This window comes from Rhinolophus sinicus, chromosome X, assembly GCF_036562045.2.
Source record: "Rhinolophus sinicus isolate RSC01 chromosome X, ASM3656204v1, whole genome shotgun sequence".
Taxonomy (NCBI): domain Eukaryota; kingdom Metazoa; phylum Chordata; class Mammalia; order Chiroptera; family Rhinolophidae; genus Rhinolophus; species Rhinolophus sinicus.
This window is the reverse complement of record NC_133768.1, coordinates 79,273,022-79,394,917: the sequence shown is the minus strand read 5'-3', so window position 1 is coordinate 79,394,917 and position 121,896 is coordinate 79,273,022. Positions and strand designations below refer to the sequence as shown.

At 38.0% G+C, this 121,896-nt stretch overlaps 1 protein-coding gene and 1 pseudogene across 1 annotated transcript; both read left to right on the top strand.

Moving 5' to 3' along the window:
* The first annotated feature begins 1,982 nt into the window (after positions 1 to 1,982).
* Positions 1,983 to 71,160, top strand: IL13RA2 (interleukin 13 receptor subunit alpha 2). The gene is made up of 10 exons (XM_019718095.2): positions 1,983 to 2,078; positions 54,682 to 54,808; positions 56,584 to 56,735; positions 58,146 to 58,299; positions 58,838 to 58,958; positions 62,313 to 62,497; positions 63,993 to 64,135; positions 65,523 to 65,667; positions 69,555 to 69,670; positions 71,019 to 71,160. The coding sequence occupies exons 2-10, from the start codon at positions 54,715 to 54,717 to the stop codon at positions 71,067 to 71,069; spliced, it is 1,161 nt and encodes a 386-aa protein (XP_019573654.1). The 5' UTR covers positions 1,983 to 2,078; positions 54,682 to 54,714; the 3' UTR covers positions 71,070 to 71,160.
* Positions 71,161 to 105,962: 34,802 nt separating this feature from the next.
* On the top strand, positions 105,963 to 113,156 carry LOC109438300 (eukaryotic translation initiation factor 3 subunit M; annotated as a pseudogene).
* Positions 113,157 to 121,896: the final 8,740 nt, after the last annotated feature.

Sequence of the window (121,896 nt, the reverse complement as noted above, 5' to 3'; positions counted from 1 at the left end):
CTGCTTTATATGTGGGTTTACACCTTTTCTTGATTTTGGTGTAGACCAGCTTCCAGCTAGGGAAGGACTACTCCAACTAGTCTCATCCAGCCTCCTTTCTCTGCACCAATCAGGTTTATTCCCCAATTTTCTTTTTCTTAGGAGTTGCAACATGCCTTGTATCTGGGGCAGAGTAATAAGTATAAGGTACAAGCACACAAGTATTATTGGCAACTTCTATTGATGTCACTGGAAAATGATCAAATAGGACTTTTAGTATATTAAAATGAGTTATCTTTTTAGTGTCTTTATCTTCACACCAAGAAGCAAAGTTCAGCCTATCCTTTCACTGATTAAGCTATCAAATCAGTGTGGAAGTTCATACTTAATCAACTTTAACATCTGAGGTATGGTACATTATTGTTTCTAAATGCATTTTATTAACTATATTTACTTATGGTTTGCCTGTTTACAAATAAATGTACCATTTCAAGATATTATAATTATATTTCTTCGAGTTATACTTTTCTATTTTACTATAATGTATAATATAATGAAATATTTGCAAGGGCCAGAAATTTTGGAGGAAACAGGAAGCTTGAAGAAAACTTCTTGGAGAGTTTTTTTTTCTTTTAATAGAAGATAAATTAGTTAATTGGAATTGCAATCACAGGAAAAGGAAACGTTTAAATCTAGGTCTCCTTTTTTACCATCATGTCAGCAAATTCTGATTATTAAATACCTCACATAGGCCTGATAATTGATTTCTGACAAAGATGATTGTGAAAGAGCCAAACTAGCTGACATCTGAAAAACAGATACTAAACTCCTAAACAATTTTCAGTTTCTTCCTACCTTCCAACTTCAATTTAGGGTGAAGCATTAACTATGCAAATGAATAAAAAACAAAAAAGCTCTTAAGATAAAACATAAAGTTAGTAATGAAGAGAAGACTGTATCCACAATCCCCTCTTCATTCACACTCCTTGCTTTTTATTTGTTTATTCACATATGTTGTGTAAACTATATCTTTGGTATCTGAGAGAAGTTACCAAGTTTGAACCTGTGTTCCAAAACAAGGAAGATACTTTTTATCCTTTAGATCATTAGGTAGTGTGTAGACTGGATCAGATCTAAATTCATTCCAGTTTTGGAATAAATCACTGACATCATTTCATCTACTTTAGAAAAGCCTCAAAGTAGTCTGGCTTCTTATGACTTTGCATAGCTCCTGGGCATGGAGATTAAATGAGGGGTGGATAAAAACTCTGTGGAGACTTGAAGGATGAAGGACAATTTGATGGTGATCTGAGTTATTTTATTTAATTATATCTGGGCTGAAATAAAATCTTGTTTGGTTATGTAAAAAATATTTGGTAAGCTTTCAATGGGAGAAAAAGATGTATGACACTGAATTTTAATTACAGCACCACGGATTTTAGAAATCAGAGAAACCTTAAAGTAAATGAAAAGGCAGTTTTTGTTTGGAATTGAAGGTTGTATTAGATGACTTCTGGGGTGTTTTCAATAAATTATTTTAAACTGAAGCCCAAAGATGTTAAAGAAATTGCCCAAGGTCACCTAGCTGATTGTGGGAGGGAGAGGCTAGAGTAGAATCCAGGTTTCCAAATTCTTTGTCCATTTATGATTCTTTTCATACTTAAAGGTATTTGAAACTCAAAACAGTGAAGTACTATGTATAGTGTACTCCGAGGAAACAACATAGACCTGGCAATCGCACACTTACCTTTGGATTATCTGTTAATTCCCAGTGTGGTGAGTCATGTAGTAAAATAACATTGGCATACTGAAATGCTTATCAAGAACTAATTAAAAGGGAAAGAAAATCACTAAGATGAACTTTGTGATTTCCTCTGAATCTTTTGACAAATGCAGCTTTGAATGCTGAACTGCTTTGAATGCAAATTTTCTCCTGACAAGTCAGTAAATTTGGTGGATAAAGCAGAGCTCCTCCTACATAAAGACTTCAGTTCTAAGGTCATTTAAAATCCATTAAGCTAAGAAGCTGTTCACTGAGACAGATTTCAGCGGTATTACAGAAGATTTGATTATAACTGGACACATTATTCACTTATATAGTAAGTGTGGAATTTAAATTTGGGGGAGATAGTATGGGGATGAGAAGTAACTTGTTTTGAATAATGATTGTTCCACTTTTTTCACCTTTTAAAAATGGGCTCATAAATTTTTCTGTGGAAAAAATAGTTGTTTTGATTTGATATATTTGGGAAAATACTGCATTTTTTGTATGAAGCTAATTCATAGGTGCTGGATAATCAGCAAAAATAACACTATTGCTTTTGTTTCTTATTGTTTTCTTACTAACCTTTATTTTCTATAAAAAATCATACCTCTTACAAGGTTTTGTAAGAGGAAATGGTAAGCTCCATTTTAGAGTTAAGAGATTTTCTGAGATTCTCTATGTGATTTTTTTTTTCTATGAATCAGAATCTTCCACATTGCGGTAACTTTTCTCTCTTAAGCTCAGAAATAACCATAGAGCTCCTCTAAAATTAATGATGCAATTTATCTTTATATGATGTTTTGACTGACTTTATAGAACATGTATATCTTCTATATGTGGTGATTTCACTTATTTGTATATTGTTACAGATATAGTAAGGTTATTAAAATAGTAATTCCAATTTTCACTGCCTTTGCTGTGAAATGAACTAGCATCTTATACATTGGATGCTTGTTTTCCCCTGAAAGAATACATAGTTAACACTTAAATCTAACACTTAAAAACATATCACTTTTACACATTGCACTCATTTTGGATGCTTCCAGAGTAGCTTTTTTTTTTAACATGTAAAAGGGTATATGAAAACAGGACGTGAATAGAGGATTTATCGACTGTTTTTTAATCAAAATGTTATTAAAATATAGAACGTTTTAGAGACTTCGAGACTTAAGTATATTGATGGATCTGTTATTGTTATTATTCTTATAGAAGAATGAACTAAGGACTATGAGACCTGGTTTTCAGTTCTAGCTCCTCCCTCATAGAGCGCTGTGACCTTGGGATGCACATCCCACCTCCTCTCCATCTTAATTTCTTCATCTGTGAAACAAGTCAGATGTCCTGACTCTGCCTAATGTTATGAAATGCAATATAAATATTAGAAGTGATTATTTAAACAGCAGTATTAAACAAAAGAGAGGCAGAACAACTATTAGATTATTTTTATTTTTTGTTTTAGTGTTAAGATCTTACCTGTAAATGAAAAGCTGCTTTCAGGGTATTTTTTCTCTTTATTTTGACATTCAGTATTATGTTATATTAATTTCAGGTGTACAGCATAGTGGCTGGACATTTATGTAATTTGAGAAGTGATCCCCCTGACTAGTCTAGTCCGTAACTGGCACTATACGTAGTTATTACCATATTGTTTACTATATTTCCTATGCTTTACTTTACATCCCCATAACTACTTTGTAATTACCAACTTGTACTTCTTAATCCCTTCACATTTTTCACCCTGCCCCCCAAACACATTCCCATCTATCACCCCAATAAATCTAGTACCCATCTGACACCATACATATAATATTATTGACTATATTTCTTAAGCTATAGCCTATATTCCCCTGACTACTTTGTAACAATCAATTTGTACTTCTTAATCCCTTCCCCTTTTTCACTCACCCCCCAAAACCCTTCCATCTGGCAACTGTCAAAATGTTCTCTGTATCTATGAATTTGTTTCTGTTTATTTGTTTGTTTATTTTGTTCTTTAGATTCCACATATAGGGGAAATCACATTGCATCTGTAGACATACTCCAGATGCACATACTCCAGTCAGCACAATACCCTCCAGGTTCATCCATGCTGCCGCACATGGCAAAAACCCATTCCCTTCCATGGCTGAGCAATATTCCACTGTATATGTATACTACCTACTCTTTATCCATCTACGGCTACCTCCACATCTTTGTCTTGTAAACAAGGTTGCACACATCCCCTTGAAGTAGCATTTTGGGTTTCTTCAGAACACAGAAGTAGAATTACTGGGTCCTTCTTTGTCTCTTGTTACAGCTTTTGTTTTAATGTCTTTTGTCTCATATAAGTATTGCTATCTCATCTGTTTTTTGTTTTCATTTTCATGAAACATCTTTTTCCCAACTCTTTACTTTCAGTCTGTGTGTGCCTTTTGATCTGAAGTGAGTCTCTTGTAGGCAGCATATATATGGGACTTGTTCTCTTATCCATTCAGCAACTCTATCTTTTGAAAGGAACATTTAATCCATTTACATCGAAAGTATTTGTTGATAGATGATTGGATAAAGAAGATGTGGTATATATACACAATAGAATACTACTCTACCATAAGAAAGATGAAATAGTGCCATTGGTGACAACATGGATGGATCATGAGATTATTATGCTAAGCGAAATAAATCAGACAGAAAAAGTCGAGGACCATATCACTTCACTGATATGAAGGATATAAAATTGAAAGCAACAAAGGAGCAAGACAAACAAATAAAGAAAGAAAAACTCATAGACATAGACAATAGCTTAGTGATGACCAGAAAGTAAAGGGGGATGGGGGTAGTAGAAGAGGGTTAATGGGATCAAATATTTGGTGATGGAAGGAGAACTGACTCTGGGTGGTGAACACATAATGTGCTGTATAGATGGTGTATTGCACAATTGTACACTTGAAACCTATGTAATTTTACTAACCATTGTCACCCCAATAAATTTTAATTAAAAAGTAAATTAAAAAAAGAAAATGAAAAGTATCAAAGTAAAAAAAAGCAAGTACTTATTGATAGATACATAGTTATTGCCATTTTATCATTCATATTTTTTATCTTTGTTTTCTTCTTCTTAAAGAAGTTCCTCTAACATTTCTCTTTTTTTCTATTTGTTTGTTTCCATTTTTTTAAAATTAGTTTCAGGTGCGCAAAACAATGTAATAGTTAGACATTTATCATTTATATGCCTCACACAGTGACAAGCCCCTTCCCCCCATCCACTATCCCTCTGAAATCACACACAGCCATTACATTTCCACTGTCTCTATTCCTAATGCTGTACTCCGCTTCTTGTAACTGTATGTATATAGTTGTAACTATATATAAACATATATAAAATTATACCTGACATTCATTATCATTCAACTTCAGGTGTACAGTACAGTGATCAGGCATCTACATCATCCCTGAGGTGGTCTCCCTAATGGGACAAGTGTCCATCAGATATCCTACAAAATCTTTACAACATTATTGATTACATTCCCCAAATTGACTTTTTTTTAGTTTCAGGTGCACAAGACAAAGTAATACTTAGACGTTTATCTTTTATATCCCTCACACTGTGTGAACCCCCCCCCATCCACTATCCCTCTGAAATCGCACAGAGCCATTACATTTCCACTGTCTCTATTCCTAATGCTGTACTCCGCTTCTTGTAAGTACATACATACACACACACACATATGTATATGTATATATATATATATATACAAACTTTTAGTTGACATTCATTATTGTTCAGCTTCATCTTCAGGTGTACAGTGCAGTGATCAGGCATCTACATCATCCCTGAGGTGGTCTCCCTAATGAGACAAGTGTCCATCGGATACCCTACAAAATCTTTACAACATTATTGATTACATTCCCCAAACTGACTTTTGTTTCCCTGTGGCAATCTTGTGGTTACCGACTGTGCTTTCTAACCCACTCACCTTCCCCCTTATCCCCAACCCCCTCCCATCTAGCAACCCTCAGTTTTTCCTCTATGTCTCTGAGACTGTTTCTGATTAGTTCATACATTTATTCTTTTCTTTAGATTCCACATATAAGTGAGATCATATGGTATTTGTCTTTCGCTGTCTGACTTATTTCACTTAGCATAATGTTCTCTAGGTCCATCCATATTGTTGCAAATGGTAATATTTCCTTTTTCTTTATGGCTGCATAATACTCTGTTGTATAAATGTACCAGTTTCTTAATCCAGTCATCTACCGATGGGCATTTCGGTTGTTTCCATGTCTTGGCTGTTGTGTATAGTGCTGCAATAAACATAGGGATGCATAAATTTTTTTCTATTAGAGGTTTGGATTTCTCCGGATAGATACCTAGGAGTGGAATTGCTGGATCATAAGGTAGTTCCATTTTCAGATTTTTGAGATTCCTCCATACTGTTTTCCACAGCGGCTGCACCAATCTGCAGTCCCACCAACAGTACACAAGGTTTTTCCACATCCTCACCAGCACTTGTAGTTTGTTGATTTATTGATGATAGCCATTTTGACTGGGGTGAGGTGGTATCTCATTGTGGTTTTTATTTGCATTACTCTAATGATTAGTGAGGTTGAGCATTTTTTCTTATGTCTGTTTCCCATCTGTATGTCTTTTTTAGAAAAATGTCTCTTCATGTCCTCTGCCTATTTTTTAATTGTGTTTTTTTTTTTTAATTTGGAGTTTTTAATAAATTTTGAATATTAACCCCTTATCGGATATATCATTGTAAAATATCTTCTCCTATTCAGTGGGGTCCCTTTTTGTTTTATTGATGTTTCCTTTTCTGTGAAGAACCATTTTAGTTTGACGTAATCCCATATGTTTATTTTTTTCTCTTACTTCCCTTGCCCGAGGGGATATATCAATAAAATTTTACTCCAGGTAATGTCTGTAAAGTTTCTTCCTATAGTGTCTCATAGGAATTTTATGGTTTCACATCTTACATTTAAGTCTTTAAGCCATTTTGAATTTATTTTTGTATATGGTGTAAGGAGGTGGTCCAGCTTCATTTTTTTGCATGTGTCTGTCCTGGTTTCCCAGCACCATTTATTGAATAAGCTGTCTTTACTCCACCGTAAATTCTTCCTTCCATTGTCGTAGTTTAAATGACCATATAGGCATGGATTTATTTCTGGGCTCTCTATTCTGTTCCATTGATGTATGTGTCTGTTTTTATGCCAGTACCATGCTGTTTTGATTACTGTAGCCTTGTAGTATAATTTGATGTCAGGTATTGTTGTTATACCTCTCACTTTGTTCTTATTTCTCAAGATTGCCGAGGCTATCTGGGGTCTTTTATGATTCCATATAAATTTTAGGATTCTGTGTTCTATTTCTGTGAAAAATGTCCTTGGTAGTTTGATAGGAATTGCGTTGAATCTGTATATTGTCTTAGGCGGTATGGACATTTTAACGATGTTAGTTCTTCGTATCCATGAGCATGGTATATTTTTCCATCTATTTGTATCTTCTTTAATTTCTCTCTTCAGTGTCATAATTTTCTGAGTACAGATCTTCTACTTCTTTGGTTAAATTTATTCCCAGGTTATAGTCTTTGAAGCAATTGTAAATGGGATTGTTTTCTTAATTTCTTTTCCTGATATTTTATTATTGGTGTATACAAATGCAACTAATTTCTGAATATTAATTTTGTATCCTGCTACTTTACTTAATTCATTGATCAGTTCTAATATTTTTTTGGTGGAGTCTTTAGGGTTCTCTATATATAGTATCATGTCATTTGCATATAATGACAATTTTACTTCCTCCTTACCAATTTGGATGCCTTTTATTTCTTTTTCTTGTCCGATTGCTGTGGCTAGAACTTCCAGCACTATATTGAATGGAAGTGGAGAAAGTGTTCCTGATCTTAAGGGGAATGGTTTTAGCTTTTCCCCATTGAGTATGATGTTAGTTGTGGGTTTGTCGTATGCAGCCTTTATTATGTTGAGATATGGTCCCTCTATTCCCACTTTCTTAAGAGTTTTTATCATAAATGGCTGCTGGATTTTGTCAAATGCTTTTACTGCATCTGTTGATATAATCATGATTTTTATTTTTCATTTTGTTAATGTGGTGTACCACATTAATTGATTTGCGGATGTTGAACCTCCCTTGCATACCAGGAATGAATCCCACTTGATCATGGTTTATGATCTTCTTAATGTATTGTTGAATTCTGTTCACTAATATTTTCCCTTTAAGATTTCTTGTAATACTGGTTTGGTAATGATGAACTCCTTTAGCTTTTTCTTGTCTAGGAAGCTCATTATCTGTCCTTCAATTCTAAATGATAGCTTTGCTGGATGGAGTCATCTTGGTTGTAGGTCTTGTAGGTACTTGCTTTCCATCACTTTGAATATTTCCTGTCAATCCCTTCTGACCTGCAGAGAGTTTCTCTTGAGAAATCAGCTGATAGTCTTATGGGAGGTCCTTTGTAGGTAAATAACTGCTTTTCTGTTGCTGCTTTTAAGATTCTCTTTTTGGGGTGGCCGGATAGTTCAGTTGGTTAGAGCATGAACTTTGAATGACAGGGTTGCCGGTTCGATTCCCACATGGTCCCCTGAGCTGCACCCTACACAACTATATTGAGGTCCAATGACTTGGAGCTGATGGGCCCTGGAGAGACACACTGTTCCCCAGTATTCTCTAATGCAATTTATAAAAAAAAAAAGAAAAGAAAAAGAAAAGAAAAGAAAAAGAAAGAAAAGAAAAAGAAAGAGAAACAATCTCTTTAAAAAAAAAAAGATTCTCTTTTTGTGTTTAACCTTTGGTATTTTAATTATGATGTGTCTTGGTGTGGACCTCTTTGGGTTCATCTTTTTTGGGACTCTCTGCACTTTCTGAGAGTGTATGTCTATTTCCTTCTCCAGGTTAGGGAAGTTTTTCATCATTATTGCTCCAAATAGGTTTTCAATTCCTTTCTCTCTGTCTCCTCCTTCTGGTACTCCTATTATGCAAACATTGGTATGCTTGATGTTGTCCCAGGCACCTCTTTAACTGTCCTTTTTTATTTTTTATTTTTTGCATTTTTTTTCTTTTTGCTGTTCTGGTTGGGTGTTTTCTACTACCTTGTCTTGTAAATTGCTGGTTTGCTTCATCTAATCTACTGTTGATTCCCTCTAATGTATTCTTTTTTTTTCTTTTTAAAGATTTTTTTTTTTATTATTGGGGAAGGGGAATAGGACTTTATTGGGGAACAGCGTGTACTTCCAGGACTTTTTTCCAAGTCAAGTTGTTGTCCTTTCAGTCTTAGTTGTGGAGGGTGTCGATCAGCTTCAAGTTGTTGTCCTTTCAATCTTAGTTGTGGAGGGTGCCGTTCAGCTTCAAGCTGTTGTCCTTTCAGTCTTAGTTGTGAAGGGTGCAACTTAGCTCCAGGTCCAGTTGCCATTGCTAGTTGCAGGGGGCGCAGGCCACCATCCCTTGCGGGAGTTGAACCAGCAACCTTGTGGTTGAGAGGACGTTCTCCAACCAACTGAGCCATCTGGGAGCTCAGCGGCAGCTCAGCTCAAGATGCTGTGTTCAATCTTAGTTGCAGGGGGCGCTGCTCACCATCCCTTGTGGGACTCGAGGAATTGAACTGGCAACCTTGTGGATGAGAGCCCGCGCTCCAACCAACTGAGCCATCCGGGAGGCAGCTCAGCTCAAGGTGCCGTGTTCAATCTTAGTTGCAGGGGGTGCTTCCCACCATCCCTTGTGGGAGTCGAGGAATTGAACTGACAACCTTGTGGTTGAGAGCCCACTGGCCCATGTCAGAATCGAACCGGCAGCCTTCGGAGTTAGGAGAATGGAGCTCTAACCGCCTGAGCCACCAGGCTGGCCCCTAATGTATTCTTCATTTCCATTATTGTATTCTTTATTTCTGACTGGTTCTTTTTAATGTTTTCTATTTCAGTTTTTATGTTTCCTTTCTCTGTGTTGAAGTTCTCCTTGAGATCATTGAGCATCCTTATAACCAGTGTTTGGAACTCTGTATCTGGTAGATTGCTTGTCTCCATTTTGTTTAGTTTTGTTTTACTTTATTTTCTGGATCTTTGTTCTTTTTTTTCATTTGGGACATATTTCTTTACCTCCACATTTTGGCTGCCTCCCTGTGTTTGTTTCTATGTACTAGGTAGGGATGCTATGTGTCCTGGTCTTAGTACAGTGGCCTTTTGTAGTAGGTGTCCTGTGGTGCCCTGTGGTTCAGTCTCCCTGGCTACCTGAGCTTGGTGTTCCAGTTGTGTTTTTTGTGTGGGTTGTGTTTGTCCTCCTCTTGTAGTTGAAACTTGATTGCTGCTGGTATCTCAGTGGGAGGGATTGACCCTCCGGCCGATTGGTTGTGAGGACTGGCTGTGACTACATTGGAGGAGCTGTCATTCAGGGGCTGCCCTTAAGAAGCAGAACTCACTTAGTGGTGCTCCGGTGCCTGCCTAGTCTGCCCTTTGGTTGTGTCATCCTTGGACGTGACAGCATGATGCTGTGGCTTGGTTGGAAGCTGGCCACTAGGTGTGCCAGCCCTGGGGCCTCCTGAGAGAGAACTCACTGCAGGCCAAGTTTAGCTGTAGCCTGTGCTCTGCCTGGGGCCACCTGGAATGAGCTGCAAAGCAATTTGCAGATGTTTGCCACCCTCACTGGGTTTACAGGTGTCTCATGAGTCCAATCTGCAAACTGAGCCTGGCTGTCACTAGTGCCAGGTTTAAGGTTGCTCAACAAGATGTATGGGACATGCTGAAGCCAGATATTGCTTGTTTGGGTTTTGTGAACATTTGAAGGATTTTATTAATTTCTGGAGTGTGGGCTAAGACAAGTTGTTTGTGTGGAAAAGCCACTGAAAGTGGCTTGGGTGTGCCCAAAAGTTTGGTGTGTTGGGGTCTCTGGGAATCACTAGGGTGGGGCAGAAAAAGGTGACAGCTAGGTTGATGGAGACTCAGATGTGGTATCTGCCTGTGTCTGAACCCAGGGAGTGGGGAGGGCTTAACAAAGAAACAATGGCTTCTGCCAGCTCCACGGTACGGGAGAAAGCTGCCCTGCCAGCCCTCATCCTGAAGCCATACAATTTAGTTTCTCCCCTTAAGTCCCTGTCACCTTTCGAGCCACTGCCCCAACACTGGAGATCAGAGTGAGTGAGTCCATCAGCGAGTAAGTCCATGCATGGTCTTTTTAAGAGGAGCCCCTGGGACTGGAGCCATAATCTCCACTGGTTTTCACAACCAGATGTAATGGGGACTTCTCTCCCAGCACTGATACCCTGGGCTGGGGAGCCTGCTGTAGGGCTGGGACCCCTTGCTCGAGGAAGAGGGGGGGGGAACTTTCTAGCCAAGAGAACCCTCCCTATTTTTTTTTTTAATTTTATTTTATTAAATTTATTGGGGTGACAATTGTTAGTAAAATTACATAGATTTCAGGTGTACAATTCTGTATTACATCATCTATAAATCCCATTGTGTGTTCATCACCCAGAATCAGTTCTCCTTCCATCACCATATATTCGATCCCCCTTACCCTCATCTCCCACCCCCACCCCCCCCTTACCCTCTGGCAACCACTAAACTATTGTCTGTGTCTATGAGTTTCTGTTTCTCATTTGTTTGTCTTGTTCTTTTGTTGTTTTTGGTTTATATACCACATATCAGTGAAATCACATGGTTCTCTGCTTTTTCTGTCTGACTTGTTTCGCTCAGCATTACTCTCTCAAGATCCATCCATGTTGTCACAAATGTTCCTATATCATCTTTTCTTACTGCGAATAGTATTCCATTGTGTATATATACCACAACTTCTTTATCCATTCATCTATCGAAGGACATTTTGGTTGTTTCCATGTCTTGGCCACCGTAAACAAAGCTGCAATGAACATTGGAGCACACGTGTCTTTATCTCTAAATGTTTTCAGATTTTTGGGTAGATACCCAGGAGAGGGATTGCTGGGTCATATGGCAATTCTATTCGTAATTCTTTGAGAAACCTCCACACTGCCTTCCATAACGGCTGCACCAGTCTGCATTCCCACCAACAGTGTATGAGGGTTCCTTTTCTCCACAGCCTCTCCAACATTTGTTATTATTTGTCTTGTTGATGATAGCCATTCTGACTGGGGTGAGGTGATATCTCATTGTGGTTTTGATTTGCATTTCTCTGATGATTAGTGATGTTGAGCATTTTTTCATATGTCTATTTGCCATTTGTATGTCCTCTTTGGAGAAATGTCTCTTCAAGTCCTCTGCCCATTTTTCAATTGGGTTGTTTGTTTTGTTGTTGTTGAGTTGCATGAGTTCCTTGTATATTCTGGATACTAGCCCCTTATCGGAGGCACTGTTTGCAAAAATCTTCTCCCATTCAGTTGGTGGCCTCTTTATTTTGTCAATGGTTTCTTTTGCTGTGCAGAAGCTTTTAAGTTTCATATAGTCCCATTCGTTTATTTTAGCTTTTACTTCCATTGCCTTTGGAGTCAAGTTCATAAAATGCTCTTTGAACCCAAGGTCCATAAGTTTAGTACCTATGTTTTCTTCTATGCAGTTTATTGTGTCAGGTCTTATGCTTAAGTCTTTGATCCATTTTGAATTAACTTTGGTACATGGTGACAAATAGCAGTCCAGTTTCATTCTTTTGCACGTGGCTATCCAATTCTCCCAGCACCATTTATTGAAGAGGCTGTCTTTGCTCCATTGTATGTTTTTAGCTTCTTTGTCAAAAATTATCTGTCCATATTTATGTGGTTTTATTTCTGGGTTCTCAATTCTATTCCATTGGTCTATGTGTCTGTTTTTCTGCCAATACCATGCTGTTTTGATTATTGTAGCCCTGTAGTACAAGCCAAAGTCAGGAAGTGTGATACCTCCATTATTGTTCTTTTTCTTAAGATTGTTTTGGCTATTCGGGGTCTTTTGTGGTTCCAAACAAATCTGATGATTTTGTGTTCTATTTCTTTAATATATGCCATTGGGATTTTGATGGGGATTGCATTGAATCTGTATATTGCTTTGGGTAATATGGCCATTTTAACTATGTTGATTCTTCCAATCCATGAGCACGGAATGTCTTTCCATTTCTTTGTGTCTTCTTCAATTTCTTTCAAAAATGTCTTATAGTTTTCAGCATATAGGTCTTTCACATCCTTGGTTAAGTTTATTCCTAGGTATTTTATTCTTTTTGCTGCAATTGCAAAAGGAATTGTTTTTGTATTTCTTTTTCTGAGATTTCATTGTTAGTATATAGGAAGGCAATGGACTTTTGTGCGTTGATTTTGTAGCCGGCAACTTTACTGTATTCGTTGATTGTTTCTAATAGCTTTTTGGTGGAGTCTTTAGGGTTTTCTATATATAGCATCATGTCATCTGCAAAGAGTGATAATTTAACTTCTTCATTCCCAATTTGGATGCCTTTTATTTCTTTCTCTTGCCTGATTGCTCTGGCAAGGACTTCCAACACTATGTTGAAAAGCAGAGGTGATAGGGGACATCCCTGTCGTGTTCCTGAACGTAGAGCAAAGGGCTTCAGTTTTTCTCCATTAATTATGAGATTAGCAGAGGGCTTGTCATATATGGCCTTTATTATGTTAAGGTATTTTCCTTCTATACCCATTTTATTAAGTGTTTTAATCATAAATGGATGTTGTATCTTGTCAAATGCTTTTTCTGCATCAATTGATATAATCATATGATTTTTGTCCTTTATTTTGTTTATGTGATGTATCACATTGATGGATTTGTATGTTGAACCATCCTTGTGCCCCGGGATGAACCCCACTTGGTCGTGATGAATAATCTTTTAATGCATTGTTGTATTCGATTTGCTAGAATTTTATTTAGGATTTTTGCATCGGTATTCATTAGAGATATTGGTCTGTAGTTTTCTTTTTTGTGCTGTCCTTACCAGGTTTTGGTATCAGGGTAATGTTGGCCTCATAAAATGAGTTAGGGAGTACTGTCTCTTCTTCAATTTTTGGAAGAGTTTGTGCAGAATTGGTATTAGATCCTCTTTGAAGGTTTGGTAGAATTCACTAGTGAAGCCATCTGGTCCCGGACTTTTGCTTTTGGGAAGGTTTTGGATGACTGATTCAATTTCGTTACTGGTGATCGGTCTGTTTAGATTTTCCAGTTCTTCATGGTTCAGCCTTGGAAGGCTATATGTTTCTAAGAACTTGTCCATTTCTTCTAGGTTGTTGAATTTGGTGGCATATAGTCCTTCATAGTATTCTTGGATGATCCTTTGTATTTCTGTGGTGTCCGTGATAACTTCCCTTTTACGTTTCTGATTTTGTTAATCAGTGTCTTCTCTCTTTTTATCTTAGTAAGTCTAGCCAAGGGTTTGTCAATTTTGTTAATCTTTTCAAAGAACCAGCTCTTTGTCACATTCATTTTTTCTATTGTCTTTTTGTTCTCTATTTCATTTAGTTCTGCTCTAATTTTTGTTATTTGCTTTCTTCTGCTGACCTTGGGTTTTACTTGTTCTTCTTTTTCTAGTTCTTTAAGGTGTAACATGAGGTTATTTATTTGGGAGTTTTTTTGTTTCTTGAGATAGGCCTGTAATGAGATAAATTTCCCTCTTAAAACTGCTTTCGCTGCATCCCAAAAATTTTGGTAGGACGTATTTTCATTGTCATTTGTTTCTATGTATCTTTTGATCTCTCCTCTAATTTCTTCTTTGACCCAGTCCTTCTTTAAAAGTATGTTGTTTAATCTCCATGTATTTGTGTTTTCCCCGCTTTCTTTTTACAGTTGATATCCAATTTCAAAGCCTTGTGATCAGAGAATATGCATGGTATGATTTCAATCTTCTTAAATTTGTTGAGACTGATTTTATGTCCCAATATATGGTCTATCCTTGAGAATGTTCCATGTACACTAGAAAAGAATGTATAGTCTGATGTTTTAGGATGAAGTGCTCTATAAATGTCAATTATGTCCATTTCATCTAATGTGTCATTTAGGGCTACTATTTCGTTATTTATTTTCTGTTTGGATGATCTATCCATAGCTGTCAATGATGTATTTAAGTCCCCTAGTATAATTGTGTTTTGGTCAATTTCTCCCTTTAGTTCTGTTAGTAGTTGCTTGGTGTATTTCGGTGCTCCCTGATTGGGGGCATAAATATTGATGACTGTTATGTCTTCTTGTTGTACAGTCCCTTCACCATTATGAAGTGTCCATCTTTGTCTCTTGTTATGTTTTTCACCCTGAAGTCTGTTTCATCTGATATCAGTATGGCTACACCTGATTTTCTCTGGGTACCATTTGCTTGGAGTGTCAATTTCCACGCTTTCTCTCTGAATCTATGCTTGTCCTTGTAGCTGAGATGTGTCTCTTGGAGACAGCATATGATTGGGTTTAGTTTTTTGATGCAATCTGCTTCTCTGTGCCTTTTTATTGGTGAGTTCAGTCCATTTAAGTTTAGGGTGATTATTGATATGTGAGGATTTCCTGTCATTCTATCTTAATTTTCTGGTAAGGCTGTGTCTCCATTGTTTCTTTGCCTTTTTGTTGTTGTCTATTATTTCTGTGTGGTGGTATTCTATGAGGTTTCCCTCTGTTTCTTCTTTTATTACAGTATATATTTCAGTTCTGGATATATTTTGAATGGTTACCCTTAAGTTTATGTAAAAGAAAGTTTGATATTTAGAGTATTCCATTTTCTTCAGCACGCTTACTTTCTCCATTCCCATATTCCGTTCAGGCCTTTACTCTCCCCTTTTTGAGTTGTGGTTGCCACAAATTGTCCCTGTTGATGGTGGTCGAATAGCCTCCTTTAGTATTTCTTGTAGTGCAGGTCGTGTATTAGAAAATTCCTCAGCTTCTGTATGTCTGGAAAGGTCTTTATTCCTCCTTCATATCTAAAGGATATCTTTGCTGGATATATTATTCTTGGCTCATGGTTTCTCTCTTTCAATAGTTTGAATATTTGGTTCCACTCCTCCTGGCTTGTAGAGTTTCTGCTGAAAAATCTGATGATAATCTAATGGGCTTTCCTTTGTAAGTTACCGACTTCTTTTCCCTGGCTGCCTTGAGGATTCTTTCTTTGTCGTTGATTTTAGACAGCTTCAATACAATGTGCCTTGGAGAAGGCCTGTTGGGATTGAGGTAACTAGGTGTTCTATTTGCTTCTTGGATTCGAGGGTCCAGTTCTGTCCACAAATTTGGGAAGTTCTCATCGACAATTTGTTTGAATATATTCTCTGTTCCCTTCTCTCTTTCTTCTCCTTCTGGTATGCCCATTATTCTTATATTGCTCTTTCTGATGGAGTCAGAAAGTTCTTGTAGAGTTCTTTCATTTCTTTTAAGTCTCAAGTCTCTTTCTTCTTCTATTTGTGTCATTTCCAGGTTTCTATCTTCGATGTCACTGATTCTTTGCTCCATCTGGTCAACTCTACTACCTAAGCTGGTTATTTCATTCTTAATTTCTTCTATTGAGTTCTTAATCTCCAGAAATTCTATTTGGTTCTTTTTTAAGATTTCAATCTCTTTCGTAAAATGCTCATGCTGTTCTTTGATTGAGTTTCTGAGTTCCTTTAACTGCCTATCTGTGTTTTCTTGTATCTCATTGAGTTTTTCAGAACTGCAATCTTGAATTCTCTGTCACTTAAGTCACATATTTCTGTATCTTTAAGTCCCTTCTCTGGAGATTTTTCACTTTCTTTCTGAGCTATCTTGTTGCCTTGGTTATTCATGGCGATTACTGGTTTACTATTTCTCTTCCTAGACATCTACAGGAGTGACTTCTGCAACAGGTTGATAGAAAGCGGTCTTTCTTTTGTTTGCCAGTACTTGTTGGTAGAATGTTTTATTATTTCTCCAACTGCAACTTATTTTTCTTCTCCCACACAGTAGTGCTATGTTTTCTCTGCACTATTCCAACTTCTCACACAATGGGGGGATTCCCTGGGAGACGGGCTTCTCCTCTGTTAATAGTTCGTCTAGGTCACAGGGCGCAGTGTCCCGGTGGGTATGCGGAGAGCTTTTGATGTTCCAAAGCTCTTCCAGCTCCTGATTCAGAGCCCGTATATTTCAGCAGTTCTGTTTACTCCTGCAGAGATCCGCCCAGATAGGTGGGGTCAGGGGCGGGGTGAGTTGTGAGAGGTGGCCCAGAGCAATGGCGGCGACCACCACCACAGCCGGTCCTGCTTCCACAGCTCTCTCCCCTTTGCTGGAACTAGTTGGGCTGTGAATTTGTGTTTGCGGCCCACAGTTCTCAAAACAGCAAATTTTCTGTTGTTTTGATCTGACACTGCTACTGTTTCGCTTCTAGCACCGGGCAGGTGGGGCGGGGCGAGCTCTGGGAGGGGAGGGAGGGGGCGGCTAGTCTCAGTGCCTAAGGCTCCGTTCTCTGCTCGGCAGTGCGGGCTTAAACCACCGTTTTCAGCCTTTTTCCCTCAGTCTTTTCTCCGAGGTCTCTGCCGTGAGCGTTGGGTTCAGCCGTGTTATATGCTGCCCCCTCAGCCCTGTGGAGCCCTGGCGGAGCCCTAGCAGTCCGATCTCCTGCAGCTGCGGTAGTTCCGGGAAGCAGCGAGCTCGGCGCACTGAGCTAGGTCTGCGTCCTGCGCTCGCGCAGCTCCGTCTCCGCGCGCTTCTCCCTTTCCTCCTCCCTCCACTCGCGCGAATCTCCCACCTGTAGGTGATTTCAGTCGGTAGTGGGCCTCTTCGTGTTGCCTGTCTGCTGTGCAGGGAGTCCTTTGTGGAGTTTTTGTTGTTCGATTTGTTGTAAATTCCAGGGGAGCTTTACAGAGGCTCACCTCACTCCGCCATTTTTCCGGAAGTCCACCCTCCCTATTTTTAATGGTCACACGCAGGTGTGCAACCAGCCCATTCTGTGTCTCTGCTCCTCCTACCAATCTCTAGGTCTTCTTATGTATGTAGTTGTAGTGCTTTGGTTCAGCTAGACTTCAAGTGATTTCCAGTGATGGTTGCTCTGCAGTGTAGTTGTAGTGGATGTGGTCCTGAAAGAAGGTGAGCACAGTGTTTATTTACTCTGACATCTTGACTGGAGTGGGGAGTATGGTGCATTGCTTGCTCCTTTTGATGTATTTTTCAGAGAGTCTTCAAAGAATTGATAGGTGGTGTATTCTGGATATGGGAGAAGCAGTAGGCAACTAATAACAATTGAGTTATGTGCCCACTATGCTGCAGACATTTTATATGTACTATCCCATTTAATCATTTCCTAAACCCCAAGTATCATTGCCTTAATTTTTTTAGATAAGAAAATTGAGGTACAGAGAGCTAAAGTGTCTTGCCCAGATCTGTGTAGCTGCAATGGTCATGCTTTTTCCATTATTCCATGCTGCTTCTACTCTCATGCTTAGGCCATACTGAGAAGATAAGCTCTTTGGAATTATGTCTTCCGTTCCCTGTGGGATCAAGACTTTTGCTGGAGACAGGTAATGTACATGGTCATAGAATAAGTTGGCAAGCAACTTATGATTTGGGAGGCAGCTGACAGGTGGCTGCCTACAAATATTATAGTCGTTGACTTGTCACTTTGCCTGAGCTTTTACCGCTAAAATCATTACTTTGTTTCTTTTGTTTGTCTTTGACAGCAGGCAGGTTGAGAGGACTTTCAAATGCACATACCCCTAAGAGCATTTATGCATTAAATATTTTATGAATTAATACCCTAACAGGCATCATGGAATTGGAGAAAGAGCTCAGATTGTGGAACCAGGAAGACCTGGAATTTAATTCTGATTCCATCACATCCCAGCTATTTAAATTGCATGAGATACTTCACCTTTCCAAGCTTCACTTTTTTTGAGTAAAGCAGGGATAATAATGCATATGCACAGGCCCTTATTATAATAACTATAACATGTTGAACATCTGTATGGGTAGTTATGGTAGATTGGGAAGAACACTGGAATGGAAGTCAAGAGAATTGGTGCCCTGCTGTATTGGTTTCATTCATCCAGGCATCTACTGTGAGCATCTACTATGTATTGAGCATCTACTATGTATCATGCACTGTGCTAGGCACTAGGGATACAACAGTGAACAATTTGAAATTCCTGCTTTCTTATATTTCAAGTTCTAGTTTGATGCTAGCCTAACTATGTCCACATCCTAGTCATGTAGAGAATGTTTAATATTCTTCACATTTTAAAGATGGGAAACTAAGGTTTAAATGATGCAATGGTGAGCAAAGTAAATATTATCTCTGGCCTCACTGAGTTTATTGTCTAATGGAGTATAAATTCATCAGGTAATCCTACAAATTAATATAGGATTAAAACAATTGTAAGTCTACATGAAAGATCGTCAGTGCTCTAAAAGCATGTAACAGAGGTTTCGCTTCAGCTTCTCTGAGCAAGTGACATTTGAGCTAATATTTGACAAATGAATAGGCGCTAACCAGCTCATCCTTTTACATGTGCTTATTCAGATTCGTCTGGATTTCCCTTTGCTCTTTTACATGCTCTTTGGTGGCTGTTACAGACTTTCTCCTCTGTTTTTAAGCCTCCTACTCAGCTATTACATATTTATTCTCAGAAGGTAACTTTGCTTTCTATTTCACATTGAAAATAAAAGCCATCAGGTATGCCTCTGATCCACCCACCTCACCATCTTTTATACACACATTAATTTGCATCTTCATTCATGCTTTTGTTTTGTTTCAGAGGAAAAACTAGCCCTCCATCAGTCCAAATTCAATCTCTTTAACTTTGTTTTAGATTCCATACCATCCTCTTGCTTTTTCAGGGATCTCTTTGTATAATTATCCCTTGTCTTTTCCAAAATTATCCCTTTTAACCTTTCAGAGGTTAAAAGAGGTGTTTTCAACCTCTTCCCCTCTATGAGTTCTTTTGTCAGCAAAGGAAAAGACATATTTTCTTGACCCTGTCCTGTACAACCAAGACCTGTATAACCTATACAACCCAGCTTCAATAAAAAGTGGTCCACACATATAACTGCCTTTACCAAAGTCACCAATTACTTCTTATTTCCAAGTACAACAGGCACATTTCAGTTCTTGTCTTACTTTTCCCCACATCTTCCCTTTTTAGTCATGTGAGGCACTTAGCCTTTGAATACTTTTTCCTTGAATTCTTCTGCTTTATCAGTTTCCATTATACTATTCCCTCCTATCAGTACCATTTATTACCCTCAGGATTAAGTACAAAGACTTTTTCACATAGCTCAGAAACCATGCCTATGTACATCTTACTCTGCAGCCAAAGTAAACACTGGTAGATCCCTGAATTAATTAAGCATTCTCACTTCCCTGCTTCTGCTTAATCAATTACAACTCAGGAGAAATCCTCCCCCCTCCCAATTTCCCCTCGCCCCTTGGCAAAAACCTACTCTTTATTTAGGAGATACTTTAGGTACTACGTCCGCTAACGAATCTTACTTGACCACCACTACTCCCAAGATCAGGTTAGGTCCCTATCCTGGGTGCTTCTAAGCACTTGTCTCTCTCTTTTGGAACTTAACACATTTTATTATAATTGAAATTGGTATGAAATTAACCCACAGAGTTGGGTATGCAAGAAATGTCACATTTAAAATAAGACTATTTTTAAAAAAAAGTTTATTGGGGTGACAATTGTTAGTAAAGTTACATAGATTTCAGGTGTACAATTCTGTAATACATCATCTATATATCACATTTAGTGTTTACCACACAATGTCAGTTCTCTTTCTAGCACCATATATTTGATCCTCTTTACCCTTATCTACCAACCCCCGCCCCCCTTATCCTCTGGTAACCACTAAGCTATTGTCTGTGTCTATGAGTTTTGTTTCTTCATTTGTTTGTCTTGTTTTTTCGTTGTTTTCAGTTTTATATAACACATATCAGTGAAATCATGTGGTGCTCGACTTTTTCTGACTTAGTTCACTCAGCATGATAATCTCAAGATCCATCCATGTTGTCGCAAATGGTACTATTTCATCTTTTCTTATGGCAGAATAGTATTCCATTGTGTATATATACTACAACTCCTTTATCCAATCATCTATCAAAGACACTTTGGTTATTTCCATGCCTTGGGCACTGTAAATAAAGCTACAATGAACATTGCAGCATATATATATATATATATATATATATATATATATATATATATTAGTTAAAGTTTACTGGGGTGACAATTATTAGTAAAGTTATATAAATTTCAGGTATACAATTCTGTTTTACATTCTCTATAAAGCACATTGGAGCACATATATCTTCAGAGATAACTTTTCAGATTTTTGGGGTAGATACCCAGGAGAGGGATTACTGGGTCATAGGGTAATTCTATTCTTAATTTTTTGAGGAACCCCCACACTGCCTTCCATAACGGCTGCACCAGTCTGCATTCCCACCAACGGTGGATGAGGGTTCCTTTTTCTCCACAGCCTCTCCAACACTTGTTACTTTTTGTCTTGTTGATGATAGCCATTCTGACTGGGGTGAAGTGATATCTCATTGTGGTTTTTATTTGCATTTCTCTGATGATTAGTGATGTTGAGCATTTTTTCATATGTCTGTTTGCCATGTGTGTGTCCTCTTTGGAGAAATGTCTCTTCAGGTCCTCTGCCCATTTTTCTTTTTTTTTTTTTTTTTTTCTTTTTTTAATTTTTTTTTTTATTAAATTTATTGGGGTGACAATTGTTAGTAAAATTACATAGATTTCACGTGTACAATTCTGTATTACATCATCTATAAATCCCATTGTGTGTTCATCACCCAGAGTCAGTTCTCCTTCCATCACCATTTTTCAAATTGGGTTGTTTGTTTTTTTGTTGTTGAGTTGCATGAGTTCCTTGTATATTTTGGATATTAGCCCCTTATCGGAAGCACTATTTGCAAAAATCTTCTCCCATTCAGTTGGTTGCCTCTTTATTTTGTCGATGACTTCTTTTGCTGTGCAGAAGCTTTGTAGGTTGATATAGTCCCATTGATTTATTTTAGCTTTTACTTCCCTTGCCTTTGAGGTCAATTTCATAAAATGCTCTTTGAACCCAAGGTCCATAAGTTTAGTACCTCTGTTTTCTTCTATGCAGTTTTATATTTCAGGTCTTATGTTTAGGTCTTTGATCCATTTTGAGTTGATTTTGGTACACGGTGACAGACAGCAGTCCAGTTTCATTCTTTTGCACACGGCTTTCCAATTCTCCCAGCACCACTTGTTGAAGAGGCTGTCTTTTCTCCATTGTATGTTTTTGGCTTCTTTGTCGAAATTTGTCTGTCCATATTTATGTGGGTTTATTTCTGGGTTCACAATTCTATTCCATTGGTCTGTTTGTCTGCTTTTCTGCCGATACCATGCTGTTTTGATTATTGTTGTCCTGCAGTATAAGCTGAAGTCAGGGAGTGTGATACCTCCAGGACTGTTCTTTTTTCTTAAGATGGCTTTGGCTATTCGGGGTCTTTTGTGGTTCCATACAAATGTGATGATTTCTTGTTCTATTTCTTGAAAAAAATGCTATTGGGATTTTGATGGGAATTGTATTAAATCTGTATATTGCTTTGGGTAATATGGCCATTTTAACCGTTGATTCTTTCAACCCATGAACACAAACTGTCTTTCGATTTCTTTGTGTCTTCTTCAATTTCTTTTAAAAATATCTTATAGTTTTCAGTATATAAATGTTTCACATTCTTGGTTAAGTTTATTCCTAGTTATTTTATTCTTTTTGTTGAAATTGCGAAAAGAATTGGTTTTCTAATTTTTTTTTTTTTGAGGTTTCATTGTTAGTGTATAGGAATGTAATGGCCTTTTATACGTTGATGTTTTTAGCTGGCAATTCATTTATTGTTTCTAACTTTTTGGTGGAGTCTTTAGGGTTTTCTATATAAAGCATCATGTCATCTGCAAAAAGTGACAATTTAACTTCTTCATTCCCAATTTGGATGCCTTTTATTTCTTTCTCTTGCCTGATTGCTCTGGCTAGGACTTCCAATACTATGTTGAAAAGCAGAGGTGATAGAACATAGAGCAAAGAGCTTCGGTTTTTCACCATTAATTTTAATATTAGCTGAGGCTTTGTCATATATATCCTTTATTAGGTTAAGGTATTTTCTTTCTATACCCATTCTGTTAAGTGTTTAAAATAAAATTCTTTATCTTATCTTGTAGTCAACATTCTTCCAGGTAAGTAAGATACGCAATTTCCGTCAATACTTGCATCTCCTACTGAGTTATGCAAATATTCTGAGACCTTAGGCAACAGCAAAATACTATGCAGACCTTTTTGGTCATTCATCATTCATCTTTTTGTCAGCTCTCTAATACAGTGTCTAATATACCATTTGTCTCGACGTGGAATAGTTCTTTTAGGTTTGCTGATGCTGCTTCTATGACATGCTTGGGGGGCTGGATCACTGCTGAGATTGTGTTTCCTGTGTCTAGGTCCCAGCATACTCACTAAAACTCCTCTGAACTTTTGCTCCCTTCCTAAGCTGCTGCCGTCAAATGAGCTGTTTTCCCTGCCACCTCTAACCTCTACCAGACTCTTGACTTCTTTTTGTCTAAAGTATATGTCCCTTTCTCTCCTCAATACCCTAAAAGGAATTTCTTCTGTCCTCTTGAGACCCTCATTGACATTCCCAAGCATACTCTCTCCCATGAGATTGGGTTCTGAGAATACAATAGCCAGGAAAATAAGTCTCTGTGGACAACTTCTGCTTTTGATACTAGCAACAGAGGAGGAGGAAATCCCCTTGGGTGAGGTAAGGAAGAATAAAAAACCCTGGTTATTTTCTTGAAATGGGAAGGAGAAGCAAGAAGAAAATAAAATTAGAGCAAAACACAAATAATTATCTCAAATTATGTTGCCACATAGTTGTCTGTTTATGAGACTCTCCCTTTCCCTAAATTGTGAGTGCCTTTTGATACTGCAAATTTTCATTCTCTAAAATTTCAGTAGAAAATACAGAGGAGGGGCCGGCCGGGTGGCTCAGGCGGTTGTTGCTCCGTGCTCTTAACGCCAAAGGCTGCTGGTTCGATTCCCACATGGGCCAGATGGCTCAGTTGGTTGGAGCGCAGGCTCTCAACCACAAGGTTGTCAGTTCAACTCCTCCATTCCCGCAAGGGATGGTGGGCTACGCCCCCTGCAACTAACAAAGGCAACTGGGCCTGGAGCTGAACTGCACCCTCCACAACTAAGACTGAAAGGACAACAACTTGACTTGGAAAAAGTCCTGGAAGTACTCACTGTTCCCCAATAAAGTCCTGTTCCCCTTCCCCAATAAAAATCTTAAAAAAAAAGAAAGAAAGAAAATACAGAGGAGACTCACATAATCCAGTCTGGGAAAAGGAGTATAGAAAGCTTAGAAGGAAGTGCTACCTGAGCTAAACCTCAATGACTAAGGATAATAAGGACTAGGCTAGGTAAAGCAAGATTAGTATGAGGTTATCTGCATAGGCAAAAGCTTAGAGACAAAAAAAGACCCTACTTTTCAAGATCTATAGAAAGGAGATGAGACTGAAAGTGTTGGTAAGGTCCAGATAATGAAAATTGTTGACTGTCATGCTAAAGAGTTTGCACTGTGTTTTATGAGAGGCAGTTACATCATAGAGGTTAGGCAACAGACTCTGGAATGACACTTGCCTGGCTTTTGAATCCCACTCCATCACTTATTAGTTATAAGGTCTGGGATAATCATTTAGCTTCTCTGCTTGTTAGTTTCCTTATTGGTAAAATGGGATGACATCAGTATCTAATAATGCTGTGGTGAGGATCAAGTGAATTAATACAGTGAAGTACTTATAAAAGCACTGGCATACCGTAAGCACATTGATTTGTGAGCTGTTATTAAATTATTCTGTAGAGCAGTGGGAAGCTAGTGAAGGAGCTTAAATGAACATGTATGTATTTTGAAAAGGTCAAACTGACTATAACACGGAAAAAGACAAAGAAAAAAACCTCACAGACAATAGTTTAGTGGTTACCAGAGGGTAAGGGGGTAGGGGGTGGTAGATGAGGGTAAAGGGGATCAAATATATGGTGATGGAAAGAGAACTGACTCTGGGTGGTGAACACATGATGTGATAGATAGATGATGTATTACAGAGTTGTACACCTGAAATCTATGTAACTTTAGTAACAATTGTCACCCCAAAAAACTTTAAAATAAGTAAGTAAATAAATAAATAATTAAAATTAAATTAAAAATTAAGAAAAGAGAAAATAGCCCGAATATGACATATTGCAAGGTGGAAGTGCATCAGGAGGTCATTGCAGTTGGTCAGTCAAGAGATAGTGATGGCTAGGATTAGGGTCATGGAAGTGAAGATGGAGTGATGTGGATGGATTCCAAAGGTATTTAGAGAATGGAATCTTTCTGATATTGTGTGTGTGGTGTGTATGAAATGGTGACTGAAGACAAATGAGAGAAAAGACTCTAGGATGACTCCTCTGTGTCTGTTTTAGGACACTGTTTGGGAAGTCATATTATGATTTGATACTGGAAATAGAGGAAAGGAAGGTGATGATAAGTTGCCTTAATTTTTTTGACTATTCATAATCCCTATGTGTATCCATGTTCTTTGAAACAGAGAAAACTGAATTACATCATCCATCAGTGTTTTGAAACCATGTGTTGAAGGATTATTGGGATATTTTAAGGTAATCTGCATAAGTGGAATTTATCACTGTTCCAGGGATGATAAACTTTAAACTCCATGACTTTCTTAGATAGGTTCAGGTTTGTTATTTACACAGCTTAAAAATATTATTGTGAAGAATCCTTCAGTGAATGATGTTGTGGAACTATCAAGGTAATATGATAGAGCACTGGTAAATTTGTTTTGGATCAGGCGTCTGTCAGCTTTCCAAAATGAGAGGCTCTCTGGAAATAACTACTTTATACTCTTAAAGTCATATCAGTTCATTCATTTATTCACCAAACATTTATTGCCTACTAGGTGACAGGTATGCTAACAAAAAAGCAGAAGCAGTTCCTGATCTCATGGACCTTATAATTAACCAGAAGTGGTAGACATTCAAATAATCACAATGGTAAATGTATAATTTTAAATACTAACTACTATGAAAGAATGTTTCCAGTGGCACTATGTTATGAGTTAAAAGCATAGGTTCTAGAATCAGACTGACGGGGTGGCCGGTTAGCTCAGTTGGTTAAAGCATGGTGCTGATAACACCAAGGTTGTCAGTTCGATCCCCACATGGCCCACTGTGAGCTGCACCCTCCTTAAAAAAAAAAATCTGTGTTGAGTGAAAATATAACCTCAAATAGAATCAGACTGACTGGGCTAGAATTCTGCTTCCTCCTGCTTGCTATCTGTGTAATCTTGGCCAGTTTTTTAACCTCTGTGTGTCTCAGTTTCTTGTGTAAAATGGAGATAATAATATGAGTAGAAGTTAACTAGTCCAAGGGGATTAGAGAGAAATATGATAATATTCCAGGCAGATGCAGCAGCATGTGCACATACCTTATGGTGAGAGTGTGGAGCACAAAATGGGAGAATGCATAAAAAGTGTCTGTAGAACTTGTCAGGTGCCACAATATTTAGGACCTTGAGAACCAAGTGAAAATTTGTTCATCTTTATCCCAAGATGAAAAGGAAGTCATGAGGGGTGGCCGGTTAGCTCAGTTGGTTAGAGAGCGGTGCTCTTAACAACGAGGTTGCTGGTTTGATCCCCACATGGGCCACCATGAGCTGCTCCCTCCACAACTAGATTGAAACAACTACTTGACTTGGAGCTGATGGGTCCTGGAAAAACATGTTTAAAATAAATAAAAGTTTAAAAACCAAAAAAAGGGAAGTCATGATAATTTCTAGCAGGGAAGTTGTGTAACCAGATGAGCATTTGGAAAACAGAAAAAAGGCACTGTGCCTATAGTATGGAAAAAGAGTGGAGCTAGAGTAAATTCAAGGAGATGTATTAAGAAGCTATTGTGGGTGGCCGGATGGCTCAGTTGGTTAGAGCACGGGCTCTCAACAACAAGGTTGCTGGTTCAATTCCCGCATGGGATGGTGGGCTGCGCCCCCTGCAACTAAAGATTTAAAATGGCGACTGGACTTGGAGCTGAGCTCTGCCCTCCACAACTAGATTGAAGAACAATGACTTGGAGCTGATGGGCCCTGGAGAAACATACTGTTCCCCAATTTCAGAAGGAGGAGGAGGAAGGAGGAAGAGGAAGAGGAGGAGGAAGAGGAATGGAAGAAGAAGAAAGAAGAAGGAGGAGGAGGAGGAGGAGAATGCGGTCAAATATATATACTAGCAATGGAAGGAGAACTGACTCTGGGTAGTGAACAAACAATGTGATGTATAGATGATATATTACAGAATTCTATACTTGAAACCTAATTTTAATTAAAAAAAGAAGCTATTGTAATAGTTGAAGCAAATTATGATGGTAATTTGGAACTAGCACGGGAGGGGAGATAAAAATAAGGAGTTTCAAAGGATGTTTGAAAAAAAGGATCAAATTTGATTATGAATAGGACATGGTAGATGTAGGTGTCAGGGGTTTATGTGACTCTTTGGTTTCTTGTACTGTTGAATGGACACCACTGACAACCAGTGAGACGGGACTGGTGAAACTACTGCACCTCTGGCAAGAGGTCCCATTTTCAGATGGAAGATTTTCAGATGTTGGTGTTTGACATTTTGTATTTGAGATGTGTTGGAGACCTCCAAGTGAAGATCTTGAGAAAGCAATTAAATAACAAGTTTAGAACTTAGAACAGTAGTTCAGGTGAGAGATATTTGTTTGAAAGTCATTGGTATATCAATGATAATGGAAGTAGTGAGAATAGATAAAATTACCTAGGAAGAACATAGTATCAGAAGAGATGAGGACCTCAAAGAATTCTGACATTTAATATTAGAATAAGCAAAGGATAAGCCAAAAATGAAATGAAAAGTGTCACCAGAGAAATAGAGGTAAACTGGGAAGATGGTGTCAGAAAAGCCATGGGAATAGTATTTCAAGAAGGATGGTGCCTGCTGTTAAGAGAAACAAGATTGGGATAAACAATATCTATTGGATTCCATAACATGAAGATCATTAGTTATTCTAGCGGGACCTCTTTCAGGAGAGTCATGAATTAGTTGTGGGATGAAGGACAAAGCCAGAAGGAAATGGAGTGATGAAGACTGAGTGGAAGATGTGAAGAAAATACCAAGTATAGATAACTCTTTCTAGAAATTTGTGAAGAAGACGGAAGTATTGGAGTAGTAGCAGGAGGCAAAAATATGGGCAAGGTAGTTTTTTTTTAAGTTTGGGGAGAAATGAGCATGTTTAAATGTTAGTGTGATGTATGCAGCTGAGACATGTATTCATACATATATGTTATGTATATTGAAGATACATGAAAAAATAAAATTTAAGAGTAAGATTTCTGATAGTGTGAGCAGGGCTGGAATTCAAATCACACATGAGGAGTCTTACATTAGAAAGTAGGAAATATACCTCTTTAATTACAGTAGGAGGGAAGGGAGAAAAAAATGGAATCAGGAAGATGAGGGAATTTCCATCAGATAGCTTTAATTTTGTTTTTAAAGTGGCAAAGTCATGCACTGAGGGGGGTGGAGGGGATGAGAAGATTAGCTATTAGAAAAAGTTTGTAATTGTTGCCCGGAATGGAATGAAGTTGAACAGAGACATGTAGTAGTCTTTCTGAGTAATACTGTGGGTTTATTTAAAATGAATGTTATGAATTTATCATGGAACTAATCTGTTGTGGGACTTCTTCCATCAACACTTACCTGCTTAGGTACACGCACAGAGAAACCTGAGGATTGGGATTTTGTTAGGAAGTTATGACAGAAAGGCAGAGGGGCAGGTTTAGTTTGTGGTATGGAAGTTAATCTGGATTGAATAATGAAAGCAAGAAGACAAAGTCTGGCTGATGAATTTGGATAAAACAGTCAAGTCTTTGCAAAGCTGAAAAATGATCACAGTGGCAGTACTTAAAAATGTAAACTAGAATGAAAGGAGATTATGGGAAAATCATTTAACTTCTCTGTCCTGCTTTCTCACCTGTATATAAACCATGGCAATAGATGGTGAAAGCCAATTATGTGTTTGTGTGTATAAATTTATACATATATCTCATTGTCTTTTGGTAGTAAGTATAAAGGAGATCAGGAGGGCCTAGCAGTTACTGAAGAGCATCCCACCCACTTCTAAGGAATGAAGCAGGGTAGGAGGCATTAGTCATTCTAACCCTCCCATGGATGCTCAATGAAAGGAAGACAGAGCTATGATCAATCGGTGTGACTGTACTGCAAGTCATTCTGTTTCCCCTAGGCAAATTTAACTTTGCTCATGCAGCAGCAATTAGACTCTAATTATGGAATCAGCCACCTCATTTGTCTGGCACTTTTGCAGGAAAAACAGTGAATATTGTTGATGGAGTTAGTACTGATTAATTGGAAGGAAACTTGAACTCCAGGGCATTGTGATAATAATCAAAGCTTGTGGGGTGAGCTGTTAACATAAAAAAGGTGAAGTAGCCTAGGATTAAAGAATGCTTCAAAGCATCACTCAGAAAACTGATGGCTGCTTGTGATGGTGGAAGAAGTGCTGTGGTACCTGAGAGCAGCTCCTATTAGCAGAACCTTCAGACAGCCAGAAAGGATCCTCCAGCACTTATATCCTCTTGTTTACAGCAGTAAGGATTTCGAAAGCCTTAAAGGGGGACATTGAAGTGTTGTCACATTGTGTATTGTGACTCTGAAGTCTCTACTTCAGCATTTTGTGGTTATAATATTTGCGAGTGAAGTTCTTCAGTAAGTGTTTTTACTCCCAGATGTTTGATTGGAGACTTTAGCCTGAAGTGCTACATAGCTTAAATGCTGCCCCTCTCAGGAATGAGCTTCTGCCTCAAAGGCCATGTAGAAAAACAAGGGTTGGACTATGTAAGTACATACTTCTTTGATTACTTGGAAATTTGGACTTAAAATGTTATGAACTTTTAAAGGATTTTGATATGCAATGCTAAATATTCCTCTAATTAGGTCACAGGTTTAGCTTAAAAGAAAATGACTTATTTTGCTCTCAGATAACTGGAGGTAGCTAATCCAGGGCTGTATGAAGAGTATGCAGTTTTATTGAATGAGGTCAAGGGCCCTGGGCTTCTGAACTTGTTCTGCCCTACCAAGGGTGTTTCCCTCATCTAATTGATCAAAGGTGGCTAACTATCAAGACGACATTCTAAGCAGCAGGATGGAGAAAGGGAGAAACTGGAATGGGAGAAAAAGGTCCATTCTCTTTTTTTCTTTCTTTATTTTTTTTCCTATGTTTTGGTTTCTTTCTATCATTTTTACTTTTCCTTTTTTTTAAAATTTATTGGGGTGACAATTGTTAGTAAAATTACATAGATTTCAGGTGTACAATTCTGTATTACATCATCTATAAATCCCATTCTGTGTTCACCACCCAGAGTCAGTTCTCCTTCCATCACCATATATTTGACCCCCTTACCCTCATCTCCCACACCCCACCCCTTACCCTCTGGTAACCACTAAACTATTGTCTGTGTCTATGAGTTTTTGTTTCTCATTTGTTTGTCTTGTTCTTTTGTTGTTTTTGGTTTATATACCACATATCAGTGAAATCACATGGTTCTCTGCTTTTTCTGTCTGACTTATTTCGCTTAGCATTATACTCTCAAGATCCATCCATGTTGTCACAAATGTTCCTATATCATCTTTTCTTACTGCCAAATAGTATTCCATTGTGTATATATACCACAACTTCTTTATCCATTCATCTATCGAAGGACATTTTGGTTGTTTCCATGTCTTGGCCACCGTAAACAAAGCTGCAATGAACATTGGAGCACACGTGTCTTTATGGATAAATGTTTTCAGATTTTTGGGTAGATACCCAGGAGAGGGATTGCTGGGTCATATGGTAATTCTATTCGTAATTTTTTGAGGAACCTCCACACTGCCTTCCATAACGGCTGCACCAGTCTGCATTCCCACCAACAGTGTATGAGGGTTCCTTTTTCTCCACAGCCTCTCCAACACTTGTTACTATTTGTCTTGTTGATGATAGCCATTCTGACTGGGGTGAGGTGATATCTCATTGTGGTTTTGATTTGCATTTCTCTGATGATTAGTGATGTTGAGCATTTTTTCATATGTCTATTTGCCATTTGTATGTCCTCTTTGGAGAAATGTCTCTTCAGGTCCTCTGCCCATTTTTCAATTGGGTTGTTTGTTTTTTTGTTGTTGAGTTGCATGAGTTCCTTGTATATTTTGGATATTAGCCCTTTATCGGAGGCACTGTTTGCAAAAATCTTCTCCCATTCAGTTGGCTGCCTCTTTATTTTGTCGATGGTTTCTTTTGCTGTGCAGAAGCTTTTAAGTTTCATATAGTCCCATTCGTTTATTTTAGCTTTTACTTCCCTTGCCTTTGGAGTCAAATTCATAAAATGCTCTTTGAACCCAAGATCCATAAGTTTAGTACCTATGTTTTCTTTTATGCAGTTTATTGTGTCAGGTCTCATGCTTAAGTCTTTGTTCCATTTTGAATTAATTTTGTACATGGTGACAAATAACAGTCCAGTTTCGTTCTTTTGCACGTGGCTATCCAATTGTCCCAGCATCATTTATTGAAGACGCTGTCTTTTCTCCATTGTATGTTTTTGGCTTCTTTGTCAAAAATTATCTGTCCATATTTATGTGGTTTTATTTCTGGGTTCTCAATTCTATTCCACTGGTCTATATCTCTGTTTTTCTACCAATACCATGCTGTTTTGATTATTGTAGCCCTGTAGTACAAGCTAAAGTCAGGGAGTGTGATACCTCCAGTATTGTTCTTTTTTCTTAAGATTGCTTGAGCTATTCGGGGTCTTTTGTGGTTCCAAACAAATCTGATGATTTATTGTTCTATTTCTTTAAAAAATGGCATTGGGATTCTGGTGGGGATTGCATTAAACCTGTATATTGCTTTGGGTAATATGGCCATTTTAACTATGTTGATTCCTCCAATCCATGAACAAGGAATGTCTTTCCATTTCGTTGTGTCTTCTTCAATTTCTTTCAAAAATGTCTTATAGTTTTCAGCATATAGGTCTTTCACATTCTTGGTTAAGTTTGTTCCTAGGTATTTTATTCTTTTTGCTGCAATTGCAAAGGAATTGTTTTTTGTATTTCTTTTTCTGAGATTTCATTGTTAGTATATAGGAAAGCAATGGACTTTGGTACGTTGATTTCATAGCCAGCAAGTTTACTGTATTCATTGATTGTTTCTAATACTTTTTGGTGGAGTCTTTAGGGTTTTCAATATATATAGCATCAAGTTGTCTGCAAAGAGTGAAAACTGAACTTCTTGATTCCCAATTTGGATGCCTTTTATTTCATTTTTTTCCCTGATTGCTCTGGCAAGGACTTCCAACACTACGTTGAAAAGCAGAGGTGATAGGGGACAGCCCTGTTGTCTTCCTGAACATAGAGCAAAGGGCTTCAGTTTTTGACCATTAATTCTGAGATTAACTGAGGGTTTGTCATATATGGCCTTCATTATGTTAAGGTATTTTCCTCGTGTACCTATTTTATTAAGTGTTTTAATCATAAATGGATGTTGTATCTTGTCAAATGTTTTTCTGCATCAATTGATATAATCATATGATTTTTGTCCTTTATTTTATGTGATGTATCACATTGATGGATATGCGAATGTTGAACCATCCTTTTGCCCCGGGGATGAAACTCACTTGGTCGTGATGAATAATCTTTTTAACGCATTGTTTTATTGAATTTGCTAGAATTTTGTTTAGGATTTTTCCATCTGTATTCATCAGAGATATTGGCATGCAGTTTTCTTTTTTAGTGTTGTCCTTACCAGGTTTCGGTATCAGGGTAATGTTGGCCTCATAAAATGAGTTAGGGATTACTGTCTCTTCTTCAATTTTTTGGAAGAGTTTGAGCAGGATTGGTATTAGATCCTCTTTGAAGGTTTGGTAGAACTCACTAGTGAAGCAATCTGGTCCCAGACTTTTGCTTTTGGAAAGGTTTTGGATGACTGATTCAATTTCGTTTCTGGTGTCGGTCTGTTTAGAATTTCCAGTTCTTCATGGTTCATCCTAGGAAGGCTATATGTTTCTAAAAACTTGTCCATTTCTTCTAGGTTATTGAATTTGGTGGCTTCATAGTATTCTTGGATGATCCTTTGTATTTCTGTTGTGTCCATGATAACTTCCCCATTTTCACTTCTGATTTTGTTAATTAGTGTCTTCTCTCTTTTTATGTTAGTGAGTCTAGCGAGTCTAGCCAAGGGTTTGTCAATTTTGTTAATCTTCTCAAAGAACCAGCTCTTTGTCACATTAATTTTGTCTATTGTCTTTTGTTCTCTATTTCATTTACTTCTGCTCTGATTTTTCTTATTTCCTTTCTTCTGCTGACCTTGGGTTTTGCTTGTTCTTTTTCCAGTTCTTTAAGGTGTAATATGAGGTTATTTATTTGGGATTTTTCTTGTTTCTTGAGATAGGCCTGTAATGATACAAACTTCCCTCTTAAAACTGCTTTCGCTGCATCCCAAAAATTTTGGTAGGATGTATTTTCACTGTCATTTGTTTCTATATATCTTTTGATCTCCCCTCTAATTTCTTGTTTGACCCAGTCATTCTTTAAAAGTATGTTGTTTAATCTCCATGCATTTGTGTTTTTCCCTGCTTTCTTCTTGCAATTGATATCCAATTTCAAGGCTTTGTGATCAGAGAATATGCTTGGTATGATTTCAATCTTTTTAAATTTGCTGAGGCTGATTTTATGTCCCAATGTATGGTCTATCTTTGAGAATGTTCCATGTACACTACAAAAAATGTGTAGTCTGATGTTTTAGGATGAAGTGCTGTATATATGTCAATTATGTCCATTTCATATAATGTGTTATTTAGGGCTGCTATGTCGTTATTTATTTTCTGTTTGGATGATCTATCCATAGTTTTCAATGATGTATTTAAGTCCCCTATTATAATTATGTTTTGCCAATTTCTCCCTTTAGTTCTGTTAGTAGTTGCTTGGTGTATTTTGGTGCTCCCTGATTGGGGGCATAAATATTGATGACTGTTATGTCTTCTTGTTGTATTGTCCCCTTTGCCATTATGAAATGTCCATCTTTGTCTCTTGTTACCTTTTTCACCCTGAAGTCTGTTTCATCTGATATCAGTATGGCTACACCTGATTTTCTCTGGGTACCATTTGCTTGGAGTGTTAATTTCCACCCTTTCACTTTGAGTCTATGCTTGTCCTTGTAGCTGAGATGTGTCTCTTGGAGACAGTATATGGTTGGGTTTAGTTTTTTGATCCAATCTGCTACTCTGTGCCTTTTTATTGGTGAGTTCAGTCCATTTACATTTAGGGTGATTATTGATATGTGAGGATTTCCTGTCATTCTATCTTTAGTTTTCTGGTAAGGCTGTGTCTCCATTGTTTCTTTGCCTTTTTGTTGTTGTCTATTATTTCTGTGTGGTGGTATTCTATGATGTTTCCTCTGTTTGTTCTTTCATTGCAGTATATATTTCAGTTCTGGATTTCTTTTTGAGTGGTTACCCTAAAGTTTGATATTTAGAGTATTTCATTTTCTTCTGCACGCTTACTTTCTCCATTCCCATATTCCGGTTCAGGCCTTTACTCTACCCTTTTTATGTTTTGTTTGCCACAAATTGTCCCTGTTGATGGTGGTTGAATAGCCTCCTTTAATATTTCTTGTAGTGCAGGTCGTGTATTAGAAAATTCCCTCAGCTTCTGTATGTCTGGAAAGGTCTTTATTCCTCCTTCATATCTAAAGGATATCTTTGCTGGATATATTATTCTTGGCTCATAATTTCTCTCTTCAATAGTTTGAATATTTGGTTCCACTCCCTCCTAGCTTGTAGAATTTCTGCTGAGAAATCTGCTGATAATCTAATGGGCTTCCTTTGTAGATTACCGTCTTCTTTTCCCTGGCTGCCTTGAGGATTCTTTCTTTGTCATTGATTTTAGACAGCTTCAGTACAATATGCCCTGGAGAAGGCCTGTTGGGATTGAGGAAATTAGGTGTTCTATTTGCTTCTTGGATTCGAGGATCCAGTTCTGTCCCCAAGTTTGTGAAGTTTTCATTAACAGTTTGTTTGAATATATTCTCTGTTCCCTTCTCTCTTTCTTCTCCTTCTGGTATGCCCATTATTCTTATATTACTCTTTCTGATGGAGTTAGAAAGTTACTGTAGAGTTCTTTCATTTCTTTTAAGTCTCAAGTCTCTTTCTTCTTCCATCTGTCATTTCCAGGTTTCTATCTTCGATGTCACTGATTCTTTCCTCCATCTGGTCAACTCTACTACCTAAGCTGGTTATTTCATTCATGATTTCTTCTATTGAGTTCTTAATCTCCAGAAATTCTATTTGGTTCTTTTTTAAAATTTCAATCTCTTTTGTAATAAGCTCATGGTGTTCTTTGATTGTGTTTCTGAGTTCATTAAACTGCCTTTCTGTTTTCTTGCATCTCGTTGAATTTTTTCACAACTGCAATCTTGAGTTCTCTGTCATTTAACTCACATATTTCCATATCTTTATATTCGTTTTTTGGAGATTTTTCACTTTCTTTCTGAGCTGTCTTTTTGCCTTGGTTATTCATGGCAATTACTGATTTATTATTTCTCTTCTTAGACATCTACAGGAGTGGCTTCTGCAACACGTTGATAGGAAGCGGTCTTTCTTTTGTTTTCTAGTACTTGTTGGTAGAATGTTTTATTTTCTCTCCGACTGCAGCCTTTTTTTCTCTCTCACACGGTAGTGCTGTGTTTTCTCTCACTATTCCAGCTTCTCACAGAACGGGGGGATTCCCTGGGAAATGTGCTCTTCCTGTGTTAATAGTTTGCCTGGGTCACAGGGCGCAGTGCCTGTGTGGGTATGTGGAGAGCTTTTGTAGTTCCAAATCTCTTCCTGCACCAGATTCACAGCCGTATGTTTCAGCAGTTCTGTTTACTTTTGTAGGGTTTTGCCCAGATAGGTGGGGCCCACGGCGGGGTGAGTTGTAAGAGGTTGCCCAGAGCAATGGCGGCGACCACCACACAGCCAGTCCTGCTTCCACAGCTCTCTGTCCTTTGCCAGAGCTAGTTGTGTTATGAGTCCGTTTCTGCGGTCCAGTTCTCAGAACAGCAAATTTTCTGTTCTTTTGATCTGACACTGCTACTCTTCCACTTCTAGCACTGGGCAGGTGGGGGCGGGGCGAGCTCTGGGAGGGTATGGAGGGGGCGGCTAGTCTCAGTGCCTAAGGCTTCCATTCTCTGCTCGGCAGTGAGAGCTTAAACCACCACCGTTTTCAGCCTTCTTCCCTCAGTCTTTTCTCTGAAGTCTCTGCTGTGAGCGTTGGGGTTCAGCCGTGTTATATGCCCTCAGCCCTGTGGGCCATAAGCGGAGCCCTAGCAGTCCGAGTTCTTCCCTCTTCTGCAGCCGCAGTAGTTCCATGATGCAGTGAGCTTGGAGCACTGAGCTAGTTCTTCATCCTCGGCCTGTGCGGCCCCATCTCTGCACTTCTCCTTTCCCTCCTCCCCCTCTTCCCGCGATTTGCCCACCTTTAGATGAATTCAGTAGTGAGCCTCTTCGTGTTGCCTGTATGCTTCACCGGGAGTCCTTTGTGGAGTTATAGTTGTTCGATTCGTTGTAAATTCCAGGGGAGATTTACAGAGGCTCACGTCACGGCACCATTTTGATGACGTCAAATGGTCCATTCTCTTTAAAGGCATGACCCAGAGAGATTGGACATAACAGTTCCGTTTACATCTCTTAGGCCAGAACTTAATTGGATGTCACATATACTGTAGCTGAAAGGCAATTCAGAAATGAAGTCTTCATTTTATGTGGCCCGGTGCCCAGCTTAAACTTCGGGATTCCTTTACCACTGAAGGAGAAAAGAATGAATATTAGGGGACAGCTAGTAATCTCAGCTTCACCACCTCCAAAAAGGATTGTAACAGTTCACGTCTCTACCAGTAGACTAAGAGAAGGCTCACATTTTATTAATTTTGCTTGTACTATAATTTGTTTAACTGTAAGTTTATATATGTTAATTTTTAAAAACAGTTTTTTAGAGCACTTTTAGGTTCATAGCAAAATTGACAGGAGAGATTTTCTATATACTCCTTTCCCCACACATGCACAGCCTTCCCCATTATCAACATCCCCACCGGAGAGTATATTTGTTACAAATGATGACACATAGTTGAACTTAGTGTGGGTATTGTACATTCTATAGATTTTGACAAATATATAATGACATGTATCCAACATTATAGTACCATACAGAGTATTTTCATTGCCCTAAAAATCCTCCATGCTCCACCTATTCATCTGTCACATTCACTCCAACCCCTGGCCACCCCGAGTTTTATTTTTTTTTTTACTGTCTCCATAATTTTGCCTTTCCCAGAATGTCATATAGTTGGAATCATATAGTATGTAACCTTTTCAGATTAGCTTCTTTCACTTAGTAATGTGCATTTAAATTTCCTCCATGTCTTTTTGTGGCTTGGTAGCCCATTTCTTTTTAGCACTGAATAATATTTTATTGTCTGGATGGACCACAGCTTACTTATCCATTCACCTACTGAAGGGCATCTTCATTGCTTCCAACTTTTGGCAATTATGAATAAAGCTGCTGTAAACATCCATGTGCAGGTTTTTCTGTACAAATAAGTTTTCAACTCCTTGAGGTAAATATCAAGGAGCATGATTGCTTGGTCATATTGTTACCAGAGTGCGGGCCCTTCTCGGAGCAATGTCCAGGCTTGGCTCTCACACCAGGGGTCAAACCTAGTGGAGCCTGGGCTAGATTCCCAGACTGGGGTTTGAACCCTGCCCTTGTGCAAAACTGGGAATCTTAGCCACTTGGTTGCTGGAGGATCGGCTCTCCTCGGTGTGGTGTCTAGGTTCTTGAGCAAAGAACTGAACGAGATACCGAGGTAAAGTACTGAAAGAGCAGTTTATTAGAAGAAGAAGTACACTTCAAAGAGGTAGAAGTTGGCCCTAGCAGAAAGCAGTGGCTCAATGACTATTATTAGAAGAGAAAGTACACTCCAAAGAGTTTGGAGCAGGCTGAGCAAAAGAATGGGCTCAAAAGGCTCAAAGGCACTGACCGGTGAAGACTTGGAGCTTTTATCCTTTTTTCCTCTAGAATGGGCTGTTCCTTTCCAGGCATGGGACCACTTGATTGACACCTGTGATTGACAAGGGACTATTAACTCGTTTTTTAGACTGCTCATGTTCCTTCCCAGAATTCAGTCTGTTATAATGATATTAATGAACTTCCAGGCATATGCATGATATTATAATGATAGTATAATGAGTCCCAGGTGAAAGGAAGGTCGTTGTGGCCTTACTGCACAGATGTGAGTGACTGGTTTAATGTAGTTGGGTATTTTGTACCCATTTGTTTCCTCATAGGGGTAGATAATTACAATGAAAAGGGGAAGTTTTGGGTGGAGAGAGGAGGTCTTTTGGGTGGTCGCACTCTATAGGTTGTGTTGGATGTGTGGGAATACAGAGACCAGATGCCTATCTCAGACTGTCTGCCTTGTTTTCGTCTTGAGAGGCTGGGCAAGAGTGTAGAGCTCTCCCTACCTACTGGGGGATTCATGGAACTCTTGCCCTATCTAATCTTAGGTGAGAGGACGGGGTCTTGAGATCTGCCTGGAAGACTGAGTTGGCTTCTTTAGTTGGGACTGGCAATCTTGCTGGGGTATCCTCTGTATCCCCAAGGCCCCTGAATGAGGAAAAAGTAGAATTTATTTAATAAATATCTCAAAGAGCAGAGCTCAACGCTATTAATGTGGGGTGGCTACATGATGGAAAATCCATCAGCTCTTATGGAGCCTGTGGCCATTGAGCCGGTCACTCAGGTGGCATCAATTATCCAGGAGCTGGGCCCAGCCTGAATGGGTTGGAAAGAACATTAGGCTTCAGTGATTACAATCAACAAGTATAAATAACAAGTTTTAGGGTAATTATTATAATTAAGAATCTAATTTATGAAATAATTAAGAAGCAGGGGGATGGGAGCTAAGAAACTGGGGAAAAGAAAACTTAAGATGAAGGAAATTTAAAATGTCTATAGGAAAGAAAACTTAAAGTTTTTAGTGGGGGTGGGGACTACTCACTTGGCCCATATCAATATGGTAAGAGTATAGTTTTGTAAGAAACCACCAAACTGTCTTCCAAAGTGTCTGTAGCATTTTGCATTCCCACCAGCAAAGTATGAGAGTTCCTGTTGCTACACATTCTCACCAATATTTGTTGTCAGTGTGTTGGATTTTGGCCACTTTAATAGGTGTGTAGTGAGTAACTTTTTTTTGTCTGCTCCTTCAATAGACTTGAGGGCAGGAACAACGTTGCTTGCTTGTTTTCATATCTGCAGCCTTGAGTGCAAAATTGATGCTCAGGAAATATCTGTGAAATGAAGATCTGGATGGATGCCTATGACCGTGTCAGCACCAATACAGCAATCAAAGGCACAGGTTAAAAAAATAGAGACTCTGTGCTTCTATTTTGATGAGACGACTCTAATGTCACTTAGGAAATATTGTCTAATCCAGGCTCAAAAGCAGTTATCCAAACAGTGAGAAAGTAGATGAATAGGCAGACCTATCACTTAAGATTATAAAGTGGATTTAGAGGTTTTAAGCAGATGATTATAAAGAACCAGTCTTCTTAAAGCAGGAAATTCATTTTTATGAAGGGCAATCAGTCCACTGAAAAACAATAAAGCTCTGCTCACACACAAATAAAAAATAACTTTGTCATAAGCACGTTTGAAAATAAGCTTAAAAGTTTACAAAACTGGTTTAATCTGTAAGTGATATATGGAAAATATACTGAAGCCAAAGAATTAATGAAAGTGTATTGAGAAGAGAGAATGCTCCAGTATTTTTAAAATAAGTATAGCCAATGATCCAAAAATATATTAATTTCCACTTACTGGTTAAGAGAAACATCAGTAAGAAAGACAAAATGGAAAATGAAAAGTAGAGAGAAGAAGAGGAAGGTGCCAGAGAGAGGGGTCATAGGGAGAAAAACCCAACAGTAAGAGCCTGAAATGATGAAATTTCTCCCCCCATAGTCTGAGTTTCAAATAGGCTGCTTAATTTAGCCAGAATACAAAGTGCTTTATAAAAATATAGTTAAAGTTGCTTCTGAAAGCTTTTGCCGCAGAAAACAAATTTAGAAGAAAAATAAATCTCAGATTGCACATAGATAGTAAACATGTGCTACAGTCTGGAAAATTTGGCAGGCTTTAACAATAATATTTCATTAGAAATGCAAGAAAGAGATAGCTTTGAGCAGATACAAAGTATTTGTTAAAGTTGTCACTGCTGAAACTAAACTTTGGTATTTTTTTTTTTTTTTATAAATTCAGTTCAGATTTTTTTTTTTTTTTTTTTTTTAACAGGATTTTACTGGGGAAATTGTGTGTACTTCCAGGACTTTTTTCCAAGTCAAGTTGTTGTCCTTTCAACCTAAGTTGTGGAGGGTGCTGTTCAGCTTCACGTTGTTGTCCTTTCAGTCTTAGTTGTGGAGGGCGCAGCTCAGCTCCAGGTCCAGTTGCCGTTGCTAGTTGCAGGGGGCGCTGCCCACCATCCCTTGCAGGACTCAAGGAATCGAACTGGCAACCTTGTGTTTGAGAGGATGAGCTCCAACCAACTGAGCCATCCTGGAGGCAGCTCAGCTCAGGGTGCCATGTTCAATCTTAGTTGCAGGGGGCAGAGCCCACCATCCCTTGCGGGACTCGAGGAATTGAACTGGCAACCTTGTGGTTGAGAGCCCACTGGCCCATGTGGGAATCGAACCAGCAGCGTTTGGAGTTAGGAGCATGGAGCTCTAACCGCCTGAGCCACCAGGCCGGCCCACTTTGGTAGTTTTTAATTGTGTCAGAAAAGTGTTCTGCCTTGGTATGGTACCCTTTGATAAGTACAACCCTAAAGTACTCTGATCTGTGTCCCTCAAATAAGAACACCCACCGTTACTAAACATGTTTGGCAAAAATCTAAGAGCAGGAGCAAGGCTTTATGTGAGATGTTTTCTATTCATGTTTTCAAGAATGAAGAAATAAGTGATTGTTTTTTCAAGAAGGAAGAAATGAGTGATTTACTTTTGTTTAGAGCACCTTATGTCCCTTCATAGCAAACTTGTCAAGAGAGTTATCCATACTCATTATCTCCAATTTTTACCCTTCCAGTCTTTCCTGAATCCACTTTAATTCTACATATTACCTTATCAATATCACCAATTATCTCCAGTTTGCTAATTCCATTAGGTCACTGTCGGGCCTCATTTTTTTTTTTATTAGTTTCAGATGCACAAGACAAAGTAATACTTAGACGTTTATCATTTATATCCGTTACACTGTGTGAACCCCCTACCCAATCCACTATCCCTCTGACATCGCACAGAGCCATTACATTTCCACTGTCTCTATTCCTAATGCTGTACTCCGCTTCTTGTAAGTATATACATACATATATATATATATATATATATATATATATATATATATATATATATATATATATATATATATATATATATATATATATATATACATAAACTTGTAGTTGACATTCATTATTGATCAGCTTCAGCTTCAGGTGTACAATGCAGTGATCAGGCATCTACGTCATCCCTGAGGTGGTCTCCCTAATGAGACAAGTGTCCATCGGATACCCTACAAAATCTTTACAACATTATTGATTACATTCCCCAAATTAATTTTCAAAACTCCGTGGCCATCTTGTGGTTACTGAATGTTTTCTAATCCCCTCACTTTCCCCCTTATCCCCACCCCCCCTCCCATCTAGGAACCCTCAGTTTTTCCTCTGTCTCCAAAACTGTTTCTGATTAGTTCCTTCACTTATTCTTTTCTTTAGATTCAACATATAAATGAGAACATATGATATTTGTCTTTCTCTGCCTGACTTATTTCACTTAACATAATGTTCTCTAGGTCTATCCATATTGTTGCAAATGGTAAGATTTCTTTCTTCTTTATGGCTGTGTAATACTCCATTGTATAAATGTACCACAGTTTCTTAATCCAGTCGTCTACTGATGGGCATTTTGGTTGTTTCCATGTCTTGGCTATTGTGTATAGTGCTGCAATAAACATAGGAATGCATAAATTTTTTTGAATTAGAGTTTTGGATTTCTCCGGATAGATACCTAGGAGTGGAATTGCTGGGTATTAAGGAAGTTCCATTTTCAGATTTTTGAGATACCTCCATACTGTTTTTCCATAGTGGCTACAACAATCTGCAATCCCACCAACAGTGCACAAGTTTTCCCATTTCTCCTCATCCTCACCAGCACTTGTTATTTGTTGATTTATTGATGATAGCCATTTTGACTGGGGTGAGGTGGTATCTCATTGTGGTTTTTATTTGCATTTCTCTGTCCAGGTTTCCCAGCACCATTTATTGAATAGACTGTCTTTACCCCACCGTACATTCTTGCTTCCATTGTCGTAGATTAAATGGCCATATAGGCATGGATTTATTTCTGGACTCTCTATTCTGTTCCATTGATCTATGTGTCTGTTTTTATGCCAGTACCATGCTGTTTTGATTACTGTAGCCTTGTAGTATAATTTGATGTCAGGTATTGTTATACCTCCCACTTTGTTCTTATTTCTCAAGATTGCTGAGGCTATCCGGGGTCTTTTATGGTCCCATATAAATTTTAGGATTATATGTTCTATTTCTGTGAAAAACGTCGTTGGTAGTTTGATAGGAATTGCATTGAATATGTATATTGCCTTAGGCAGTATGGACATTTTAACTATATTAATTCTTCCTATCCATGAACATGGTATGTGTTTCCATCTATTTGTATCTTCTTTCATTTCTTTCTTCAGTGTCTTATAATTTTCTGAGTACAGATCTTTTACTTCTTTGGTTAAATTTATTCCCAGGTATTTTATAGTCTTTGAAGCAATTGTAAATGGGATTGTTTTTTTTAATTTCTCCTTCTGATGTTTTATTATTGGTATATACAAATGCAACTGATTTCTGAATATTAATTTTGTATCCTGCTACTTTACTAAATTCATCTATCAGCTCTAATAGTTTCTTGGTGGAGTCTTTAGGGTTCTCTATATATAGTATCATGTCATCTGCATATAATGACAATTTTACTTCCTCCTTACCGATTTGGATGCCTTTTATTTCTTTTTCTTGTCTGATTGCTGTGGCTAGAACTTCCAGCACTATGTTGAATAGAAGTGGAGAAAGTGGGCAACCTTGCCTTGTTCCTGATCTTAAGGGAATGGTTTTAGCTTTTCCCCATTGAGTATGATGTTAGCTGTGGGTTTATCATATATGGCCTTTATTATGTTGAGATATGATCCTCTATTCCCACTTTCTTAAGGGTTTTTATCATAAATGGCTGCTGGATTTTATCAAATGCTTTTTCTGCATCTATTGATATGATCATGTGATTTTTATTTTTCATTTTGTTAATGTGGTGTATCACATTAATTGATTTGGATGTTGAACCACCCTTGCATACCAGGGATGAATCCCACTTGATCATGGTGTATGATCTTTTAATGTATTGCTGAATTCTGTTCACTAATATTTTGTTGAGGATTTTTGCATCTATGTTCATTAGAGATATTGGCCTGTAGTTTTCTTTTTTGTGGTGTCTTTGTCTGATTTTGGGATCAGGGTGATAGTGGCTTCATAAAAAGTGTTTGGGAGTCTTCCTCCTTCTGGATTTTTTGGAAGAGCTTGAGGAGAATAGGTGATAATTCTTTTTTGAACGTTTTGTAAAATTCACCTGTAAAGCCATCTGGTCCAGGGCTTTTGTTTGTTGGGAGATTGTTGATTACTGATTCAATTTCCCTGGTGGTAATCAGTCTATTCAGGTTTTCTGTTTCTTCTTGAGTTAGCCTTGGAAGGTTGTATGCCTCTAGAAAATTGTCCATTTCTTCCAGATTGTCAAATTTGTTGGCATATAGTTGCTCATAGTAATTTCTTAAAATTTTTTGTATTTCTGTGGTGTCTGTTGTCACTTCTCCTCTTTCATTTCTGATTTTATTAATTTGGGTCCTCTCTCTCTTTTTTTTAATGAGTCTGGCTAAAGGTTTGTCAATTTTGTTTATCTTCTCTAAGAACCAACTCTTGGATTCATTGATCTTTTGTATTGTTTTTCTGGTTTCTATTTCATTTATTTCCACTCTGATCTTTATTATCTCCTTCCTTGTACTCCCTTTGGGCTTATTTTGCTGTTTTTTTTTTTTTTTTCTTTCTTTCCAGATCCCTTAAGTGTGAAGATAAACTGTTGATTAGCGATTTTTCTTGTTTCTTTAGGTAGGCCTGCAATGCTATGAATTTCCCTCTTACGACTGTTTTCGCTGCATCCCATAGATTTTGGGTCATTGTGTTTTCATTTTCGTTTGTCTCGAGATATCTTTTGATTTTTTCCTTGATCTCCTGGTTGACCCATTCATTATTTAGTAACATCTTATTCAGCCTCCATGAATTGGTGTGTCTTCCAGTTTTTTTCCTGTAGTTCATTTCTAATTTTATAGCACTGTGGTTAGAGAAGACAATTGGTATGATTTCAATTTTCTTAAATTTATCAAGACTTGTTTTGTGGCCTAACATATGGTCTATCTTGGAAAATGTTCCATGTGTGCTTGAGAAGAACATGTATTCTGCAGCTTTGGGGTGAAATGCTCTGAAAATATCGATTAAATCCAAGTGGTCCAATGTGTCATTTAAGGCTGTTGTTTCTGTATTGATTTTCTGTCTGGAAGACCTGTCCCTTGTTGTCAGAGGTATGTTGAAGTCCCCTACTATGATAGTGTTACTGTTGATCTCTGTCTTTATGTCAGTCAATATCTGTTTTATATATTTAGGTGCTCCTATGTTGGGTGCATAGATGTTTACTAGGGTTATGTCTTCTTGTCGGATCGATACCTTTATTATTACATAGTGCCCATCTTTGTCTTTTAATATGTTCTTCATTTTAAAGTCTATTTTGTCAGAGATAAGTATTGCAACTCCAGCTTTTTTCTCATTTCCTTTTGCATGAAATATCTTACTCCAACCTTTCACTTTCAGCCTGTGTGTGTCTTTTGATCTCAGGTGAGTCTCTTGTATACAGCATATACAAGGGTCTTGCTTTCTTATCCACTCAGCCACCCTATGTCTCTTGATTGGAGCATTTAATCCGTTTACATTTAAAGTGATTATTGATAGGTACATAGTTATTTCCATTTTTAAATTTGTAGTTAGATTGTTTTCATCTTTCTTCTATTTACAGAAGTCCTTTTAGTATTTCTTGCAATGCTGGCTTGGTGGTAATAAATTCCTTTAGCTTGTTCTTTTCTGGGAAGCTCTTTATCTCTCCGTCAACTTTAAATGATAGCCTTGCTGGATAAAGCAATCTAGGTTGTAGGCCTTTGTTTTCCATCACTTTGAGTATCTCCTGCCACTCCCTCCTGGCCTTCAATGTTTCTGTAGAAAAGTCATTTGATAGTCTTATGGGATTCCCTTGTATGTAACCCTCTGTCTTTCTCTTGCTGCTTTTAGGATTCTCTCTTTGTCTTTAACTGTTGCCATTTTAACTATAATGTGTCTTGATGTGGACCTGTTTGGGTTTATCCTGGTTGGAACTCTCTGCACTTCCTGGGCTTGTATGTTGGTTTCCTTCATCAGGTTAGGGAAGTTTTCGGACATTATTACTTCAAATATGTTCTCAATCCCTTGCTCCCTCTCTTCACCTTCTGGTATTCCTATGATGCTCATGTTGTTGTGCTTGATGTTATCCCAGAGGTCTCTTAAACCATCTTCATTGTTTTTTATTCTTTTTTCTTTCTGTTGTTCTGTTTGGGTGATCTCTGCTAACTTGTCTTCTAAGTCGCTGATTCGATCCTCTGCTTCATCTAACCTGCTGTTAATTCCTTCAAGTGAGTTTTTTATTTCAGTAGTTGTGTTCTTTAGTTCTAACTGGTTATTCATTATGATTTTTATGTCCTTCTTTAGTTCATCTCTAAGCTCCTTAAACATTCTTATCATCAGTGTTCTGAACTCTGTCTCTGATAGGTTGGTTACCTCTGTTTCATTTGGTCCATTTCTGGAGGTTTGTTCTGTTCTTTGATTTGGGACATGTTTCTTTGTTTCCCCATTCTGACTAACTCTCTGTGTTTGCTTTGATGTATTAGGTAGATCTCCTAGAGTTCTTAGTTCTTGCTGGGTTATCTCATGCAGTATATGTCCTTTATATTTGATTTGTACTACTTCCTTCTTCTCCTCTGCATGTGCTCCAAAGGTGATTCTTGTGTTGTGTATATTGTCCTGTTAAAGAAGATCTTTAAACACTTTTTGCTTGTGAATAGGTGGGATTAACTTGTAGACTGACTAGTTGTGAGACTTGGCTCTGCCCACCACAGGGTGTTCTGCTGCGTGAGGGTTGACCAGTTAAATATGGTTTGGCCTCTGTGGGCTCTTGTGCCTGAAAAGAATTCCCTCTGGGTGTGTCACTTGTGGGTCAAACCTGGTAGAACTCTGGTTTGGTTCTGAGTTGGCCTCTGGGTGTTTTGAATCTTGTGCCTCTTAAGCTGGGCCCTGGTAGGGCAATTTCAGAACAAAGCAAATCACCAAGCACAACAACAACAACAACAAAGAAAAAAAATACATTCACATGTAAAAACAACCGACAACCCACACTCAACACAGGCAAAGATATCAAAGATATAAAGACAAAACAAAACAAAACAAGCAGCACCAGTCTTGGCTTAAGCCCACCAAGTAATCTCCAGGTTGTCCTCTGCTGTACCAAAGAGTCCTCTGTGTATTGCGCAGGCAGAGCCGGTCACCTGGTGCCCAGAGTGACATTGGGACTGCAGATTTAGATGCATGGGGCTGAGGGGTATGGATGGTTGTTTCTACAAAGTCAGTTCAGTATCTGCCCTTGCCTGCACCTATGCGCACTGAGAGTAGCACCACCAGCCCTGTGTCCAGTTCTCCTGAGTCTTAGGGCACTTCTTCCGTGTGTGTGTGTGTGTGTTGTGTGTGTGTGTGTGTGTGTGGCGGGAGATTTCTGAGCTGCTGAAAGCCCATAGCTCTGTCTGCCGCCTACTGCTGATCCCTGGGAGTGCCTCCACAGTTGTAATTGCCCTGCCCTAGGCAGGCCAGAAAGGGTGGGGGCTGGGGATGGAAGGGTCTTCTCTCTTCCAGCCCAGCAGTGTCACACTCTTCCTGCAGGCCAGAAAAAGTGGTGGCTGGGGGTGGAGGATTCTCTTTTCTCCTAGCCCAGCAAAAATCACACTCTTCCCAGCCTCTTCCCTGGATCAGAGCTGCATGCTGGTCTTCCCAGAGCCTGAGCTCTAAGGCTCCTCTGTAATCTGACACTACTCCTCAGTTCAGGGGCCAGATTAAGTCTCTGGAAGGGCGGGGATAGGATTGAAATAGTGGGGGGAGGGGCCCAGTTATGGAGTTTGTGTCCTTTGTCTGATCTAGGGCCTAGCTTAAGGTCTCAGCTGAGGTGATTGCCTCAAATGCTGGATATGCTGCCCTCTTGGTGGGAGAGATAAGCTGTGGGACGCAGGGAAAGAGCCCAGCTCCTGGTTCTCTGTTCCGTCCTGGGATCCCCTTCCTCTCTGCAGCTGCTTTTGCAGGCCGCGTTTCCACCAGACCTCATTTTACTGGGCCTATCAACAGCTTTTGACATTATCAGTTTGTCCTTGAAACATTTTGTCCACTTGGTTTCTGGGACACCGCAGACTCTGGGTTTTCCTCTTACCTTCCTAGCCTCTCCTTAGTCTCCTTTGTTGTTACCTCCTCATCTCTTTGACCTCTGCTATATATTGGAAGCTCCCAGATCTCAGTCCTTGGTCCCTTTTTTCTTTTTAAATATCATCTCCATTATACTCTAGGTGAATTCAATGGATCCCATGGCTTTAAATACTATGTATATGCTGATAACTCTCAAATACATATCTTATAGGTCTGGTCTTGCCTCTAATCTCCAGGATCAAATAGGCAACTGCCAACTCATTTTCTACCCTTGGATGTTTAGTCTGTAAGCTCAAACTGAACCATCCAAAACTGAACTCTTTTCCCTCGTCCTCAGGCACCTTACACAATTACACGGTTGCTCATGAGAAAAATAGAGGCATCATCCTCTGATACTCCACACTCAGTAAATCCTATCAGCATTTCCACTGCTATCAGCTTGGTCCAAGTCACCGTCACCTCTAGCCTGGATTATTGCCTCTACCCTTTCCATACAGAGTAGCCTTTTAAAATGGAAGTTACATCATGTCACTAAGCTTACAAATTTCCAACTGCTTGTTTTTTACTAAAAATAAATAGTAAAATAAATAGGCACATGCTCTACCCTGTGCTTATCTGTGAGATCATATAACCTTTTCTATTTCCTATTGTATTGATCTTGCTATTTCTAGAACTACTAAGCTGATTCCCACCTCAGGGCTTTTGAATGTGCTATTCCTTCTGTATGGAAAATTCTTCCTCTATCATCACCTGGCTTATTCCCTCACTTCATTGAGGCCCTGAATGTCACTTTCTTGGAGAGGCATTCACTGACTACCCAATCTAAAATGAACCCCCATTAGTTTCTTTCATATTATTCTGCTTTATTTTTCTTTAGAACTTATAATTATCTGATATGGTTATTGTCTGTCTCCCACACCAGAAAGTTAATTTCAAGAGGGTAAGTTCTTTGTCTTGTTCACTGATGTATCTTCAGTGCCGGGCTTCCAAAAAAAAAAAAAGTTGAATAATGAATACATGATAGAAATATTAATATGTTTTTGTTAGCATTCTTTTCCACAACTGATGGTACTATATGTGATATAATACCATATTTTCATGTATTTCCAATCTATACAATATGGTCATGAAAGAGCATGTTGGTAGTATAATCCTAAAGTAATGTAAAACGTTCTGCTGTATATTTTGTATTCTGTTCTTAGTATGGAGGGGGTGGGGCACTCTATTATTTACTTATGAAGTTGTTATGCGAAGTGAATGTTTTGGGTACACAGTGTTTGCTTGCTAAAAAGTATTTAAGAGCATCTGGGAGTGGGGAGAAGGGTGTTGAACAAAAAAGATTGTTTTGTTAGTTCCAGAGTAGTGGAGTCTTTCAAGATACTGCATTGCTCTTAATCTGTGACTGTATTTGAATAGAACATAAGGCATATTTAATCATAATTTGACCTGTGTTAAGAAATTGATGACCTAGGGAGATTTTTTTTAATGGGCTGTAAAAGCCTGTTGGTGGTATGTTGGATGGGATTATTAAAAATAAAGCTCCGATCTGCTCAGATTACGGTCAGATTCTGAGATGTGTAAACTGCTTCATGAATTAACACTGTTAATCTGGCAGTTGCTATAGTGGCTCAAAACGGAATTCTCTAGCTTTGACCGTGCTTTAGGAAATTCATTAGCTGGATGAACTCAGGACGTCATACAGGCAATCATCTAAAAAAGAATTAAGGAATAAGATGACTATGTTTTACAAGATGTATTGAACATATTTTATAAATATCAATAAACAATAGTATGTAATGTTGGCAGGGACACAAACATAATCGTGTTATACATAACTGGAGGTTACAGTGATATTTGTTAAAAAGAGATCCTACCTGTATTTCACTTGTCTACAGTGATTTTCGTCATTCATTATGGCTTAACTTTGTGTATTTTTGTGGGAAATGACTTATACCACTTGACTAGTGGTGAGCGTGATGCATCTGTCTGATTCTAAGTCCTTTTTGTGTTTGAAAGTACACAAAGTCATCTTCATATTTTTTTCCAAACTGCTCTACTGCAGGACGTAATATTTGCTAGTTATTATCTAAAATAGATTGACTCACCACCAGGTCATAAGCTGATTGTAATGTTACTGAGCCATGTATTGATCTCAACATGTCGCCAGGTCTTAAGGTCTGGCAGGTTCCAGAGGTGCTGATTATGATGCTGAGTCATGGTCATACTACAGAAACTGCATAGACATTTGTACATGTTGGTTGGTCTCCTTGAAACAAGATTAGTTATTTAGGAAGCCAGTGCTTTTGAGTCACATCCTGAAACTGTGGATAGATACACAGCAGATTAACTGATGAAACAAAATGATATCCCAGGGACAATTATATGAGAGGAAATTGAACTTCACTAAAGTGAAATTCGTTGAAAGATAGTATTATATGTTAAAATGAGCACACTCTTTACAATCAGGTATACACATCTTTTCTTGCTTAAGTTTTATGAGCTTGAGTAATTTACTTAAACTTTTTGAACCTCAAACCACTCATTTGTAATATTGGGATAAATCTTAATAGTAACTATCAATGTTGGTGAGACTTAAATGAGCTAATGAATATCAAGCATCTGGCACAGAGCTTGACACCCGGTAAAAGCTTAACAAACTATAGTCATTATTATTGTTATTATTATTATTATTATATAAATGCCTGACAAAGTTGGTGCTAGAGCCCAGACCTCCTAGTCAATGCTTTCTCATGTAAGGCCGTATAAATTTATCATTTCTCTCATAGATGACATTTAAGCCTTTAATCACGCTACTTCATTTTTCTCTCCTCAAGCTCTACTTCTTTATTTTCCCATTTTTTCATTATCTCTAAGCCCTATTCTAATCGCTTTGGGTGATATTTTTAGTAATGTGAATGAAAAGTATCAAACTTTATAACACTGATTTTTTTCTAACACAATGGCAACAGAAATAACATGCCCATACTTTTAGGTAGTTGTTGCAGTAGACACTTTAGTGACATTGAAAAAACCCATTTCTCATTTTCTAATACATAATGATCTGTCTTTGCAACTTGGTCACTGCTTTTATAAATGAAACAAGAACTTGTGGTCATTTCAGGTACTTGGGAAGAATTTTTTTTTTCCCTTTGTCAAGACAGAGGAGGAAGTTTACTACAAAACCATATTATGTTGGTGACTGGATTATTCACCTTGCAACATTTTTCTGTCCCTTTCATCTTTTAACTTTTAGTATGGATTATACTAGCTGTGGGAATCTTGTACAAATCACATCACTCCTCTCAGCCCCAGTTTTACTGATTGTAAATATGCAATACCAATGTTATACACCTGAAGATCTGTTAAAATAATTCAATAAATTTTTGTAAACTATAAAATCTAGACAAATGTAAGAAATTATTATTATTAAGACAAAGATCAGTAAAGGCAGATAATGGATCAACAAGGGTATTAGAAGTTGGAGTTTAATATTAAGTGCCTAGTTATCAACTGTCAGATCAGATTTGCTGAATTAGTAGGGGCAAATGTGTAGGTTGGAGAAAGTTATTTTGAGGTTTTGGTTTAGTGGCAAGGTGCTCAGAAGCAAATCCCTCTCAAGTATATAAAGCAATTTACTATTCTCATAGCACTTTCACATGCATTATCTCATTTAATCTTCAACACAAATCTTCCAAGCTGGCGTCATTACCTCCATTTTATAGATGGAAATTGAATGACAGTTTGCCTCTAAGCACATTAATGGTTGAGACAGGGCTGAAATCCAGGTCTGTATATACCTTTGTGCCTTTTATTATAACAAGCTCCTCAGTTATATCTATTAGTTTATCCAAAGATTAATTAGCCTTGTCAGCTTTTACACCACCTTGCTGTGATTCTAAATTTGCTGTAGATGGCTTTTAGCCTCACCTATAACCTCCCCTATCCTGTGACTTGTGGAAGCTGTATCCTGGCTACCCGCTGTTTCAGGAACACCTGTATAATTTTTTTCAGTGTGCTTGATTATCAGACAGGAAGGGAAATGTTAGAGATTCTAATTAATATTTCTAAAGTGGAAAGGAGAAAAAAAGAGGGCTTGTGATAATTGCCTATGATATTTTATTTCTTGAGAAACCATATTACTGGTAAGTACCTGGAGTTTCTCCAATAATGCAAGGATTATCCCAGCCAACTCTTAGAACTAGAGGATTATTTAGCATGGCTTTGAAGAGGTGGGGAAGTGAAGCTGAAAACAGGAAATAGCTTTAGGCTTGCCATTCCCAAGGAGATTCTCAGTGGGAAACTGTCTAAGCAATAGTGTTGTATGAAACTGAGTGTGTAGAAACAGGAAATTGCCTTCCACATTGATCTTAGGTATGGAAAATGCCTAAGTGTAGTGGTTATCGTCAAGGGCTCTGGTATGAGACTAGATTCAATTCTAAGTTTCACCATGTATGGTCTGTGTGACTGGCAGAAGTAGTTTAATCTCTCTATGTCTCAGCTTCTGGTCTTTAACATGGGAATTAAAATAGTACATACATCCAAAGTTGACTGTGAGTATTACATGAGATAATGTATATAAAGTGCTTAGCGCAGGGCAGTGCCTGGGATACTGTGAATGGTGAGTAAATAGTAGGACATATTATTATTATTATTACAGACATTATGACTGTTGTCACTTGCACCTTGCATATTAGACTAGATTTATCTGGAATAGTATCTGGCAAAAAATAGGTGCTCAATGAAGGTTTATTGAATTATTACTCTTCCAAAAATGTCATGATGATAAAACTGGTGGGCTTGATGGTTTGGGTGGTGACAGTAGGTTGAGGAAGGTTTGAGGTGAGGCTTCTGATAAAATATGTGCAGGACAGACTCCTTATAATGAGAAAATTTATTTGCTAGTCAGTAGAAAGGGCTCAGGAGAGTGTTTCTCAGTTCTATCTCTGCCACCAATAAGTTATGTGAGCTTGGACAACTCACCTTCCTCTCTGGGTATTTCATTTTTAAAAATAAGGAGTTAAGATCAGACAAGTGGTTTTTAACTGTGGGTTGGGGTGGGGAGTGTATCAGAAACTGTTTTAAATCTTGTATGTCTGCATTTCCATCCCCCATCTTCCCTTTGTCTTCAGGTCCTCTATCTACCTCCTTGTGAAACCTCTGTCCTTCCTGGTAACCAACTAATATATAAAGCACCTCATTGCACTAATGATCATTCTGTAACCCAGAAACCATGGAAATAATTGCCTTTGTGTTCCTTTGGGTAAGAAAGTCTAGGGGGGACCCTAGGTGTAATTCAGGAGCTCCTTTCATGGGTTTATAGATAAGTGAGTCAGGAAGCCAGCTATCCATTTTCCTACCTTTGCTTAAATGTATTGGGCTGATACAGGAAATGCTGTTTGATAGCCTGAGTCAAATTTCAGTAGCCAATAAACAGAACAGAAGCAAGTGATCTTTAACTCTTTACTTAGCATTCATGCTATACATGAAACAGGGCTATGAAATATTTGAGGACAGATTGATAGGCGAAAGAGAACTTTAAGGTCTCTCTGAGAGCATTAGAAGGGAAGCCTAATTGCCATTGTCTTGACAAGTAATATAGAAGGATTCCTCTTTGTCAAATCTATTGCTTTGGATCCAAACGTAATCGGTGTGTTCATCTCAATCTATGATAGCAGCTCTGTGAAATATCTGTGGCTTTCTGTTGACCAAACCTACCCACTACTTACAGATGCTTTAGAGGGCAGCAATGGGCTGGCAAATGAGGAGGGAGGAATTGAGGAGAGATTTATTGGACCTCAGTAAGAGAAATGGCATCCTCTTACAATTTTATGAGACAGAAAAATAATAGCATAGTGTTGATTCAGTCTGGATAGCTAATTGAAGGAAAATTTAAATAGTGGAGTCCCAGAGGAAAAGCTTTCGTAATCCTGAGTCAAATGCGTGGGATCCAGCATAGTAGGATGGAAATATACTGGACTGGGAATTTCATATATATATATATATATATATATATATATATATATATATATATATATATATATATATATATATCTTCTATTCCCAGTTCTATTACTAACTTACTGTGCAACTTTGGGCAAGTTTGAGTTTTGTTTTCCAATATATAAAGGAGGATTTGACTAGCATTGTCTCCAATATACCTACTGGCTCCAACAGTTTGATCCCAAAATTCTATTATGTAATAGTTGAAGCCTACCAACATTAGAACATTACAGATGGACCAGGTAGGATGAAGGGGGTGGACAGGGAAAGAGGGTCTATCCCTGCTTAATTAATTTATGTAGGAGAAAAAATGGTTGCCCCTGAATGTTGTGATAAGTGACCTTTAATCCTTAACTTCCTGTGAAATTGTTGATTCCAGGGATATAGACTCAGAAGTGTAGAACTCGGAGTAGTGATTTTTCTTTGATGGGAGAGTGTTTTTTGACTGAGTAGGTGTGTAGAGATATGAATCCTTTAAGTTTTGATCATAAAACCAATATTTTTCAAGGATAAAAAGATGATTAAATTGTATTCTGTGGTGGTGAAGTGCTGTTTTAAGAAAGGGTTAATAAATTAGTTCAGATTTGCCATTTAGGAACATGATCCTTGCTATAGTGGTAAGTGAAAGATTGGATGACAGAAGAAGTTGAAGACTTCCCCGTCTCTGGTTTGAGCAACTGGGAAGATGATGCCATTTACTGATAAAGGAAACAGGGAGGAGTGGAACAGATATGAAAGCAGGAGATGATGATTTGGTATTTATGAGGAAATGGAGCAAAGTTCTGAGAGATCAAGGCTTTGGTGTAGGTTCTGAGCATTCTCAGTAGTCAGATAAATTTCAAATACTTTTATTTCAGAATAGAGTATATATCAGTGTGATTTCTTTGTTGCCAGACCCAATAAGAACATTCTGGTGGGTCTGGCTCAGTGTTCAGGCTGAAGGCTATTTGAAGTCATCCCATCCTGACCACAGAGTGTGATGTATAGAAAAGTGTGAAAGTGGGAGGATGGGGGGGTGGGTGAAGCAATACAGGTTTTTGTTTGTTTCGCTTTATTCTTACTTTTGTAAGAAGGATGAGACTAGAATCCTCCCTTTCCAATTATATCAGTTCCAAACTTGATTTTTTTCTGTGTCCATGGTTCAGAGGGGCACGTTTTTCCCAATTCTTGGTAAAAGCATGCAGATAATTCCCCAATGTATTTTCAATCACATTTAGTCATTTGGTTATTTGAAGTAAGATAAAGTTAAAATGTTGTGTGTTTTTTTTCTTAGAGTGGAAATTTCAAAGTACTAAATCTTAAAGAAATGGCTTTCATTCATTTGGATATCAGATGCTTATATGCCATTCTTATTTGCACAGCATTTGGCTCTACTTTGTCTTCAAACGCTGAAATAAAAGGTAAACCAACGATGGGGTAGTTTTCAAATTATGGATATTTACTGTCCTTTCAACCTACCGTAAGAAAATGACAAGTAGATGCATTGTTATTGGAAGTAATTCAGGAAGTCCATGCACAAAAGATACATTCTTAGTCAGCTTCATGTATAATATAACTGATGATAATAAACATTTTGTGGGATAAAAGTCAAACTAAAAGACACTTTCCATGTTTTGTATAGTCTTATCTAAGAATAGGTTAATTATCTGAAACCTCACTGCCTGAAATCTAACTAACTATATATTTCCATAATTGCTATCCTTAACTTTTAAGACAATTAGATAAATAAGGAAAAATAAACAAAGGTTTAAAGTAAAACTTAAAATAAAAAAATAATTACAGAATCATTAAATCATGTCTAATGAGCTATTATTATTACCACAGGCAATCAGAGTAATGCATTTGAAAAATATTTATAACCATAAAATTTGAAACAACAGAATTGTTATTTCTTCCTCAGTGGAGACCTTCTCTATTGGTACATGGAGGTCTCACATCAAATTATAATTTGTGCCACAATTTATTCCTGTGGATTCTTTTCCTCACCTCAGTAAGTGTTATAAAGTAGTAAAATGAACAACAGGGCAAAAATGAGAGGAAATTATTAGCAGAATGGCAACATGAGGGTAATAGCATAGTACTACTAGATTTGCTTGTAGGAAAGTTTATAGAATTGTTTCTTTGTTGGTTTTTGTTGCTTTTTAAGTTACCAGATGGAGAAGCCATTGCCTCTCACTGCCTCCAACTCCAAAATAAGAGGGGCTTTATCCTGATGTCACTCTACTCAGTTGCCTGCCACTTCTTGAATCATTCCAAAGAATGGCCCTGGTTTGCCATACTCTAGGGATAGCTCTGAACTTGAGTTTACAAGAGGACTTAATTAACCAGAATAGACCAACAAGATCTGCTTGTTCCCCTAATTCTTAAGGCACTTATCCATAGTAGTTATATTTTACATTTTCTATCCCTTTGTGTGTGTGTGCCATGATGGTATATGAATATAGTAAACACTGAATTAATAACTGTTTAGCTCTTGCTTTTAGAGAGATTTGTGTAATAAAATGTTCCCATCCTAAACCAAATTATGGTCTATAGGACCACAGAGATAACTCCATGTTGAATTTCTTGTTTCTGTGAAAACTTAGTACCTAGCTAGGCAAAATCACATTTTGCATATGTGATTTCTTAAAGAGGGGATAACTATACAGTAGTAATCCATCTTTTTAAATGGCTTTATTGGATACAATTTATACAATATAAAACTCACCCTTTTAAAGTACACTGTTCAGTGATTTTTTAGTATATTCACAAAGTTGTATAACAGCAACGACTATCGAAAATTCCGGAATATTTACATCAACCCCCCCAAAAAAACCCATATCCATTCAGCAGTCATGTGTCATTCTCCCCTTCCTCCAGCCCCTGGCAATTACTAATTTACTTTCTGTCTCAAAGGATTTGCCTATTCTGGACATCTCATATAAATGGAATCATGCAATATGTGGTCCTTTGTGACTGGTTTCTTTCACCTAGATTAGTGTTTTCAAGGTTCTTCATGTTGTAGCATGTATCAGTACTTAATTCTTTCTTATGGCTGAATAATATTCCATTGTATGGAAATATTAGACTTTATCCATCCATTCATCAGTTGATGAACATATGGTAGTAATCTGGATTTAGCAATCTTTGTCATAAAATACAGGAAAAAAGTAAAAATATTTTGATTTTATTCCAGTTAATCCTCCTCAGGATTTTGAGATAGTGGATCCTGGATATTTAGGCTATCTCTATTTGCAATGGCAACCTTCATTGTCTCTGGAAAATTTCAAGGAATGCACTGTAGAATATGAATTAAAATACCGAAACATTGATAGTGAAAACTGGAAGGTAAGTAAAGCATGCATTTGTGATATCAGAGTGATTATTAGCTTTTTCTTATGATTCCTGATGTCAGCATCCACTCTAATTTCCACATTTCAATAGCTATTAATTAAGATATAACAAGCTGCCATGACTGCTGTTCTCTTCTCTGTACTTTCTGCCACATCTATTTTCACCCCACCCAGTATTAAGACTACCATTGGAAGTACAGGAAAAAATTACTGGGTCCCATGGATAATGGACTTGAAGAGTACTTATACATTTTACCATATTTTATAGTTACTTATATACCGGTATATGAGTCTTATCTATGTTATTGGACTGTGAGTTGTTTCTCTGTAGGAATCAAGCTTATTTACCTTAGTATTTTCCCCACAGAACACAACATGTTTTCTTGCATATATTGTAGTAAATGCTCAATGAAAATTTATTGAATTATTAACTATTTACATAGTCAACAAGCACGTTCATTCAAAGATTTCTGTTGTACAAGAATTCAGTTACCTTCCTAATTCAGCTAGGTAATTTCAAGGGACAATTCAAATCAAACATTTATTGAGCAACTTTTTGTGCTAGGCACTCTGCTAGGTATCAGGAGTACAAGGATAAATGATACATGATTTTAGTCTTCTAGAAGCTCACAATTTGTCCGGCTTTCTCCAGTTACCACCAAGATTTTACTTTATATGATTCCTGAGGAATTCATATGGCATTTGAAAGGTGACAAATCATTTGTCATGTAATTTGCACATGGTATGTGAAAATTATCTCTTGATTTCAAGTTGGTTATGGCTCAAGTCCTGCCATAGAGCCTTTTTTCTGTTCCAGAATTTTTTGGGTTTTTTTGAATGAGGTGTTAAGATTCAAATGACCTCATCAAATGATACAATATACAGAAGTGAGTTCTATCAGAAATATATCTGGGACATTGTATCATGAGGAATTTCTTTCTTTTTTTTAAACTTCACAACATTTATTTATTTATTTGTTTGTTTGTTTGTTTGTTTGTTTATAAGATTTTATTGGGGAAGAGGAACAGGACTCTATTGAACTGTGTGCACTTCCAGGACCTTCTCCAAGTCAAGCTGTTGTCTCTCCAATCCTAGTTGTGGAGGGCGCAGTTCAGCTCCAGGTCCAGTTGCCATTGTTAGTTGCAGGAGGCACAGCCCACCATCCCTTACGGGAGTTGAGGAGTCAAACTGGCAACCTTGTGGTTGAGAGCCCACTGGCCCATGTGGGAATTGAACTGGCAGCCTTCAGCGTTAGGAGCACAGAGCTCCAACCACCTGAGTCACTGGGCCAGCCCGAGGAATTTCTTAGATATTGGGGTATTATGACTTCTTACTTTATTAATGTGGCGCACGATGTCATCACTGTTTCTAAACTTGATTTTGTCTCATCTTTTTTATCAAACAGACCATCATTACTAAGAACCTATGTTACAAAGACGGGTTTGATCTTAACAAAGGCGTTGAAGCAAAGATACACACACTTTTGCAAGGCCAGTGCACAAACGGATCTACAGTTCAAAGTTCATGGTCAGAAGCTACTTATTCAATATCACCACAAGGTTAAAACAAAGTTCTCATTTCATATTTAATACTGTCAGAATAATCCATATTGGAATAAATTCTACAACTCTTATACATGAGATTATAGGTACAATTGAGAGTGTGGCACAAAATAGAATCCTTTGTAGGAGTGGGTGACTGGCCTTTTTGAATTCTTTAAATCAGCAGAGACATTTGTATCTGTAGCTGTATCTTATTAGGCATTTAATATAGTTCCCAGTTTTGAGGTCATATTAATAAATATATATGTGAGCATTTGCTCAACTGTTTAGAGCATCGTGGAATTATTAATTTAGTACTTTTGCATATGCTTACACTAGTACTTACTCTAGTAAATGAACGCTCAAAGGTTTTTGATTTTGCATACCCCACTTACAGTGAAGTGATTTCCAACAACTTCCTTTTGGAATATTCCCGATTGTGTTGATTTCTAAATGAAATGGAGAGGTCAAATGAAATGAAATAAAGTTACATAGTGATTTCCCAAATGATTCATCACCATGCCTTTCAAGCATTCACAGTTCATTCCTTCCTTAGGAAATCTGGAAACTAAAATTCGGGATATGGATTGTACATATTACAATTGGCAATATTTACTCTGCTCTTGGAAACTTGGCATAGGTGTCCATTTTGATACTGATTACAACTTGTTTTACTGGTAAGTATTTTATAATAAGAATTCGTATTAGGAAACTACCTATCAAAATTAATCCATAGTATGCATAACTGTATTTTCACTTAATTAAATTCATTATATTTTTCAAAGTTGCATTTATGATGAAGGTTGTTTACAATTATTTGGGGTTTTCAATGGGAGTAAGTAGGTTTAGGGTGTAGCTACTAGAAGGCACTCTATGGGTGATATAAGGAATGCAACCACTGTTTCTATACAAGATTAAATTTGTATCCTTAGGTAGATGGAGTTGAATTATAACCTGAAAAATTTGGCGTATTTTATATTCTTGTCTTTTAAAAGCAGGTACCTATTAAAACTGGATCCTTTTATTTCTGACTTTCCTTCCTTTGGTAGCTCTCAATGAAGCTTTTAAACTTCAGTCATCTTGAATCTCCTGTCTTCTTCATTCTTTAATTGTTCCGTGATAACATTGAACTCTACTTTAAGTTCACCTCATACCACATCTGGATGATTGCCCTAGCCTCCCGAAAGATGTTCTCTGCTTGCAGTCTCTCCCCTTCCCATTTGTTCTACAAACTGTAGTCAGATTTATCTTCCTATACTGCTATATTCACATGTCACTCTTTTGTTCAAAAACTTCCAGTGGCTACTCATTTTCTCCATGATAAAATCTAGGCTGCCATTCAAGTCTCTGCCTCACTGTGTTACTGCCTTTCCAACATTACCTTCTATTATCACCACTGTGAATGTTCCACTCCATTTAGACTTATCTCTAGTTTTTTTTCTCATCAATGTTATGCTCTTTTATGCCTTTGTGGGCACTGCTATCTGGAATGCCCTCTGGCTCTCTCTTTCACCAACTCTTACCCATCCTGTAAGGCCCATCTAGCATTAAATTTCCTTAACCCTTTACTGATCACATCATTCTTCTGTTTAGTTTTTCTCTGAACTACTACTTATTTTCCAGATGACATTTAAATTTATATATATATATAGTCTCTGAAATTTTTAAGAGATTGGTAGGCATAAACTGTTCCTCACATTTCTCTTGACTGCTTCTGCTGTGCTATGCCCATTTCACTTGGTGGTGTTGGGCAAGTAATTTCCCTTTTTGGGGCCTCAGCTCTCTCATCTGAAACTGGATGTGTCAATTTCTAAGGTCTGACTTTTTGTTCATTAAGTCAACAAATATTAAGCAATCATTAAATGCCAAGCACTGTTCTAGATAAAAAGGACAAAAGTGTGAATCAGACAAAGTCCCTGCTCTCTTGAGCACTGCATTTCATGTTTAACATAACTTTATCCTCATCTTAGTAGAGTAGTGAGGGATAAATATTAACATTATAGAGAATGGAAAATAAGGGTACCACAAAGCTTCCCATAGGCACAAAGTAAATCTGTATAAAGTCAAGCCTAGAACTCAAGTCTCTCAAACTCTAATCAGTTGAACTAACCAAGAGACTACAATTTTGCAAACTCTGCCTAAAGTAAATACTTGGCATAAAGTGGATTCTGTAGAATCCAGATGCGTGTACCAGCATCTTACCAGATGCTAGATTGGCCTTATTTCAGAAAGGATTTTGGTTGCTTTTACAGATAATGTTACATTTTGCATTGCAAGCTTTTCTTTAAGGAAAATAAACCAGGCATTTGTTGCTTTGGAAATCAATAGGGAAATTCCCCCTAATTCCCATTAGCTTTATTACTGGAAAAAGGTTAACTTTCAATGATATGGCAACATTTCTTGTCTAGGAGAATGAGAAATTAGATATTTACTTGCCAAATAGTTCCTCCTTTTCTTTTTGACCCCCGTTGGCTTATCTGAGGTTTATCTCGATATAAATTGTGTCCTCAGATAATTTTATTTTATTTTATGAAACATAACATTTTTTTAACTACTGAAAGCAACAAAGTAACAAGGCAAAGAAATAAACATAACAATATTTTGTGTCTGCTTTTAAATATGTTTTCTATATAAGTTCTCCAATATAATATAAAAAAGGAAGTATCACTTAGTATAAGTAATACTTGTTGCAAATGACAAGATTTCATTCTTTTATGTTGCTCAGTAATATTCCATTGTGTGTGTGTGTGTGTGTGAGTGTGTGTACACACACATACAAAGGATGCCAAAAATGTATACATATTTTAAGTAAGGAAAAAATTGTATTAAAATTGTAATAATATATACTGATAACAAAAGATAAATACAAGTCACGTTTGACTTCTGCAATTACAAGAGGTGCTCAAAATTGTTACCATCCATGTAATTTTAATACAGTTTTTTCATTTCTTAAAATGTGTATACAATTTTTTGGCACCCTCTGTATATATCTATACCTATATCTATATCTATATCTATATCTATATCTATATCTATATCTATATCTATCTACCTATCTATATGACATATTCTTTATTTATTCATCTATCTGTAGATACCTAAGTGACTTCCATATCTTGGCTATTGTAAATAATGCTGCAATGAATATAGGGGTACACATATCTTTTTGAATTAATGTTTTCATTTTCTTTGTATAAATACCCAGAAGTAGAATTGATGGGTCATATGGTAGTTCTATATTTAATTTTTTGAGGAACCTCCACGCTGTTTTCCATAGTGACTGCACCAATTTATAATCTCACCAACAGTGCACGAGGGTTGCCAGAGGACAGGGTCCTGGGGGAATGGGTGAAAGGGAATAGGTACAAACTTCCAGTTATAAAATAAATAAGCCATGGAAATGTAGTGTATAGCACGGGGAATATAGTCAATAATATTGTAATAACTTTTCACAGTGACGGATGATTACTAGACTTATCGTGATGATCACTTTGTAAGATATACAAATGTTGAATGTGTGTTGTACATCTGTGTACAATCTGTGTTGAATCTGTACATCTGTACATCTGTGTACATCTGTGTTGAATCTGTGTTGTACATCTGTGTTGTACATTTGTTGTAATATAATATTGTGAGCCAACTGTACTTTAATAATAACAAAATAGGAAAAAAAGGCAGTGTTATTCAGAATTATGTATATAAATCCCTGGTTTTCTTAATAGGAATCTTATTCTTTGATTCACAAATCCTGTTGGTGAGTTAGCATAACCTTACCTTATCTTTGAGATTTCGTAACAGCTCCTATCAGATTGTAAATTCCAGATTCGTAAAGGCTCCCATCAGATTGTAAGCTTCCTTGCTGTGATATCTCTAACACTTGTCATAGGCTCTGGCACATAGTTGGTACTTGATAAATTTGCATGTTATTAAATGATTTTTAATTCACTTGGTATCTTAAGATAATTGAAATTTGGACACCATGATACTAGAAGATATTGGTAAAACAATTTTTACAAAACTTCTTTTTACAGGTATGAGGACTTGGACCATGCATTACAGTGTGTTGATTATATCAAGGGTAATGGAAAAAATATTGGATGCAGGTTTCCCTATTTGGAGTCACCAGACTATAAAGATTTCTACATCTGTGTTAATGGATCGTCAAAATCCCAGCTTATCAGACCTAGTTATTTCATTTTTCAGCTTCAAAATATAGGTGAGGTAAACAAACAACTTCAAAATGTTTCTAGTTTAAGCTATTTACAACCATATGAAAGAGCAGAGATAGATATAGAGATGAGATATAGAGGTACCTACTGAAATGCAAAGCCAGAAAAATGAGGGCCAATAGAGCATATGAGGAAGCTCTTATTAAATATAAAAGTATGGAAGATGAGGGATTGAATGAAGGGTAAAGTGTTATTTTCATTTAGAACTTACAATCTATTTCCCAGCTTCAAAGAGTTGGTCTGCTATACAGTATTATTGTCTAGTGTTAGTGATAGAGTAATTATGGAATCACTTACTTCCAGGCCTCAACAGGCAAATGGTTGGATATTTTCTGAGTCTGGGTTCTCTGTTTTAACAATTACAACACTGACAGATTCTAGAGTCAGTCATACCTGGGTCGATTGAAACTTGGATTTACTACTTTCTAGCTGCATAACTTTGGGCAAGTTACTTTTAACATCTGTTTCAATTTCCTCATCAGTAAAATGAAGATAATAAAGGACCACCTTATAGATTTATTGTGAGATGTGAATGTATTTATGGTGTAACATCCCTGGTTCAATGCCTGACACATCATAAGCTCTAAATAAGTGTTAACTATTAATAAAAATAGTAGTAGGTATTATTGTGGTAGTTGTCTCTAATGCTACTGTAGGGGATGAAAACATTTCCTCTACCCTTCTGAGTTCTTTTGGCTGGTCTAATAATTAAATTGACATAAGACAGATAACAGAAGAAAATTTAATTATGTCTGTATGGGAGCCTCACATAGACATGAGAAGACAAAAGACAATCAAGCAATTGAGGCTTATATGCCATCCTGAGCTAAGGACAAGGGAGTAGGAGTCTGGGACTTCAAAGGGAAGGAAGATGAGAAGAGCAAATGCTTGGTAAACAAATGGTTGCCATGCCATGCCATGCAGAGGCAATGGGACATGAAGAAATTTAAACAAGCCCTGCCAACTCCTTCCAGCCTACCACACCTGGCCCATACTCTTTGTATTAATCTCTGGTGATAGCTTTCTTCCTGGACCAGACCCTCCATTTAAATTCTTTTAGTCAGTTAAGGGGAGGTAAAAAAGAAAAGGAAAAAAGAAAGAAAGAAAACTCTTCCTGAGTCTTGGTTGTCTTCAGCTTAAAATAATCCACATGCCAAAGTGGCACATTTTGGGGTGGTCTATTCTGCTTCTCTTCACTGCAAAATGAAGAAACAACTGTAATGATTTGGACCTTCTAACTTTTCTTTTGAGCTTAAATATTTGTCAATATGTGACTTACAAAAATTAGTTTCCAAAATAACCAAGTTTCTTAATAAACTGAACTTGGTTGGTAAGCAAATTTTAATTCACATTACAGAGGACACTCTTGAGCCACCTGATGTGTCCTGGAGGCTTGTGTTACTAGGTTTCCCTAGCTTTTGATAAGGGCTACTGCTCAACTTCAGTAACCTCCATGTTGAATGATTTCCTTTTGCTTTTCAGTTAAACCTTCGCCACCAGACTATCTTAGTATTACTGTGAAGTCAGAGGAAATTAACCTGAAATGGAGCATGCCTACAGGACCCATTCCAGCGAAGTGTTTCATTTATGAAATTGCGTTCACAGAAGATGATAGTACCTGGGTGGTATGAACATTACGTTTATTTGGCAAAATCATAAACATAGCTTTTTAAATAAAATAGCAAACATGAGAATCAATCAATTGCTAGCCACATGAGAAATAGAACATGATATGTTTACCTCAGTTTAATTTCCAGAAAATCAAATAATCTAGTAGACAAAAGAAAGATTTTTGCCATTGGAAAGCATAATCATACCGATTTTAAAGCTATGTAGGACCTTGGAGATAATCTAGGAACTTGTTTCTAATATTGTGTCAATAAATTAAAGTTGCCACGGGCATGCATAACATGGATTAAGAAGAGGCCTCAGAACACAACAAAAAACAAATAAACATAAAACTTTTTGAGGAACAACCATCAGGTCAAAGTAAGAATGTGGCAGGGTTAACCAAGAATGGCTTGTATTAGGGAAAAGGGCTAATTGGGAAAGTAGGCGATGGTTGCAAGACTAATTATTCCCCAGCACCAACAATGTGTGATGCCTTTAGCCCCACATTGTTATATGTTAATTTTATTCATTGGTTTCCAACTCAGAGAGTGATGGAGATAAGTAGGTAAGGCATTAGCTCTAATCAATTCATTTCATAAACTGATGAGAAAATGGCGTTGAATTGATTGACAAGTCCCAAGGAAGTGAATTGACTTACAGTCCAATTACACAGCTAGAACTAGAATCCAGATCTTATTCCCAGTCCACTTTAATCTATATTACACTATGCTGATTTCCAAGAAAAGTTACAACAAAAGAAAAACTGTTGCTTTGGATGAGAAACACCCTTCAGCTCCCTGAAATGTAGAATTGAAGTAATCGCTTCAGTGATTTTTTTTTTCCTTTGAGATCATCCAGCCTTGTTGTATTTTCATATCTGAAAGGGTAGTTTCATGCCAACCCCTGAGCACTGCTGCACAGATCTTAGGGCAATTAATCAAAATAAGAATAGGGAAAAACAAAGATTTATGTATATGAGTATGATTTCTAGTTTCCATAGAAGCAACATTTACATGATGGCTCTTTCTGCTAACTCAGTGTATGTAACATTTTACAGTTCATGGAATCTGGGAAATTTGACACTAATCCAAATACTGGCTGTCATAAACACTAAATCTACTTAGGAATTTTGTCCTGTCACACATGTGCTTTATTACAAGTGATCCATTATCACTATGGAAAATTTTAAAAATATAGATAAGGGAAGAAAAAATGAAAAGAGAAAAGTAACTCACTATACAGAGAGATAATCATTATTAGGGTTTTGGTATATATCTTTTTAGTCATTTGATGCATATATTTTATGTAACAAAACCCACTTTGAAAGAGACTAACAAAATGGGATTGGTCTAGCTGCAATTAGATCAAATAATACCATCTTATTTTTTCCTTGGCTTTCAGACTACCACTTTTGAAAATGAAATGTACATCACAAGAACATCAAATAAAAGCCAACAATTATGCTTTTTAGTGAGAAACAAAGTGAATATTTATTGCTCAGATGATGGAATTTGGAGTGAGTGGAGTGATAAACAATGCTGGAAAGGTATGAGGTAAAAGAACAGTAACTAAACAACTGGAGCTATTTGTTAGCAAAATTAATTTTCTTCCAGTGTATTTTGTATAATAATTATGGAAATCACAGTGCTCTTTCATATAGTCTAAAATCAGAGAAGATAAATTAGTAAGTACCTCAGTCGAACATAGATTTATGGAGAAACTAACATTCAGTTTTATCTAGGCGTAGTTAAACTAGATTAACTAAAAGTCGTGTTATAGTTCTATTATCAATATTCTTGTTTTTCTTTCAGTAAAGAGCACATGCTAGTTCTTTTTTGGGGGAGCCCATTTTAACAATATTTTCTTATGCTTTTAATTTTTAAGCGAGAAGAAATCTTTTTTTTTTAATTAAAGTTTATTGGGGTGACAATTGTTAGTAAAGTTACATAGATTTCAGGTGTACAATTCTGTATTACATCATCTATAAATCCCATTGTGTGTTCACCACCCAGTCAATTCTCCTTCCATCACCATCTACCCTCATCTACCACCCCTCTCCCTCCTTACCCTCTGGCAACCACTAAACTATTGTCTGTGTCTATGAGTTTTTGTTTCTCACTTGTTTGTCTTGTTCTTTTTTTGTTTTTGGTTTATATACCACATATCAGTGAAATCATATGGTTCTCTGCTTTTTTTGTCTGGCTTATTTCGCTTAGCATTATAATCTCAAGATCCATCCATGTTGTCACAAATGGTCCTATTTCATCTTTTCTAACTGCCGAATAGTATTCCATTGTGTATATATACCACAACTTCTTTATCCATTTATCTATCGAAGGACATTTTGGTTGTTTCCATGTCCCGGCCACCGCAAATAAAGCTGCAATGAACATTGGAGCACACGTGTCTTTATGGATAAATGTTTTCAGATTTTTTGGGTAGATACACAGGAGAGGGATTGCTGGTCATACGGTAATTCTACTCGTAATTTTTTGAGGAACCTCCACACTGCCTTCCATAGTGGCTGCACCAGTTGAGCAGAAATCTTAAAGCAAGGATCGGTCAGCATAAACTTGTTTTCGAGTGTCTAGTACTGTTCCTAATGAATATGTTTCTAATATATATGTCATCATTAGTAAAATGTATATTTTATGACGCATTTTTCATTCCATTCACTTCCAACACTGATTTAAAATGACTTATGATAAAAGACATATTTAAATAGAAACATAAATTACTAAAAAGCCTTGACAGTGAGGCAAAATATTATTATGCTTCACAATATACTAGCTTTATCGATAGAAATGATGAATAATTGTTTGAAATTGAAGTCAATTAACTCAGCATTGCTCTTTTAGGTATATAGATATGTATATACATATACAGATACAGATACAGACAGATAATGGCATTTCTATCATTCATTCATCTTTCATGCTGTTCCATTGTAATAGAGTTACTATTTTACTATTATCTCTCTATGTGGTATCATTGTTTTCTTTCACTCATCAAGTATTTATTAAGCACTTACTATATATCAGACTTTTTAAGGCATGGGAGATATAGCAGTAAAACAACCCATATCCTCACAAAATTTATATTTTATTCCCAAGTTGAGTAAAGATAGATAATAAACAAAGAAGCCAAATATATAATGTACTCACTAAAGGCTATGCAGAAAAAATAGGCAGAGGGAGAACTCAATTAACCAAGAGATATATGGAATCAGAATGAACACTTATTGTTTCTACGTTTTTCATTTTACCACTGCTGTTAGAAATCTGACAACTCATGTCCTGAATTATATCTTGTCATTTGTCAATGCATAGTTTAAAGTGGATACGGTGAGTTGTTAGCCACATCCTCAAGATACACGAGATATGACCAAAACATGCGGTGAATGTTTAAATAAATAAAAAAATTATTACAGTAAAAGGCACATTAATCCCCCTCACTTTGAACACACTTAACCCATGGTTCTTGCCACTTTCTGAAGCAGCTCTGGAAGTCCTCTTTCGTGAGTGTCTTTAGTTGTGCTGTCATGGCTACCTCGATGTCCTGAATCACTTTGACTTTGGGGAAGAGCCAGAAGTCACATGGTGCCAAATCTGGTGAATAAGGTGGATGAGGACACACCGTAATGTTTTTATTTGACAAAAATTGCCTTATACCAGAAGTGATGTGTGACATGGAGCATTGCCATGATGGAGAATGAAACCGTTTGCCCATTTCATGTTAAAGCACTGTTCATGGTCCATGATTTATGGCACACTTTAAAACACACTTTCTCTCAACCTTAGCTCACACCAAACTGACTGCACCCAACAACTTGAAACTTGTCACACACTGTTACTAAGTTTCGACGCGCTGATTCCCTATTGAAGATCCCTGCCTTTCCATGGGATGGCACTCGGCAACAGCATCTACCATATTTTGTGATCGCAACGGAAAGTCTCCATATCACGCATCGCTTCTGGTACGGCAATTTCTGTCAAATAAAAACATTATGGTGTGTCCTCATCCACCTTATTCACCGGATCTGACACCGTGTGACTTCTGGCTCTTCCCCAAAGTCAAAATAACTGTGAAAGTTAAATGTTTTTAATTGATTCAGGACATTGAGGCAGCAGTGACAGCACAACTAAAGACATTCACGAAAGAGGACTTCCAGAACTGCTTCAGAAAGTGGCAAGAATGGTGGGATAAGTGTGTTCAAAGCGAGGGGGAGTATTTTGAGGGGGATTAATGGCAATGTGTCTTTTATTCTAATAATTTTTTTAAATTGAAACATTCACCGTATTGTTTGATCATACCTTGTACATCTTTTTATGTAGTTTACATATAGTGTTAACATGATATTGATGATTGAGATTTCTTTTTCCCTGATGGGTACCTCTTGATAAAATTTTAATAACTTTGAGATTAGGAACAAATAATTTCCTGAGATGTGTGTGTTCTTAGTTCTTTAAGATATTTATTATTGGATGTTTCAAGGTTTAGAAAAATAGGGCGATATTTTTCTTTTTGGAAATAAAAATATGTCTTCTTCATAATTGACTTTATGTATAGGGAAAGCAACTGGAACCTCAGGAAAGAAGTCTGCTTTCTTACTGTTAATTTTGCATGCCAAAGATTTAAATTATTAGTCATTTCTCTGGATTATATTCTTGCAAATCTTAACTGAACTGACCACAAAATTTTGACTTAGTAGAAAATAAGACCCTAAGGGACTAACACAAAGCAAAAGGTGGGGTTGGGGATAGGTTTAAGTGTACGTATGGGCCTAGGATTCAAGATGCTCTGTAGTATTACTTCAAAACAAGTGAGAGATACTAGTTTTGGAAGGACAGGCTTTGTCTATTTTTTAAGTTTGTCTAGTGATTGCTTATTTCTTGCTATGCAGAACTATTAAAACTTAATCCCTGAAAGAAGAGAAAAACCTCACCTCTTTAGTCACTAAAATGTGAGATGAGACAACTTTCAAAACATGACTTTTAAAGACTAATTCCATTATTTACACAGGGACTTTTATTGAAGACCATCTCTTGCTCACTACAGCATTATGTAATATAAACATTTGACTTAATGACAGTTAAGAAATATACAAGATATGTTTATCTAATCACTTGGTTAATGTTTTGTCATTTGTTCCTATGAAAAATTCACAAGGTCAAATTTTAATCAAAGCAGAAAATAAGAATTGGGCTTTGGGGCATTATTTTTCTCAGTGAAATGAAGAGATGTCACAGTTCAGTAAGGTAGTTCTATGCATTGTGGTAGAACTGTGGTATCTATGCATTGGCAAAAAATGGCAGATGTTTCTGAGTTAAACTCAGTTCGTCACCACTTACTAGATTATTTATAAAATAATTCAGTTTAAAAAATAATTGTAAACATCTAATCTTTCCCCTTTTCATATTTTTTTTCACCTAGGTGACATTCGGAAGGAAACCTTGTTATTTTTCTTGATACCATTTGCTTTTGTGTCATTATTTGTTTTGTTAATAACTTGTCTGCTTTTGTATAATCAAAAGGCTTTACTGAAAATGGTAAGCTGTATAATATTATAGTGTTTAACTTAAGACAGTAGATAACAAAAAAGTTCTGCATTTAGGACTGATGGACCTACATTTTATAATTTTGCCTGCACACTGTGGGTATATAATTGATGTTGTATGGATATTGATGTCTTAAAAAAATATAGCAGTTTAAAAATTAACCCTAAAAATCTACATTTTGGGGTGGAGTTACTTTTGTTGAAGTAAAAGAATAAAGCTTTAGAACATGAAACACTACCTTTAGATTAGGGAAAAATATAAGGAAAGAGTTACAGGAAAAAGCAGGATTGGGGAAAAGGATAGAGTGACTTAGAATGGATATAAGCTGAAATATATTACTAGTGTGCCACAGACAGAAGATCACAAAAATTAAAAACCATGGTCCCTACTCTCCAAGAGCTCACACTCTAGTTAGGGGAGATAAAATTCATACAGAAAATAAAATCTACATTATGAGTTGATTTTAGATAATTGTTATTTGAGTTGTACAGAAACTGTGTTTCCCTGAAAATAAGACCTAGCCAGACAATCAGCTCTAATGCGTCTTTTGGAGCAAACATAAATATAAGACCCGGTCTTATTTTACTATAAGACTGGGTATCATATAATACAATACAATACAGTACAGTACAGTACAGTACAGTACAATACAATACAATAATACAATACAATACAATACAATACAGTACAGTACAGTACAGTACAGTACAGTACAATACAATACAATAATACAATACAATACAATACAATACAAATACAAATACAAATACAAATACAAATACAAATACAAATACAAATACAAATACAAATACAAATACAAATACAAATACAATACAATACAGGGCCTTATATTAATTTTTGCTCCAAAAGACACATTAGAGCTGATTGTCCAGCTAGGTCTTATTTTCGGGGAAACACAGTAATGTTATAGAATTTCAGAAGATGGATGGATTACTACAGGTTGGTGGGCTTTAAGGAGGAATTGTGACTTGGAGGAAAATGTCTTAATGCCAAGTCTTTTGAAGATAAAGAGAAATATGAAGGTGTATGAAACATTTCACTTCATTTCTCTGCTGAACGCTTTTTTTCTATTCCTCTGAGTTAGTTATCTAAGTGAAATAGTTTGTGCTATTAATGACTATTTGTTGATAATGGAGCTTTTTTTTAAAAAAATTTATTTTTTAAATTTACTGGGGTGACAATTGTTAGTAAAATTACACAGATTTCAGGTGTACAATTCTGTATTACATCATCTATAAATCCCATTGTGTGTTCACCACCCAGAGTCAGTTCTCCTTCCATCACCATATATTTGATTGGAGCTTTTTCTTAATTTCAGGTTTTTCATACAGAAAAAGAAGTCTTTTCTCATCAAGAGACAGTCTTTTGACTCAATAATTTTGTCTTATGGCCAAATGTTAAATATGGGTCTTATTAAACTGATTTTTTTCCCCTCCAAATACTGAATAAAACCTATTTTAAAAAAACATTGTTGTATTTTAGTAGGCTTTAGAGTACTCAAACCCTCAACTAGTAGTAAATTTTCTGGATTCTATTAACAGGTTTCTTCCTCATAATTTATGGTGAGCATGCTGCACATACAGAAGTCAAGGGATGGGTCAGATTCTAATTCAGTGATGTAGTAATAAAACAATGTGATTTCTCAACTGCGCTAAACCATAGAGATATTGTTGAATCTTGGAAAGTGAGAGTCTAACTTAAAAAAAATGTATTTGTGATGAAAGTATTCACCATGAATAGGCTGTTTGACTTTTAAAATAACCTGTAGAGAGGATTAATAGGAAGTTTTAGATACATTCATAGTAAAAAAGTGTGCTTCACATTTAATGAAAGAAGTGGGAGGAATGCAGTGCCTAAAAGGCTGAAAATAATGAAATGACTAGAAATCATATTTGAAAATTGCGGATGTTACAAACCACACAATAAAAATTTGGGAGTTTCCTATACTAGTTGGCAGGCAACATTTCCTATATTTTGATGATGTGATTTGTTTTTTTCAGTTCAGAGACCAAAACACACAAGTCTCTGAAATCAGTAAGAAGATTTTTAAAAGCACATCCAACCTTCAGACTAATTGACAATTGACTTCTAGGAGACAATGTGGCAACCTAGGGGTAGACAGTTGCTTTAAAATTTAGGACATAATGAATGACATACTGATTAAAACCAAGAGCCAAGTTTTAATTTGGACGAATTTCTGTTTAATATTATTCAGAGTGGTTCTATTCTGGTTCACACATCTATAGAGTGAGCATTAACTGGAGGCCTATTAGAAATGGAGAAGCTCAGAACCCCCCAACCCAGACCTACTCAATTAACAATCTGCATTTTAATAATGTCCCCAGGTGATTCATTTGCAAATTAAATTAGAAGCAGATATACAGCAGGTCCTAGAATAATGTGTTTTCATTATAAACTTAATGACAAAAAAATTGTTTTCCACTTCTTGCTACTGTCTGTGTGGAGTCTGCATGTTCTCTCTGTGTCTGTGTGGGTTTTCTCCATGTACTCCAGTTTCCTTCCACATTCCACAGATGTGCACATTAGGTGAATTGACTGACGTGTCTAAATTGTCTCAGTCTGAGCGAGTAAGTGTGTGTGTGAATGGCCCTGCAATGGAAGGGTGTCCTGTCCAGAACAGGTTCTCTCCTTATGCTCTGAGCTGCTGGTACAGGCTTTGATCACCCACAACTTTGAACTGGAAAAACCAGGTTGGAAAATAATGCTTTTTAAATTAATCTTTCATGAAAACTATGCATATATAGTTCTCATCTATTTCAATATTTAATATTAGAACTGTTGTGGGTCTTTAGAAGTTTGGTGATGTTTTTGTTACCAGCAATATGCCGTGGAACTTAACTCTTGTTCATATCAATTAATCTATGGTAAAATTGGTTTCCTTATGTCATTTTACTTAAATCACACTTTCAAAGAACCTATTAATGACATTTAGTGAGAACTGACTGTATAGCCCTATTTTAGAATGGAAAGGACTAAAATAATATAATGGAGAAGCAAGTCTATGGGTGGGTAACTCCAGCTTTGACTGTCATTGTCACTAAGAGGGGAAAAACAGCTAAAACTTTGGTGTGTAGGGGAGGAAAAAATAATTTTTTCTCTACTATTCTAGGTTCTTGGCTGAGACAAGAAACCCTCCCTGTAATAAAAGACATATTAACAGGAGAAAAGCAAACAGAAATTTTATAATATGTATACCTCCTGTATACATGGGAGAGACTCAGAAAAACTGAATGAGTCTCCAAAATGGCCCAAGCCACCAGCTTAAATACCATCTCCAGCTAAAGACAAAAGGAGATGTTGGGCATAGTGGCAGGCCAATTATGGGAAGTTACCAGAAAAAGCACAGTAAACAAGAGTATGGTTGTTATTCAGAGGTTAGTCAGTGTCTTTTCCATTGATAAGAATCTCTAGAGATTTAGTCATCTTCCTCTTCATGGTGCAGAGAGGGAGACACTCTTACAAGTGGAAATTTCCCTTATAAATGTAAATTTCTCTTGCAAAAGGACAACTGTCTACTCAGATTTCAGAGCTTTCCCTATGTCTGCTAATTCTTTAAAATAATCAGCCTTATGCTAAAGAAGCATCTTTTGAGGTGGCAAATTCTGCTCCTCGTCCAGTGCAAACTAGAATACTGTAAACCAAAATTAATTTTAGATTGTAATAAAGAATAAAACATTTATTTGAGCAAAAAAAGCTGTAGCTTGAGAGACACAGATTCAGGTAGCAACCTAAATTGTGCTCCCCTGAGACAAAGGGGGAAGCCATCTTTTATAGAGCAAGTTCCCATTTTTAAGCAAATGAGGTTTCCAAATTGTGTAGTTCTGATTGGTCGGTATAGATGCAAATGAGGATACAATTTGTGTAGTTCTGATTGGATAGAGCAGGTCTCAGTCTCTTAGTAGAAAGAGGAAACAGGACTTCCCTGCAGTGATAATAAATAAGGAGGGCACAGTGTGGGAAGCTGGGTTCAATCTGAGGTTCTTCCTGATATACAGAGTAAGTGAGGAGCTCCTGTCAGCAAATGGCTTCTAGACTCTGATTATTCATAAAATTTGGGCCCTTGGTTGACTATGGGGAATAACATTGTTGCCAGAAAATACGTTCTTTGTGTCTGCCACAGAAAAGAATTCAAAGACACACGGAATAAACCAAGCAAGTAGCAGCAGATTTATTAAAAGGATAGTACACTCTGAAAATGGTGAAAGCAGGCAGGCCCAGAGAAGAGCAGCTGTCCCAAAGAACAATGAGACTTGGGAATTTATTTCACTAAAAATGAAAGTGTGAAATATTCAAGACTTAGGGGTGGTGTTATAGGCGTTCCTAGGTGGGTCCTTGCTGACCACTCCTTCCCATCAGGAGGAGGGATTTTTGTCCTTATTTGGCTCTGTCGCAACTGTCATGGCAACACGGGGTGGACATTTTCTCTAACCACAATGCTAATAATATTATAATCCATTATAATTAGCTAAAATTCATGTTGAAGGGCAAGATGGTGCCCTGGATCTGCTCTTGGCCACCAAAATCTAGTTCTGGCCAGTCTGATAGCTGCACTTTTTCTTGAGGATTATTTCATCTCTTCCCTCCCTGGTCTCTCCACACTTCCTCCTTCTCTTTGTTTCCCTCTCTGCCCACGGCCTTATTCTTTCTGTCTAATACCATCTCAGTGTTAGGCCATACTTAGGCCAGGAACAGGAACCTTCTTATTTTAAAAGCCATCTTGTCTTAATTTATACCTTGTACCTACTGCCTTGTGTTTGCCCTAGGCCTGGAGAAGCTGCCTGGAATGTAGAAACCATCTTATCCTGTCTTGCTTTGGACCTTTTTTGTCTCCTAGGGGCTTGTGCTCAGTGGGTCTGGGTGGGCCTGGGTGGGCCAGCTGGAGGCCTGGGAGCCAGGGTGTGGAGCCGGAGCGCTTGGTCATGCCCCAAAACCCTTTGTTGCTAGAGACAATGCAACTAAAACCCCCTGAAGCATTGAAAGGGGAACAACCTCATTTATCCCCTCCTATAAAACTCCATACCCCTTTTTGCTCGGAGAGGTTATGGTCTTTTCTAGCCTGACCTCCCACAGCTCAAATATGCCAAATAAACTCTAATAGACCAATTTTGGTCTCCCACGACTCATTCCTCTGGCTGTGCTTAACACTCAGCAGATAAAATTCATTCTTGTGGTTAACATCAAATGAATCATTGTTCTTGGGGTCCACAATCCTTTACTATCACTTGTAATCAATCTTAGGATGCACCATCATTTCCCTAAGTAGATCTATCCTTGTTAAACATTAAATTTCCCACATTAATATGAATTGAAATACAAAAGATTGGCAATTGCTCTCAAGCCAGAGCTTGCTAAAGTTGTTCTTAGTATATTGAAGGGTGTTGGGGAAGAAGGAGTAAAGTAGAGGGGAGAGGTCAAGGCTAGGCAGGGAAATGGCAGGCAACCCCATCCTCGGAGGCTGAATGGGTCTTGGAGACCTTGTATTCCAATTCCCTTGTTTGGAACATGCATAACAATCTCTACTGATTAATGGACTTCTGGAATCCCTGCAATAAACCTAGAAGTCCCTACCAGAAGTGTTACCTAGCAAGGACTCACTGCCCAATGCGCATAGAAGCCAATGCTATGGCATTGGCTTTTGAGAACAAAAATTTTTATTGTGAGGTTGACCAGCCAGGAGGCAGGATCTAAGGCTCAAATCTGTCTCTCTGATCCAGGGTTTGGGGCAATATTTAAGGAGCTTAAGCACCAGATCTTCCTAGACCAGGGGTGTCCAAACTTTTTTCAATGTTTTTTACCAAGGGCCATATGCGGTAAAATACACAAATATTCGGGCCACTCACTTGAAGTGAAGTACGAATTGCCTCACCTGGTTTAAGTAAACTAAATATATTTTTGGGATTTGCTGCGGGCCTATTAACAATGGATTGCGGACCGCAGTTGGCCTGCGGGCCGCAATTTTGACACCCCTGTCCTAGACAATGGAACCTTTGCTTTTGAAAGGGTTCTGGCATTCAGGTTCTGGTCATGTTCCTGGTCCTTTGGTTTCAAGTGGGGGAAACAGTTAAGGGTTCATAGGTGTTACCTGTGAGTGCTGTTTGCAAGTGTTACTTATAAGTGGTATACCCAAGGTTTAAACTTTGGTTCCCGGTCTTGTTAGAAGCAGGATAAGGACCAGTTTGAGCTGGTTCTGCATTGAGAAAATTGTCCCAATAAGCAGATATGACAACCAAGTGGTATCAAATCTGAACAGATTTGGACTTTGCAAAAGGACCTATAGAACTGGTTTGCTAGCTGTTTAGGTCTATTAACCTTTCAATAATGTGGCCTCAAATTTTCTGAAATTAAATTTTCTGAACTCTTATTTTTTATTTTTGCCTTATAATAGAGTTTTAAAGTATTGAATGTTTCTCAGATACTTGGTACACAGGCAGTGCCCTAAGTCACAGTGCCTCTCTTATCCATCTGTCTTCTGTTACCTAGGGATGCCCTAGGCCTTCACTTTGAACCCACTCCTCTAGGACCTCCCAGCAACTAAGGAATAATACTTTTCACAGCAGGTTTCCCCCAAGATTCTACTCTAGAAAAACAGTGAAAATTCCTTCACGGGTATGTCCTGTGCAATTACACAGTGCCTTATCCTTGAATAAGAGGAAGGGCCTCAAAAATCATTTAGTGATCTCCTGTAACTATCTTGAAATTCTTAATTTTTGAGGAAGGAGCCTTATATTTCATTCCTCACTGTGCTCTGTTAATTATGTAGTTACTCCTGATAGCTAGCATCAGTTCTGATTAATCTGCTTAGGCTATACCATTAAAACATTTTGAACATTACCCTTTGGTTTTTTACATTGGTAAATCAATTAGTAGAACCTTAGAAATCATTCACCATCCACCCATCTATCCATTCATCCATCCTTCAATCCAGTTCAATATTTATTGCACACGTACCATATGCCAGACACTGTGATAGTCACTAAAGATACAGCTATCCAGCCTCGAAGGGAGACAGTCTTGAAGGGGAGAGGGGTAATGTTTATTGAGTGTCTACTATGAGTCAACTTCAATGCTAGATGCTTTATATAACACTATTTCAATAATCTTTCAATCCTCATCACAATCTGAGAGACATATAAAGTGCCTATATTATAAATGAAAAAAGGGAAAAACTTAGGTTACATAATACGTCTAAAGTGTCAGAACTATTATAGGAATTCATTATTATTTCCATTGCTCAACAGTTCCAGGTTCATTCACTCGAAAATAAAGTTATTTGAAAATGTACTTTAAGAATGGTGGTATGAGGAGCTTCATTGTCCCTCATGGTCAGCAAAACAACCGTAACTGGTGAAATTTATTTAAAAAAAATAAATATCTAAACTATGTGGAAATTGCCCTAAAAGCCTACAGCAAATAAAGTAACATTTATCCCAGAAAATATAGTAAATCTTGTAAGATCAGCTAGTCTGTGGGATTTGAGCCATGAAATGTTCTCCCACCTTTTCCCAGTTCAGTGCAATGGAAACTATTCCAGGGGGGTGTAGCTAATAACATAAGACTCCTCTTTTTCCACATCGCAATAAGACTGATTTCTCTCCAGGAGGGATTGGCCACTAGCATTCCTCATCCTTCCCAGTTCAGTGATTCCAGACAACAGAGATCTGAGGCTCCCTTCCTCCACCCCGTTCCCATTCATAGGACAGAAAGTCTACCGCAGGAACAGGAAGCTGAGAATACTGGCCTACAATAATCTCTATCCCAGGTCCTTTGTAGGGCAGAGGTTCCATGCTGGGAGGGACAAACCAAGAAGACCAGTGATGCTTTCCGCCTTTAGTTCCCCCCAGGCCAGAGTTTTACTTGTAAGGGGTAGCACTGTAAGAATAAGAGTTCTTACCCCATCTTTAAAGCAGTAGTACAGTGGTTCTGCATTGGGAGAGAGGCCATAAGAACAGAGAGCTCTGTAGCTCTCCCTAAATGGATTGATCTTATTCGGAGTAGAGACTGAGGAAGTTCAATTCTAGGGATGCTGTGAAAAAAATGTATATTTTGCTAGTGAGCAAACATAATACAAAAAGGTAGAAAATAGAGCTATATAGGAGTAACATTTCTATATTTCACTGACATTTCAGTTAGTATCAATCTGAAGTAGATATGTACGCTGAAAGGCCTAGTGTAACTACTAAGAAAATAAATTTTTTTAAAGTTTATTTGGGTGACAATTGTTAGTAAAATTACATAGATTTCGGGTGTACAATTCTGTAATACATTATATATCACATTGTGTGTTAGTGAACCATTATTAAAGTAATTCAAATGGTACATTAAAAATATTCACTTACAAATGAAGGCAGTAAAGAGGAAAAGAAGGACAAAAGGACATGAGTCATAGAAAAAAAAGTAAAATGGCACTCATAAATCCAATCATATGAATAATGAAATAAAACATGACTGAATTAAACAATCTAAAAAAAAGCAGACAATTTGAGAGTGGATAAAAAAACTAAGACTCAACTATATGTTATCTATAGGAGACATACTTTAGATTCAATGATATTAGGTTTTAAGTGAAAAGACTGAAAAAAATATATAGTATGTGTAGGCTCTAGTGGAGAACCAGATTGGGTGTTTCTGGATATTTAGGAGGTGGTGTGTGGGTCCTATGCTTATAAAGGGAGTGATGTTTAGAAGGAGAATTAGGATACCTTCACTATACATTTTGAACAAAATGACTTTAAACAAAACACTTCTTAACAAATAAATGCATATAAAGATACAGGTGACTGATGGCAGCTTAAAGGATAAATTTGCTAACAGCTCCATCCAATTACACAAAAGTACAAATTAATAGTTCCAATCCATAAATCTTCCCAGATCTGTAGGCAGGGAACCTGCTACATAGCAGGCCACAGGGATTGCTTGTCCTCATGGAAATCTAGGGCCAGAAAGTCAAGAAATGGGGAACTATCTTTGTTTTTCTCTTACAATAATAACAATACAAGCTGGACATTAAATCACTTATATTGTCTGAGAGTAATAGAGACTATTGGTTTTCATATGCTCATATTTTGAGGTGACATTACACTCAGATTAGATTTAGACCATTGCTGTCCCTTCTAGTCAATCCATAAGTGCTTATTTACTTTGTGAAAAGTAAGGCCATCTAATTTGAAGTCTCCCATCAGAACGTCAAAACCTTTGAAATCTTTACCCTTAGGTCTTTTCCTCAAGAGAAAGGCCTCATTAATGAGACATGCATTTTGTTCTCTGTTCTCTGGTAGGAGTAATGCAGTAGCTAGCAGTATGTTGATAGATACTGATTTATCTCATAAATAACCTGGTATCAGATATTGTCACATAGCAGAGAGAAGGGTAATAGAGGAATAAAACAGGCCAGCACATGTTTCCTAGAATCACATACAATCACCAATATCAGAGTTCAAAGACACTTCAGTGATTCTATTTCAGCCCAATTCCTTTATATTATGGATGGAAAAACTTAGACTCTGAAATTGAAAAGAAATCAGTCCAAGTTCACCTAGTCCATAAAAGTACTTGGAACTAGACCCAAATCTCTGGATTCCTACTCCATTATTATTATTATTATTATTTTATAATAAAGTTTATTGATTAATCCACAAACATGACAATTTTTTTTTAAAAGTATAAATCAAATTATTGCCTTCAGTTAATAAAATGAGGCTTTCCCTGGGTAGCAGCTTCCCTAACCCAGCACAGCTCTGAAGACCATTCTCCTTGCAAGCCGTACACTTCAGGGCTTTGAAAGAGTCTGTAAAGCAGTTTCGAAGCACTGACGTCTTGTTCCCATGGCACATGGCCTACTCCATTATTTATACTACTTCACACATTTTATTTCTTCCAGAAGATAGAGAAAGTCTGAGACACTATTCAGATCCTAGGCAGCCAGGAAGCAGCATGAGGACATTGAGTGTCTGAGAATTGTAGATGGAGGTGGGGGGGTGACATAAAAATGAGAAATAGAATGTCATGTAAATTCCAAATCTGGTGAGCACACAATGTGATATATAGACGATGTATTATAGAAATGTACACTTGAAACTTATGTGATTTTATTAACTATTGTCACTCCAATAAATTTAATTAAAAAATAAAAATAAATGAATTGCAAATCAAGCCTCAATCCTTGGGGTAACCTTATCTATCATAAGCTTGCTGCAAGAATGTGCTTGGCTGGCACTCTGAAAGCCTCGTAATGAAAGAAAATGATACCCATTATTCCTTCTGGGCTGTGGCCTTGAAATAATGTGGTTTCGCTCCATGATTTTAGTGTTCAATTATGAAATCCCCTTTGCTTCAGATAATAAAGATTCCAGGTCTATTTGTTCACTAAGCACTTGTCCCCCACATGCCAAGGATCCTTATAATATGTAACTGTTGACTGGAATTTTTGTATTTGTTGCATAAAAATTTAAAACCCTCATAAATCTGACTGCATCAGGCTGTTTATTCTGTGTATTGGCAAAACAACACTGTGATAACAATGATGGTGGTACTGCTGGGCACTGTTGTGTGTGCCTATGCATTTCACAGTATGTTTATAACCTTGCCCCTAATTGTTTCTCACAATAACCTATGTGGTATGTAGGATTAATCATAATGAGATAAAAATACAAAAGAAAATTACACCCTTGTCTGGGATCTTGTATTCCCAATTAGCCTCACCAGTGTTATGGCAACCTCTCAAGAGAGCAGAGAAGATACTCTGTGTAAAGGAAAACTGAATATTACTAAATTAGGCTTTGTGCTTCCCCTGCACAAAGTTGGACCATACCATTTATTCATTCTCTTTTTCAACACGTAATGAGTTCCAGTGTGACCAGAAATAAACAGGACCTGTTCCACAGAGTTTGCATTTTAGTGAGACAGAGAAACTTAAATAATGAAAGAAATAAGATACAGATTATACAGAAAAGTATTTTGAGTGAAGTAGCGTGATATGACAATGTATATGTGGTTGTTTGTGTTTAGTAGTATTTTGAATAGACTGCTCAGAAAAGGTCTCTTTGACAAAATATGAAAAATGAAAAGGACTGAGCCATGGAAGGAATGGTAGGGAAAAGGTACGACGCAGAGGGACTAGCAAATACAAAGTACCTGGAATGGGGAAATGCTAGTATTTTTTTATTAGTTTCAGGTGTACAAAACAATGTAATAGCTAGACATTTATCACTTATATCCCTCACACAGTGATAACCCCCTCCCCCCATCTACTACCCTCTGACATCTCACACAGCCATTACATTTCCACTGCCTCTATTCCTAATGCTATACTCCACTTATACATATATATAAAATTGTAGTTGACATTCATTATTGTTCAGTTTTAACTTCAGGTGTACAGTGAAGTGATCAGGCATCTACATCATCCCTGAGGTGGTCTCCCTTAATGAGACAAGTGTCCAGCAGATACTCTACAAAATCTTCACAACATTATTGATTACATTCTCCAAATTGAATTTCGCATACCTGTGGCAATCTTGTCGTTACCAACTGTGATTTCTAATCCCCTCACTTTCGCCCTTATCCCCATTCCCCTCCCATCTAGCAACCCTCTTTTTTTCCTCTATGTCTCCGAGACTGTTTCTGATTAGTTCATTCATTTATCCTTTTCTTTAGATTCCACATATAAGTGAGATCATATGGTATTTGTCTTTCGCTGTCTGACTTATTTCACATAGCATAGTGTTCTCTAGGTCCATCCATATTGTTGCAAATGGTAAGATTTCATTCTTTATGGCTGTGTAATACTCCATCGTTTAAATGTACCCCAGTTTCTTAATCCAGTCATCTAACGATGGGCATTTCGGTTGTTTCCATGTCTTGGCTATTGTGTATAGTGCTGCAATAAACATAGGAGTGCATAAATTTTTTTGAATTAGAGTTTTAGATTTCTCCGGATAGATACCTAGGAGTGGAGTTGCTGGATCATAAGGTAGTTCCATTTTCAGATTTTTGAGATTCCTCCATACTGTTTTCCATAGTGGCTGCACCAATCTGTAATCCCACCAACAGTGCACAAGCGTTCCCTTTTCTCCACATCCTCGCCAGCACTTGTTGCTTGTTGATTTATTGATGATAGCCATTTGACTGCGGTGAGGTGGTATCTCATTGTGGTTTTTATTTGCATTTCTCTGATGGTTAGTGAGATTGAGCATTTTTTCATATGTCTGTTTCCCATCTGTATGTCCTTTTTAGAAAAATGGTTCTTCATGTCCTCTGCCCACTTTTTTAATTGGGTTGTTTGTTTTTTTGGAGTGGAGTTGAGTGAGTTTTTTTTTAATAAATATGTGATATTAACCCCTTATCAAATATATCATTGGCAAATATCTTTTCCCATTCAGTAGGATCCTTTTATGTTTTATTGACGGTTTCCTTTGCTGTGAAAAAACTTTTTAGTTTGATGTAATCCCACATGTTTATTTTTTATCTTACTTCCCTCACACTAAGGGATATATCAGTAAAAATCTTACTCCGGGTAATGTCTGTGAATTTTCTTCCTATATTTTCTTCTAGGAATTTTATGGTTTCAGATGTTATGTTTAAGTCTTTAAACCATTTTGAATTTATTTTTGTGTATGGTGTAAGTAGTTGGTTCAGCTTCATTTTTTTGCATGTGTATGTCCAGGTTTCCCAGCACCATTTATTGACTAGACTGTCTTTACCCCACCTTACATTCTTGCTTTCATTGTCATAGATTAAATGGCCATGTAGGCATGGATTTATTTCTGGGCTCTCTATTCTGTTCCATTGATCTATGTGTCTGTTTTTATGCCAGTACCATGCTGTTTTGATTACTGTAGCCTTGTAGTATAATTTGATGTCAGGTATTGTTATACCTCCCACTTTGTTCTTATTTCTCAAGATTGCTGAGGCTATCCGGGGTCTTTTATGGTCCCATATAAATTTTAGGATTATATGTTCTATTTCTGTGGAAAACGTTGTTGGTAGTTTGATAGGAATTGCATTGAATATGTATATTGCCTTAGGCAGTATGGACATTTTAACTATATTAATTCTTCCTATCCATGAACATGGTATGTGTTTCCATCTATTTGTATCTTCTTTCATTTCTTTCTTCAGTGTCTTATAATTTTCTGAGTACAGATCTTTTACTTCTTTGGTTAAATTTATTCCCAGGTATTTTATAGTCTGAAGCAATTGTAAATGGGATTGTTTTCTTAATTTCTCCTTCTGATGTTTTATTATTGGTATATACAAATGCAACTGATTTCTGAATATTAATTTTGTATCATGCTACTTTACTAAATTCATCTATCAGCTCTAATAGTTTCTTGGTGGAGTCTTTAGGGTTCTCTATATATAGTTTCATGTCATCTGCATATAATGACAATTTGACTTCCTCCTTACCGATTTGGATGCCTTTTATTTATTTTTCTTGTCTGAGTGCTGTGGCTAGAACTTCCAGCACTATGTTGACTAGAAGTGGAGAAAGTGGGCAACCTTGCCTTGTTCCTGATCTTAAGCGGAATGGTTTTAGCTTTTCCCCATTGAGTATGATGTTAGCTGTGTGTTATCATATATGGCCTTTATTATGTTGAGATATGATCCCTCTATTCCCACTTTCTTAAGGGTTTTTACATAAATGGCTGCTGGATTTTATCAAATGCTTTTTCTGCATCTATTGATATGAACATGTGATTTTTATTTTTCATTTTGTTAATGTGGTGTATCACATTAATTGATTTGCAGATGTTGAACCACCCTTGCATACCAGGGATGAATCCCACTTGATCATGGTGTATAATCTTTTTAATGAATTCTGTTTGCTAATATTTTGTTGAGGATTTTTGCATCTATGTTCATTAGAGATATCGGCCTGCAGTTTTCTTTTTTTGTGGTGTCTTTGTCACATTTTGGGATCAGGGTGATAGTGGCTTCATAAAAAGTGTTTCGGAGCCTTCCCTCCTACTGGATTTTTTGGAAGAGCTTGAGGAGAATAGGTGATAATTCTTTTTTGAACGTTTTGTAAAATTCGCTTGTAAAGCCATCTGGTCCAGGGCTTTTGTTTGTTGGGAGATTGTTGATTACTGATTCAATTTCCCTGCTGGTGATCAGTCTATTCAGGTGTTCTGTTTCTTCTTGAGCTAACCTTGGAAGGTTGTACGCCTCTAGAAAATTGTCCACTTCTTCCAGATTGTCAAATTTGTTGGCATATGGTTGCTCATAGTAATTTCTTTAATTTTTTTGTATTTCTGCAATGTCTGTTGTCACTTCTCCTCTTTCATTACTGATTTTATTAATTTGGGTCCTCTCTCTTTTTTTTTTAAATGAGTCTAGCTAAAGGTTTGTCAATTTTGTTTATCTTCTCTAAGAATCAACTCTTGGATTCATTGATCTTTTGTAGTGTTTTTCTGGTTTCTATTTCATTTATTTCTGCTCTGATCTTTATTATCTCCTTCCTTGTAATCCCTTGGGGCTTATTTTGCTGTTCTTTTTCCAAATCCCTTAATTGTGAAGATAAACTGTTGATTAGCGATGTTTCTTGTTTCTTTAGGTTGGCCTGCAATGCTATGAATTTCCCTAATAGGACTGCTTTCATGTCATCCCATAGAGTTTGGTCATCGTGTTTTCATTTTCGTTTGTCTCGTGATATCTTTTGATTTCTTCCTTGATCTCCTGCTTGACCCTTTCATTATTTAGTAACATATTATTCAGCCTCCATGAATTGGTGTGCCTTCCAGTTTTTTTCCTGTAGTTCATTTCTAATTTCATAGCACTGTGGTCAGAGAAGACAATTGGTATGATTTCAATTTTCTTAAATTTATCAAGACTTGTTTTGTGGCCTAACATATGGTCTATCTTGGAAAATGTTCCATGTGCGCTTGAGAAGAACGTGTATTCTGCAGCATTGGGGTGAAATGCTCTGAAAATATCGATTAAATCCAAGTGGTCCAATGTGTCATTTAAGGCTGTTGTTTCCATATTGATTTTCTGTCTGGAAGACCTGTCCCTTGTTGTCAGAGGTGTGTTGAAGTCCCCTACTATGATAGTGTTACTGTTGATCTCTGTCTTTATGTCAGTCAATATCTGTTTTATATATTTAGGTGCTCCTATGTTGGGTGCATAGATGTTTACTAGGGTTATGTCCTCTTGTCGGATCGATCTCTTTATTATTATATAGTGCCCATCTTTGTCTTTTAATATGTTCTTCATTTTAAAGTCTATTTTGTCAGATATAAGTATTGCAACTCCAGCCTTTTTCTCATTTCCATTTGCATGAAATATCTTACTCCAACCCTTCACTTTCAGCTTGTGTGTATCGTTTTATCTGAGGTGAGTCTCTTGTATACAGCATATACAAGGGTCTTGCTTTCTTATCCACTCACCCACCCTATGTCTCTTGATTGGAGCATTTAATCCATTTACATTTAAAGTGATTATTGATAGCTACACAGTTATTGTCATTTTTAAGTTTGTAGTTAGATTGTTTTCATCTTTCTTCTATTTACAGAAGTCCTTTTAGTATTTCTTGCAATGGTGGCTTGGTGGTAATAAATTCCTTTAGCTTATTCTTATCTGGGAAGCTCTTTATCTCTCCATCAACTTTAAATGATAGCCTTGCTGGATAAAGCAATCTAGGTTGTAGGCCTTTGTTTTCCATCACTTTGAGTATCTCCTGCCACTCCCTCCTGGCCTTCAATGTTTCTGTAGAAAAGTCATTTGATAGTCTTATGGGAGTTCCCTTGTATGTAACCCTCTGTCTTTCTCTTGCTGCTTTTAGGATTCTCTCTTTGTCTTTAACCTTTGCCATTTTAACTATAATGTGTCTTGGTGTGGACCTGTTTGGGTTTATCCTGGTTGGAACTCTGTGCACTTCCTGGGCTTGTATGTTGTTTTCCTTCATCAGGTTAGGGAAGTTTTCGGACATTATTACTTCAAATATGTTCTCAATCCCTTGCTTCCTCTCTTCACCTTCTGGTATTCCTATGATGCGCATGTTGTTGCACTTGATGTTAACCCAGAGGTCTCTTAAACCGTCTTCATTGTTTTTTATTCTTTTTCTTTCTGTTATTCTGTTTGGGTGATCTCTGCTAACTTGTCTCCTAAGTCGCTGATTCAATCCTCTGCTTCATCTAGCCTGCTGTTAATTCCTTCAAGTGAGTTCTTTATTTCGGTAATTATGTTCTTTAATTCTAACTGGTTGTTCGTTATGATTTCTCCATCCTTCTTGATGTCGTCGCTATGCTCCTTAAACATTCTTATCATCAGTGTTCTGAACTCTGTCTCTGATAAGTTGGTTACCTCTGTTTCATTTGGTTCCATTTCTGGAGGTTTCTTCTGTTCTTTGATTTGGGACATGTTTCTTTGTTTCCCCATTCTGGGTGACTCTCTGTGTTTGCTTCCATGTATTAGGTAGATATCCTAGAGTTCTTAGTTGTTGCTGGGTTATCTTATGTAGTATGTGTTTTTTGTATTTGACTTGCACTACTTGGTTCTCCTCTGCATGTGCTCCAAAGGTGACTCTTGTGTTGTGTATATTGTCCTGTTAAAGAAGATCTTTAATTGTTTTTCACTTGTGAGTAGGTGGGGTTAACTCCTAGGCTGATTAGTTGTGAGACTTGGCTCTGCCCACTGCAGGGTGTTCTGCTGCGTGAGGGTTGACCGCTTAAATGTGGTTTGGCCTTTATGGGCTCTTGTGCCTGTAAAGAATTCCCTCTGGGTTTGTCACTTTTAGGTCAAGTCCGGTAGTACTCTGTTTTGGTCTGCAGTTGGCCTCTGGGTATGTTGAATCTTGTGCCTCTTAAGCTGGGCCCTGGTAGGGCAATTTCAGAACGAAGCAAATCACCAAGCACAACAACATCAAAGAAATAATCAAATACATTCACATGTAAAAGCAACCAACAACCCCCACTCAACACAGGCAAAGATATCAAAGATATAAAGACAAAACAAAACAAAATAGAAAGCAGCACCAGTCTTGGCTTAAGGCCACCAAGTAATCTCCAGGTTGTCCTCTGCTGTACCTAAGAGTCCCCTGCGTATTGTGCAGGTAGAGCCAGTCACCAGGTACCTAGAATGATGTTGGGACTGCAGATTTAGATGCATGAGGCTGAGGGTTCTAGACGGTAGTTTTTACAAAGCCAGTGCAGTTTCTGCCCTTGCCTGCACACATGCACACTGAGAGTAGCACCACCAGCTGTGTGTCCAGTTTCCCTGAGTCTTAGGTCACTTCTTCCGCGACCGCGCACGTGCGTGTGTGTTTGTGGCGGGCGGGAGATTTCTGAGGTGCTGAAAGCCGGGAGCTGCGTCTGTGGCTTACTACTGATTCCTGGGAGTGCCTCTGCAGATGTAATTGCTCCGCCCTAGGCAGGCCAGAAAGAGTGGGAGCTGTGGATGGAGGGGTCTTCTCTTTCCCAGCCCAGCTGTGTCACACTCTTCCTGTAGGCCAGAAAAGGTGGTGGCTGGGGGTGGAGGAGTCTCTTCTCTCCCAGCCCAGCAAAAACCACACTCCTCCCAACCTCCTCCTTGGGCCAGAGCCGCCTGCCAGTCTTCCCAGAGCCCGAGCACCAAGGCGCCTCTATAATCTGACATCACTCCTCAGTTCAGGGGCCAGTTCAAGTCTCTGAATGGGTAGGGGTAAGATTGGAAGAGCAGGGGGAGGGGGGCCCAGGTATGGAGTTTGTGTCCTTTGTCCGGTCTAGGGCTTAACTGCAGGTATCAGCTGAGGTCATTGCCTCAAATGCTGGATATGCTGCCCCCTTGGTGGGAGAGATCCTCTGTGGGACGCAGGGAAAATGCCCACCTCCTGGCTTTTGTGTTCTTTGTTTCATCCTGGTATCCCCTGCTTCTCTGTAGCTGCGGATGTCGGCCGGGATTCCACCGCTGCAAATGCGGGCCACGTCTCCTCAGCCACAAATGCGGCTGCGGCTGTGGCTGCGTTTCCACTCTGCTCCCTTCCCTCTTCCCTTGCTCACCCAATTTGCCCACCTTCAAGGAATCCTTGCACAAGTCTCTTAGCTGTTCTGCGTGATTTGCAGAGTCCTTTGATGGGTTATAGATGTCCCGTTTGTGATAAGATCTGGAGGAGAACTCAAAAAGTCTGCCTCACTGCTGCCATTCCTATATCTCATCTTATTTATAATCTTTTGCTGTCATTTAAGAAGGGCAGGTGAACTAACACCCCTTTGTTTCCTGAGTAGGTTTGAGTATGGGTATGTGAGTTTTGAAGTCCCTAGACAGACAACTCACTTTGAGTAAGAAAGGGTTAGAAAGAGGAGGATAATGATGCTGAAAGGGAGAGGCCAAAACTTGGAGGGCTAAGCGTAATAGAAGAGAGGGTAGAAAAGGAGACCTAATGGCTTTGGGAAGTAGGAGTTGGAAGGAGACACTAAATAGGGATTTTTGGAGAAAATTATTTTGTTCGTAAATATATTCCAACTTGCCTTTGAAATCTTCAGTATGATATATACTTGATGCAAAGGGCTTCTTTATGAAGAATGCAAAGAAATTCTCAATCCTGTTTTACAGGTGGTGCAGGGGCAAAAGAGATGTATGTAAATACTACCAACATATGTATTATATTATTCCACAAAAAAAATAAACTGAGGCTTAGTGAGGTTAAGAAACTTGTTTAACATCAATAGCTAGGTAATGAAGGAGCCAAGATTTAATCCCTGTTCTATAATATCTGAGTACCTACAATCTTAGCCTTTAAAATAGACTATGTCTCTGAATATGTTAGTTTTAAATGTTTTTATCAGTTTATAATCTCAGACAATAACCTTTAATCTATGGTCCATCATATTTTTCTGGCTCATTGGAGGACTACAATGCATTCTCCTTGACTAAGGTTTAGGGAATATCCAAGCCTTTCCTCCTTCCACAGCAGCTTTGAGGAAGGTAAGCAGAGTCTGACTTTCTCTGGAATACATTTTGGAGGGCTCCTTGTCAAGTGTATAGCTTCTGATTTTCAGTTGAAGAGCTGAACTGGGCAAAATGATCATCATGAAATAAATAAAACAATTTAAAGCATATGGCAGGAGACTAACTTTCAAATGCTGTTTCCTTACTTAAAATACTTTTTAAATGGTTTATTTTCCCTTTTGAGTTAAAAATGTGGGAACACTTCCCACTTTTTTCTGTCAAGTCCCTCTCTTCCCTCCCTCCCCTGTTTGCCTCCCACTTCTTCAATGAAAATTTCAAAGCAAATTGATAAACCTTCAATGCTTCAAATTCTCATTTAAGTTGAATTCCTCTCCAAGATGCTTTCTGTGGGGTTATTGAGCTAAGTAAACCCATACTTATCAAGAGCTACCTGAGACCTCAGTCCTCAATTCAATGACACGAGTCTCTGGTAGGGAGCATCTGTATTAAATCCAGTTCCTGAAAAGGCAGAATCTTCTGCCTTCCAAATGCTTTCACAATTGAGTGACTGGAATCATTTGCAACTGTTTGATTGGTCAGGAGGCTATGAATAAACCAAGTCTCCACCTTCGTTTTGCACTCCAGAATCAGCCTCACTGAGCCCCTCTGATGTGCCAGAATCACTTAGGCAGTGTCTCCTCCTCAAATGTCTAAGGCCTGAGCTAAGCCTCTGTGTTGCCTCAGTGTTCCATTTTTGCTTTTTCAATTATCTACTGCCTATTTAACCAACTCTTTGTATTAGACTCTATGTTGAAATCCCTAATATAGTTTCTGTCTTTCTATGTAAGTGGGATTTTATTTTCAGTGTCTTGATGAATAGATTGAGTCAGATTTGTTGCATTTCCCATAATACTTAAGATTTTTGACGCTGACCCAAATCCTAAGCAACAAAAGAGGCCACGAGAAGGCTAAAAGTGTAAAAATCTTTTTATAAGTCCTTCATTGCCTTCATTTAATTTAATCATCTGCAATTGGTCTTCAAGGAAGAGAAAAGCATGGAGGTCATTTGTGGGTGTGTTTTGGTCTATTCACAGATTCCTGATGTATATGCCTGATCTCCATATGTATTACAGGATTACAGGAATGCTGAGATAGTAATCCCCTCAAACAACCCATTCCCCTGACCAATCCTTTCTGACTACAGGGAGCCTCATCCATTTACCTTTTTGTAACAGTTAGTAATTCCTTCCTAGGTATGCATTGACAAGAAATGGTTGGGGGGCCGGCCCAGTGGCTCAGGCGGTTAGAGTTCCATGCTCCTAACTCCGAAGGCTGCTGGTTCGATTCCCACATGGGCCAGTGGGCTCTCAACCACAAGGTTGCCAGTTCAATTCCTCGCGTCCCACAAGGGATGGTGGGCTCCGCCCCCTGCAACTAAGATTGAACACGGCACCTTGAGCTGAGTTGCCTCCTGGATGGCTCAGTTGGTTGGAGCACAGGCTCTCAACCACAAGGTTGCCAGTTCAATTCCTCGAGTCCCACAAGGGATGGTGGGCTGTTACCCCTGCAACTAGAAATGGCAACTGGACCTGGAGCTGAACTGTGCCCTCCACAACTAAGATTGAAAGGACAACATCTTGACTTGGAAAAAAGGCCTGGAAGTACACACTCTTCCCCAATAAAATCCTGTTCCTCTTCCCCAATAAAATCTTAAAAAAAAAAAAAAAAGGAAATGGTTGGGAAGCATTGGTCTATTGCATTTCATGAAAATTTTGGTAAAACCTCTAACTTTAGTATATTCTCCAAAGTATGTTTTGTGGAATAATTGTCTCTCATGAGGTTAACAAGTGTTACAAGTAAAAAAAGAAATGTTCTGTGGCCAAGTAAATTTGGAAAGTTCTGAGTTAAAGAGCAGACTAACCATAGGTCCCAATTTGTACAGGACATTTCCAGTATGTGCTTGTCTCAATGTAATTATTAATAAGCTCCCCTTTGGCATTCAGAAGTGGCCTAGTTTGGATGACTAATTACAGGTCACCTTATCTTTGAGACAGAATTTATGCAGCATTTCCAACATTTACTTGTCCATGGGAACTTTATTTTTCAAGGCGTATCTTATGAGCTCCATGGATTATATTTAGGAAACATTATATGTGATTCTATTTGAGCTGTATATCTGTAAGCATTTTGCGGCAGAATAAATGACATTTATTTTCAAGAGGCCCATCCCCATGCTTCTGGGCAGAACAGAAGAAATGTGACTTTATAATCCACAAGATTGGTCCAGGGCAGGCTTTCATAGTTTGGAGTCTGAGGCCCACTGAGACTTTAGGAGGCAGGAAAATTGATGTTGCAGCTGTTTGCTTTAGGTTGCCTCATTTTTCTTTCTATATTCTTGGAATGAGAGACTGGAAGCATCCCAGGAGGAGAGAAGGGAGAAAAGGGATCCTGTGCTTCATGTAAGACTTCCATTCCCTAGATTTCCCTGCTGCATTCTGTACCTGGTCTTCAAAGCTGTTCTCATCCCAGTGTTATTCTGGAGTTCTATATCCTCAGTTCTCAGATGACCATCAACCAATCTCTGTTTAATTGTTAGTGGGTAAAAACTTGAAGCAATGGAATTCTACCTTTTAAAAATAGTGAAATGCTTTCTTTTTTTAAAATTTTGAAATCTAAAATATAAAACAGAAAAAAGTGAAGTTGCACCAGTTGAATTATACGAGAAGTGGGAATGGGGCATATCCTCTCAGCCTCTCTTCTGCCCCCCCCCAACTCCTCCCCTCAGAGCCATGGAGTTCTATGTGGGAAATAGCTGGAAACTACTGGTTTAAGTTATCATACTTTAATGGCATACATTGTGGTGAAACACACAGATTTAGAATCAGACAAATCTAGGTATGAATCCTGCCTTTACTTTTTTCTACCGGTATGACCATTGGTTATTTAAATAAAATTTCTGAGCTTCGGTTTCTTAATCTGTACAATATAGATAATGTTACCTTTTGGTAGGTTAGTTTGAAGGTTAAATAATATAGTGCTTATGAATTGACTGGAACAGTTCTAAGGATATAGTGAGTGCTAGATAACAAGTAACTAGAAATACTATAATAGAAAGAAAGTATAGAGTTAAGAGTTAGGTTTTGCAGTCATATAGAACTTGATTTAAATTCTTGATTTTGGGGGCCAGCCTGGTGGCTCAGGCGGTTGGAGCTCCATGCTCCTAACTCCGAAGGCTGATGGTTTGATTCCCACTTGGGCCAGTGGGCTCTCAACCACAAGGTTGCCAGTTCAATTCCTCGAGTCCCGCAAGGGATGGTGGGCTCTGCCCCCTGCAACTAAGATTGAACAGGGCACCTTGAGCTGAGCTGCCTCCCGGATGGCTCAGTTGTTGGTTGGAGCGTGGGCTCTCAACCTAAAGGTTGATGGTTCGACTCCTGCAAGGGATGGTGGGCTGCGACTAGCAATGGCAGCTGGACCTGGAGCTGAGCTGCGCACAACTAAGACTGAAAGGACAACATCTTGAAGCTGAACAGCACCCTCCACAACTAAGATTGAAAGGACAACAACTTGACTTGGAATAAAAAGGCCTGGAAGTACACACTGTTCCCCAATAAAGTCCTGTTCCCCCTTCCCCAATAAAATCTTTACAAAAAATTATTGATTTTGATCAAGCTGCATGACCATGGGCAGTTTAGTTCATCTCTCTAAGGATGTTTCCTCACCTGTCAAATTGGGATATTAACAGTATCTAACTCATGGAATTTTGTAAAGGATTTTGTACATGTATGAGATAGTGCACGTGGTGTCTAGCACGGTGACTAGTGTATAGAACGTACTGCATTATCAGTATTTTTTGTTTCGATTATTATTTATGCTTCTAGCATAATTATTATTTGTGCTTCTATAGGGTCTTAGAGATGACAAAGAATTTAAAGCACAAAGAGTTGCTGGATAGCATTGGAATTATATAGGTCTTAAGACAATTAAGTGGGATGGGGCCCTAATGTAGTTGGCCACCTTCCTTGATGTAATTCCTTGTGAAATCAATGTAGTTCAGGTAAATTGTTCATGAGGATCACTTCATTGCAGCTACTGTAGGAACTTCAAAAATGTGCTTACGAGCTTCTTCAATGTAAGTCCTGGAATGAGGGTGGTTGAGACAATTTTTTTATTTTTATTAAATTTATTGGGGTGACAATTGTTAGTAAAATTACATAGATTTCAGGTATATAATTCTGTATTACATCCTCTATAAATCACATTGTGTGTTCACCACTCAGAGTCAGTTCTCCTTCCATCACCATATATTTGATCTCCTTTACCCTCATCTACCACGCTCCTTCCCCCTTACTCTCTGGTAACCACTAAACTATTATCTGTGTCTCTGAGTTTTTGTTTCTCATTTGCTTGTGAGACAATTTCTTGATGGACAATTGATTCCAAGACAATGATAAGTTAGAGTAAATTATGAAAGAAAATTCAAAAATCTAGTTTCTTCCATTAGAATATTATAAACTTTGACACAACATAAAAGTAAAGTGTTCCCATTGAATCTACTATCTTAGGGAAATGACAGGTGTGAGTTTCCTTGTGAACTAACTATACTCTTGGTGACTCCAACTATAATACTTATCGACTTGGGCAATTTGTTACTGCTTATGAATCAGCAGTGCCCTTTTGATGAGCTGACTCTTGCACCTCAATCTCTGATTACTTTAGATTGTCAAAATTTCTCCTTAGGCCATGTAGAGTAATTATTCAGCGCTCAGAACAAAGCCCAATCTGGTTAAGAAAATGGAAATTAAGCTCCAGAAAATTTTGAACACAATAAAAACTTCCTTCTATGATAAAGTGTGGACTTTTTCAGAATGACTTTTCTGTAATTCATACCTGATTATATAACTCTTGTTTTGCTATTCAATGTTTTGCTATTGCTGTCATGATAAAGATCAATTCCATGGCATGGGTTACAAGGCTGTTAATGATCTGGCCCCTCATTAGTTCTTTACTATGTTGCTTATATCTGAGTGCATACCTTTTCTCACCAACCCCACTCCCTTTGTTCCTCCTCCCTCCCCCAGCTGCCTACTCTCTCTTTCAGCCACACTGAACTATTTGCAGTTCCTTAGTCGTGGCACCATCCCTTTTGCCTCCAGTCCTTAAAATTTAGTACCCTTTCTGTCTGAAACATCCTTCACCCACTCTTGATTTGGTTTGGCTGGCTGACCACTACTTGTTCTTTGTGAGATTAAATGCCATTTCTTCCAGAAAGCCTTATGTAAGGTGAGGTTATGTTCCCTTCATTTATGTTCTTACTGTCAGTGTCATGTAGACTTTTAACATCCATATGCACTTTAGGTAATCAATAATGTCATATTCTTTTAAATTTAAAATATTAAACATTATTAGGAGTTCTTTTTTCTAAATAAAAAGTATACTTTATCATTTAATATGCTTTAAAAATATACCTCTCCTTGCTCTACAGATTCTGTCAATAATCCTTTCTGATCTCCCTTAACACCCCACTCATATGATTGCAAATCACTGCTATAGGTATAAAATTTTCCTTAAAAATGGATTGAGGAGAGGACCAGGAAACCAGTTTGTGGTTATGTCTGGAATGTCATCCTTCCCTGAGGATTTGAAGACACTAAAGGCAGAAGAGAAGAATGCCCCACATTTACAAATTCAGGCATATACCTGAATGGTAACTCTGGCTATGCAAATAAGTAGTTTCATTGATTGATGCATTTAGAAAACTTTTCTGGGACTTTCTTTCCTCATTTTTAAAATGAAAAAAATTCTGTGGTTTATATACCACATATCAGTGAAATCACATGGTTCTCTGCTTTTTCTGTCTGACTTATTTCGTTCAGCATTACACTCTCAAGATCCATCCATGTTGTCACAAATGTTCCTATATCATCTTTTCTTACCGCCGAATAGTATTCCATTGTGTATATATACCACAACTTCTTTATCCACTCATAAACCAAAAACAACAAAAGAACAAGACAAACAAATGAGAAACAGAAACTCATAGACACAGACAATAGTTTAGTGGTTGCCAGAGGGTAAGGGGGGTGGGGGTGGGGGGTGGGAGATGAAGGTAAGGGGGATCAAATATATGGTGATGGAAGGAGAACTGACTCTGGGTGTTGAACACACAATGGGATTTATAGATGATGTAATACAGAATTGTACACCTGAAATCTATGTAATTTTCCTAACAATTGTCACCCCAATAAATTTAATAAAATTTAAAAAAATGAAAAAAATTCAACTAGGTTAGCGTTTCCTGGAGTGTATTTGAGGTGCACTAATATTTTGCCAGGTGTTAGTAAAAAAAGGTTGGTTACAGCTAGATGTATTTGACATACGCTAAGTTAAGCAACGTTAAATAGGATTCTTTCAATCATCAAGATTCTGTAACATGCTAATCTTGAGAGAATGTTTATATGAAGTGCTTGTTGTTGTTGTTGTTTTAGAAAGTGTTAACCACGAAATCCTTCTGATTCAGAATCTTTTGTAGAACTTACGTTCTTCACAATACAACTGGACTAAATGATCTCTTGGGGCCTTTCCTATTCTGGCACATTTTGATTCTTTTAATAAAATTGATAGATACTCGGCCTCTATGTCTTGTTTAGACTCTTTTCCAAAGTAGCTTTAACCATTCATCTCTGATTCATTGATAATCTGATTATTGACACACCCTATGGAGCTGCTGGTGTATGATTTTCATGATTCAATGTCTTGTGCATTTTTGAATGACTTGACATTTCTGGAATGCAGAATTTAGAGGATGGTGACTAGCTTCAACTAGTTGCTTTTCTACACACAAGAGGCTTTGGGGCATTCTGTGTTTGTTATTTGTTATGCAATCTAGAGGGTCATGTTGAAAAACTTTCTGGAGAAAATATCTCAGGAAACCACCTGTTGAAATATGGAAATTGTGACAACGCATATGAGCTTTTATTGCCTGAGAGCTGTGTGTTCCTTTTTCTAGATTTAGAATGATAAGCTAGGAAAATACAAAATGGAACAGATTTCCGTCTGAAAGAGTGAGCTTCTTGTCACCAGAACTGTTCTGTTTGAAGCACTATAGCTGAGCAAGTTCATGAAATGTCAGAAATGTGAAAGAAGAAATTCTCACATTGGAAGCGGAATTAGACCAGATTACCTCGGGAAGGTTTCTTCCAGATGTAGGACCGGTCTGCAGTGATATAACCCTCTCATTCTGAATTGTAATTGTACCTTAAGAATCTCTTTTTTGCAGGTTAGCCTCCAGAGATGCAATTTAGAACTGAACAAATAATACTTCATAATGGTCTCCTATGGATTTGTTTCCTTTAATCTTTAATAGAGCTTTATTCTTTACTTAATTGTTCCCTGTGAAAGTCCATAAATTCAGGCCATGAAAAATGGAATCTTGGACCAAAAATTTACAAATGGGGTAGATGATTGAGAGTGGACAATGAAAAACATGGTTTGGATGAGGATGATGATGTTATAGATGTGTTAGTGTCACTTCATATGTCTAACAGGGAAAGAAAAACGGGTAATTGTCAGGGAAAGAAAAGCACTGGATTGTATACCTGAAATTTATGTAACTTTACTAACAATTGTCACCCCAATACATTTTAATTAAAAAAAAGAAAGAAAAGCACTGGGGTACCAAATCAAGGGAAAAGTAAAGCTTACTCTCCTTGAAACTTTCTCTTCTCGTGTCAGGGACACAACTAACACATGCCAGGGTGAGGGGGAAGATAAAACTAATAGGATATAGTCCCTATCCTCAAGTAATTGTTAAGTTCAATTGAGTAGACAATCAAGTAAGCAATTACAATCTTATGTAAAATTAGATACAATAGAATTTTGGAAATAAGGACCGGGTGCTATGGGGATGTCCCTTTGTTTCCTTGTTTAAGAAGTCATTCCCATTCTAAGGTCATGATACATATTCTTTTTGTATTTCCTTTGAGAAGTTTTAAAGTTTTCTCTTTCACATTTAAGTATTTAATCCATCTTGGATTAAGTGTTGTGAATAGTGTTACACAGGGCATCAACTTCATTATTTCCAAGTGGGTAAACAATTTATTTCAGTAAATCTTATTGAACCATTTCTTCTGTCCCACTGATTTACAGTGTGCTCAGACACATATTGTTTCTACACGTGAATGAGTATATCTGGTCTCCCTTTTCTGTTCTATTGATTAATTTGGCCATTTCTCTGGGAAAACCACACTGTCTTCATTTCTATAGCTTAATAATCAGTCTTGAGATCAGCTAGGGCAAGCTTTCATACCATATACCCCAGCCTCCTCCTCTATATCTCCCTTGTCTTGTCCCTCGTCTTTTTCTACCTTCTCCCCCTCCTCCTTCACTTCCTCTTTGTTTTTATTTAGGGACATGTTAGATATTTTTAGCCTTTTGCTGTTACAATACATTTTATTTTTAGAATTAGCTTGTAAAGCTCTTTGAAAACCTCTGTGGAGGGCTTTATTTGAATATCATTAAAACTGTATTTGAATTTTGATAGGATTGATATATTTATGCCAAGACTTTGATCCTCAAATATGTATTTCTCCATTTACTTGGATCTTCTTGATTACTTTTCTTTTTTTTTCTTAATTTATTTTTTAAATTTATTGGGGTGACAATTGTTAGGAAAATTACATAGATTTCAGGTGTACAATTCTGTATTACATCATCTATAAATCCCATTGTGTGTTCACCACCCAGAGTCAGTTCTCCTTCCATCACCATATATTTGATCCCCCTTACCCTCATCTCCCACCCCCACCCCCCTTACCCTCTGGTAACCACTAAACTATTGTCTGTGTCTATGAGTTTCTGTTTCTCATTTGTTTGTCTTGTTCTTTTGTTGTTTTTGGTTTATATACCACATATCAGTGAAATCACATGGTTCTCTGCTTTTTCTGTCTGACTTATTTCGCTCAGCATTACACTCTCAAGATCCATCCATGTTGTCACAAATGTTCCTATATCATCTTTTCTTACCGCCGAATAGTATTCCATTGTGTATATATACCACAACTTCTTTATCCATTCATCTATCGAAGGACATTTTGGTTGTTTCCATGTCTTGGCCATCGTAAACAAAGCTGCAATGAACATTGGAGCACATGTCTCTTTATCTATTAATGTTTTCAGAATTTTTTGGTAGATACCCAGGAGAGGGATTGATGCGTCATACGGCAATACTATTCGTAATTTTTTGAGGAACCTCCACAATGCCTTCCATAACGGCTGCACCAGTCTGCATTCACACCAACAGTGTATGAAGGGTTCCATTTTCTCCACAGCCTCTCCAACACTTCTTACTATTTGTCTTGTTGATGATAGCCATTCTGATTGGGGTGGGGTGATATCTCATTGTGGTTTTTATTTGCATTTCTTTGATGATTAGTGATGTTGAGCATATGAGCATTTTTTCATATGTCTATTTGCCATTTGTATGTCCTCTTTGGAGAAATGTCTCTTCAAGTCCTCTGCCCATTTTTCAATTGGGTTGTTTGTTTTTTTGTTGTTGAGTTGCATGAGTTCCTTGTATATTCTGGACATAGCCCCTTTCGGAGGCACTGTTTGCAAAAATCTTCTCCCATTCAGTTGGTGGCCTCTTTATTTTGTCAATGGTTTCTTTTGCTGTGCAGAAGCTTTTAAGTTTCATACAGTCCCATTCGTTTATTTTAGCTTTTACTTCCATTGCCTTTGGAGTCAAGTTCATAAAATGCTCTTTGAACCCAAGGTCCATAAGTTTAGTACCTATGTTTTCTTCTATGCAGTTTATTGTGTCAGGTCTTATGCTTAAGTCTTTGATCCATTTTGAATTAACTTTGGTACATGGTGACAAATAGCAGTCCAGTTTCATTCTTTTGCACGTGGCTATCCAATTCTCCCAGCACCATTTATTGAAGAGGCTTGTTCTTTTTTCTTAAGACTGCATTGGCTATTCGGGGTCTTTTGTGGTTCCAAACAAATCTGATGATTTTTTGTTCTACTTCTTTAAAATATGCCATTGGGATTTTGATGGGGATTGCATTAAATCTGTATATTGCTTTGGGTAATATGGCCATTTTAACTATGTTGATTCTTCCAATCCATGAGCACGGAATGTCTTTCCATTTCTTTGTGTCTTCTTCAATTTCCTTCAAAAATGTCTTACAGTTTTTAGCATATAGGTCTTTCACATCCTTGGTTAAGTTTATTCCTAGGTATTTTATTCTTTTTGATGCAATTGCAAAAGGAGTTGTTTTTTGTATTTCTTTTTCTGAGATTTCATTGCTAGTATATAGGAAAGCAGTGGACATTTGTACGTTGATTTTGTAGCCAGCAACTTTACTGTATTTGTTGATTGTTTCTAATAGCTTTTTGGTGGAGTCTTTAGGGTTTTCTATATATAGCATCATGTCATCTGCAAAGAGTGATAATTTAACTTCTTCATTCCCAATTTGGATGCCTTTTATTTCTTTCTCTTCCCTGATTGCTCTGGCAAGGACTTCCAACACTATGTTGAAAAGCAGAGGTGATAGGGGACAGCCCTGTCGTGTTCCTGAACATAGAGCAAAGGACTTCAGTTTTTCACCATTAATTATGAGATTAGCAGAGGGCTTGTCATATATGGCCTTTATTATGTTAAGGTATTTTCCTTCTATACCCATTTTATTAAGTGTTTTAATCATAAATGGATGTTGTATCTTGTCAAATGCTTTTTCTGCATCAATTGATATAATCATATGATTTTTGTCCTTTATTTTGTTTATGTGATGTATCACATTGATGGATTCTTGGATGTTGAACCATCCTTGTGCCCGAGGATGAACCCCACTTGGTCGTGATGAATAATCTTTTTAATGCATTGTTGTATTCGATTTGCTAGAATTTTATTTAGGATTTTTGCATCGGTATTCATCAGAGATATTGGTCTGTAGTTTTCTTCTTTTGTGCTGTCCTTACCAGGTTTTGGTATCAGGGTAATGTTGGCCTCATAAAATGAGTTAGGGAGTACTGTCTCTTCTTCAATTTTTTGGAAGAGTTTGAACAGGATTGGTATTAGATCCTCTTTGAAGGTTTGGTAGAATTCACTAGTGAAGCCATCTGGTCCCGGACTTTTGCTTTTGGGAAGGTTTTGGGTGACTGTTTCAATATTTTACTGGTGATCGGTCTGTTTAGATTTTCCAGTTCTTCATGGTTCAGCCTTGGCAGGCTATATGTTTCTAAGAACTTGTCCATTTCTTCTAGGTTGTTGAATTTGATGGCATAAATTCCTTCATAGTATTCTTGCATGATTCTTTGTATTTCTGTGGTGTCCGTGATAACTTCCCCTTTTTCGTTTCTGATTTTGTTAATTAGTGTCTTCTCTCTTTTATCTTAGTAAGTCTAGCCAAGGGTTTGTCAATTTTGTTAATCTTTTCAAAGAACCAGCTCTTTGTCACATTAATTTTTCTATTGTCTTTTTGTTCTCTATTTCATTTAGTTCTGCTCTAATTTTTGTTATTTCCTTTCTTCTGCTGACCTTGGGTTTTACTTGTTCTTCTTTTCTAGTTCTTTAAGGTGTAACATGAGGTTATTTATTTGGGAGTTTTCTTGTTTCTTGAGATAGGCCTGTAATGAGATAAATTTCCCTCTTAAAACTGCTTTCGCTGCATCCCAAAAATTTTGGTAGGATGTATTTTCATTGTCATTTGTTTCTATGTATCTTTTGATCTCTCCTCTAATTTCTTCTTTGACCCAGTCCTTCTTTAAAAGTATGTTGTTTAATCTCCATGTATTTGTGTTTTTCCTGCTTTCTTTTTGCAGTTGATATCAATTTCAAAGCCTTGTGATCAGAGAATATGCTTGGTATGATTTCAATCTTCTTAAATTTGTTGAGACTGATTTTATGTCCCAATATATGGTCTATCCTTGAGAATGTTCCATGTACACTAGAAAAGAATGTATAGTCTGATGTTTTAGGATGAAGTGCTCTATAAATGTCAATTATGTCCATTTCATCTAATGTGTCATTTAGGGCTGCTATTTCGTTATTTATTTTCTGTTTGGATGATCTATCCATAGCTGTCAATGATGTATTTAAGTCCCCTAGTATAATTGTGTTTTGGTCAATTTCTCCCTTTAGTTCTGTTAGTAGTTGCTTGGTATATTTGGTGCTCCCTGATTGGGGGCATAAATATTGATGACTGTTATGTCTTCTTGTTGTACAGTCCCTTCACCATTATGAAATGTCCATCTTTGTCTCTTGTTATCTTTTTCACCTTGAAGTCTGTTTCAACTGATATCATTATGGCTACACCTGATTTTCTCTGGGTACCATTTGCTTGGAGTGTCAATTTCCACCCTTTCACTTTGAGTCTATGCTTGTCCTTGTAGCTGAGATGTGTCTCTTGGAGACAGCATATGGTTGGGTTTAGTTTTTTGATCCAATCTGCTACTCTGTGCCTTTTTATTGGTGAGTTCAGTCCATTTACATTTAGGGTGATTATTGATATGTGAGGATTTCCTGTCATTCTATCTTTAGTTTTCTGGTAAGGCTGTGTCTCCATTGTTTCTTTGCCTTTTTGTTGTTGTCTATTATTTCTGTGTGGTGGTATTCTATGATGTTTCCCTCTGTTTCTTCTTTTATTTCAGTATATATTTCAGTTCTGGATTTTTTTGAGTGGTTACCCTTAAATTTATGTAAAAGAAAGTTTGATAATTAGAGTATTCCATTTTCTTTAGCACGCTTACTTTCTCCATTCCCATATTCCGGTTTAGGCCTTTACTCCCCCTTTTTGAGTTTTGGTTGCCACAAATTGTCCCTGTTGATGGTGGTCGAATAGCCTCCTTTAGTATTTCTTGTAGTGCAGGTCGTGTATTAGAAAATTCCCTCAGCTTCTGTATGTCTGGAAAGGTCTTTATTCCTCCTTCATATCTAAAGGATATCTTTGCTGGATATATTATTCTTGGCTCATGATTTCTCTCTTTCAATAGTTTGAATATTTGGTTCCACTCCCTCCTGGCTTGTAGAGTTTCTGCTGAAAAATCTGATGATAATCTAATGAGCTTTCATTTGTAAATTACCGTCCTCTTTTCCTTGGCTTCCTTGAGGATATTTTCTTTGTCGTTGATTTTAAACAGCTTCAATACAATGTGCCTTGGAGAAGGCCTATTGTGATTGAGGTAATTAGGTATTTTATTTGCTTCTTGGATTCGCGGATCCAGTTTTGTCCACAAGTTTGGGAATTTCTCATCGGCGATTTGTTTGAATATATTCTCTATTCCCTTCTCTCTTTCTTCTCCTTCTGGTATGTCCATTATTCTTATATTGCTCTTTCTGATGGAGTCAGAAAGTTCTTGTAGAGTTCGTTCATTTCTTTTATGTCTCAAGTCTCTTTGTTCTTCCATCTGTGAAATTTCCAGGTTGCTATCTTCGATGTCACTGATTCTTTCCTCCATCTGTTCGACTCTACTACCTAAGCTGGTTATTTCATTCTTAACTTCTTCTATTGTGTTTTTAATGTCCAGAAATTCTATTTGGTTCTTTTTAAAATTTCAATCTCTTTCAGAAAATGCTCATGTTGTTCTTTTATTGTATTTCTGCATTGATTAAACCGCCTTTCTGTGTTTTCTTGCATCTCATTGAGTTTTTTCAGAACTGCAATCTTGAATTCTCTGTGAATTAAATCACATATTTCAGTATCTTTAAGTTCCTTTTCTTGAGATTTTTCACTTTCTTTCTGAGCTATCTTGTTGCCTTGATTATTCATGGCGATTACTGATTTATTGTTTCTCTTCCTAGACATCTACAGGAGTGGCTACTACAACAGGTTGATAGGAAGAGGTCTTTCTTTTGTTTTCCAGTACTTCTCGGTAGAATGTCTTATTTTCTCTCCAACTGAAGCCTTTATTTTCCTCTCTCACATAGCAGTGCTATGTTTTCTCTGCACCATTGCAGCTTATCACACAATGGGGGGATTCCCTGGGAGGTGGGTTTCTCCTCTGTTAATAGTTTGCCTGGGTCACAGTGTGCAGTGTCCCGGTGGGTATGCGGAGAGCTTTTGCAGTTCCAAAGCTCCTCTTGCACCAGATTCAGAGCCCGTATGTTTCAGCAGTTCTGGTTACTGCTGCAGGGATCCACCCAGATAAGTTGGGTCAGGGGCGGAGTGAGTTGTGAGAGGTGGCCCAGAGCAATGGTGGTGTCCAGCATCACAGCCGGTCCTGCTTCCACTGTTCCCTCCCCTTTGCTGGAACTAGTTGGGCTGCTAATCTGTGTCTGCGGTCCACAGTTCTCAGAACAGCAAATGTTCTGTTCTTTTGATCTGACACTGCCACTGTTCTGCTTCTAGCACCGGGCAGGTGGGTGCGGGGCGAGCTCTGGGAGAGTAGGGAGGGGGCAGCTAGTCTCACTGCCTAAGGCTTCTGTTCTCTGCTTGGCAGTGAGGGCTTAAACCACCGTTTTCACCCTCTTCCCACAGTCTTTTTTCTGAGGTCTCTGCCATGAGCTTTGGGTTCAGCTGTGTTATATGCTTCCCCCTCAGCCCTGTTGTCCATCAGTCCTGTTTTCCTAGCAGTCCGAGTTCTTCCCTCTCCTGCAGGTGTAGTAGTTCCGGGATGCAGTGAGCTCTGAGCACTGAGCTGGATCTGCATCCTGCGCCCCCGCGGCTCCGTCTCCACATTTTTCCCTTCCCTCCTCCCCTCCTCGCGCGATTCATCCACCTTTTGGTGAATTTAGTAGTGGGCCTCTTCGTGTTTCCTGTGTGCTGTGCAGGGAGTCCTTTGTGAATTTATTGTTTTTCAATTAGTTGTAAATTCCAGGGGAGCTTTACAGAGGATCACCTCACCTCGCTTTTGATGAGCTTCTCCCTTTGTGTTATTTTTAAGTGTATAGTGCCCTGTTTTGTGTAGGGTTTGCTCTTTCCTGCTTCTGTCTGTCTCTTGGTAGTATTGCTCATGATTTTGTATTCTTTTGGTTTTCTGTGTTCAGGTCAAATACCTTTCTTCAGTATGTCTGTTAGTACAGGTCATGTGTTAGAATATTCCCTCAGCTTCTGTATGTCTGGAAAGATCTTTATTCCTCCTTCATATCTAAAAGATACCTTTGCTTCAAATATTATTCTTGGCTAATAATTTTTCTCTTTCAATAGTTTTAATGTTTGTTTCCACTCCTTTCTGGTTTGTAGAGTTTCTGCTGAAAATTTTGATGATAGTCTAATGGGCTTTCTCTTATAGGTTACTGCTTTTTTATCCCCTTGCAGCCTTGAGAATCCTGTCTTTGTCATTATTTTTTGATAGCTTCAATACAATGTGCCTTGGAAAAGACCTGTTAGGATTGAGGTGATTAGGTGTTCTATTTGCTTCTTGGATTCGAGGAGCTAGTTCTTTCCACAAGTTTAGTAAGTTCTCATTGATTCTTTGTTTGAATATACTCTCTGTTTCCTTCTCCCTTTCTTCTCCTTCTGGTGTGCCCATTATTCTTATATTGTTCTTTCTGATGGAGTCAGAAAGTTCTTGTAGAGTTCTTTCATTTCTTTTGTCTCTCAAGCCTCTCACTTCTGTCTGTGTCATTTTCAGATTTCTATCTTTGATATCACTAATTCTCTCCTCCATCTGGTCAGCTCTATTACCTAAGCTGGCTATTTCATTCTTCACTGCTTTTATTGAGAACTTCATTTCCAGATTTCTGTTTTGTTCTTTTTAGAAACTTCAAACTCTTTGGTAAATTGTTAATTTTTTAAATTGTGTTTCTGAGTTCATTAAAGTGCCTCTCTGTGTTTTCTTTCATGTCATTGAGTTTTTTTTTCAGAACTGCAATCTTGACTTCTCTGTCATTGAAGTCACATATTTCCATATCTTTAAGTTCATTTTCTGGAGAATTTTCATTTTCTTTCTGAGCTGCCTTGTTATCTTGTTTATTCATGGCAACTAATGAATTATTATTTGTCTTCCTATGCATCTACAGGCGTGGGTTCTGTAGCAGATTGATTGGAAAAGGTCTTTCTTTTGCTTTCCAGTAGGTGTTGATAGAATGTTTTATTTTCACCCACACTGCAGCCTTTTTTTCTCTCTCATGCTGTAGTGTTATATTTTCTCTGCACTGTTCCGACTTCTCACACAATTGTTGGGTTCCCTGGAAGGTAGTCTTCTCTTCTGTGAGCATGTCACCTGTGTCTCAGGGTACTCAGGGTACCTCTGTTGGGGGGATGTGAAGAGTTTCTAAAGTTCCAAAGCTCTTCCTGCATCAGATTCATGGCCTGTATGTTTCAGCAGCTCTGTTTACTCGTGTAGGTATCTGCTCAGATAGTTGGGTGCAGGGGTGGGGTGGATTGTGAGAGGTTGCTTTGAGCTATTGCAGCGACCACCAGCACAGCCTATCCTGCATTCGAGGCTCCCTCCCTTTCACTGGAACTAGTTTAGCCTTGAGTCTGTGCTTGCAGGCCACAGTCGTCAGAACTGCAAATATTCTGCTCTTTTAATCTGACACTGCTATCGGTCTGCTTCTAGCACTGGTAGGGTCAAAGTGGGGGAATTCCTGGAGGGTAGGGAGAGTTCAGCTAGACTCTGTGCCTATGTCTTCTGTCCTCTGCTTGGCAGTGAGGGCCTAAACCACCATTCTCACCCTTCTTTCTGCAGTCTTTGCTCTGTGGTCTCTGTCGTGAATGTTGGGTTTAGCCGTGTTATATGCTGATCCCTCAAGTGGGACTATGGGCCATAAGGGCAGTGCTAGGAGTCTGAATTCTTCCCTCTCTCATGACTGCTGTAGCTCCAGAGTGCAGGGATCTTGGAACTCTGAACTCCAGTTTGCAGTCTGTGGCCCTTGCAGTGTCCGCATCTCCACACTTACTCCTCGCCTCCCCCACTTGCCCAATTTTCCCAAGTTTAGATGATTTCCATTGTATGCCTCTTAGTGTTGCCTGTCTGCTGCACAGGGAGTCCTTTGTAGGATTATAGCAGCTCAATTTGTTGTAAATTCCAGGGGCGGTTTCAAAGGGCTCACCTCATGCTGCCAAAATCATGAGATTTTGTTTTTAAATAGAGTTCAGCAGAATACTTTTGGATTGAGGCAAGGATTTGTGGTGGGATTGAAGACAATAATGACAGAATAAGTTGTCATGATAATGGGAGATTTAATTCCTAATGTGAGAAATGTTGAGACTGAATTTGCAAGTGCTATTTTCATGAGACATGGTAAAATTTTCTTTCTTGGCTGATGTTTTCAAAAAAAGATGGTGAAACTTGATGCATTTGAGGCCAATTATAAAACAGTGACAAAGACTTGAAAAGATACTGTTTACCAAGAAAGAAATGATTTGTCTTATTATCTTTGATTAATGGACTGCAGATAACTTAAAATTTTTACCTCCACCATATTTAGACAAATATGGACTTCACCTTATATAGTCCAGGTCTGACAAGTTCTGTGAAGCAGCCAAGTAAGTTGCCAAAATATCAAGATAGTATGTGAAGTGGAATATTCCCTAGTAGTTTAGTAATTGTAAGTATTGTATCCCAGTTTTCAACTGTTTTTCAGTCTCAGTGTTCTTATACTATTTCAGCGACATATCTATCAGGATATATAGCTTGGCCTCAGTGCTGATATTCACAAGTTCAAGTATGCTGAGCATATTGTGATTTATGTCGGTAGTATTTATTTTTGCGGAAGTTTGAGGAGGGCATACAGCAATCCACTAAAAACTCATATTAGACATTTTATTTTTTCAAAGATCTTTCTTGGCCAAGCTGCCTATAAAATTCTGTACTGTTTTAAAATTTAATTTTTTTTTATTAGTTTCTGGTGTACAAAGCAACATAATAGTTAGACTTTTAAACTCCTCATAATGTGATAACCCACTGTGGGGACAGACAGTTTCCAGGCTCTCAGCCTCACGTGGAAAGGTGCTGGCTCAGGTAGTAAATGGCCATGAACTGTGATCAAATGGCCATCAGCTGTGGCTAGTTGGCTGTCAGCTGTAACCAGTGAGCCATTGGCCATGAATATAACCGCCGTGGCTACACTAGCAGAAAATGGGGGCAAGCAAGAAGATGATGGCTGAGCTAGCAAGAGCGAATTGCAGAGAGGTGGTGCTGCCAGTGAGAATATAGTGGTATGACTCCCCCATCTATGACTCTGTGAGTGTTCCTTTTTGGCCTCACCATATCCTGCGTTTTTATGTGGGGAGAGGGACCTGAGACCCTGCATGAGTTCCTGCATGACAAATGGCGCAGCGAGCAGGGTACGGTGCCGGCCAATGCTCTCTGAAGGGCGGTGGAGTAGTTTGTGTGTATGAACACTCAGTCTCAGGAAGACCAGGAGGAGCAGCTGCCTGAGAGCTGGACCCCCAGGTAGGGGTGGAAAGACGTGGATGGTTCCCCAACCAGCATAGGCTGGAGAAAGTGAAGGTTGTTGCAGCCCTGTGGGCTGGGAAGTTCTTGCTGAGGCAGCCTGGATGCGGGACTTGTCCCAGGAGGAAAGGCTTGCTGAGTCCTCCGTGGGAGATGAGGGTGAGGTCAAGGTCATCCCTCACATCCAGGACAGCCCTGGCGAATGACTATGGACTATGGGGAATTGTCTTTCATCCCTAATTTAATGGACTGCTTGACTGTCTGTTTAGGAACATACCACCACGTAGTGGAACTGGCATATGTTTGCTTTTGTGTCTCGACCAGCCGCCATGGAGAATATGTGAGAAAGACTGGCTGTGCCCAGGAAGTCTGGCTGTGCCAAGAGAGAGTGGCAGTGCCTTGAGAGCCCTGTCTGAGTCCAAGAAGTCTGGCTGTGCCCAGAGAGAGTGGCAGTGCCCTGAGAGCCCTGGCTGAGTCCAGGAAGTCTGGCTGTGCCCAGAGAGAGTGGCAGTGCCCTGAGAGCCCTGGCTGAGTCCAGGAAGTCTGGCTGTGCCCAGAAGGACTGGTGGTGCCCTGATAAACCCTGGCTGTGTCCAGGATATTGCATTCACCTTCAGGCTCCTTGCACAGGGCCCCTCGCAGAAGACGCTTGTTGCACAGATTGTGAGGCGAGACCCTGTAGGGGTGGAGTGTGGGGACAGAGCCAGGAATGCAGTTTCCAGGCTCTCAGCCTCATGTGGAAAGGTGCTGACTCAGGTAGTAAATAGCCATCAACTGTGATCAAATGGCTATCAGCTGTGGCTAGTTGGCCGTCAGCTGTAACCAGTGAGCCATTGGCCACAAATATAACTGCCATGGCTACGCTAGCAGAAAATGTGGCCTAGCAAGAAGATGGTGGCTGAGCTAGCAAGAGTGGATTGCAGAGAGGCAGATGCCGCCAGCGAGAATATAGTGGTGTGACTCCCCCATCTATGGCTCCGTGGGTGTTCCTTTTTGGCCTCACCATATCCTGCGTTCTTATGTGGGGAGCAGGACCAGAGAACCCACGTGACTCCCTGCATGACACCCACCCCCCAAGCTACTACCCCTCTGACATCTTATATAGCTGTTACAATACCATTGACTATCTTCCCTACGTGTACTTCACGTCCTGTGACTATATATGCCTATATATTTAGTTATGGTTGAAATTCAATATTGATCTACTTCAGCTCTTCAGGAGTATAGCACATTGGTCAGGCATCTACACAGTCTATGACATGATCCCTCTGATAAGTCCAGTGCCCATCTGGCAACTTACATGATCTTTACAACATTGTTGATTATATACCCCATACTGTATTAACTACCAATTTATATTTCCTAATGCCTTCAGCTTTTTCACCCTGCCCCCAACCCTATTCCCATCTATCACCCTGATAGATCTAGTACCTATCTGGCACCATACCTAGTTATTATAATATTATAGACTATATTCCTTATACCGTGACTACTGTATAACAGCCAATGACTACTATTTAACAACCAATTTGTACTTCTTAATCCCTTCCCTTTTACCCATCCTTAACACCCCTCCTATCTTAAAAATGTCCCTCTAAGATTCTTTGTAATACTGGTTTGCTGGTGATGAATACCTACAGCTTTTTGTTGTCTGGGATACTCCTTATCTGTCCTTCAATTCTAAATGTTAGCTTTGCAGTGTAGAGTAATCTTGGTTGTAAGTCATTGGTTTTCGTCACTTGGAATATTTCCTGCTAATCCTTTTTTGCCTGCAAAGTTTCTGCTAAGAAATCAGTTGACAGTCTGGGGGCTCCCTGTTAGGTAACTAACTGCTTTTCTCTTGCTGTTTTTAAGATTCTCTCTTTGTCTTTAAACTTTGGCATTTTAATTATGATGTGTCTTGATGTGGGACTCTCTGTGCTCCCGGGGCTTGTGTCTATTTCCTTCACCCAGTTAGAGAAGTTTTCTGTCATTATTTCTTCAAACAGATGTTCAATTCCTTGTGCTCTCTCTTCTCCTTCTGGTACCCCTATAATGCAAATGTTGGTACACTTGATATTGTCCTGGAGGTCCCTTCAACCCTCCTCAATTTTTTGGGTTATTTTTTCTTTTTGCTGTTCTGGTTGGGTGTTTTTTGCTACCTTATTTTCTACATCGCTGGTTGGATCCTCTGCTTCATCTTACTACCGTTGATTCCCTGTAATATGTTCTTCATTTCCATTATTGCATCCTTTATTTCTGACTCGTTCTTTTTCATGTTTTCCATCTCAATTTTTATGCTTCCTATCTCTCTGTTGAAGTTCTCTCAGAGATCATTGAGTATCTTTTTAACCAGTGTTTGGAACTCTGTGCCTGATAGATTGCTTATCTCCATTTCATTTAGCTCTTTTTCTGCAGCTTTGTTCTATTCTTTTATTTGGGACATGTTTCTTTGTCTCCCCATCTTGGCTGCCTCCCTGTGTTTGTGCTATGTATTAGGTAGGGGTGCTATGTCTTCCAGACTTAGTAGAGTGGCCTTATGTAGTAGGTGTGCTGTGCAGTCAGTGGCACCATCTTTCTGGTCACCTGAGCCACACACTCCAAGTGTGTGTGCCCTCCTCTTGTAGTTGAGCCTTGGTTGATAATTGCACATAAATGGGAGGTACTGACCCTTGGGCTCACTGGTTGTGAGGACTGGCCTTGACTACAGTGGAAGAGTTCCTGTGCAGAGGCTGATCCTACAGAGCAGGATCTGCCTCAGCAGGACTCTCATGCTTGCCCAGTCTTCCCCTTGCATGTATTGTTCTTGGAGGTGGCTGGGTGATGCTCCAGCTCGTTTTGAAGCTGGCCACTGGGGATGCCAGTACCGGGACACCTTGGAAAAGATCCACTGTACGTCAAATTCATCTATAGCCTGTGCCCCACCTGGGGCCACCCAGCAGGAGCCACAAAGAAATCTGTGGATGGCTGCCACCTGTGCCATGCTGGGAGGTTCCTTAAGAGGCCAAGCCATGAACCAAGGCTGGCTGCTACTAGTACCACACTTAGGGCTGCTCAGCCAGAGGTACAGGACACACTCAAACCAGATGCTCCTTGTCTGGGTTCCAAAAACCTTTGAGAGACCCTAGGAAAGTCTGCAGCATGAGCCAAGGCAGGCGGTTTGTATGAAAAAGCCACTGGAAGCAGTTTGGGTGTGTCTGTAAGTTGGGGGGGTGGGGTCTCAAATCACCAGGGCATGGCGAAAGAACAATGGAGATTCAGATATGGAGGCTGCCTGTGTCTGCATGTGGGGAAGGGAGAGGGCTCAACAAAGAAACAATGGCCTCCATCAGCTTCTTGTCCAGGAGAAAGCCACTTCTGCAACCCCCATCCCAAGCCAGACAACTCAGTTTCCCACCATATGTTCCTGCTGCCTTTCCAGCTTCTGTCCCAGTGTTGGAGCTCAGAGCAAGTGATTCTATTGGTGGGTAAGTCCGTGCACAGTCCCTTTAAGAGGCTTGCCTGGGAGTGCAGCCCCTCTCAGTCTCATGCAGACACAATTTCTGCTGTTTTCAAAGCCAGAAATTATGGGGACTTTTCTCCCCGGCACTTGAACCCTGGGTTGGGGTGTGGCTGGGATGTCTTACTCCTCTGGGAGGTTGGAGGGGGTAACCTATAGCTGAAATATCCCTCCCAATCTTTAATGGTCATGCACAGGTGTGGGACCAGCCTCTTCCGCATCTCTGCCCTTCTTACCAGATTTGAGGTGCCTTCTTCTGTGCATCCTTAGTTGAAGGGCTTCAGTTAAGATGTTAGGTGATTCTCAATGATGGTTATTCTGTAGATTAGTTGTAATTTTGATGTGGTTGTGAGAGAAGGTAAGCACAGAGTTTACCTACCATGCCGTCTTGGTATTGGATTCTGTATTTTTTAATTCTTTACATATTGGGAAGTTTCTTGCTCCTATCTTTCTTGGACTAAGTATACCCATATCGCCTTCAGTTACTTTATTCTTTGTTATATCATAAACATCTTTGTAGAAGCTCATCCAGGTGCTCATTTTTATCTGGACCCACTCATCTTAGAAGACCCTTTAATGGACCAATTTTTGTACTTCAGCAAGTACATTTTTAGATTCACCCCAATAGCTTTTCAACATATTTCTCCCTAACAGTGAATTTCAATATTGCATGTTAAATGAATAAAGTGTTTTGCTTTCAATATGTTATTATTTAAATGCTTCTATGATATTAAAAATATTTGTTGAAAAATTAATTTGCCCTCTTGTACAATCCCCCTTAATAAAACAATAAAAAATAATTAATTTGGACTTTTCCAGCAAACGTGGTTTTCCAGTGGAGGGTCCGCTGCTCCCTGGCCTTCACCGTGAGTGTCCTGGCCTTCATTGACATTAGTGAGGATGATCAGGCTACTGAGCTTCGAGCTTATCTGAAATTTAAAGCTAAAATTTCAGAGGAGAACTCAGAAGGTGTACTTTGTGTAGATTTAGCCCAAGTTATTAAAACCTGTGATGAATGTGTGAAAGAAGATGATAAAGATTTTGAAAGTGTGATGAACAACTTAGTATCCCTCCTATTGATCGTGGAACAGGATAAGCAAGAATCTCCGAATCAAAAGTTCAGGGAAATGGTAATATTTCATTCTTTATGGCTGTGTAATACTCCATTGTATAAATATACCATAGTTTCTTTATCCAGTCATTTATTGATGGGCATTTTGGTTGTTTCCATATGTTGGCTATTGTGAATAGCACTGCAATAAACATAGGGGTGCATATATTTTGGCATGGATGAACCTAGAGAATATTATACTAAGTGAAATAAGTCAGACAGAGAAAGATGAATACCATACGATCTCACTTATATGCGGAATCTAAAGAACAGAATAAATTAACAAACAACAGAAATAGACACAGAGATATAGGGGGAAAAAACTGAGGGTTGCTAAGTGGGAGGGCGCTGGGGATGGGGAAGAAGGTAAATGGATTAGAAAGTACAAATTATTAATCACAATATAACCATAGGGATATGAGACACAGTTTGGGGAATATAATCATTAATGTTGTAAAGATTTTGTAGGGGGTTAGATGGGCACTTGTCTTATTAGGGAGACCACTTCATGGACTATGTAGATATCTGACTACTGTGCTGTACACCTGAAGCTGAAGCTGAATAATATGGAATATCATATATATATATATATGGGATGTGGAGTACAGCATAGGGAATAGTTGTCAGTGGAATTGTAACATCTATATACAATATCAAAGGGGTAGTAGATTGGGAGAGGAGATTATCACTTTGTGAGGGGTGTAAATGTCTAACTATTACACCTGAAACTAATAAAAAAAAAAAAAAAAAAGAAAGGGCCAGGGAAAAGCTGGTCAAATTTTGGGAAGGTGAATACCCATCTCTGAGACAACAGTTAAAAAGCAACCTTTTCCATGTGTTGGATAAGAACACTACTGTAAGATATAAAATATATTTCAGGCTCATTAAAGTGGCAGCATCTTGTGGGGCCATCCAGTATATTCCAGCTGATCTGGATCTAGTTAGAAAATGGATTTATGACTAGAATCTCACCACTGGAAAAAAAATACACCCTTTCAAGGCTACTTTGTGAGGCACTTTTGGATTTTAAGAAAAGTGATGCTGCTTCAAAAGTAAAGGGTGAATTGCTAGGATGTTACATGGGGGACAATGCTTCCCAGGCTTGAGTTGATGCTCACAGGTGTATTGTAGGAGCGCTGAAAGATTCAAATGCATTTCTTTTAATTCATCTTCTTACTTTAAATCCTGTAAAGTTTCTGGAAGGCAAGCTTATTCGTGATCTCTTAAACATTTTTGTGAGGGCTGAATTGGCATCAGATGTCAAGTTTTATCAGAATAATAAATATTTCATAGATTCACTAGGACTATTACATGAACGAAAGAGGGCAAAAATGAGACTACTTACTTTTATAGGAATGGCAGTGGAAAATAAGGAAATTTCTTTTGATACAATGCAACAAGAACTTCAGATTGGAGCTGACGATGTTAAAGCATTTGTTATTGGTACAGTGAAAACAAAAATGGTCTATTTAAAAATTGATCACACCCAGAAAAAAGTAGTTGTCAGTCATAGCACATATTGGACATTTGGAAAACAGCAATAGCAAAAACTGTATGACACACTTAATGGCTGGAAACAAAATTTGAATAAAATGACAGACAGCCTTTTGAGTGTTTCTGATACCTCATTTGTTATGCTATAAATATAGTTTTATTTTTTTCAGGAAAGATACTAAATCATACTAAAACATTATAACCCAAAATTTGACTATAGTCTGAACATTTGTTGTCTAAAATTAAAAAAAAAAATAAAAGAAATCACAGTCTTCAGAGGGTACAAAGTAATAAATTACAAAGTGTCACTGTGTCTATCTTGTATAATACATAAGTTGTGTTCTGTAAGGAAGGGTTTTGAAGGTGCAACAAAAGATTTGATGATAGGATATATGGAGGAAAGACAATTTTAAGGGGAATTGGATGCTAACAGAAAACTTTGCAATGTGAGTAATCTTAAATGAAACACTTGTTGGGCAGAAACATAATAGTAATACAATTTCATCACATCAGAAAAAGTTGGGAAAGTGAGTACGTCTGTAAAACTTTAGATGTAACAGTCATTTTGCTTTGGTCAAAACCACAACAATATTTCAGTTCACCACTGAAAGCATTATTTAAATCTGTTGTCTATTTCAACATCTCTTCTGCTTTTCTTTATTTAGGTTGGTTGTTATTTTCTGAGTTAGGAACTTTTCAATTTTGTTTATTTCATTTGGTATCAGGCTCTGCCAGTCATCCTCACCAGTAAAATGCACAGCTAAATCAGTAGTAACTTTAATCGTGATTAAAGATACTTGAAAATGGCTTTGTGGTAGACTTTTTATTTCAGAGGCTTTGTTTTCACCTACGAAAGACCAAATTTGTTTTACTACTGAAATTATAACTCGCGTTCTAAACACTCATCAACAAAAGAGTTGAAAGAAAATCCTAGAGACGTCATCAAAATTGCGGCATGAGGCAAGCCTCTCGAAATCTCCCCTGGAATTTACAAAAAATTGAACAACTATAACTCCACAAAGGACTCCCTGCACAGCAGACAGACAGACGAAGAGGATAACTACTGAATTCACCTAAAGGTGGGCAAATTGCATGAGCAGGGGAGGAGGGAAGGGAGAAGTGTGGAGCTGAGGATACGCGGGTGGAGGACAGAGCCCTAGCTAAGTGTTCTGAGCTCACTGCATCTCGGAACTACCGCAGCTGTGGGAGACAAAAGAACTCGGAGTGCTAGGGCTCCGCTTATGGCCTACAGGGCTGAGGGGGCAGCATATAACATGGCTGAATCCAACGCTCATAGCAGAGACCTCAGAGAAAAGACTGAGGGAAGAAGGCTGAAAATAGTGGTTTAAGCCCTCACTGCCCAGCAGAGAACAGAAGCCTTAGGCACTGAGACTAGCTGCTCCCTTCTTACCCTCCCAGACCTTGCCCTGCCCCACCAGACCAGTGCTACAAGTGGAAAAATAGCAGTGTCAGATAAAAAGAACAAAATATTTGCAGTTCTAAGAACTGTGGTCCACAGAAACAGATTCACAGCCCAACTAGTTCTGGCAAAGGGGAGGGAGCTAAGGAAGCAAGACTGGCTGTGTTCGTGGTCGCTGCCATTGCTCTGGGCCACTTATGACAACCAACCCTACCCCTGTCCCCACCTATCTGGGTGGATCCATGTAAGAGTAAACAGAACTGCTGAAACACACGGGCTCTGAATCTGTTGCACAAAGGACATTGGAACTCAAAAACTCTCTGCATCACCACACGGACGTGCCACCCTATGGCCCAGGCAAAATCTTCACAGAGGAGACGCCCGCCGTCCAGGGAATTCCCCCATTGTGTGAGAAGGAGGAATAGTGCAGAAAAAATGTAAGACTACAATGTGACAGAGAAAAAAAGGTTGCAGTCGGAAAGAAAGTAAAACATTCTACCAAGAAGTATGGAAAACAAAAGAAAAACCTCTTCCTATCAACCTGTGGCAAAAGCCACTCCTGTAGATGTGTAGGGAGAGAAATAATACATCAGCAATTGCCATGAATAACCAAGGCAACAAGATGCTCAGAAAGAAAGTGAAAAGGCTCCAGAAAAGGAAATTAAAGATATGGAAATATGTGACTTAGATGACAGAGCATTCAAGATTGCAGTTCTGAAAAAACTCAACGAGATGCAAGAAAACACAGATAGGCAGTTAAATGAACTCAGAAACACAATGAAAGAACAACATGAGCATTTTACGAAAGAGATTGAAATTTTAAAAAGAACCAAATAGAATTTCTAGAGATTAAGAACTCAATAGAAGAAATTAAGAATAAAATAGCCAGCGTAGGTAATAGAGTTCACCAGATGGAGGAAAAAATCAGTGATATCGAAGATAGAAACCTGGAAATGACACGGATGGAAGAAGAAAGAGACTTGAGACTTGAAAGCAATGAAGAACTCTACAAGAACTTTCTGACTCCATCAGAAAGAGCAACATAAGAATAATGGGCATACCAGAAGGAGAAGGGAACAGAGAATATATTCAAACAAATTGTCGATGAGAACTTCCCAAACTTGTGGACAGAACTGGATCCTCGAATCCAAGAAGCAAATAGAACACCTAGTTACCTCAATCCCAACGGACCTTCTCCAAAGCACATTGTATTGAAGCTGTTTAAAATCAACGACAAAGAAAGAATCCTCAAGGCAGCCAGGGAAAAGAAGACGGTAACTTACAAAGGAAAGCCCATTAGATTATCATCAGATTTTTCAGCAGAAACTCTACAAGCCAGGAAGAGTGGAACCAAATATTGAAACTATTGAAAGAGAGAAATCATGAGCCAAGAATAATATATACAGCAAAGATATCCTTTAGATATGAAGGAGGAATAAAGACCTTTCCAGACATGCAGAGGCTGAGGGAATTTTCTAGTACACGACCTGCACTACAAGAAATACTAAAGGAGGCTATTCGACCACCATCAACAGGGACATTTTGTGGCAACCAAAACTCAAAAAGGGGGAGAGTAAAGGCCTGAACCGGAATACGGGAATGGAGAAAGTAAGCGTGATGCAGAAAATGGAATACTTTAAATATCAAACTTTCTTTTACATAAAGTTAAGGGTAAGCACTTAAAAAAAATACAGAACTGAAATATATACTGTAATAAAAGAAGAAACAGAGGGAAACATCATAGAATACCACCACACAGAAATAATAGACAACAAAAAGGCAAAGAGACCATGGAGACACAGTCTTGCCAGAAAACTAAAGATAGAATGACAGGAAATCCTCACATATCAATAATCACCTTAAATGTAAATGGACTGAACTCACCAATTCAAAGGCACAGAGTAGCAGATTGTATCTAAAAACTAAACTCAGCCATATGCTGTCTCCAAGAGACACATCTCAGCTACAAGGACAAGCATAGACTCAAAGTGAAAGGGTGGAAATTGACACTCCAAGCAAATGGTACCCAGAGAAAATCAGGTGTAGCCATAATGATATCAGATGAAACAGACTTCAAGGTGAAAAAGATAACAAGAGACAAAGATGGACATTTCATAATGGTGAAGGGGACTGTACAACAAGAAGACATAACAGTCATCAATATTTATGCCCCCAATCAGGGAGCACCGAAATATATCAAGCAACTACTAACAGAACTAAAGGGAGAAATTGACCAAAACACAATTATACTAGGGGACTTAAATACATCATTGACAGCTATGGATAGATCATCCAAACAGAAAATAAATAACGAAATAGCAGCCCTAAATGACACATTAGATGAAATGGACATAATTGACATTTATAGAGCACTTCATCCTAAAACATCAGACTATACATTCTTTTCTAGTGTACATGGAACATTCTCAAGGATAGACCATATATTGGGACATAAAATCAGCCTCAGCAAATTTAAGAAGATTGAAATCATACCAAGCATATTCTCTGATCACAAGGCTTTGAAATTGGATATCAACTGCAAAAAGAAAGGGGGAAAAAAACAAATATATGGAGATTAAACAACATTCTTTTAAAGAATGACTGGGTCAAAGAAGAAGTTAGAGGAGAGATCAAAAGATACATAGAAACAAATGACAATGAAAATACATCCTACCAAAATTTTTGGGATGCAGCGAAAGCAGTTTTAAGAGGGAAATTTATCTCATTACAGGCCTATCTCAAGAAACAAGAAAACTCCCAAATAAATAACCTCATGTTACACCTTAAAGAACTAGAAAAAGAAGAACAAGTAAAACCCAAGGTCAGCAGAAGAAAGGAAATAACAAAAATCAGAGCAGAACTAAATGAAATAGAGAACAAAAAGACAATAGAAAAAATTAATGTGACAAAGAGCTGGTTCTTTGAAAAGATTAACAAAATTGACAAACCCTTGGCTAGACTCACTAAGATAAAAAGAGAGAAGACACTAATAAACAAAATTAGAAATGGAAAAGGGAAAGTCATCACGGACACCACAGAAATACAAAGGATCATCCAAGACTACTATGAAGGACTATATGCCACCAAATGCAATAACCTAGAAGAAATGGACAAGTTCTTAGAAACATATAGCTTTCCAAGGCTGAACCATGAAGAACTGGAAAATCTAAACAGACCGATCACCAGTAACGAAATTGAATCAGTCATCCAAAACCTTCCCAAAAGCAAAAGTCCGGGACCAGATGGCTTCACTAGTGAATTCTACCAAACCTTCAAAGAGGATCTAATACCAATCCTGCTCAAACTCTTCCAAAAAATTGAAGAAGGGACAATACTCCCTAACTTATTTTATAAGGCCAACATTACCCTGATACCAAAACCTGGTGTGGACAGCACAAAAAAAGAAAACTGCAGACCAATATTTCTCATGGATAGCGATGCAAAAATCCTAAATAAAATTCTAGCAAATCGAATACAACAATGCATTAAAATGATTATTTATCACGACCAAGTTGTGTTCTTCCCAGGGGCACAAGGATGGTTCAACATCCGCAAATCCATCAATGTGATACATCACATAAACAAAAGGAAGGACAAAAATCATATGATTATATCAATTGATGCAGAAAAAGCATTTGACAAGATACAACATCCATTTATGATTAAAACACTTAATAAAATGGGTATAGAAGGAAAATACCTTAAGATAATAAAGGCCATACATGACAAGGCCTCTGCTAATCTCATAATTAATGGTGAAAAACTGAAGCCCTTTGCTCTATGTTCAGGAACACAACAGGGCTGGCCCCTATTACCTCTGCTTTTCAACATAGTGTTGGAAGTCCTTGCCAGAGCAATCAGGCAAGAGAAAGAAATAAAAGGCATCCAAATTGAGAATGAAGAAGTTAAATTATCACTCTTTGCAGATGACATGATGTTATATATAGAAAACCCTAAAGACTCCACCAAAAAGCTATTAGAAACAATCAATGAATACATTAAAGTCGCTGGCTACAAAATCAACGTACAAAAGTCAATTGCATTCCTATATACTAACAATGAAATCTCAGAAAAAGAAATACAAAAAACAACTCCTTTTGCAATTGCAGCAAAAAGAATAAAATACCTAGGAATAAACAACCAAGGATGTGAAAGACCTATATGCTGATAAATGTAAGACATTTTTGAAAGAAATTGAAGAAGACACAAAGAAATGGAAAGACATTCCGTGCTCATGGATTGGAAGAATCAACATAGTTAAAATGGCCTTATTTCTACTGTTGGTGGGAATGCAGACCTGGTGCAGCCGTTATGGAAGGCAGTGTGGGGGTTCCTCAAAAAATTACGAATAGAATTACCATATGACCCACCAATCCCTCTCCTGGTATCTACCCAAAAAATCTGAAAAGAATTATACATAAAGACACGTGTGCTCCAATGTTCATTGCAGCTTTGTTTATGGTGAGCAAGACATGGAAACAACCAAAATGTCCTTTGATAGATGAATGGATAAAGAAGTTGTGGTATATATACACAATGGAATACTATTCGGCGGTAAGAAAAGATGATATAGGAACATTTGTGACAACATGGATGGATCTTGAGAGTGTAATGCTGAGCGAAATAAGTCAGAGAGAAAAATCAGAGACTCATGTGATTTCACTGATATATGGTATATAAACCAAAAACAACAAAAGAACAAGAGAAACAAATGAGAAAGTAAAACTCATAGACACAGACAATAGTTTAGTGGTTACCAGAAGGTAATGGGGGGTGGGGGGTGGGAGATGAGGGTAAGGGGGATCAAATATATGGTGATGGAAGGAGAACTGACTCTGGGTGGTTAACACACAATGGGATTTATAGATGATGTAATACAGAACTGTACAGGTGAAATCTATGTAATTTTACTAACAATTGTCACCCAATAAATTTTAAAAAATAAATGAAAAATAATAAAATAAAATATCATCCAACCACAAAACAAAACAAAACAAAACAAAAAAACAAAAGAAATGCAGATTCTTAATCACCACCACAACACATACTGAATCTAAAAATGGGTAGGAACATTGCAATGTTAATATTAAAAAGTGTACACACGTGAATTTTTTAAAGTAAGACATTGTATTAGTTTGCTAAGGCTGCCATAACAAAATACCACAGACTGGGTGGCTTAAACAACAGAAATTTATTTTCTCACAGTTCTAGAGGCTAGACATCAAAGGTCCAGATGTAGGCAGGTTTGGTTTCTTCTGAGGCCTCTCTTCTTGGCCCTCAGCTATGTCCTCATATAGACTTTCCTCTGTGTGTTCCTCTCTCTCTCTCTCTCTCTCTCTCTCTCTCTCTCTCTCTCTCTCTCTCTCTCTGTCTCTGTTCATCTCTGATGTCTTTTGTGTGTCCAAATTTCCTCTTCTTATAAGGACACCAGTCAGATTGGATTAGGGCCCGCCTTGACAGCCTCATTGGAACTTAACCAGTTCTTTAAATGCCCTATCTCCATATACAGTCACATTCAGAGGAACTGGGAATTAGGGCTTCCACATATGTATGTTGGAGGGACACAATTCATCCCATAACAGACATGATGACTAAATGTAATGTGGTATTCTCGATGGGATCCTGGAAAAGGTAAAGGATATTATGTAAAAACTAAGGAAATCTGAATAAAGTACAGCCTTTAGTTAACAATTATGTGACAGTATTGATTGATTAATTGTAACAAATGTACCATACTGACTTGAGATTATAATAATAAACTGGATGGGAGTTTGTAAAATCCTTGTAGACATGAGTCTTTACTCTGGTATTTACTAGCTATGCTATTAAGCAGGTCCTTTAATTTTTTAAATCTTTACTTTACTTTTCTCATTTGTAAAATGGGAATGTTAACAGTCCCATACATCTTTTAAGATTTTGGGAATTAAAAATGCATAATGTAGGTTTAGACACGTTGTAATCTGTACATTATGATATATATAGATGTATTTTTAAAAATAAACTTTTAAATTTTACAACAGTTTTGAATTTATAGAAAAATTACAAACACGGTACAGTGTTCCAATATACTCATACCCAGTTTCCCTTATTATTAGCATCTCACATCAGTATAATACATTAGTTATAATGAACCAATATTGATATATTATTATTAAAGTCCATACTTCATTCAGATTTCTGTAGTTTTACCTAGTATGCTTTTTGTGTTCCAGGATCTTATCAAGAATACCACATTACATTTAGTCACCATGTCTCCTTAATCTCCTCTTGGCTGTGACAATTTAGATGTGGTTGGAAAAAATTTTCTGCATATGTGCAGAAAATTTACCTTTCTTTTGATACTGGTAATGTCTTGTAACTAAACAAGCACATTCTGAGTACCTTTATAGGCTGTATGAGATACTCTGGAACATTACTTTCCAAGTTTGGCAGATTATCAGAAATATGAGGAGAGTTTTTTCCTTTTTCTTTTTTTTTTTAAGATTTTATTGGGCAAGGGGAACAGGACTTTATTGGGGAACAGTGTGTACTTCCAGAACTTTTTTCCAAGTCAAGTTGCTGTCCTTTCAATCTTAGTTGCGGAGGGTGCCATTCAGCTTCAAGTTGTTGTCCTTTCAGTCTTAGTTGTGGAGGGCGCAGCTCAGCTCCAGGTCCAGTTGCCATTACTAGTTGCAGGGGGCGCAGCCCACCATCCCTTGCGGGAGTCGAACCTGCAACCTTGTGGTTGAGAGGACACGCTCCAACCAACTGAGCCATTCGGGAGCTCATCGGCAGCTCAGCTCAAGGTGCCGTGTTCAATCTTAGTTGCAGGGGGCACTGCCCACCATCCCTTGCGGGACTTGAGGAATTGAACTGGCAACCTTGTGGTTGAGAGCCCACTGGCCCATGTGTGAATCGAACCGGCAGCCTTTGGAGTTAGGAGCATGGAGCTCTAACCGCCTTAGCCACCAGGCCGCCCCGAGTTTTTTTCTTTTTTATATATTTTTTTAATTTATTAAATTTATTAGGTCGACATTGGTTAGTAAATGTATATAGGTTTCAAGTATACATTTCTATAATACTTCATCTATACCTTGTATTGTGTGTTCACAACCCAGAGTCAGTTCTCTTTCCATCACCATATATTTGAACCCCTTTTCCCTCTTCTTTTGAAACACAAATCCCTGGGTCCAACACAGACCTAGTAAATGGTTATCTCCTGGGGGAGTGATTTGGGTGTGACCCAGGAATTTAGTTTGCCTTTTTGTGTATGTATGTATGTATGTATGTATGTATGTATGTATGTATGTATGTATGCATGTATATATGTATGTATAACAAATTCCCCTGGTAATTATGAGACCACTCATCCAGCACAGGTTTGCAGACAGGTATTTGAGATTTACTGCATTTTAATTGGTTCCCTCATTGCCATTACCTAATGGCTAGGAGAAGTTTGATGGAGCATGCAGTTTGCTTATATTGCCACA

Bases quoted from the DNA above. Each gene is read 5' to 3' on its own strand.
- IL13RA2 (XM_019718095.2), top strand. From the start codon at position 54,715: ATGGCTTTCATTCATTTGGATATCAGATGCTTATATGCCATTCTTATT. The intron at 58,300-58,837 runs GTTAAAACAAAG...TTCCTTCCTTAG, and splicing joins TTATTCAATATCACCACAAG to GAAATCTGGAAACTAAAATT. The intron at 69,671-71,018 runs GTAAGCTGTATA...TCTTAATTTCAG, and splicing joins AAAAGGCTTTACTGAAAATG to GTTTTTCATACAGAAAAAGA.